Genomic DNA, 144179 nt, shown 5'->3' with positions numbered 1-144179 from the left:
GGGAGCAGAAAAGAACTGTCAATAGATCTGCGTAACAAGATAAGGGAACTTTATACGGATGGAAAAGGATATAAAAAGATACCCAAAGCCTTGAATATATCAGTCAGTACTGTTCAATCACTTATTAAGAAGTGGGAAATTCGGAGCTCTCTGATACCAAGCCACGGTCAGGGAGACCAAGAGAGATTGCAGCCACAACTGCCAGAACAATTGTTCGGGATACAAAGAATAAACCCCACAGGTCACCTCAGGAGGAAGACAGGCTGCTCTGGAAAAAGACGGTGTGGTTGTGTCAAGGATCACACAATACAAGGAACAATGAGCTGCATGGTCAAGTTGCCAGTAAGAAGTCCTTGCTGCACCAATTTCACAAAAAGCCCGGCTACAAAATGCCGGACAGAACCCTGACACACCTCCAGGCTTCTGGCGCTCTGTAATCTGGAGCGACGAGACAGAATTTGGACATTTTTTGTCGCTGCGACTTGAGTCTTATTATTTGGACGCCACCCATTGAAATTAGCGTGTTTTGACTTGTCATGTGACTTTGTGTAGCAAGTCTCATGATAAGTGGAGGCACTGCGAACCCGGGGCTTAACCACTTGCCGACCGGTCTATAACCGAATCATGGCTAGTTCTGGGAGGCCGTCCTATGATGGCCTCCTGTGATCGCGCCTGCTGCTGGGTGCGGGCGGCCGGTGCCCTCCGGACACTGATAAACACAGATTGAGGTAAAGAGCCAATCAGCGGCTCTTTACCACGTGATCAGCTGTGTCCAATGACAGTTGATCCTGGTTGTAAACAGAAGACGGTTATCGGCACTCCTTTGGAGAGGAGAGCCAATAAGTGGCTTCTGTTAAAGGGACATCTACACTGATAATCAAGGCATTGCTTGTCAGTGTCCTGATTATCTGTGCAGTCCCAACAGTGCCCACCAATGCCACCTATCAGTGCCCATCACTGCCTCCTCATCTGTGTCACCTATCAGTGTCGCTTCATGAGTGCCACCTATCAGTGCCTCCTCATCAGTGCCCCCATCAGTGCCCATCACTGCCTCCTCATCAGTATCACCTATTAGTGCCCTTCAGTGCTGCCTATCAGTGCCCACCAGTGCTGCCTCATCAGTGTCACCTATCAGTGCCGCTTCATGAGTGCCCATCAGCGCCGCCTCATCAGTGCCAACCAGCGCTGCCTCATCAGTGCCGCATATCAATGCCCATCAGTGCCCCATATCAGTGCCCACCAGTGTCTCCTCATCTGTGTCACCTATTAGTGCTGCCTATCAGTGCTCTTCAGTGCTGCCTATCAGTGCCGCTTCATGAGTGCCCATCAGTGCGGCCTCATCAGTGCCACCTATGAGTGCAACCTATCAGTGCCTCCTCATCAGTGCCCATCACTGCCTCCTCATCAGTATCACCTATTAGTGACCTTCAGTGCTGCCTATCAGTGCCCACCAGTGCTTCCTCATCAGTGCCACTTGTCAGTGCCGCTTCATGAGTGCCCATCAGCGCCGCCTCATCAGTGCCAACCAGCGCTGCCTCATCAGTGCCGCATATCAATGCCCATCAGTGCCCACCAATGTCTCCTCATCTGTGTCACCTATTAGTGCTGCCTATCAGTGCTCTTTAGTGCCCCCTATCAGTGCCACCTCATCAGTGCCACCTCATCAGTGCCCATCAGTATCACTTATCAGTGCCCACCAGTGCTGCCTCATCCGTGCCCATTAGTGCCGCTTCATGAGTGCCCATCAGTGCCTGCTATTAGTGGTCATCAGTGAAGGGCCAAAACAACCTGTTTGCAAAATTTTATAATAAACTATGGAAAAAATTTTTTTTCAAAATGCTCAATATTTTTTCGTTTGTTTAGCAAAAAAAAAAAAAACCCCAGTGGTGATTAAATACCAATAAAATAAAGCTCTGTTTGTGTAAAGAAAATGATAGAATTATCACATGGGTACAGTGTTACATGACCGCGTGATTGTCATTCAAAGTGTGACAGCGCTGAAAGCTGAACATTGGCCTGGGCAGGGAAGGGGGTAAAAGTGCCCGGTAGGCAAGTGGTTAATGTGTAGGAAGTTCTGAGGAGGTACGAAGGAATAAATCTGATGCTTGATCTAATGAGAAATGACAGTGAGGTGATCTCATTAATATTCAATGTCAATGTGAAGATTTGGTTGTAGTTCCCCCCGGGGGGGGTCGCTGTGCTTCCCGCGAGACACAAGTGCCGGAGCCGGGAAGAGTTTGGACTTGATGGGCATTTGTCTTTCTTATGTAAGTGAGGAGCCCATTAAGAGAGCGGATATGTTCTCTCCTCCATATACTGCAAGGTTACTCCATACCGCAGCCCACGTTTTACGACCCATTCATAAAATGCACGCTGCGGTGAGCAGCCTGCAGTGTCCTTCAAAGTTCTCTCTGCTTAACGCCGGTCACGTGACTTTGACAGGTCACATGACTGGGCTCTCCTGCTGGTTCTTCCTTTTTCTCATTCATTTTAAACACTTAAGGACCCCTTCCCGCCGATATATGTCGGCAGAATGACACGGCTGGGCACATCAACGTACCTGTACGTTGCCCTTTAAGCCCAGCCGTGGGGTCGCACGCACGCGCCGCCCGCGACCCGGTCTGAAGCTCCGTGACCGCGGGACCCGATCGCCGCTGGAATCCCGCGATCGGTCCCTGGAGCTGAAGAACGGGGAGAGCTGTGTGTAAACACGGCTTCCCCGTTCTTCACTGTGGCGCCGTCATTGATCGTGTGTTGCCTGATATAGGGAAACGCAATCAATGACGTCACACCTACAGCCACACCCCCCTACAGTTAGAAACAGACATGAGGTCACACATAACCCCTTCAGCACCCTCTTGTGGTTAACTCCCAAACTGCAATTGTCATTTTCACAGTAAACAATGCATTTTTAACACATTTTTTTCTGTGAAAATGACAATGGTCCCAAAAATGTGTCAAAATTGTCCGATGTGTCCGCCATAATGTCGCAGTCATGAAAAAAAAAAACGCTGATCGCCGCCATTAGTAGTAAAAAAATTTTTTTTTATAAAAATGCAATAAAACTATCCCCTATTTTGTAAATGCTATAAATTTTGCGCAAACCAACCGATGAACACTTATTACGATTTTTTTTACCAAAAATAGGTAGAAGAAGAATACGTATCGGCCTTAACTGAGGGAACATTTTTTTTATATATATATAAATATATATATATATTTGGGGGATATTTATTATAGCAAAAGTAAAAAATATTATTTTTTTTAAAAAATTGTCGCTCTATTTTTGTTTATAGCGCAAAAAATAAAAACCGCAGAGGTGACCAAATACCAGCAAAAGAAAGCTCTATTTGTGGGGAAAAAAACCCGCCAATTTTGTTTGGGAGCCACGTCGCACGACCGCGCAATTGTCAGTTAAAGCGACACAGTGCCGAATCGCAAAAACTGGCCTGGTCCTTTAGCTGCCTAAAGGTCCGGGTCTTAAGTGGTTAAGAGCACATTCACAATAGCAATGCTCTCCGAAAAGAGCGATCCACATTCAGAAAACATTTAAAGTGGTTGTAAACCTCAGACATGAAATATGAACAAAGCGTATCCCTCTATAGTGTGTGCTTGTCCCAATCCAGAGCACTAAGGGCCAGATTCACAAAAGAGATACAACGGCGTTTCTCCTGATACGCCGTCGTATCTCTGTGATCCGCCCGTCCTAACTATGCGGCAGATTCATAGAATCAGTTACGCATAGCTAGCCCTAAGATCCGGCAGGTGTAATTGAATTACACTGTCGGATCTTAAGGATGCAATTCTAGGCCGGCCGCTAGGTGGCGAGGCCATTGCGGTCGGCGTAGAATATGCAAATGAATACTTACGGCGATCCCCGAACGTCCGCGCTGCCCGTCGATCTAACTGTACGCCGTTTCCGTCGACTTACGCCGCGTAAAAATAGGACTACCTCCTAGGTGTCCTAAGCCATGTTAAGTATGGCCGTCGTTCCCGCGTCGAAATTTAAAAACCAACGTCGTTTACGTAAGACGTCCGTGAATGGCGCTGGACGCCATTTACGTTAACGTCTAAGCAAATGACGTCGGTGCGACGTCATTTAGCGCAATGTACGTCGGGTAATTTACCCGACAGAGCATGCGCAGTACGCTCGGCGCCGGAACGCGCCTAATTTAAATGGTGCCCGCCCCATTTGAATTAGGCGGCTTGCGCCGAACGCATTTACGTTACACCGCCGCAAGTTTACAGGTAAGAGTTGTGAGAATCAGGCACTTACGCTGTAAACCTGCGGCGGTGTAATGTAAATCACATACGTTACGCTGCCCAGGAGCAACGTAATTGTATGTGAATCTGGCTCTAAGTGTCATTTCTCTCCACTGCCCTCAGCATGAGTCACTTCTTACAGGGAGCTCCAGCACACAGCCCGTGATTGATAGCCTCAGCTCTGTTCCTGTGTGAAGAAAAGAGGGGCGTGTCCCTTCCCTCTGTCAGGAATGTCACGTCTACCCCAACGCAGGTGGTCAGACACTATAGCTGGCTACTGTGTGCTTCACCCTATAGAAGCCCCCTTTCCCTTAAGACAAGCAGGCCTACCAGTACTTGGTTGCCCCCCCAGGACTTATACACAATCAGGGGCGGACTGACAACTCATGGGGCCCCCGGGCAATAGAAGATTATGGGGCCCCTGGGCTTACAGATGGCCACCACGCCAGGAGGCAGTGCAGAGGCGGGGCAGCTAAAATCTCTGGATTTTCACATTAAAAGCATGTCGGTTTCGGACATATCAGGGACAGATGTAAAAAAAACCATAGATTTCTACATACTGTCCCTGGTTTTACTGAGCCTGGCAACCCTGATGGGGCCCCCTAGTGGCATGGGGCCCTTGGGCAGTGCCCGAGTGACTCAATGGTCAGTCCGCGGCTAGGGTTGCCACCTGTTCGGGATTCACCCGGACAGTTCGGGTTTGGAATCATGTGTCCGGGTTTCACACTGTCTGAGACCCGGACACATTATTTAGAGCAGACTAAGTCTCCCCCCTTCTCTCTCCTGCCTCTGAGTGAGTACGCTAAGGTAAAAAGGGGTTCTCAGAGCACCCCTTACATCAGAGCTCCCCTTTACACCAGAGGCCACAGTGCTCCCCCTTACATCAGAGTCCTCTTTGTACACCAGAGCATCCCTTATTTTAGAGTCCCCAGAGTTCTTTCTTACATCAGAGTCTGCCGAGTCCCCCCTTACAGTGAAAGGGAACCCTGCGAGTTCAGATGTAAAAGGGTAACTCTGCAGATTCAGATGTAAAAGGGAAACCCTGTGGACTATGATGTAAAGGGGGAACTCTGTGGACTATGATGTAAAGGGGGATATCTGTGGACTATGATGTAAAGAGGGAACTCTGTGGACTATGATGTAAAGGGGGATCTCTGTGGACTATGATGTAAAGGGGGATCTCTGTGGACTATGATGTAAAGGGGGAACTCTGTGGACTATGATGTAAAGGGGGAACTCTGTGGACTATGATGTAAAGAGGGAACTCTGTGGACTATGATGTAAAGAGGGAACTCTGTGGACTATGATGTAAAGGGGGAACTCTGTGGACTATGATGTAAAGGGGGATTTCTGTGGACTATGATGTAAAGAGGGAACTCTGTGGACTATGATGTAAAGAGGGAACTCTGTGGACTATGATGTAAAGAGGGAACTCTGTGGACTATGATGTAAAGGGGGATCTCTGTGGACTATGATGTAAAGGGGGAACTCTGTGGACTATGATGTAAAGGGGGATCTCTGTGGACTATGATGTAAAGGGGGATCTCTGTGGACTATGATGTAAAGGGGGATCTCTGTGGACTATGATGTAAAGGGGGAACTCTGTGGACTATGATGTAAAGGGGGATCTCTGTGGACTATGATGTAAAGAGGGAACTCTGTGGACTATGATGTAAAGGGGGAACTCTGTGGACTATGATGTAAAGGGGGATCTCTGTGGACTATGATGTAAAGGGGGATCTCTGTGGACTATGATGTAAAGGGGGATCTCTGTGGACTATGATGTAAAGGGGGATCTCTGTGGACTATGATGTAAAGGGGGATCTCTGTGGACTATGATGTAAAGAGGGAACTCTGTGGACTATGATGTAAAGGGGGAACTCTGTGGAATTTTGATTTAAAGGGGGAACTCTGTGGACTATGATGTAAAGAGGGAACTCTGTGGACTATGATGTAAAGGGGGATCTCTGTGGACTATGATGTAAAGGGGGATCTCTGTGGACTATGATGTAAAGGGGGAACTCTGTGGACTATGATGTAAAGGGGGAACTCTGTGGACTATGATGTAAAGAGGGAACTCTGTGGACTATGATGTAAAGAGGGAACTCTGTGGACTATGATGTAAAGGGGGAACTCTGTGGACTATGATGTAAAGGGGGATTTCTGTGGACTATGATGTAAAGAGGGAACTCTGTGGACTATGATGTAAAGAGGGAACTCTGTGGACTATGATGTAAAGAGGGAACTCTGTGGACTATGATGTAAAGGGGGATCTCTGTGGACTATGATGTAAAGGGGGAACTCTGTGGACTATGATGTAAAGGGGGATCTCTGTGGACTATGATGTAAAGGGGGATCTCTGTGGACTATGATGTAAAGGGGGATCTCTGTGGACTATGATGTAAAGGGGGAACTCTGTGGACTATGATGTAAAGGGGGATCTCTGTGGACTATGATGTAAAGAGGGAACTCTGTGGACTATGATGTAAAGGGGGAACTCTGTGGACTATGATGTAAAGGGGGATCTCTGTGGACTATGATGTAAAGGGGGATCTCTGTGGACTATGATGTAAAGGGGGATCTCTGTGGACTATGATGTAAAGGGGGATCTCTGTGGACTATGATGTAAAGGGGGATCTCTGTGGACTATGATGTAAAGAGGGAACTCTGTGGACTATGATGTAAAGGGGGAACTCTGTGGAATTTTGATTTAAAGGGGGAACTCTGTGGACTATGATGTAAAGAGGGAACTCTGTGGACTATGATGTAAAGGGGGATCGCTGTGGACTATGATGTAAAGAGGGAACTCTGTGGACTATGATGTAAAGAGGGAACTCTGTGGACTATGATGTAAAGGGGGATCGCTGTGGACTATGATGTAAAGAGGGAACTCTGTGGACTATGATGTAAAGAGGGAACTCTGTGGACTATGATGTAAAGGGGGAACTCTGTGGACTATGATGTAAAGGGGGATCTCTGTGGACTCTGATGTAAAGAGGGAACTCTGTGGACTCTGATGTAAAGGGGGAACCCTGGGGACTCTGATGTAAAGGGGGAACTCTGGGGACTCTGATGTAAAGGGGGATTGTAATTAACTTCATATGATTCGAAATGTTATTTAACAGCAACATCTCTGCATAGTTTATCTATGCATACTATGAAAAAAATTTGCTCTGCAACGATGAAGTGTTCGTGTTTGACTTGAAGAAAAGGTGGCAACCCTAAGTCCGCCCCTGTACACAATGCTATCGTGCCTGGCTACCACGCCTGGGCAGATGTCAACTGAGCAAAGCAAACAGGTACATGCAGTATAGCTGAGAGGTAGCGTGGTTCTAAGACGGTTCAGGTAATAAGGCAGGCTGAGTTCAGGGGATCGTCCAGTGTCCAATCCGGGTCATACACAGGAGATCCAACAACAAGCAAGGCAGACTAACGGGAGGCTTGATCTAGAACAGGGGTCTCAAACTCAAATTACCTGAGGGCCACAAGACAAGTTTTCATATGCCATGGGGGGCCGCATGCAAACTTTCAAACTTCAAAAACAACAGTACTGGTGTCAGCGAACACATTATTAACCCCCAGCACTGGTGTCAGCGAGCGCATTATTAACCACCAGCACTGGTGTCAGCGAGCGCATTATTACCCCCAGCACTGGTGTCAGCGAGCGCATTATTACCACCAGCACTGGTGTCAGCGAGCGCATTATTAACCCCCAGCACTGGTGTCAGCGAGCGCATTATTACCCCCAGCACTGGTGTCAGCGAGCGCATTATTACCCCCAGCACTGGTGTCAGCGAGCGCATTATTAACCACCAGCACTGGTGTCAGCGAGCGCATTATTACCACCAGCACTGGTGTCAGCGAGCGCATTATTAACCCCCAGCACTGGTGTCAGCGAGCGCATTATTAACCACCAGCACTGGTGTCAGCGAGCGCATTATTACCCCCAGCACTGGTGTCAGCGAGCGCATTATTAACCACCAGCACTGGTGTCAGCGAGCGCATTATTACCCCCAGCACTGGTGTCAGCGAGCGCATTATTAACCCCCAGCACTGGTGTCAGCGAGCGCATTATTAACCACCAGCACTGGTGTCAGCGAGCGCATTATTACCACCAGCACTGGTGTCAGCGAGCGCATTATTAACCCCCAGCACTGGTGTCAGCGAGCGCATTATTAACCACCAGCACTGGTGTCAGCGAGCGCATTATTACCACCAGCACTGGTGTAAGGCAGGGTTTGACAAATTTGCTTGGAATCTAGGAGCCAGCTAAAAAAGTTAGGAGAAAACGCGCCCCGTCCCGACGAGCTTGCGCGCAGAAGCGAACACATACGCGAGCCGTGCCCGCATATGTAAACGGTGTTCAAACCACACATGTGAGATATCGCCGCGATTGGTAGAGCGAGAGCAATAATTCTAGCCCTAGACCTCCTCTGTAACTTAAAACATGCAACCTGTAGATTTTTTTAAACGTCGCCTATGAAGATTTTAAAGGGTAAAAAAGTTTGTCGGCATTCCACAAGCGGACACAATTTTGAAGCGTGACATGTTGGGTATGAATTTACTCGGCGTAACATTATCTTTCATAATATTAAAAAAAATGGGGATAACTTTACTGTTGTCTTATTTTTTTATTAAAAAAAGTGTAATTTTTTCCCAAAAAAGTGCGCTTGTAAGACCGCTGCGCAAATACGGCGTATTTGCAACGATCGCTATTTTATTCTCTAGGGTGTTAGGATAAAAAATATATATAATGTTTGGGGGTTCTAATTAGAGGGAAGAATATGGCAGTGAAAATAGTGTAAAATGACATTAGAATTGCTGTTTAACTTGTAATGCTTAACTTGTAATACCAACGACCACCAGATGGCGCCAGCTCACATCTGGTGGTAATAACTTGTAATACCAACGGCTCACCACCAGATGGCGCCAGCTAAAAAAAAAAAAAAAAAAAAATTATAACTGGTCCGCGGGCCGCAAATGGCCCGCGGGCCGGTACTTTGAGACCACTGATCTAGAACAATGCAGGTAAGTCTGTCTCTATCACAAGCGAGGGATAGAGTGTTCAGTTTGCTTATATCAGGTGACTGAGCAGATCAATCACCCAACAGGTGAACACAGACAGGAAGGAAAAGCAACAGCCAACACCCGGGTGCTGGAATCTGGCGCAGGAGAACTTAAGTGATCATGACACCCTCCAACCAGCTCTCCGAACCCTGCAGAGTGTTACTTTTAGCTCTCTGTCCCCTTTTTTCTGACAAGCTGCATCAATTCTGTACTTTGAACAGATGTAGATAAGAAAAGAATGTAGATAACTAGGCACAACATACAGTGGCCCGGATTCAGATAGAATTGTCTATCTATCGGCGGGCGTAACGTATCGCAGATACGGTACGCCGCCGTAACTTAGGGCGCAAGTACCGTTTGCAGAAAGAACTTGGGCCCTTAGTTACGGCGCCGTAATGTATGTGTGTCGGCGTATTCTAATTCAAATGGGGATGATGTGGGCGTGTTTTATTTAAATTCACTGTGACCCCACGTATTTGGCGCATGCGCCGTTCGTGGAAAAATACCAGTGCGCATGCTCGAAATTACGCCGCAAGTTGTCATTGCTTTAGACGTGAACGTAACTTACGTACAGCCCTATTCGCGAACCACTTACGCAAACGACGTAAAATTTTCAAAACTCGACGCGGGAACGCCGTCCATACTTAACATTGGCTACGCCTCATATAGCAGGGGTAACTTTATGCCGGAAAAAGCCTAACGTAAACGACGTAAAAAAATGCGCCGGACGTACGTTTCTGAATCGGCATATCTACCTAATTAGCATATTCATTGCGTAACTATACGGAAACGCCACTTAGCGGCCAGCGCAAATATGCAGCCTAAGATACGACGGTGTAAGACACTTACGCCGGTCGGATCTTAGGGAAATCTATGCGTAACTCATTCTATGAATCAGTCGCATAGTTACGACCACGCACACTCAGAGATACAACGGCGTATCTCCTTTCTGAATCTGGCCCAGTGCCTTGAAAAAGTATTCATACCCCTTTGAAATTTTCCAAATTTTGTCACGTTACAGCCAAAAACGTACATGTATTTTATTGGGATTTTATGTGATAGACCAACACAAAGTGGCACATAATTGTGAAGTGGAAGGAAAATGATAAATGGTTTTCACATTTAAAAAAAAAAAAAATATGTGAAAAGTGTGGGGGGTACATTTGTATTCGGCCCCCTTCACTCTGATACCCCTAACTAAAATCTAGTGGAACCAATTGCCTTCAGAAGTCACCTAATTAGTAAATAGAGTCCACCTGTGTGCAATTTAATCTCAGTATAAATACAGCTGTTCTGTGAAGCCCTCAGAGGTTTGTTAGAGAACCTTAGTGAACAAACAGCATCATAAAGGCCAAGGAACACACCAGACAGGTCAGGGATAAAGTTGTGGAGAAGTATAAAGCAGGGTTAGGTTATAAAAAAAAATCTCCCAAGCTTTGAACATCTCACGGAGCTCTGTTCAATCCATCATCGGAAAATGGAAAGAGTATGGCACAACTGCAAACTTACCAAGACATGGCCGTTCACCTAAACTGACCGGGCCGGGCAAGGAGAGCATTCATCAGAGAAGCAGCCAAGAGGCCCATGGTAACTCTGGAAGAACTGCAGAGATCCACAGCTCAGGGGGGAGAATCTGTCCACAGGACAACTATTAGTCGTCTCTCCACAAATCTGCCCTTTATGGAAGAGTGACAAGAAACAAGACATTGGTGAAAGAAAGTCATAAGAAGTCCTGTTTGCAGTTTGTGAGAAGCCATGTGGGGGAGGGGACACAGCAAACATGTGGAAGAAGGGGCTCTGGTCAGATGAGACCAAAATTGAACTTTTTGGCCTAAAAGCAAAACACTGTGGGCCAGATTCAGAGAGATCGGCGCATCTCATATGCGCTACGCCGTCGTAACATTGAGAGGCAAGAACAGTATTCACAAAGCACTTGCTCCCATATGTACGCCGTCGTAATGTAAATGGGCCGGCGTAAGCCCGCCTAATTCAAAGTAGCAAGGTAGTGGGCGTGTTGTATTATAATTAACCGTGACCCCATGTAAATGGATGGCCGATCGAACGGCGCATGCGCACGCATGCTCAGAATCACGTCGCAAATACTCCCTAAGATACGTCGGCTCAATGCTTTCAACGTGACGTAACCTACGCCTAGCCCCATTCACGTACGACTTACGCAAACTACGTAAAATACGACGCTGTTCACACGCCCATACCTTAACATGACTTACCCCTGCTTTATGAGGGGTAAAGTTACGCCGGACGTACGCCTTACGTAAACGGCGTATCTAGCTCATTTACATATTCGACGCGTAAATCTACGGAAGCGCCCCATAGCGGCCAGCGTTAATATGCACCCAAGATACGACGGCGTAAGGAGACTTACGTTGGTCGTATATCGTGTCAAAATTCAGGCGTATCTGATTTCCTGAATAAGCGCATAGATACCACGGCGCACATTTGGACTTACAACGGCGTATCTGGATATACGTTGTCGTAAGTCTTTTCTGAATCTGGGCCTATGTGTGGCGGAGAACTAACACTGTACATCACCCTGAACACACCGTCCCTACCGTGAAACATGGTGGTGGCAGCATCATGTGGTGGGGATGTTTTTCTTCAGCAGGGACAGGGAAGCTGGTCAGAGTTGATGGGAAGATGGATGGAGCCAAATACAGGGCAATCTTAGAAGAAAACCTGTTAGATTCTGCAAAATACTTGAGACTGGGGGGAGGTTCACCTTCCAGCAGGACAACGACCCTAAACATACAGCCAGAGCTACAATGGAATGGTTTAGCTCAAAGCATATTCATGTGTTAGAATGGCCCAGTCACAGTCCAGACCTAAATCCCATTGAGAATCTGTGGCAAGACATGAAAATTGCTGATCACAGACGCTCTCCATCCAATCTGACAGAACTTGAGATATTTTACAAAGAAGAAGAATGGGCAGAAATGTCCCTCTCTAGATGTGCAAAGCTGGTAGAGACATCCCCAAAAAGGCTTGCAGCTGTAATTGCAGAGAAAGGCGGTTCTACAAAGTATTGACTCCGGGGGGCGCCATACAAATGTACACCCCACACTTTTCACATATTTATTTGTAAAAAATATAATTTTCCTTCCACTTCACAATTATGTGCCACTTTGTGTTAGTCTATCACATAAAATCCCAATAAAATACATTTACATTTATGTTTTTGGTTGTAAAGTGAGAAAATGTGAAAAATTTCAAGGGGTATGAATACTTTTTCAAGGCACTGTGCGTAAGAGGATTTGTAAAAGTGTGGCTCAGACTTGGGGTTTTACCGCCCCCCAACCTCATGTGTGAATGAGCTCTAATGGCTTCAGCAGTACAATTTTTATACAGTACCATCGATCTGGAGATTCCCATTTGTTTTTCAGGAGATCACAGAAGATCTGGTGTACGAGAAGCCAGAAGATCCCCTGCAGTTTATGCTGGAAAAGGTGCGTCCTTTATATTGTCTGTATTGTGGAACCGATTGAGCTGCCGAATGATTTCTAATTCTGTTCAGCAAGTCTTGTGATTCACCCGTCCCAGTCACACTGCACAGCCAGGAAGATCGCCCCATTATTCCCTGCTGCATCCACATGATGTCTAAGGCCCCATACACACGAGAGGATTTATCCGCACATACGGTCCAGCGGATCGTTTCCGCGGATAAATCCTCTCGAGGATTTCAGAAGATTTCTATGCGATGGCGTGTACACACCATCGCATTGAAATCCGCGCTGAAATCCTCTGCCGATGACGTGTCGCGCCGTCGCCGCTATTATGACGCGGCGACGGGCGCGACGCTGTCATATAAGGAATTCCACGCATGCGTCAAATCATTACGACGCATGCGGGGGATCCCTTCGGACGGATGGATCCGGTGAGTCTGTACAGACGAGCGGATCCATCCGTTGGGATGGATTCCAGCAGATGGATTTGTTGTGCATGTCAGCAAATATCCATCTGCTGGAAATCCATCCCAGGGGAGATTTATCCGCGGAAACAGATCCGCTGGCGTGTACACACCATAGGATCTATCCGCTGAAACCCATTCGCTGGGATTTATCTGCGGATGGATTCTATCGTGTGTATGGGGCCTAAGATCGTTAGCCTGCTCATAGGACAGAGGTGATCATGGCGATTCCTAGTCCAGGGAACAGACATGTGCAGAAAGAAAACATTTGTTTTCTTTTATTTCTATTCGTTATTTAAAACATCTTGTTTCGTTTAACCACTTCAGCCCCGGAAGGTTTTACCCCACTTCCTGAGAACGCTTTCCCCGCCTTAGTTGGGGTAGGCGGTACACTTTAGTGGGGGTGGGTCAGCCACGCCTTCTGACCTTTGACCTTTAGGGGAGGTCCCTGTTCCAATTCCTGAGACCTAGCCATATTCTTCAATGGGAAACCCTAACCCCTTTTGCGATACAGCACTGCGTCACTTTAACTGTCGGGTGACGATGTACCCAAACAAAATTGGCGTCCTTTTTCTCCCACAAATAGAGCTTTCTTTTGGTGGTATTTGATCACCTCTGCGGTTTTTATTTTTTGCGCTATAAACAAAAATAGAGCGACAATTTAAAAAAATAAATAAAAAAATACTTAACCACTTAAAGCGGGATTCCACCCGCAATTTAATTTTTTTTGTAAAAGTCAGCAGCTGCAAACACTGTAGCTGTTGACTTTTAACCACTTCAGCCCCGGACCATTTTGCTAGTCAATGACCGGGCCACTTTTTTGCAATTCGGCACTGCGTTGCTTTAACTGACAATTGCGCCATGGCTCCCAAACAAAATTGGCGTCCTTTTTTCCCCACAAATAGAGTTTTCTTTTGGTGGTATTTGATCTCCTCCGTTTTTATTTTTTGCGCTATAAACAAAAAAAAGCGTAAAAAATACTTTTTGCTATAATAAATATCCCCCACAAAATGTAAAATATTTCTTCATCAGTTTAGGCCAATACGTATTCTTCTACATATTTTTGGTAAAAAAAAAAAATCACAAAAAGCGTATTTTGACTGGTTTGCGCAAAAGTTATAGCGTCTACAAAACGGGGGATAGATTCAAGGCATTTTTATTATAATTTTTTTTTTTACTAGTTATGGTAGTGATCTGCGATTTTAGCGGGATAGCAGACAGATCGGACACTTTTGGCACTTTTTTGGGACCATTGACATCTATACATCAATCAGAGCTATAAAAATGCACTGATTACTGCATAAATGTGACTGGCAGGGAAGGGATTAACACTAGGGGGCGATCAAGGGGTTAAATGTGTTCCCTGGGAGGTGTTTCTAACTGTGGGGGGAGGGGCCTGACTAGAGGAGGAAAGAGAGAGAGAGATCACTGTTCCTAATCACTAGGAACAGCAGATCTCTTTCTCCTCCCCTGTCAGAACAGGGATCTGTTTAAATTGACAGATCCCCGTTCTGGCTCTTTTTCCCATGATCGCGGGTGGCCGGCGGACATCGTGGCCACGCGTATCGGGGTCGCTTTACAGTGGGCATGCGCGTGCCTGCTTTGGCTCTTAACCACTTAAAAACCGGACCTTTAGGCAGCTAAAAGACCCGGCCAGGTTTTGCGATTCGGCACTGCGTCGCTTTAACAGACAATTGCGCGGTCGTGCGACGTGGCTCCCAAACAAAATTGGCGTCCTTTTTTCCTCACAAATAGAGCTTTCTTTTGGTGGTATTTGATCACCTCTGCGTTTTTTATTTTTTGCGCTATAAACAAAAATAGAGCGACAATTTTGAAAAAAAATCAATATTTTTAACTTTTTGCTATAAGAAATATCCCCCAAAAATATATAAAAAAAATTTCCCCTCAGTTTAGGCCGATACGTATTCTTCTACCTATTTTTGGTAAAAAAAAACCGCAATAAGCGTTTATCGATTGGTTTGCGAAAAATTTATAGAGTTTACAAAATAGGGGATAGTTTTATTGCATTTTTATAAAAAAAAAAAAAAATTTACTACTAATGGCGGCGATCAGCGTTTTTTGTCGTGACTGCGACATTATGGCAGACACTTCGGACAATTTTGACACATTTTTGGGACCATTGTCATTTTCACAGCAAAAAATGCATTCTTTACTGTGAAAATGACAGTTGCAGTTTTGGGAGTTAACCACTAGGGGGCACTGGAGGGGTTATGTATGACCTAATATGTGTTTCTAACTGTAGGGGGGTGTGGCTATAGGTGTGACATCATCGATTGTGTATCCCTCTAACAGGGAACACACGATCGATGACAGAGCCACAGTGAAGAACGGGGAAGCCGTGTTTACACACACCTCTCCCTGTTCTTCAGCTCCGTGAGTCCCGCGGCCGTGGAGCTTCGGACTGGGTCGCGTGCGCGCGACCCACGGCTGGGCTCTTCAAGGCGACATACCTGTTCCCAGCCGTGCCATTCTGCAGACGTATATGTGCAGGAGGCGGTCCTTAAGTGGTTAATGTGCACATGAAACAATGATTGGGATAAGTATGCACTAGGCCAGTGTCCTGTTCCCACGGCTGGGCATTATACAATCACGTACAGGTACGTGATTGTGCCCAGCCGTGCCATTCTGCCGACGTATATCGGCGTTAGGCGGTCCTTAAGTGGTTAAAGGGGTTGTAAAGGTAAAAAATAAATTTCCTGAATATCTTCCTTTACCTTAGTGCAGTCCTCCTTCACTTACCTCATCCTTCCATTTTGCTTTTAAATGTCCTTATTTCTTCTGAGAAATCCTCACTTCCTGTTCTTCTGTCTGTAACTCCACACAGTAATGTGAGGCTTTCTCCCTGGTGTGGAGAAAGCCTCGGGAGGGGGAGGGGGCGAGCAGGAGTGTCAGGACACCTACTAACACACAGCTCCTTTCTCTATCTACAAAGTAGAGAGTGTCCTGACTCTCCTGCTTGCCCCTTCCCCCCTCAAGAGGCTTTCTCCACACCAGGGAGAAAGCCTCACATTACTGTGTGGAGTTACAGACAGAAGAACAGGAAGTGAGGATTTCTCAGAAGAAATAAGGACATTTAAAAGCAACATGCACTAAGGGAAAGGAAGATATTTAGGAAAAACATTTTTTACCTTTACAACCCCTTTAACCACTAGCCGAACAGCTCAGGCAGATATACTGCGGCAGGTCGGCTTCCCTGCACGAAGCGACGTATCTGTACATCAGTCCATGCAAGGGGGATTGCGGGCACGCGCACACCTGCCACGGGAGCGTGCCTGCTGGCGACCTCGATGTCCGCTGGCGACCTGCGATTGCGGTGAGAAGAGGCAGAACAAGACGATTCCCCCGTTTCGCCAGATGACATGACAGAGATCTACTGTTCCCAGTGATCTCTGTCATGTTCCAGTGAGCCCATCTCCCCTACAGTTAGAACACACCCAGGGAACACAGTTAACCCCTTGATCACCCCCTAGTGTTAACCCCCCACTCCTTGCCAGTGTTATTTTTACATTGATCGGTGCATTTTTATAGCACTGATCAATGTAATAACGTCACTCGTCCCCAAAAAGTGTCACTTAGGGTCAGGTTTGTCTGCCGCAATGTCGCAGTCCCGCTAAAATTCGTAGATCGTCGCCATTATCAGTAAAAACAATAAAAATAAATAAAAGTCCCTAAATCTATCCCGCAGTTTGTAGACGCTATAATTTTTGTGCAAACCAATCAATATACACCTATTGCGATTTTTTTTTTTTTACCAAAAATATGTAGAAGAATACATATTGGCCTAAACAGATGAATCTTTTTTTTGGGGGGGGGGGATATTTATTATAGCAAAAACTAAAAAAATATCAAATACCACCAAATGAAAGCTCTATGGGCCAGATTTAGAAAGGACTTACGACGACGTATCTCCTGATACGCCGTTGTAAGTCCAAATGAGCGCCGTCGTATCTATACGCGTATTCTTAAAACTAGATACGCCTGAAATTTGCCAAGATACGACCGACGTAAGTCTCCTACGCCGTCGTATCTTGGGTGCATATTTACGCTGGCCGCTAGGGGCGCTTCCGTCGTTTTACGCGTCGAATCTGTAAATGACCTAGATACGCCGATTCACGAACGTACTTGCGCCCGTCGGATTTAGCTACGCCGTTTACGTAAGGCTTACGTCCGGCGTAAGTTTTCCCCTCATAAAGCAGGGGTAAGTCATGTTAAGGTATGGACGTCGGAAACGTCGGAACAGCAACGTATTTTACGTTGTTTGCGTAAGTCGTACATGAATGGGGCGGGGCGTAAGTTAGGTTCACGTCATACGTATTGAGCCGTCGTATCTTAGGGAGTATTTGCGACGTGATTCTGAGCATGCGCGCCATTGCGCCGTTCGTTCGGCCATGCATTCACATGGGGTCACGCTTCATTAGAATACAACACGCCCACTGCCTTGCTACTTTGAATTACGCGGGCTTACGCCGGCCCATTTACGTTACGCCGGCGTACATATGGGAGCAAGTGCTTTGTGAATATTGGGGTAGATTCAGGTACAGCTGCATGCTCCTTATGGAGGCGCAGTGTACCCTTTTTACCCTGCGCCTACGCAAATTATTTGCGCTACGCTTCATTCATGAAGCAGTAGCCACGTAATTTGCGTGGGCGCTCTTCAAAAATGCCCTGCGTAAGGGCGCCTAATGTAAATGATCCCGTAGGGGGCGGGAATCATTTAAATTAGGCGCGTTCCCGCGCTGAGCGTAGAGCGCATGCTCCGTTGGGAAACTTTCCCGACGTGCATTGCAGTAAATGACGTCGCAAGGACGTCATTTGCTTCAAAGTGAACGTGAATGGCGTCCAGCGCCATTCACGATTCACTTACGCAAACTAAAGTAAATTACTAAAGTAAATTACTAAAGTAAATTTCAAACCTTGCGACGCGTGAACGACGGGTATCCTTAGCATTGGCTGCCCCTGCTTTTAGCATGTGCAGCCTTACGCGAAACCCGACGTACGCAAACGTCGTAAACTGCGTACGCAGGGCTCGCGTAACGTTGTGAATCGGCGTTAGTATGCAATTTGCATACTATACGCTGACCACAACGGGAACGCCACCTAGCGGCCACTGTAAGAATGCAGCCTAAGATATGCGGGCATAAGAGCCTTATGCCACGCATATCTTAGGCTGTAGTCGGCGTAACGAGCTCTCTGAATCAGGAGAACTCGTTACGCCGAGGCAAGTAAGCAATTGCGCTGCGTAACTATGGTTACGCAGACGCAATTGCTACCTGAATCTACCCCACTGTACTTGCCTCTCAATGTTACGACGGCGCTACGCCTATCTAAAGATGCGCCGATCTCTCTGAATCTGGCCCTATTTGTGGGGGAAAAGGACGTCAATTTTTTTGGGGTACAACGTCGCACGACTGCGCAATTGTCAGTTAAAGCAAAGCAGTGCAGAATCGCAAAAAATTTAATGAATTCATGAAACCATTTTTTTTCCAAAAAAAAAAAAAGCGTTTGAAAAATGAATTTGCAAATACCGTGCAAGATAAAAAGTTGCAATGACCGCCATTTTATTCCCTAGGGTGTCTGCTAAAAAAAAACATATATAATGTTTGGGGGTTCTGAGTAATTTTCTAGCAAAAGAATGATGATTTGTACATGTAGGAGAGAAGTGCCAGAATAGGCCCCCTGGCAGGGCTGGACTTACCATTGGGCTTGACTGGGCTCAAGCCCATGGGCCTTGCCCAATAGGGGGCCCCTGTGCCCAATCGCGGTAACCCTCCCGTTCACGGCAATCGCGCATACCCCCTCCCGCAATTTAGCGGCAAATCCCCTCCCGCAATTTTGCGGCCATTGCGGAAATCCCCTCCCGCAATTTCGCGGCAAACCCCTGTTCCCGGCAATCGCGGCAACTCCCTCACATAATTTAGCAGCAATCCCCTCCCGCAATTTCGTGGCAATCGCGGCAACCTCTTTCCGCAATTTCGCGGCAATACCCCGTTCGCTGCAATTTCTGCACCTCCTGCTCAACAACTTCGGCGGATGGATGTAATCCTCGGCACCCCCGCTCAACAACTTCGGAGGATCGATGTAATTCTCGGCATCCCCCAGCCCCTGCTCAACAACTTCGATGCTCCAGGGGGCCCCTTCACTGCAGCTGTGTAAGGGGCCCCAAAATTGAAGACGATCGGTCGGATCCCCATCCCCCCCACTCAACAAGTATGATCGATCAGTGCACTCCCCCCCTGCTCAACAACTTCGATAGGTAAGTCGGCGGATCCAGAACCCCCACCCCCCTCAGCAACTATGATCGGTAGGCGGTAACAACCCCCCCCCCCCCGCTTCTCTGCTCCAGGGGGCCCCTTTGATTATTAAGCCCAGGGGCCCCCACCACCCTAAGTCATGCCCTGCCCCCCAGTATGGAGTTGGGTATAAAAGCCCTGTATTGAAGGGGTTAAGTGGTTAAAAGTAGTTTAGGTTCCATTCCTCTCCACTATAACATTGCCGTTCGCTGATTACTTTCCCGAAGTTGCTGTTCTACCTTCAGAACTTCGCTGATCAATTCTTCCCGCCGTCTTTGCCCGCACAGCCCCTTTAAGAAAGAAAATGAACCGTTCATCGCTAATTACATCTTAGAAACTTGCCATAAGGTTAGCGGCTTTATAATTATCTTGTAAACTCGAATATTTAGCTAAACGTCTGTTTGCCTACCTGATGAAAGGACTTAATTTTCTTTTCCAAACCCCTTTTGTTTGCGCTGTCTGCCTAATTCTCGGCTCGGAGTCATGTATGAGGAATGGACGATGCTGAAATGACTTCCCGACAAGACCTCCGAGCAGCTATTAGCGTTCCGCTAATGTTCGTTGTGTATTACCAACAGTATTTTTTCTTAATCTGGCTGTGTTTTCTGTAAGATTACCGGCTACGTCCTTGTGGCAAAATATTGAGCTTTGCAGTAAAAGCAATAAGGAGCTTATTACGGGCAGCCTTATTCATACTGCCAGGAGCACTATTGATATTTGCATTAAGGGAGCGAGGTAACAATGCCGCTGCGGCACTCGGCTTTTTCTCATTAAGGCTGACAAAAAACAGTCATCTCTTAACACAAGCGGCGTAAAGATTCAAGGGACTTTCTTCAGGACCGTATGCATTTCATGTCTTTGTAGCCACAGTGCACCTGCTCGGATGACTGCAGCTATTTTTTGTTTTCAGTTCCCACCTTGGCTAAAGGGCTAAAGAGAACAATGGAATGTTGGATTGCGAGTAACGTGGTTAACGAGCATTTCACAATACGAGAAATGTATTTTTAAAAAAATGTAACTCGGTTTGCGAGTGTTGCCTTGCAAAATTAGCAGGATTCAGGCCAAAGCGGTGTGCAGTACCCCATTTGGCCTGAGGTTGGGGGGCGCCAGAGTCAAACAGAGCCGAGCCGTTGACCTCGACAAACCTCAAGAACTGAGTCTTTCTGAGGTTTGCCGAGGTCAAGGTGTCCTCAGGCCTTTCCAGCCGTTTCTGAAGCTCTCCGGTGCCCCCCACCTCTGGCCGCATGCGGTACCATTAAAGTCAATGCGGAACAAATGGGGAAACTCACTTTGAAATGTGAGTACTTTGGATTACGAGCATTCTCCTGGAACGGATTATGCTCGTAATCCAAGGTTCCACTGTATCTATCTTTTTGCCTCCTCCCTCCACCCACTTCACTCCTCCGTTGGAGCCATCAGAAGTACCTATGGGGGGAACATGTGAACTTTTTGGCGAACAGCCAATCAATAAGCCTGAACATTATCACATGGGGAAGGGAAGAAGGCCAGTCACCCAGTGTTAGCTCTGATACAAAGCTTGCACAGGGTTTAAAACACAGGTGTCAAACACAAGGCTCACTTTATGGACCTTGCTTTGTGCACTGGTGGGCAGTCATGTTGGAACAGGAAGGGGCCGTCCCCAAACTGTACAAAGTTAGGAGCATGAAATTGTCCAACGTGTCTTGGTATGCTGACGCCTTAAGAGTTCCCTTCACTGGAACTAAGAGGCCAAGCCCAACCCCTGAAAAATACCCCCACACCATAATCCCCCCTCCACCAAATGGTTTGGACCAGTGCACAAAGCAAGGTCCATAAAGACATGGATGAGCGAGTTTGGGGTGGAGGAACTTGACCACAACTCGATAAAACATCATTGGGATGAATAAGAGCGGAGACTGTGAGCCAGTGTCATAAACAGGTGTGACCAGAACCGTGTGGACTGCAACAGAGGGAACCAAACGCATGTAAAATGAAATAATGACGTTTATTAGGATAAGTGAATATAGATATAAAAACACCTCCAATACCAAACAGTGAACAGCAATCCAACAACCAGACAGTGACCCACAAATAACAAACAAGTATGTACAATAGATGGGGAATACCAGAATCGTAAACATATACAGGCCAGGGTCATACACGGGAGATCAGCAGATGGGGGCAAGAAGCAAGACAGGACAGGGAGAAGGTGGACGGGATCAGGCTGCAGGGCAGGGGTACAGGATAACAGGATCACAGGAGGATCACAGGAGGGACAGGATCAGGTTCAGGTTCACATTCACAGGTATAGGTCAGGGTCATACATGGGAAATCAGCGGATAGGGGAGAAAGGAGCGAGACAGGACAGGGAGAAGGTGGATGGGATCAGGCTGCAGGGCAGGGGTACAGGATAACAGGATCACAGGAGGGACAGGATCAGGTTCACGTTCACAGGTATAGGTCAGGGTCATACACGGGAGATCAGCGGATAGGGGGGAAAGGAGCGAGACAGGACAGGGAGAAGGTGGATGGGATCAGGCTGCAGGGCAGGGGTACAGGATAACAGGATCACAGGAGGGACAGGATCAGGTTCACGTTCACAGGTATAGGTCAGGGTCATACACGGGAGATCAGCGGATAGGGGGGAAAGGAGCGAGACAGGACAGGGAGAAGGTGGATGGGATCAGGCTGCAGGGCAGGGGTACAGGATAACAGGATCACAGGAGGGACAGGATCAGGTTCACGTTCACAGGTATAGGTCAGGGTCATACACGGGAGATCAGCGGATAGGGGGGAAAGGAGCGAGACAGGACAGGGAGAAGGTGGACGGGATCAGACTACAGGGCAGGGGTAAAGAATAACAGGATCACAGGAGGGACAGGATCAGGTTCACGTTCACAGATATAGGTCAGGGTCATACACGGAAGATCAGCAGATAGGGGGGAAAGGAGCGAGACAGGACAGGGAGAAGGTGGATGGGATCAGGCTACAGGGCAGGGGTAAAGAATAACAGGATCACAGGAGGACACCCGCTGGTGGACACCGGTACTGCAGTCCAAAGATCTAACCGTGCCACCAGCAGGTGAAACCTTTCTTGACAGCTCCAGACTTCTAGGAGACACCCGCTGGCGGACACCAGTACTGCGATCCACAGAACCAACAGCGCCACCAGCAGGTGAAACCTTTCCTGACAGCCAGCCCTTCTTGTCAATGCGCCAATGCTCAAATGCGCTTCGGGAAGAATGATCAAACATTCCCATAGACACACTCCTAAACCTTGTGGATGGCCTTCCCAGAAGAGTTGAAGCTGTTATAGCTGCAAAGGGTGGGCCAACTCAATATTAAACCCTATGGACTAAGACTGGGATGCCAATAAAGTTCATGTGCGTGTAAAGGCAAGCGTCCCAATACTTTTGGTAATATAGTGTATGTTAGATGGACAATTTTGTACCTCCGGTCTGCGGCAGCTATTTCTATTGGAAGCCATACTAGTCCTGTTCTGTTCTATTCCCATGCGCCTCCCTTGGATCTATAATGTAATATTTATGTGTCGTATAATGAGAAATACCAGCGACTTTTTTTAGCTTGGCTCTATGTTAAGTGCTACAAACAGACACCGGATCTTAAATTACGGCGGGGAAAACTGTCACTTTATCCCGGGGGGAAATATCACATATAAAGAGACTTTCTGCTAATACTCGGCTTTCTAGGGATTAAGGCAACGACTGTCAGGGAACTAATGTGTGCAGCTTATTAACTTTCCCAGAGATATTGTAGAGTATTAGCAGATATGATTTTAATTAACATTGGGAGCGCACAATATGTAAGTACTGTCTCCGGAAATCTCATTAAGCGGCTCGTCCGCTGTGTGATGGCTTATAGTGCGTCATGTTCCCCGAGAAAACCAACGCAGGCGCCTTTTATAGGACATGAAGGTTCTTGTCACATTTTACATCCCTTTAATTATGCATAAGAATGAATACAGCTGAGTACCTGAAATCGATTTCGCACTGAAATAAAGCGTTGGCGTAAATCTGGAAATAAACAGCAAATATTCTGGTTGGCCAGTTCAATCGGCTTCACGGAGAACCTGTTATTTTAGGGCGAACCTACTGGAGCAACTTCACCCAAAACATGCACACTATGGCCCGAATTCACGTAGCACTTACGACGACGTATCTCGAGTAGTGTAAATGTGCGCCGTCGTATCTGTGCGCCGTGCCCACAGAACTAGATACGCCTGAAAATAGGCTTCTTCCGACCGACGTAAGTTTCTACGCCATCGTATCGTGGGCGCATATTTACGCTGGCTGCAAGGGGCGCTCCCATTGATTTACGATTCCAATATGCAAATGAGTGAGATACGCCGATTCACGAACGTACTTGCGCCCGGCGCATTAACCACTTTCGGACCGCCGCATGTACATATACGTCGGCAGAATGGCACAGACAGGCACATTGGCGTACCTGTACGTCCCTGCCTAGACGTGGGTCGGGGGTCCGATCGGGACCCCCCCCCCCCGCTACATGCGGCGGTCTGATTCCCGCGGGGAGCGATCCGGGACGACGGCGCGGCTATTCGTTAATAGCCGCTCCGTCGCGATCGCTCCCCGAGGCTGAAGCACAGGGAGAGCCGTATGTAAACACGGCTTCACTGTGGCGGCTGCATCGATCGAGTCATCCCTTTTATAGGGAACCACAATCGATGACGTCACACCTACAGCCACACCCCCCTACTGTTGTAAACACACACTAGGTGAACCCTAACTCCTACAGCGCCCCCTGTGGTTAACTCCCAAACGGCAACTGTCATTTTCACAATAAACAATGCAATTTAAATGCATTTTTTGCTGTGAAAATGACAATGGTCCCAAAAATGTGTCAAAATTGTCAGAAGTGTCCGCCATAATGTCGCAGTCACGAAAAAAATCACTGATCGCCGCCATTAGTAGTAAAAAAAAATAATAATAATAAAACTATCCCCTATTTTGTAAACGCTATAAATTTTGCGCAAACCAATCGATAAACGCTTATTGCGATTTTTTTACCAAAAATAGGTAGAAGAATACGTATCGGCCTAAACTGAGGGAAAAAAAAATGTTATATATGTTTTTGGGGGATATTTATTATAGCAAAAAGTAAAAAATATTGCATTTTTTTTAAAATTGTCGCTCTATTTTTGTTTTTAGCGCAAAAAATAAAAACCGCAGAGGTGATCAAATACCACCAAAAGAAAGCTCTATTTGTGGGGAAAAAAGGATGCTAATTTTGTTTGGGAGCCACGTCGCACGACCGCGCAATTGTCTGTTAAAGCGACGCAGTGCCGAATTGTAAAAACCCCTTGGGTCATTTAGCAGCATATTGGTCCGGTCCTTAAGTGGTTAATATACGCGGTTTACGTAAGATGTACGTCGGGCGTAAAGTTATTCCCCATCTATGAGGCGCAACTCATGTTAAGGTATGGACCAGGTAGCAGCCGTCGTATTTTACGTTGTTTATGTAGTAGTAGTACGTGAATAGGGATGGGCGTAGGTTACGTTCACGCCGTAGGCAGTGATTCGACGTATCTTATGGAGTATTTTGGACGTGATTCTGAGCATGTGCACTGGGATGCGTCCACGGAACGGCGCATGCGCCGTTCGCTTGGCCCATCATTTGCATGGGGTCTCGCTTCATTTAAATGGATCACGCCCACTTCTACCTACTTTGAATTAGGCTGGCTTAGGCCTACGACTTTACGTTACGCCGGCGCAACGTTGTGAGCATTTGCTTTGTGAATTCCATGCTTGCCTCTCTGCGTTGCGTCGGCGTGGCGTAAAAGAGATACGCTACGGCGGCATATATATGCGCCGATGTATGTGAATCCGGCCCAAAATTACCAAAAGCATTGGGACGCTTGCCTTTACACACACATGAACTTTAATGGCATCCCAGTCTTAGTCCGTAGGGTTCAATATTGAGTTGGCCCGCCCTTTACAGCTATAACACCTTCACTCATCTGGGAAGGTCGTCCACAAGGTTTAGGAGTGTGTCTATGGGAATGTTTGACCATTCTTCCAGAAGTGCTGGGCGCTCGCTGTTCACTCAGCGTTGTGTTAGGAAACCGACTGAATCGCTTTCCTAACACTAAACCGCCTCTCAGCCAATCAGGTCCTCAGGTCTGTTACCTTTCACCTGATTGGCTGAAATGACAGACGCTGTGATTGGACGCTGCCTATCAGGCGACCAATCATAGCAGAGGACAGGAGAAGACCTTGAGGAGCGTGGAGGACCGTGACCCGCTGCCGCACTGAGACAGGTAAGTGCCGGGTGGGCGGGGAGTCACACTGGCAGCATTTGATGGGCACATTTGCGGCAATTTATGGGTACACTGGCAGCATTTCATGGGCACAGTAGCGGCAATTGATGGGCACAGTAGCTGCGTTTGATGGGCACAGTAGCTGTTTTACCCAATTTATGGGTACACTGGCAGCATTTCATGGGCACAGTAGCGTTTGATGGGCACAGTAGCTGCGTTTGATGGCATAGTGGCGGTAATTGATGGGCACAGTGGCGGCAATTGGTGGGCACAGTGGCGGCAATTGATAGGTACAGTAGCTGCATTTTATGGCACAGTGGCGGCAATTTATGGGTACAGTGGCTGCATTTGATGGCACAGTTGCAACAATTGATGGCACAGTGGCAGTGTTTGATGGGCACAGTGGCTGGGTTTGATAGGCAGAGTGGCAGTGTTTGATGGGCACAGTAGCTGCGTTTGACGAGCACAGTGGCTGCAATTGATGTTTTTTTTTTTTTTCAGTTTGTTTGCACCCCGCCAAAAATTTGGAGCACCAGCCGCCACTGCAGCCCATAGATGGGTCTGTACTATAAAGGCGCCTAGCTACTTAACTGACAGTAGAATATCCTGGGGGATAATGGAAGAGGGTGGTATGGAGCAGAGGTGTGGGCTGACAGTTGAAGTCGAGCAGAGAGGACACTGGGGTGACAATGATACAACATTTCTTCAATGGAAGAATGACCAGTGGGACAGAACTGTTTATTCCTAGACAGCGCTTTATATTTCCAGCTTGGATGGTGTTCCCGGGTTTCTGTGCATACATGAGTGGATTCCAGGATGAACCTTGAATGTCTTGGTAGGCATCGCTGTAAGAGTTCCCCATCTAACAAGTTGTCCTTCTTTCTTCCCTTAGGTCCAATCCATGATCGTCAGCAAGAAGGAACAGTGATTACTCCTCATGGTGAAGGCCAAGAAGGGCCTCTGTCCCTCCCCTGAAGAACATGCTATTTTCTGCAATTCACCTCATGATACATGACTGTAAATACAGGACAGTTCAAATAAAACCTTTTACTTTCCAAATGTAATGTCTTGGTAACTATTTTCCGGCAGTGATCTGAAAATTAGCTGCTGTGTGTAAAGCAAACCTGTCCTTTCTCTAAAAAAAAAAAGGTAAGTATACCGCATTATCTACCGTATTTTCCGGCGTATAAGACGACTTTTTAACCCCTTAAAATCTTCTTAAAAGTCGGGGGTCGTCTTATACGCCGGTAACCTAGCATCCCTTACCTTATCCTAAGACATGCAGAATCGCGGCCGTCCATTTTTCAAAGCCGCGCCTCCTACTTCTTCTGTTCTGTGATAGGCGCAACACTCAGCTTCCCAGGAGACACTGGGCCAGATCCAGAGAGAGAGTACGCCGGCGTATCTACTGATACGCCAGCGTACTTTCAAATTTCCCGCGTTGTATCTTTCGTTTGAATCCTCAAACCGAGATACAACGGCATCTGGGTTTGATCCGACAGGCGTACAGCTTCGGATCGTAGATGCAATACTTCGGCGTCCGCTAGGTGAAGTTCGCGTAGTTTTCCGCGTCGGGTATGCAAATTAGCTTTTTCCGACGATCCACAAACGTACGCGCGGCCGTCGCATTCTCTTACGTCGTCTGTAGTCGGCTTTTTCCGGCGTATAGTTAAAGCTGGTATTTTTCGGCGTATAGATAGACTTGCCATGTTAAGTATGGCCGTCGTTCCCACGTCGAAATTTGAAAAAAAAAAATTGCGTAAGTCGTCCGTGAATAGGGATGGACGTAACTCACGTCTAAGTTCAAAAAATGACGTTGTTGCGACGTCATTTCGCGCAAAGCACGGCGGGAAATTTTGAAACGGAGCATGCGCAGTTTAATCGGCACGGGAACGCGCTTCATTTAAATGAATCACGACCCCTAATCGCCGATTTGAATTCCGCCGCCAGAAATACACTACGCCGCCGTAACTTTCGGCACGCAATCTTTCAGGATTCGAACCAAAGCCGGAAAAGTTACGGCGGCGTAGCGTATCTCTGATACGCTGCACCTATCCATTTCTATGTGGATCTGGCCTCTGTGATAGGCGAACACTGAACACAGTGCCTCCTGGGAAGCTGAGTGTTCCACCTATCACGGAACAGAAGAAGTAGGAGGCGCGGCTTTTGAAAAATGGACTGCCGCGATTCTGCATGTCTTAGGATAAGGTAAGGGATCGTCAAGACACAGTCTGGCATGTCATAAGGGAACAGCGAATCTGGCATGTAATGGGGCACAGTGAGTCTGGCATGTAATGGGGCACAGTTAGTCTGGCATGTAGTGGCACAGTGAGGCATGTAATGGGGCACAGTGAGTCTGGCATGTAGTGGCACAGTGAGGCATGTAATGGGGCACAGTGAGTCTGGCATGTAATGGGGCACAGTGAGTCTGGCATGTAATGGGGCACAGTGAGGCATGTAGTGGCACAGTCTGGCATGTAATGGTGGCACCGTGAGGCGAGGCATGACTAGTAGGAAGGGGGTAGTCTTATACGGCGAGTATATCCCAAAACCAACATTTTAGCTGGAAAATTAGGGGGTCGTCTTATACGCCGGCAAATACGGTAAACACTTTATGGAAGCGTAAGAATCTATACAAAGTCCCTGGGAATCATAAACTGAAAGATATTATTAACCAGTTCCCGACCCCCGCATGTACATATACGTCCACAATATGGCACGTACAGGCACATGGGCGTACAGGTACGTCCTCGCCTATTAGCGGGTGGGGGGTCCGATCGGGACCCCCCCCGCTACATGCGGAGGTCGGGTCCGCTCGGGGAGCGATCCGGGACCACGGCGCGGCTATTTGTTTATAGCCGCTCCGTCGCGATCGCTCCCCGGAGCTGAAGAACGGGGAGAGCCGTGTGTAAACACGGCTTCCCCGTGCTTCACTGTGTCGGCGCATCGATCGCGTCATTCCCTTTATAGGGAAGACACGATCGATGACGTCATTCCTACAGCCACACCCCCCAACAGTTGTAAACACATACTAGGTGCACCCTAACTCCTACAGCGCCCCCTGTGGTTAACTCCCAAACTGCAACTGTCATTTTCACAATAAAGAATGCAATTTAAATGCATTTTTTGCTGTGAAAATGACAATGGTCCCAAAAATGTGTCAAAATTGTCCGAAGTGTCCGCCATAATGTCGCAGTCACGAAAAAAATCGCTGATCGCCGCCATTAGTAGTAAAAAAAAAAAAATTAATAAAAATGCAATAAAACTATCCCCTATTTTGTAAACGCTATAAATTTTGCGCAAACCAATCGATAAACGCTTATTGCGATTTTTTTTACTAAAAATAGGTAGAAGAATACGTATCGGCCTAAACTGAGGAAAAAAAATGTTTTTATATATGTTTTTGGGGGATATTTATTACAGCAAAAAGTAAAAAATATTGCATTTTTTTCAAAATTGTCGCTCTATTTTTGTTTATAGCGCAAAAAATAAAAACCGCAGAGGTGATCAAATACCACCAAAAGAAAGCTCTATTTGTGGGGAAAAAAGGACGCCAATTTTGTTTGGGAGCCACGTCGCACGACCGCGCAATTGTCTGTTAAAGCGACACAGTCCCGAACTGTAAAAACCCCTTGGGTCTTTAGGCAGCAATATGGTCCGGGGCTTAAGTGGTTAAAAATCAATTTAAATCCCGGCTTGGTTTCACATCCCTTTCAGATTCTGTTCGGCGAGCCTCGCGATTCCCGACGGGCGGGTGACAGACAACAAATGCTTTTCCATCACCGCAAAATTTGGCAAACCGCCATGACTATCGGCGAAGCGCCGTCTCCACACTCGCACACGCCCCTATGGGACAACCCTCGTTTACCCGAGCTGGCCACAATCCCTGATCACGGCACCTGGATCAAGAGTGGAGTTATATACCTCACACAGGTCGTTGCCCTCGGCTCGGTTAGATCCTTCCAATCCCTTAAGGATACCCACACCCTAGCTAACCACATGCTCTTCCGTTATCTCCAACTTCGCCATGCATTAGTCACTCAGTTCAGTTCCAACATCCCTGCGCTCGAGACCCCGTTACCTGTAGACATCGTAATGGGCTCTGACCCAAAGAAACTCATCTCCCAATTTTACTCCTACCTCCTAGTGCCTTCGGCGACTGCCACTCTCCAGCAGGTGAAGTCTCGTTGGGAGCCTGATCTGGGGGTGGTGTCGGCGGAGGACTGGGATGAGGCCCTTATTAATTGCAGACTGGTGTCTCCCAAGGTCTCAGACCGCCTCACCCAGCTATACATCCTACATCGCTCATACCTGACACCTCACCGACTCGCAAAGTTTAGACCGGGCGGTGACCCCAACTGCCCGAGCTGTGGCTGCTCCAACGCCTCCTTTTACCATCTCCTCTGGGAATGCCCCCGTGTGCGAGGTTTCTGGACGCAAGTGGTCCAGTTCCTTCACGACCGTATGGGGTCACCATTGTCTCTATGCCCCCGCCAATGTATACTTGGAATTTTTTCACTGTCTGAGGCCGAGAAATACCTCAACACCTTTCTACAAGAGACGTTGTTCCTCGCTAGACTTCAGATAGCTAGAACCTGGATGAGAGGACCACCCCCTACCCTGCAACAGTGGCTTAGAGCTGTTAATGCAACCCTACCCTTTAAAAAACTGCTGTATGTCCACAGGGGCTGTCCCAATAAATATTATAAGGTATGGGACAGGTGGTTGGGGGAGGCCTCTGCCTGTGCTACCCCTGATGAGTAGGGCTCCGTGCTTCTGCCCATTGGTCTACAACTGTGCATTTTTCCGCATGTATTACCCTGCATATGTGGCTCATTATTTTTTTTTGTTGTGTCCGTCATGTGTGTATCCCTGACATTGCCTTGTATCCTTGCTTGTGGTGCATGTTGCACCGATTATTAACGTGTCTGTCATCCTTTTTCTTTATGCTCAATAAATGTCGTTTTTGATTTAAAAAAAAAAAATCAATTTAAATTTCGAATCCACCTAATTACCGCCACCAAACGGACCACAGACGAGTCTTGGAAAACCCAAAACAGAAGGGGCAAGCTGCCCTGGGCCCTGTCGTTGTTGTGACAAAAGTCCAAGGTACAAACACACATGCTCGGAAGCAATGCTCACCAAACACAACATTAGCAGAAGGTGCCCAAAGGGTGGCGCTAAAGACCTAAAAAAACATGTAGGGCCAGATTCACAAAAGAGATACGACGGCGTATCTCCTGAGATACGACTGTCGTATCTATGCGTCTGATTCATAGAATCAGGTTACGCATAGATAGCCCTAAGATCCGACAGGTGTAATTGACTTACACCGTCGGATCTTAGGCTGCAATTCTATGCCGGCCGCTAGGTGGCGATTCCATTGCGGTCGGCTTAGAATATGCAAATGACTAGTTACGGCGATTCACGAACGTCCGCTTTGCCCGTCGCTCTAAATTTACGTTGTTTCCGTAGAGATACGCGGCGTAAAACTAAGGGTGCCCTATAGGTGGCCTAGCCAATGTTAAGTATGGCCGTCGAAATTTTAAATTTCACGTCGTTTGCATAAGTCATCCGTGAATGGCGCTGGCGCCATTTACGTTAACGTCGAAACCAATGACGTCCTTGCCACGTCATTTAGCGCAATGCACGTCGGGAAATGTTAGGGACGGAGCATGCGCAGTACGTTCGGCGCGGGAACGCGCCTAATTTAAATGGTGCCCGCCCCATTTGAATTAGGCGGGCTTGCGCCGAGCGGATTTACGATACGCCGACGCAAGTTTACAGGTAAGTGCTTTGTGAATCAGGCACTTACGCTGTAAACCTGCGGCGGTGTAACGTAAATGGGATACGTTACGCCGCCGCAGCGTAACAGATTTCTACTTGAATCTGCCCCCTTGTACGTAACTACGTTCGTGTTTGTTGGCCGACAATTGTGTGATCGGACAAAAGTAAGAGACTTTTGGGGCAGATCCTCAAAGAAATTGCGCGGCGTATCTCTTGATACGCCGCATAATTTCAAATTTTGCGCGTCGTATCTTTGTTTTGGTATCCACAAAACAAGATATGACGGCATCTGTGTTAGATCCGACAGGCGTATGTCTTCGTACGCCGTCGGATCTTGGATGCAATTTTTCTGCGTCCGCTAGGTGGCGTTCCCATAGTAATCCGTGTCGAGTATGCAAATTAGCTATTTCCGACGATCCATGAACGTACGACCGGCCGACGCATTTTTTTATGGCGTTTCCGTTCGGCTTTTTCCGGCGTATAATTAAAGCTGCCATATGGTGGCGTACTCAATGTTAAAGCGGGGGTTCACCCTATCGACAGGAAAAAAAAAAATTTTTTTTCTTTTACCTTTAAATCAGGCACTGTAGCGCGAGCTACAGTATGCCTGTCCCGAATTTTTTCCCCCCATACTCACCTTGTAGTCGTCCATCGAAGATACCGGGGAATGGGCGTGCCTCTGGAGACGGAGGATGATTGACGGCCGGCTCTGGCGCGTCACGCTTCTCCGGAAATAGCCGAAATAGGCTTGGTCTTCACGACGCGTGCGCATAGCCTGTGCGCACGCGCCGTGAAGAGCCGAGACCTACTCCGGCTGTCTTCGGGGAGAGTGACGTGCCAGGGCCGGCCGTCAATCATCCTCCCTCTCCATAGGCACGCCCATTCCCCGCGGGAGCCGGAATCTACGATGGACGACTACGAGGTGAGTACGGGGTTAAAAAAATCGGGACAGGCATACTGTAGCTCGCGCTACAATGCCTGTCTCGATGGTAACATCATGGGATTGTGGGTGAACTACCGCTTTAAGTATGGCCGTCGTTCCAGCGTCTAATTTTGAAAATTTTACGTTGTTTGCGTAAGTCGTCCATGAATGGGGCTGGACGCCATTTACGTTCATGTTGAAAACAATGACGTCCTTGCGACGTCATTTGGAGCAATGCACCCTGGGAGTTTTTACGGACGGCGCATTCGCAGTTCGTTCGGCGCGGGGACGCGCTTCATTTAAATTAAACACGCCCCCTACCCGCCCAATTTGAATTCCGCGCCCTTACGCCGCAAGAGATACACTACGCTGCCGTAACTTACGGCGCAAATTCGTTGAGGATTCAAACCAAAGCCAAGTAAGTTACAGCGGGGTAGCGTATCTTACATCTGCGCCGGGCGCAGTGTATGTATGTGGATCTGCCCCTTTGTCTGCAGAAAATCCGATCGATTGAGGCTTAACTAAGAAAAGGCATTAAACGGAAAAAAAAACACCCCCTTTCCTTTACAGCCAAGGAAGCTGCCATCTTAGCCTCTGTTTGATCGTCAGTTGCCATGTGATCGGTTATTACACCTGCCATTTGATGGCTTGAAAATTCGACTGAGCGCACAAGCAACTGTGACTGTTATCGTTCACAGAATGCCTTAAATGTAACTGTTTTGGGAAGCATTTAAATCGATGGGTTCAGTTCTGCATTATTTGTGAGCATCAGGGCCGTGAGTGGGAGGTCCCTACATATTTAGAACTGGGGGTCTGGGAGGTGCCAACCCATAAAGTGGGCATGGTGGATGGCCCCTGAATATTTAGAGATGGGGGTCCAATCAGGGGCAACCTGTAAAAAGGGTGTGATTTGGGCTCATCATGAAAGTTGGCAATAACATATGAACCTGGTGCAGGGTTAAACCTCTTCAGCACCAGAGGATTTGGCTGCCAAATGACCGGGTCACTTTTTGCGATTCAGCACTGCGTCGCTTTGATTGGCATTTGTGCGGTCGTACGACGTGGCTCCCAAACAAAATTGGCGTCCTTTTTTCCCCACAAATAGAGCTTTCTTTTGGTGGTATTTGATCACCTCTGCGGTTTTTATTTTTTGCGCTATGAACAAAAATTGAGCGACAATTCTGAAAAAAAAAATCAATATTTTTTACTTTTTGCTATAATAAATATCCCCAAAAATATATAAAAAAAAATGTTTCCCCCTCAGTTTAGGCCGATACGTATTCTTCTACATATTTTTGGTAAAAGAAAAAATCGCAATAAGCATTTATCGATTGGTTTGCGCAAAATTTATAGCGTTTACAAAATAGGAGATCATTTTATTGCATTTTTATTAATAATTTTTTTTTACTAATGGCGGCGATCAGCGATTTTTTTCATGACTGCGACATTATGGCGGACACATCGGACACTTTTGACACATTTTTGGGACCATTGTCATTTTCACAGCGAAAAGTGCTATAAAAATGCACTGATTACTGTGAAAATGACAATGGCAGTGAAGGGGTTAACCAATAGGGGGCGCTGTAGGAGTTAAGTGTGACCTAATGTGCGTTTCTTACTGTAGGGGGGCGGGGATGGACGTGTGACGTCAGTGATAATAAATATCCCCAAAAAATATATAAATATATTTTTTCTTCAATAAAACAATATAAAAAGCCGCGCCAAGTATCAACAAAAAATTGAATATAAAAGTTCAACAGTCCACAAATGGTATGAGTAAGTGGAATCGCTGTATTGATCAGAGGCTGATTTGCATGCAGAGATGTTCAGCTTTTCAATGCACCAGGTGACATATATACAATGTGTGAGATCCCACCACCGAAATTGTATATCAGCTTACCAGATAGCAAGCCTTTAGTGCAGTTGGCTATAGCCCAGCCACGGCCTTTGAATCCCCTGGGCTAAGATGTTTCAAGATTCCCAATCAAATGGCAGACTTGGAGTTGAAAGCGATGCTTGTTTGCGATTTAAGACACCCAGCACCTCCTCAATAATCACAGTAACGTGATGAGCGTAACCCAATCCGGTTCACATGCGGGCAGGAAGATAGAAAGGGACGCAATAGCGTGATATCGTAGGTAACAGATTTATTAAAAAAGGTATTGTACTTACACTTAGACAGTATAAACACAGCATATAAACAGGTAAAAAAGCCGGCCGGCTTGCGGAGCCCTCCTCCTCGGCGTGATGACGTCACTGACGCTGCCTCCAGACGCGTTTCGTCCTATTGGACATTCTCAATGGGGGTAGGGCTAGCAACAGTGTGTCATCTTATATAACAGCCACTCAATGCAAAGGGAGGTCCATAGAAACTGACCCCGCCATCTTTGTTGAGGGAAAAAATTTCCCATACAACCGCGCATAATCTCGCGGCCAGGGAAAAGAGTATAAAGCATTCACCAACGTTCTATAACGGAGATGAAAGTGCTCTTACTACGGATTGATATCGTAAATATAAAATTAGATTAAATTTAAAAAGTGTAGTCTTAATACCTACAGCATAGAGAGAGCTGAGGAACCGAGGGAAAGACTAATGTCTGGCACAAGACAAGGATCCCTTGGCTCACTGTAGCCATCTTGTGGACAAAATTAAAAACTCTTTTTGAAAAGGGTAAATTCATTCGTAACAATACGTAGTTTAAGAGGAATCAAGCCTCCAAACTAACATGAGGTTATAATGGGTTTTATTGACCATGTTAATAGGAGATTCTCAAGATCTCATATAACATTTAGTAAAGTCCTCATCCAAAATTCCTTTGATTCATTATGTTAACCCAAATATATAAGGCTTTATAGTGTACTAAAGACAATTAAGGAAAATTAGTGCTATTAGAAATCTATAAATATTATATGAAAAAAAGTAAAAAGAAAAAAGAAAAAAACCAGATCACAGGGCCTGTTGTAATACACACCCTATGGTCAGCGTGATCCGAGGGTCTTTAATGGCCCAAGGATATCAATATTAAATAGTGTATATAAACTATTCTACCTTTGGTGCTAATTACATTAGTTATCTTATATGAAAGTGAATACACACATATATCGTGAAAAATTACATAAATATTAAATCCACCCAGTTTTTTGAAAAACTCAAGGGGGAAAGGCCAAAGAACGGCCAAAACTCGTGCTAAAAATATACAAACAAATCCATCTAATGTAAAAAAATATATTTTTATGTGAAAAAAAAAAAAAAAAATGTTATTTGTTAATTTTTATGTGAAAAAATTTTTTTTTATTATGTGAAAAAATTTTTTATTTGAAAAGATTTTTCTTTATATTTTGAGGCTATAGTACCTCCTTTAAACAGAATATGCGAATCGTATAGGAGCAGACTCTAAATCTAAATATTAAACCCAAAATGTTAACATAATTACAGTCTGGGATTTACTTAAAGATTGACTTAAAATTTTGACTTAAAAAAACGCGTCTGTTTCTATGGGACCCTATGCAAAGGTTCACATCAGGCGTTGTTAATGAAAGCGTTCACGTCAGTTTCAATGTTCAGGCCATGAGGGCTATATGCTTTCAAACGATGGATCCACCCCATTTCCATTCTAGAAATTTCCCTCACAAGATTACTTCCCCTCCAATGTGCCTTATACTTGTCAATCCCAAGGAAAAGGGTATTGGAGGGGTCCTTGTGATGTTTAAGCCTGTAATGGTTGGACACGGAGTGGTTCCTAAAGCCCGCTAGGATTTTTGTGATGTGTTCATTAACCCTTACTTGCATTGATCTCTTGGTCCGGCCTACATATTGAAGCCCGCAAGGGCATTGGACCAAATATACCACCCCTGTGGATGCACAGGTGATGCATGGTGCTATTTTAAATTCTTTTGATGTAACTGTAGAAATAAATGATGTTACACATCTTTGGTGATTGCTACTAAGGGCACATACTCGGCACTTGTTGCATTTGTAGTAGCCTTTAAGCTGATCGAAAAAACCAATACCTCTAAGGGGAGGGTCAATAACATTAATAGAGATCTTATTTCTAAGAGACTGCACCCCTTTGAAGATCACCTTGGGTTTTGATGGTAAAATTTCCCTCAATACTGGATCACTCCTGGCAATATGCCAATGCTTGTGAATTAAATGTGAAATGGAACGGTGTTGGATGGAATATGAGGTAATGAAAGGTACGCCATCCGAAAATTGACTACCCACACTCCGTTCTCTTTCTTGTAGAAGTTCACCTCTATCTAGGGTTGTGATTTGGTCTAGGGTTTCTTTCAAGGATCGCTCATTGTACCCTTTCTCCAAAAACCTCTCAGTTAGGACCCCCGCTTGATTCAAGAACTCCTGGTGGTCCGAACAATTGCGCCTTAGCCTGAGGTATTGGCTCTTAGGGACCCCTTTTAGCCAGGGAGCATGATGACAGCTGTCAGTGGGGATAAAGGCATTGCGGTCAGTATCCTTGAAATAAGTGGAGGTGACAAAGGCACCATTTTTTATACTAATCTTCAGGTCCAAATAATGGACACTAACTCGACTTGCCTCATGTTTTAATTCAATCCCCCTGGTGTTAGAGTTGAGATCAGTAATAAACTGATTGAGATCCTCATACTCACCGGCCCATAGGAGGAGGATGTCATCGATGTACCTTGCCCATAGGGCCACTTGGGGTACATTTCTTAAAAAGATGACATCCTCCTCCCATTTGGCCATAAATAGATTGGCCAGACTAGGGGCATATTTTGCCCCCATAGCCACCCCCGTCTCCTGCTTGTAGAACTCATTGTCAAACCAAAAATAGTTTGATCCGGCGGCATACTTAAGTAGAGCCATAATAAATTCTATCTGTTTGGTATTTAGGCCTGATTCTCTAGACAGAAAATACAGAACTGCCTCCATGCCTAAGGCATGGGGTATGATGGTATATAAAGACTTCACGTCTATAGTTACCATCCACATATTTGGAATCACTGTAAAACTGGACAGGATGTTCATTATATGTCTCGAGTCCTTGACATACGAAGGCATCCTTTTGACTAGAGGCTGTAGATAGAAGTCAATATATCTGCCCACCCGGGACGTGATCGAATCTATCCCACTAACAATGGGACGTCCCGGGGGGCAGATAGGATCCTTGTGCAGTTTTCACATAATAAAAAAAAAAAATTTCACATAAAAATTAACAAATACATTTTTTTTTTTTTTTTTCACATAAAAATATATTTTTTTACATTAGATGGATTTGTTTGTATATTTTTAGCACGAGTTTTGGCCGTTCTTTGGCCTTTCCCCCTTGAGTTTTTCAAAAAACTGGGTGGATTTAATATTTATGTAATTTTTCACGATATATGTGTGTATTCACTTTCATATAAGATAACTAATGTAATTAGCACCAAAGGTAGAATAGTTTATATACACTATTTAATATTGATATCCTTGGGCCATTAAAGACCCTCGGATCACGCTGACCATAGGGTGTGTATTACAACAGGCCCTGTGATCTGGTTTTTTTCTTTTTTCTTTTTACTTTTTTTCATATAATATTTATAGATTTCTAATAGCACTAATTTTCCTTAATTGTCTTTAGTACACTATAAAGCCTTATATATTTGGGTTAACATAATGAATCAAAGGAATTTTGGATGAGGACTTTACTAAATGTTATATGAGATCTTGAGAATCTCCTATTAACATGGTCAATAAAACCCATTATAACCTCATGTTAGTTTGGAGGCTTGATTCCTCTTAAACTACGTATTGTTACGAATGAATTTACCCTTTTCAAAAAGAGTTTTTAATTTTGTCCACAAGATGGCTACAGTGAGCCAAGGGATCCTTGTCTTGTGCCAGACATTAGTCTTTCCCTCGGTTCCTCAGCTCTCTCTATGCTGTAGGTATTAAGACTACACTTTTTAAATTTAATCTAATTTTATATTTACGATATCAATCCGTAGTAAGAGCACTTTCATCTCCGTTATAGAACGTTGGTGAATGCTTTATACTCTTTTCCCTGGCCGCGAGATTATGCGCGGTTGTATGGGAAATTTTTTCCCTCAACAAAGATGGCGGGGTCAGTTTCTATGGACCTCCCTTTGCATTGAGTGGCTGTTATATAAGATGACACACTGTTGCTAGCCCTACCCCCATTGAGAATGTCCAATAGGACGAAACGCGTCTGGAGGCAGCGTCAGTGACGTCATCACGCCGAGGAGGAGGGCTCCGCAAGCCGGCCGGCTTTTTTACCTGTTTATATGCTGTGTTTATACTGTCTAAGTGTAAGTACAATACCTTTTTTAATAAATCTGTTACCTACGATATCACGCTATTGCGTCCCTTTCTATCTTCCTGCCCGCATGTGAACCGGATTGGGTTACGCTCATCACGTTACTGTGATTATTGAGGAGGTGCTGGGTGTCTTAAATCGCAAACAAGCATCGCTTTCAACTCCAAGTCTGCCATTTGATTGGGAATCTTGAAACATCTTAGCCCAGGGGATTCAAAGGCCGTGGCTGGGCTATAGCCAACTGCACTAAAGGCTTGCTATCTGGTAAGCTGATATACAATTTCGGTGGTGGGATCTCACACATTGTATATATGTCACCTGGTGCATTGAAAAGCTGAACATCTCTGCATGCAAATCAGCCTCTGATCAATACAGCGATTCCACTTACTCATACCATTTGTGGACTGTTGAACTTTTATATTCAATTTTTTGTTGATACTTGGCGCGGCTTTTTATATTGTTTTATTTTTTCTTGTCATCACACGCTAGCCGCTGCCTGAAATTACTGGGTTGTGATAGCGCGGTTTTTTGGTGTATATATATTTTTTCTTCAGTTTAGGCCGATACGTATTCTTCTACATATTTTTGGTAAAAAAAAAATCGCAGTAAGCGTTTATTGATTTGTTTGTGCAAAAGTTATAGGGCCAGATTCTGGTAGAATCTGCGGCGGCGTAGCGTAAGCCATTTACACTACGCAAATTACTGGAGCAAGTGCCGTATTCTCCAAGCACTTGCTCCGTAATTTGCGGCGGCGTAGTGTAAATGGCCCGGCGTAAGGCCGCGTAATTCAAAGGGGGCGGCTTGTATTTAAATTAAGCGCGCCCCCGCGACGATCGAACTGCGCATGCGCCAGGCATAAAAATAGCCCATTGCGCATGCTCCAGCTCACGACGGAAAATGTAATTGACGTAAAGTCGTATTCGCGAACGACTTACGAAAACGACGTAAACGACGGAAAAAGACGACGCTGACCCGACGCCATACTTAACATGGCTTACGATGGACCTTCGTAAACTTGCCCCTCATATAGCAGGGGCAAGTTTACGCTTACGGAAACGTCGTAAATTCACTGCGTCGTCCGCGCGCACGTTTGGGAATCGGCGTAAATAGCTAATTTGCATAGACAACGGGGAAAACGACGAGGCGACACCTAGCGGCGGGGAAAAAAATTGCATTTAAGATCTGACAGCGTAAGAGCCTTACTCCTGTCAGATCTAAGGGATATCTATGCGTAACTGATTCTAAGAATCAGTCGCATAGATACGCCGGGTCAGATTAGGACTTACGACGGCGCAAATGGCGTTGCGCCGTCGTAAGCCTTTTAAGAATCTGGCCCATAGCGTCTACAAAATAGGGGATTGTTTTATGGCATTTTTATTAATATTTTTTTTTTACTAGTAATGGTGGCGATCTGGGATTTTTATCGTGACTGCGACATTATGGCGGACACATCGGACACTTTTGACGCTATTTTGGGACCATTCACATTTATACAGCGATCAGTGCTATGAAAATGCACTGATTACTGTATAAATGTGACTGGCAGGGAAGTAGTTAACCACTATGGGGCTACGAAGGGGTTAAAGTGGAGGTTCATCCTCAAAAAAAATTCTGACATCACATGGAGTCGAGCCATCCTACCGACAGAATGCCAGTGTTTTTTTTTTTCTCAGCACATACCTCGTTATCACGATTTTCACCCCCCCGGCAATCCCGCGGGACTGGGCGTTCCCAAAACCCGAAACGTCGGTGCGGCTCTATACGGCGCCTGCATACCGACGTTCGGGTTCTGTCGGCAACCTGTGACACGCAGTATGCACCGTTCGGAAGCCTGTCAATCACAGGCAGTGCTTGGGAACGCCCAGTCCCGCGGGATTGCCGGGGGGGTGAAAATCGTGATAACGAGGTATGTGCTGAGAAAAAAAAAAACACTGGCATTCTGTCGGTAGGATGGCTCGACTCCGTGTGATGTCAGAATTTTTTTTGAGGGTGAACATCCACTTTAAGTGTGTCCTAGGGAGTGATTCTAACTGTTACTGGGCGTGGCTTACTGTGACACAACACTGATGACAGGGAGGAGACCAGGGGTCAAGTCCTGGGGAAAAAACTGTGGGAACTCCCACCCAAGATCCACTCCTCCACCAAAAAAAAAAAAAATGATACGCTCATATGGATAATTACTAAACCGCATGTTTTTTAAAGCAAGTTCTTTCTAAATCCCGTGATAACTCGCGGCAGACCTCCACAATGTCTCCTGAGAACAATGACAAAAGCTCCCAGGAGACATTGCGGCATCGAGGAAGTGACGGAATACCCGCACACTACCCGATGAATCCATATACAGGAAGCGGCCAGTAACAAAGGATTACTAAGGTTCGCCTGCCCCTGACAGTGACTCGAGCTGGGCATCGCCGTTTAGTGAACATAGTTGCCAACATTTGAAAAAAAATTCCAGGGACACTTTGCAGCACAGCTATTAATTAATTACCACACTCAGTTCCCTGAAGCTCCACCCACTCCGCAGTATGTACAGGAGAGGAGGAGTGCAGAGGGTATGATGGGGGCAGTATGTACAGGAGAGGAGGAGGAGTGCAGAGGGTATGATGGGGGCAGTATGTACAGGAGAGGAGGAGTGCAGAGGGTATGATGGGGGCAGTATGTACAGGATAGGAGGAGTGCAGAGAGTATGATGGGGGCAGTATGTACAGGAGAGGAGGAGTGCAGCGGGTATGATGGGGGCAGTGTGTACAGGAGAAGAGAAGTGCAGAGGGTATGATGGGGCAGTATGTACAGGAGAGGAGGAGGAGGAGTGCAGAGGGTATGCTGGGGCAGTATGTACAGGAGAGGAGGAGGAGTGCAGAGGGTATGATGGGGGCAGTATGTACAGGAGAGGAGGAGTGCAGAGGGTATGCTGGGGCAGTATGTACAGGAGAGGAGGAGTGCAGAGGGTATGATGGGGGCAGTATGTACAGGAGAGGAGTGCAGGGTATGCTGGGGCAGTATGTACAGGAGAGGAGGAGGAGTGCAGAGGGTATGATGGGGGCAGTATGTACAGGAGAGGAGGAGTGCAGAGGGTATGATGGGGGCAGTATGTACAGGAGAGGAGGAGTGCAGAGGGTATGCTGGGGCAGTATGTACAGGAGAGGAGGAGGAGTGCAGAGAGTATGATGGGGCAGTATGTACAGGAGAGGAGGAGGAGTGCAGAGAGTATGATGGGGGCAGTATGTACAGGAGAGGAGGAGGAGTGCAGAGGGTATGATGGGGGCAGTATGTACAGGAGAGGAGGAGGAGTGCAGAGGGTATGCTGGGGCAGTATGTACAGGAGAGGAGGAGGAGTGCAGAGGGTATGCTGGGGCAGTATGTACAGGAGAGGAGGAGGAGTGCAGAGGGTATGATGGGGGCAGTATGTACAGGAGAGGAGGAGGAGTGCAGAGGGTATGATGGGGGCAGTATGTACAGGATAGGAGGAGGAGTGCAGAGGGTATGCTGGGGCAGTATGTACAGGAGAGGAGGAGGAGTGCAGAGGGTATGATGGGGGCAGTATGTACAGGAGAGGAGGAGTGCAGAGGGTATGCTGGGGCAGTATGTACAGGAGAGGAGGAGGAGTGCAGAGGGTATGATGGGGGCAGTATGTACAGGAGAGGAGGAGGAGTGCAGAGGGTATGATGGGGGCAGTATGTACAGGAGAGGAGGAGGAGTGCAGAGGGTATGCTGGGGCAGTATGTACAGGAGAGGAGGAGGAGTGCAGAGGGTATGATGGGGGCAGTATGTACAGGAGAGGAGGAGTGCAGAGGGTATGCTGGGGCAGTATGTACAGGAGAGGAGGAGGAGTGCAGAGGGTATGATGGGGGCAGTATGTACAGGAGAGGAGGAGGAGTGCAGAGGGTATGATGGGGGCAGTATGTACAGGAGAGGAGGAGTGCAGAGGGTATGCTGGGGCAGTATGTACAGGAGAGGAGGAGTGCAGAGGGTATGATGGGGGCAGTATGTACAGGAGAGGAGGAGTGCAGAGGGTATGATGGGGCAGTATGTACAGGAGAGGAGGAGGAGGAGTGCAAAGGGTATGCTGGGGCAGTATGTACAGGAGAGGAGGAGGAGTGCAGAGGGTATGCTGGGGCAGTATGTACAGGAGAGGAGGAGGAGTGCAGAGGGTATGCTGGGGCAGTATGTACAGGAGAGGAGGAGGAGTGCAGAGGGTATGATGGGGGCAGTATGTACAGGAGAGGAGGAGGAGTGCAGAGGGTATGATGGGGGCAGTATGTACAGGATAGGAGGAGGAGTGCAGAGGGTATGCTGGGGCAGTATGTACAGGAGAGGAGGAGGAGTGCAGAGGGTATGATGGGGGCAGTATGTACAGGAGAGGAGGAGTGCAGAGGGTATGCTGGGGCAGTATGTACAGGAGAGGAGGAGGAGTGCAGAGGGTATGATGGGGGCAGTATGTACAGGAGAGGAGGAGGAGTGCAGAGGGTATGATGGGGGCAGTATGTACAGGATAGGAGGAGGAGTGCAGAGGGTATGCTGGGGCAGTATGTACAGGAGAGGAGGAGGAGTGCAGAGGGTATGATGGGGGCAGTATGTACAGGAGAGGAGGAGTGCAGAGGGTATGCTGGGGCAGTATGTACAGGAGAGGAGGAGGAGTGCAGAGGGTATGATGGGGGCAGTATGTACAGGAGAGGAGGAGGAGTGCAGAGGGTATGATGGGGGCAGTATGTACAGGAGAGGAGGAGTGCAGAGGGTATGCTGGGGCAGTATGTACAGGAGAGGAGGAGTGCAGAGGGTATGATGGGGGCAGTATGTACAGGAGAGGAGGAGGAGTGCAGAGGGTATGCTGGGGCAGTATGTACAGGAGAGGAGGAGGAGTGCAGAGGGTATGATGGGGGCAGTATGTACAGGAGAGGAGGAGTGCAGAGGGTATGCTGGGGCAGTATGTACAGGAGAGGAGGAGGAGGAGTGCAGAGGGTATGATGGGGGCAGTATGTACAGGAGAGGAGGAGGAGTGCAGAGGGTATGCTGGGGCAGTATGTACAGAGGAGGAGGAGTGCAGAGGGTATGCTGGGGCAGTATGTACAGGAGAGGAGGAGGAGTGCAGAGGGTATGCTGGGGCAGTATGTACAGGAGAGGAGGAGGAGTGCAGAGGGTATGCTGGGGCAGTATGTACAGGAGAGGAGGAGTGCAGAGGGTATGATGGGCACAGTTAGTACGGGAGAGGAGTTTGGAGGGTATGGCGGTGGCAGTATGGAGAGGGATTTCTTGTGGTGTCTATGGGGTAATCAGGAAGTGATGTTGGGAAGATAAGGGAAGGAAAGTGACCATGGAATGATGTCCCTCAGCTGGGGGGGGGGGGGGCTAAGAAGCTCGGAGTGATGTCTGTATGATGTGATCTGGGGGTGATGCAAGCTGGGGGGAGTATGTACAGGAGAGGGGGACTGAGAAGTGGTCAGATAGCGATGTATATATATAAAAAAAAAAAAACTCATCCACTAAAAACAATGAATCATACAACAGTACTAGATGTAAGTACAGATCTATGTAATCCAGTTTATAGCACTCTGTATCCAATCCAATTGCTCAGACTAGATAATGTGGGGTCATTTATAGCCATTCATGTAACCTGTGTGTGTATGTGGTGAGTTCACACTTCTGATTGTACATGTATACAGGTTCTGAGTCTGTACAATCAGAGGTGTGAACTCACCACATACACACACAGGTTACATGCAGGGCCGGACTTACCATTGGGCTTGACTGGGCTCAAGCCCAGGGGCCCCACCCAATAGGGGGCCCCCTAAAAAAAAAAAAAAAAAAAAAATTTTTTTTTTTTTTTTTTTTTTTTTTTTTAGGGGTCCAGAGGTCCCCAGGGGCCCGGAGCCCCCCAGGGCCCTGGACGGCAACCCCCCCTTTTTTATTTTTTTTTTTATTTTTTTTTATTTAATTTATTTATTTTTTGTAAAAAAATGTTTTTTTTATATATTTTTTATTTTTATATATATAATAATATATATATATAAAAATAAAAAATATATATAAAAAAAACATTTTTTTACAAAAAATAAATAAAAAAAAGGGGGGTTGCCGTCCGGGGCCCTGGAGACCCCTGGGCCCTTTAATAATAATAATAATAATAATATATATATATATATATATATTATTATTATTATTATTATTATTAAAGGGCTCAGGGGTCTCCACGGCCCCCGGATGGCAACCCACCTTTTTTATTTTTTTATATACAGTGGGGATCGAAAGTTTGGGCACCCCAGGTAGAAATTTGTATTAATGTGCATAACGAGGCCAAGGAAAGATGGATAAATCTCCAAAAGGCATCAAATTACAGATTAGACATTCTTATAATATGTCAAAAAAAGTTATATTTTATTTCCATCATTTACACTTTCAAAATTACAGAAAACAAAAAAATGGCGTCTGCAAAAGTTTGGGCACCCTGCAGAATTTATAGCATGCACTGCACCCCCTTTGCAAAACTGAGATCTGCCAGTGTCATGGATTGTTCTCAATCATCGTCTGGGAAGACCAGGTGATGTCAATCTCAAATGTTTTAAATGCCCAGACTCATCTGACCTTGCCCCAACAATCAGCACCATGGGTTCTTCTAAGCAGTTGTCTAGAAAATTGAAACTGAAAAAAGTTGACGCTCACAAAGCTGGAGAAGGCTATAAGAAGATAGCAAAGCGTTTTCAGATGTCAATATCCTCTGTTCGGAATGTAGTTAATAAATGGCAGTCATCAGGAACAGTGGAAGTTAAAGCAAGATCTGGAAGACCAAGACAAATAGACAGAACAGCTTGCAGGATTGTGAGAAAAGCAATTCAAAACCCACGTTTGACTGCAGGATCCCTCCAGAAAGATCTGGCAGACACTGGAGTTGTGGTACACTATTCCACTATAAAGAGATACTTGTACAAATATGGTCTTCATGGAAGAGTCATCAGAAGAAAACCTCTCCTACGTCCTCACCACAAAAATCAGCGTTTGAACTTCGCAAATGAACATATAGACAGGCCTGATGCATTTTGGAAACAAGTTCTGTGGACCGATGAGGTTAAAATAGTATTTTTTGTCCGGAATGAGCAAAGGGACGTTTGGAGAAGAAAGAGCACAGAATTTAATGAAAAGAACCTCTGTCCAACTGTGAAGCATGGGGGTGGATCAATCATGCTTTGGGGTTGTATTGCAGCCAGTGGCACAGGGAAAATTTCACGAGTAGAAGGAAAAATGGATTCAATAAAATTTCAGCAAATTTTGGATGGTAACTTGATGCCATCTGTGAAAAAGCTGAAGTTAAAGAGAGGATGGCTTCTACAAATGGATAATGATCCTAAACACACCTGAAAATCCATGGGGGATTACATCAAGAGGCGTAAACTGAAGGTTTTGCCATGGCCTTCACAATCTCCTGACCTCAACATAATTGAAAATCTATGGATAGACCTTAAAAGAGCAATGCGTGACAGACAGCCCAGAAATCTCAAAGAACTGAAAGACTTTTGTAAGGAAGAATGGGCAAAGATCCCTCAAACAAGAATTGAAAGACTCTTGGCTGGCTACAAAAAGCGTTTACGAGCTGTGATACTTGCCAAAGGGGGCAGTGCAAGATATTAACTCTGCAGGGTGCCCAAACTTTTGCAGATGCCATTTTTTTGTTTTCTGTAATTTTGAAAGTGTAAATGATGGAAACAAAATCTAACTTTTTTTGACATATTATAAGAATGTCTAATCTGTAATTTGATGCCTTTTGGAGATTTTTCCATCTTTCCTTGGCTTCGTTATGCACATTAATACAAATTTTTACCTGGGGTGCCCAAACTTTCGATCCCCACTGTATATATATATATATATATATATATTTTTTTTTTTTTTTATTAAAGGGCTCAGAGGTCCCCAGGGCCCCATGTGGCAACCCCCCTTTTTTTATTTTTTTTATAAATGTTTATTTTTTTATTTTTTATTAAAATGCCCAGAGGTTCCCAGGGGCCCAGAGGTCCCCAGGGCCCCGGATGGCAACCTCCCTTTTTTTATGTATTTTTTATAAATGTTTTTTTTTTATTATTAAAGGGCCCAGAGGTTTATTTTTTCTTTTTATTAAAAGGCCCAGAGGTCCCCAGGGCCCCGGATGGCTACCCCCCTTTTTTATATATATATATATATATATATATATATATATATATATATATATATATATATATATATATATATATATATTTGTTTTTTTCTTTATTTCTTCTTTTTTTTGTAAAGGCTTCTCAATTTGCGGCAGCCCCCACCCTTCTCAATTTCAGGCGACAGCACCCCCACCCCCCCTAGGTTCTCTGCTTCAGGGGGCCCATGCCTTAAGCTGTGCAAGGGGCCCCAAAATTCCTGATGGCGGCCCTGCGCATACCTCCCAACACGCACGGATTCTGTGGGACTTTCCCGCACAGACAGCTTCTTCCCGCATTTAATTAATTTTCCCGCACTGCAAGAGGAGGCAGCACGGAAGCAGGAGGAACCGGAGTGGTGTGTGGAGGACTGTGGCTGCTGAAGGGAAGAAAGCCGACAGCCGGGCTAATGACAGTCTGTGGCCCCGGCTGTTGGCACAGGTGAGAGGCACTCCCCCCCTCAACAACTGAAAAATCCCCCCCCCCCGCTCAACAACTTTAATGTGCTCCCCCCCGCTCAACAACTTCAATTCGCCCCCCCCGCTCAACAACTTTGATCCCCCCAATTCTCGGCTCCAGGGGGCCCCTTCAACACTCAAGCCCAGGGGCCCCCACCACCCTAAGTCCTGCCCTGGTTACATGAATGGCTATAAATGACCCCACATTATCTCCTCTGAGCAATTGGATTGGATGATGTTTGCACAGACTGTTCATGCTTAGAAGTGATCTGCCAAAATGTGTTTGGGCTGCAGACCTCAGCCCCCTCCCCCTCACTATCTCCTCCGATTCTTCTCCTAAGAAAAAATCTCCTTGAAAGTGTGAACTACTACTATCCACCCTAGGAAACTTCCCACAGAAAAGTTCAGCTCACTCACCTCCTCCCTTCCTCTGGCCAGCCGACAGGAGCTACAGTGAGCTCCGCCTCCAAGGTCTCACAGCACACCGCGCTGCTGATTGGAGGGGGAGGCTGAGTCAGAGATAACAAGGATCCGCACAGCACGAGACTGGAAGGAGGGGAGGGGACAGAAACACACACCGCAGGCTCAGGTCCCTGCTGAGACCCAGAAGCCGCACCTGCCTTCCCCAATAGCCGGGACAAGTCCCGGCAGGCTAAATTAGCTGGGACTAGGTCCCAAATAACGGGACTGTCCCTTTAAAAACGGGACAGTTGGCAAGTATGAGTGAAGGATCGGCTCGGGCGGCTCGGCTGCTCTAGTCCTGCAAAGGGAACTGCGTTCCTGCTGTGAAAAAAGTGCAGGAACTCCGTTCCCACGCATTCCCGCAGGACTAGAGCCCTGGAGGAGACGATCAGCGTCCTATTCCGAGGCAGAACGGGGAGATGCCTTGTTTACACTTGCCTCTCCCCGTTCTGCAGCTCTGTGACCCGTTCGCGGGACAGTTGCGGACATCGAGTCCGTGGGTCCCGCCGGCACGATCACGGAGCTCGTGTCAAAGTGACGTAAATATACGTCACTTTGCCCAGCCGTGCCATTCTGCCGACGTAGATCGGTGTGAGCCGGTCTTTACGTGCTGAGGGTGCCGGAATTGCTGAAAAAAAAAGCCCCGGTGTTAACAAACCAGTTCTCAGTTCTCTATTTCCTTGTTATATGAGGGATGTACAACTAGAAATCCCAGCATGCCCTACTGAGAACAAGACATATGATGGCGTCTTCAGGTATCAGATCTCAGTGATTCTCAGTCTCCCACCTGCTGTGCCCTCCTTACCCCTGTAATCACATCTGATACATATTAATGAGGCTGATTATCTCCCCGCTCTGTTCCTGTTGCTGATGTCACTCATAGGGGGTGCTTAATCATATAATCATGTGTTTCAGCTCACTATGCAAACGAGATCAGTGATTGTGCCGTGTCAGGACTGTCAGCTTGTTAGCACAGAAATATATAGCGCAGAATATTTCATTACTGAGCGGAGATATTATTGTAATGCACACAATGCGGCATCATCTGCTTCTCTTGGGAAAACATATTTTTGGAAATTAAATTGTGAAAGAAAAATGATCTTTAACCACTTAAGGACCGCCGCACGACGATATACGACGGCAGAATGGCACGGCTGGGCACAAGGGCGTACAGGTATGTCCCCTTTAAGAAACCCAGCTGCGGCGGGGCGCTCGCACCCAGTCCGAAGCTCCGTGACCGCGCCTGCGGGACCCCGCAGACCCGATCGCCCCCTGGAGTCCCGCGATCGGGTCACAGGAGCTCAAGAACGGGGGGAGTTGAGTGTAAACAAACCTTTCCCCGTTCTTCTCTGTGGCTCGTCACTGATCGCGTGTTCCCTGTCATAGGGAATAGACGATCAGTGACGTCACACATCCAGCCACGCCCCCCTACAGTAAGAAACACACATTAGGGCACACTTAACCCCGTTAGCGCCCCCTAGGGTTAACCCCTTCACTGCCATTGCCATTTTCACAGTAACAGTGCATTTTTATAGCACTGATTGCTGTGAAAATGACAATGGTCCCAAAAATGGGTCAAAAGTGTCCGATGTGTCTGCCATAATGTCGCAGTTACAATAAAAAAAATCGCTGATCGCCGCCATCACTATTCAAAAACAAAGTTATTAATAAAAATGCCATAAAACTATCCCCTATTTTGTAGACACATAGGGCCGGATTCAGAAAGGACTTATGACGGCGTATCTATACGCATATTCTGGAAACCAGATACGCCTGAATTTTGCCAAGATACGACCGACGTAAGTCTCCTACGCCGTCGTATCTTGAGTGCATATTTACGCTGGCCGCAAGGGGCGCTTCCGTAAATTTACGCGTCGAATATGCAAATTACCTAGATATGCCGATTCACGAACGTACTTGCGCCCGTCGCATTAAGCTACGCCGTTTAAGTAAGGCGTACGTCCGGTGTAAAGTTACCCCTGCTATATGAGGCGCAAGTAATGCAAAGGTATGGACGTCGGAAAAAGCGTCGGATTTTACGTCGTTTACGTAAGTTGTACGTGAATGGGGCTGGGCGTAGGTTACATTCACGTCGTTGCCATTGAGCCGTCGTATCTTATGACGTGATTCTAAGCATGCGCTCGCATGTGCCGTTCGTTCAGGGCTTCATTTACATGGGGTCACGATCAGGGCAGGACTTAGGGTGGTGGGGGCCCCTGGGCTTGAGTGTTGAAGGGGCCCCCTGGAGCCGAGAATTGGGGGGGATCGAAGTTGTTGAGCGGGGGGGGGGGCGAATTGAAGTTGTTGAGCGGGGGGGAGCGCATTAAAGTTGTTGAGCGGGGGGGGATTTTGCAGTTGTTGAGGGGGGAGTGCCTCTCCAACAGCCGGGGCCACAGACTGTCATTAGCCCGGCTGTCGGCTTTCTTCCCTTCAGCAGCCACAGTCCTCCACACACCACTCCGGTTCCTCCTGCTTCCGTGCTGCCTCCTCTTGCAGTGCGGGAAAATTAACCCTTTCGCGGGACTGCGGGAAGAAGCTGTCTGTGCGGGAAAGTCCCACAGAATCCGTGCGTGTTGGGAGGTATGCGCAGGGCCGCCATCAGGAATTTTGGGGCCCCTTGCACAGCTTAAGGCATAGGCCCCCTGAAGCAGAGAACCTAGGGGGGGGGGTGGGGGTGCTGCCGCCTGAAATTGAGAAGCGTGGGGGCTGCCGCAAATTGAGAAGCGGGGGGGGCCTTTACAAAAAAAAGAAGAAATAAAGAAGAAAACAAATATATATAAATATATGTAGCCATCCGGGGCCCTGGGGACCTCTGGGACTTTTAATAAAAAATAAAAAAATAAACAAAAATAAAAAAATAAACATTTATAAAAAAAATAAAAAAGGGGGGGTTGCCACATGGGGCCCTGGGGACCTCTGAGCCCTTTAATAAAAAAAAAATATATATATATATATATAAAAAAAAAATGTAATTTTTTTTATAAAAAAATAAAAAAGGTGGGTTGCCATCCGGGGGCCCTGGAGACCCCTGGGCCCTTTAATAATAATAATAATAATAAAAAAAATATATATATATATATATAAAAATAAAAAATATATAAAAAAAACATTTTTTTACAAAAAATAAATAAAAAAAAGGGGGGTTGCCGTCCGGGGCCCTGGAGACCCCTGGGCCCTTTAATAATAATAATAATATATATATATATATATATATATATATATATATATATATATATATATATATATATATATATATATATATATATATATATATATATATATAATTATATATATATATATAAAAATAAAAAATATATAAAAAAAAACATTTTTTTACAAAAAATAAATAAAAAAAAAGGGGGTTGCCGTCCAGGGCCCTGGGGGCCCCCGGGCCCCTGGGGACCTCCGGACCCCTAAAAAAAAAAAAAAAAAAAAAAAAAAATTTTTTTTTTTTTTTTTTTTTTAAAGGGGGCCCCCTATTGGGTGGGGCCCCTGGGCTTGAGCCCAGTCAAGGCCAATGGTAAGTCCGGCCCTGGTCACGATTCATTTCAATACAACACGCCCACTACCAGCCTACTTTGAATTAGGCGGGCTTACGCCGGCCCATTTACGCTACGCCGCCGTAACTTAGGGAGCAAGTGCTTTGTGAATACTGCACTTGCCTCTCTATGTTACATTGGCGTAGCGCATATGAGATGCGCTATGCCCGCACAGAGATACGGCGATCTCTATGAATCTGGCCCTATAACTTTTGCGCAAACTGATCAATAAACGCTTATTGCATTTTTATTTTTACCAAAAATATGTAGAAGAATACGTATCGGCCTAAACTGAGGGAAAAAAAAGTTTTTTTATATATTTTTGGGGAATATTTATTATAGCAAAAAGTAAAAAATATATATATTTTGTTTATAGCGCAAAAAATAAAAACCGCAGAGGTGATCAAATACCACCAAAAGAAGGCTCTATTTGTGGGGGGAAAAAAGGACGCCAATTTTGTTTGGGAGCCACGTCGCACGACTGCGCAATTGCCAATCAAAGCGACGCAGTGCCGAATCGCAAAAAGGGGCCTGGCCCTTTACCTGCATAATGGTCCGGGTCTTAAGCGGTTAAAGGGGGTTACAGTGTGACAAATTTACCCCTTTAAAGTCCACCTCTGGGCAAAATCGATCCTTCTCCCCTCATGCTTCCCATTCACCACGCTAACAACGTCATCATGTGACCCTCCACAGCCATAGTGGAGACCGGTGAGCCACTCTTTCAGTCAGGGCCGGGACAAGTGGTGGGGCAGGAGGGGAGCGGCTGCTCTGGGCACACTGGTATCATATGAGGTGGGGGGGGGGGGCACAAGGAGACTGGGGGGATTTGTAATGGGAGGGGGAATTTATGGAGGCATCAAGGGGTAAGAATTGTTCAAAGAGAGGAAATTTTATGGAGGTGGGGATTTTGGGGGATTTGTGTTGGGAGGGGAGATGGGGAAGAGGATTTTTGCTAGGAGGGTGATTTGGGGGGTTTGTGGTAGAAGAGATTTGTGCTAGGAAGGATGAATGCTGGAAGGGGGATTTGGAGTGGGGGGTGTACTCTAAATCTGAGGATCTGTGCTTGGAAAAGTGTTTTTTTTTTCTTTGGGGGGGGGGGGGGGATGTGTTGTGGGGCAAGAGGAGAGAGAGGATTTGAGCTGTGAGGGGGGGGGATGGGGGGCAAAGCCTTGTGCTGGAAGGGGGGCTTTTATGCTTAGAGTGTAAGCATGTAGATTGGTGCTCAATTTTTTTTTTTTGGGGGGGGGGGGGATTTTTTCTGACAGCGCTCGGTGGTGGGTAGGGGGCAGAGACCAGGGGGAACTCAGAAGGGGGAAGTACTTGCACCTATTTTCTGAGAAAAAAATCCCTTGTATATACCATACCTGTGTGATCCCTCTAGAAGCTGGAAATCACTGTAGTAGGTGCAGCTACTTCAGTGATGTCCACTGTCTTCCAGGTCCCGTGCCGAGTGGCTGACCTGACCTGGGGGATTTTTTCTGACAGCGCTCGGTGGTGGGTAGGGGGCAGAGACCAGGGGGGAACTCAGAAGGGGGAAGTACTCGTACCTATTTTCTGAGAAAAAAAGCCCTTGTATCAGGGATAAAGTTGTGGAGAAGTATAAAGCAGGGTTAGGTTATAAAAAAATATCCCAAGCTTTGAACATCTCACAGAGCTCTGTTCAATCCATCATCCAAAAATGGAAAGAGTATGGCACAACTGCAAACCTACCAAGACATGGCCGTCTCCCTAAACTGACCGGGCCGGGCAAGGAGAGCATTCATCAGAGAAGCAGCCAAGAGGTCCATGGGAACTCTGGAGGAGCTGCAGAGATCAACAGCTCAGGGGGGAGAATCTGTCCACAGGACAACTATTAGTCGTCTCTTGTCAGGGCACAGACCTTTTACGGTCTCTTTCCCTAGTGGGTCCTGGGTGGAATCGAACCCAGGATCTCTCCATTGAAGGTCCAGCTCTTTTGTCTCTGAGCCACTGCTCAGTTCTATTCTGTGTGCTGTCCATTGGAGCCTGGTTCTGAAACCTGTACTTCTGTGGACCAATCAGTGGCCAGTGCGGCCTATTTAAGCCAGCCCCTTCCCCTTTGCTAATTGCTGGTTCGTTGTCAGCTTTACCCTGTGAGAGAACCTTGTAACCTGACTACCCTGACCTGTTTGACCCGGATTGGACCTTGACTACTCTCTGCTGTCTCCTACACTTGACCCCTGCCTGCTTATCGGATCTGCTGTTGTCTCCTGCCCCTTGACCTTGGCTTGCTCTCACGGACTTCCTCTGATCTCTCCAACTCCTGACCCACGGCCTGTGACCCGGATTTGCCTTTGTTTCCTGTTGGTCCCTTCTGGACTTACCTGCCTGGTCCTGCCTGATCAACGACTGTCTCCAGTCCTCTGCACCTGCCCTGTTTTCGTCAGCTGCACCAAGTCTGCCTACCAGTTCCCGGCACAGGTGCCTCCTTGTGCCGTCCCTCCTCTGTTCTAACTCCAGGGAGTGGTCTGCACAGGGTCGCAAAGGTGAGCCGCCCTCAGCATCTCGGCCTTGGTAAGTAACGTTCCTGACATTACGAACCAGCCATTATGTCTGAGGCCGACAGGGCATGCTCACCCCTTGAAAACCTGTGTCAACAGGTGTCTGTTTTGACGGTTGCCGTTCAAAAATTGCAAGAATTACATAATGGACTGACGGATAACATGGAGTCCGCAGACTTGTTCAAAATGCTCACTTCCTTGGCTCTGCAAGTCTCCAGCCTGAACCATATTATTCAGGAACTACAACAAGAAGTCCAAAAATTTAAAGAGACAACACGCCCAGCCCCGGAACCTGTATATTATGAGCCATTTGTTCTTATGCCAGAAATATTCGATGGGAACCGTGCATCCTTCTTGTGCTTTAAAACTGACTGTGAGCTATTGTTCACCCTTAAACCTAGGACCTATGCCACGGACTATATTAAGGTTAGAGCCTCCGTCAACTTGCTAACAGGGCAGGTCAAATCGTGGGCTCACCTGCTGCTGCAGGAAAAAAGTCCAGTCTTGGACAGCTGGGAGACGTTTATGTCTGCTCTGGACTCATATATCCCTGCTTCCAAGAGGACCAGCACTCCCAGGTCTGCTCTTAGTTCACGAGGCCTACGGGTACCCAAGGATAGGAAGCCCCAGTACGGTTATGACCTCCAGCCAGCCCAGTGTGTGCCAAATTATGAGACTCCGTATGTGCCCAGCCTGGAAGTTTCCCCATCACAAGGCCTTGACATTTCTGTGGATGCACACACGCCTACCTTGGAGGAGGAAGAACCCATGCAGATCGGGGTCATCCGGTCCAGCCTATCTATGGCAGAAAGAGAGCGGATAAGAGCCCATGGACTTTGCTTTTATTGTGGTGCTAGCGGGCACCTTATATCGCTTTGCCCAACTCGCCCACCTCGGCCAAAGCTTCTTCAAGTGGGTACTATTGGAAGTTTTTTCTATGCCTCAGAATCTGTACCTACCTCCCCAGTTTCAGTGTCTTCGGTTCCTGTGTCCCCAGTTCCAGTGTCTTCAGTTCCAGTGTCCCCAGTTCGTGTCTTCAGTTCCAGTGTCCCCAGTTCCAGTGTCTTCAGTTCCTGTGTCCCCAGTTCCAGTGTCTTCGGTTCCAGTGTCCCCAGTTCCAGTGTCTTCGGTTCCAGTGTCCCCAGTTCCAGTGTCTTCGGTTCCAGTGTCCCCAGTTCCAGTGTCTTCAGTTCCTGTGTCCCCAGTTCCAGTGTCTTCGGTTCCTGCGTCCCCAGTTCCAGTGTCCCCAGTTGAAATTCCAGATCATATCTCCCCAAGTGAAGTTCTCCCTCTAGACTGCACATATGCCTCAAATGGTACTATGGTCCGTAAACAGGATCTGGAGATGTTGGAACGAGCTTTACAAGCAAGGAGGGCGCCCCCTACCAGAACTTCAGGATCAAAAAAGCCAAAAAAGAAAAAGTAACAATCTACATGCTCCCCGTTTTATCCAAGCTTCCCATCAGGAGCTTCCGGAACTAACGGACAGGTTGGGCGTCCGGAGTCCGCCCCTAGGGGGGGGGGCACTGTCAGGGCACAGACCTTTTACGGTCTCTTTCCCTAGTGGGTCCTGGGTGGAATCGAACCCAGGATCTCTCCATTGAAGGTCCAGCTCTTTTGTCTCTGAGCCACTGCTCAGTTCTATTCTGTGTGCTGTCCATTGGAGCCTGGTTCTGAAACCTGTACTTCTGTGGACCAATCAGTGGCCAGTGCGGCCTATTTAAGCCAGCCCCTTCCCCTTTGCTAATTGCTGGTTCGTTGTCAGCTTTACCCTGTGAGAGAACCTTGTAACCTGACTACCCTGACCTGTTTGACCCGGATTGGACCTTGACTACTCTCTGCTGTCTCCTACACTTGACCCCTGCCTGCTTATCGGATCTGCTGTTGTCTCCTGCCCCTTGACCTTGGCTTGCTCTCACGGACTTCCTCTGATCTCTCCAACTCCTGACCACGGCCTGTGACCCGGATTTGCCTTTGTTTCCTGTTGGTCCCTTCTGGACTTACCTGCCTGGTCCTGCCTGATCAACGACTGTCTCCAGTCCTCTGCACCTGCCCTGTTTTCGTCAGCTGCACCAAGTCTGCCTACCAGTTCCCGGCACAGGTGCCTCCTTGTGCCGTCCCTCCTCTGTTCTAACTCCAGGGAGTGGTCTGCACAGGGTCGCAAAGGTGAGCCGCCCTCAGCATCTCGGCCTCGGTAAGTAACGTTCCTGACATCTCTCCACAAATCTGCCCTTCGTGGAAGAGTGACATAAAGATATCCACTGTTTAAGGAAAGCCATAAGAAGTAGCATTTGCAGTTTGTGAGAAGCCATGTGGGGGAGGGGACACAGCGAACGTGGAAGAAGGTGCTCTGGTCAGATGAGACAAAAATTTAACTTTTTGGCCTAAAAGCAAAACGCCATTAGCCAGATTCACGTAGGAGGGCGCATCTTTAGTTCGGCGTAGCGCATCCTATTTGCACTACGCCGACGTAACATAGTGAGGCAAGGCCAGTATTCACAAAGCACTTGCTCCCTAAGTTACGTCGGCGTAGCTCAAATGGCCCAGCGTAACCCCGCCTAATTCAAAGTAGGCATGTAGTGGGCGGGCTACATTTAAATTAACCATGACCCCATGTAAATGAGGGCCGTTGGTACGGCGCGCATGCTCAGAATCACGTCGCAAATACTCAATGCTTTCGGCGCGACGTGAACGTAACCTACGCCCAGCCCCATTCACGTATGCTTACGCAAACGGCTGTTCTGTCGTCCATACCTTGCATGGGCTGCGCCATCTCTTTGGTGGTTTATCTTTACGCCTGAAAAACGTAAACGGCGTATCTTACTGCGACGGGCATACGTACGTTCGTGAATCGGCGTATCTTGCTCATTTAGATATTCGACGCGTAAATCCACATACACGCCCCTAGCGGCCAGCGTAAATATGCACATAAGATACGACGGTGTAGGAGACTTACGTCGGTCATATCTTAGCAACAGTGAGGCGTATCTCATTTTAAGAATGCGCGCAAAGTTACGACGTCATAAGTCTCTCTGAATCTAGGTATATGTGTGGGGGAAAACTAACACTGCACATAATACTGAACACACCATCCCCACTGTGAAACATGGTGGTGGCAGATTCATGTTGTGGGGATGCTTTTCTTCCGTAGGGACAGGGAAGCTGGTCAGAGTTGATGGGAAGATGGATGGAGCCAAATACAGGACAATCTTAGAAGAAAACCTGTTAGGCTCTATGCACACTGGGCTTAAAAAAAACGTCTGTTCTCTTTGGATGTCCATATACTGTAGAGCATTTTTTGTACACAGTTTAGGAGAGTTTTACGTTTTTTCTGCCATTGAGCTCCAATCGGAAACACGAATGAGAAGGTTTTTTTTTTCCTGCCTTTAAACGTTGTTCTCAAAATATACCTGTAAGGCCTCGTACACACGAGGGGACAGTCCGATGAAAACGGTCCGCCGGACCGTTTTCATCGGACATGTCCGCTGGGAGATTTCGGTATGATGGCTGTACACACCATCAAACCGAAATCCGCGCGGACAGAGAACGCGGTGACGTAGACGACACCGACATTCTCTATCACGCAAGTTCAATGCTTCCACGCATGCGTCGAATCAATTCGACGTATGCACGGGATTTCGGTCCGCTGGTTAGACGTACTAACCAGCGGACATATCCGCCGGACAGCTTTCCAGCGGACATGTTTCTTAGCATGCTAAGAAACATTTGTCCGCTGGAAATCTGTCCGCTAGCCTGTACACACGATCGGATCTGTCCGCTGACACTGGCCCGCAGACCAGTTTCAGCGGACATGTCCGGTCGTGTGTACGAGGCCTGAACGTCCTAATGTGCATGGACACATAGGATAACATTGAGTTGCTTCTACAGGCAGAACACAAAACTCTTGTAGAAGCAACGTTTTTTATGCCGGTGTGCACAGAGCCATAGAATCTACAAAAGACTTGAGACTGGGGGAGGTTCACCTTCCAGCAGGACAACGACCTGAAACATACAGCCAGAGCTACAATGGAATGGTTTAGATCAAAGCATATTCATGTGTTAGAATGGTCCAGTCACAGTCCAGACCTAAATCCCATTGAGAATCTGTGGCAAGACCTGAAAATTGCTGATCACAGACGCTCTCCATCCAATCTGACAGAGCTTGAGATATTTTACAAAGAAGAAGAATGGGAAACAATGTCCCTCTCTAGTAGCCAGATTCAGAGAGAGTTACGTCGGCGTATCAGTAGATACGCCGACGTAACTCTGAATCTGCGCTGTCGTAAATTTAAGCATATTCTGGAAACCAGATACGCTTAAATTAGGCTAAGATACGAGCGCCGTCGTATCTTAGGGTGCAATATTTAGGCTGGTCGCTAGGTGGCGCTTCCGTAAATGCCTATATACGCCGATTCACGAACGTACGTGCGCCCGTCGCAGTAAAGATACGCCGTTTACGTAAGGCATTTTCCGGCGTAAAGTTATTCCAACAAATAGCTGGCCTAGTCAATGTTAAGTATGGCCGTCGTTCCCGCATCGAAATTTGAACGTCGTTTGCGTAAGTCGTCCGTGAATGGGGCTGGACGTAATTTACGTTCACGTCGAAACCAATACGTCCTTGCGGCATACTTTGGAGCAATGCACACTGGGATATGTACACGGACGGCGCATGCGCCGTTCATAAAAAACGTCAATCACGTCGGGTCACCAATCATTAACATAAAACACGCCCCCCCATCCTCATTTAAATTAGGCGCGCTTACGCCGGCCCCATTTACGCTACGTAAGTTAGGAGGCAAGTGCTTTGTGAATACAGTACTTGCCTCTCTGACTTAAGGCAGTGTAGCGTAAATACGATACGCTACGACGCCTTAAAGATGCGGCGCCGTACCTGAATCCAGCTATCGATATGCAAAGCTGGTAGAGACATCCCCAAAAAACTTGCAGCTGTAATTGCAGAGAAAGGAGGTTCTACAAAGTATTGACTCCGGGGGGCGCCATACAAATGTACCCCCCACACTTTTCATATATTTATTTGTAAAACAAATTGAAAACCATTTATCATTTTCCTTCCACTTCACAATTATGTGCCACTTTGTGTTGGTCCATCACATAAAATCCCAATAAAATACATTTACGTTTTTGGTTGTCACATGACATAATGTGGAAAATTTCAAGGGGTATGAATACTTTTTCAAGGCACTGTAACTAGCTTTTAACCAGCTGTTTGCAACTTCGTATTTTTCAGTCTTTTTTTAACACTCTTCTGCTTCTTGTGAGCATTCCTATTTCACAACCTCCAACTATGTCTACAGACTTCTACCTTCTTTTGTTTTTTGCAACTTTTTTGCAACATACTTTCAGAATATCCTTCCCTTTTTCAAACAATCTTCCCACCATCTTTACAGTGAAACCTCGGATTGCGAGTAACGTGGTTAACAAGCGTTTTTTTTTTTTTTTAAACCTGACTCGGTTTGCGAGTGTTGTCTCACAAAACAAGCAGGATTCAAGCCAAAGCGGTGTGCAATACCGCATTTGGCCAGAGGTGCGGGGGGCGCCCAAGCAGAGACCAGCGGAGCTGATTGTAAAAACTCGTAAATATTCTGTCCCTGAGCCTTTCTGAGTTCAACCGAGGTGTCCACGAGCCTTTCCGAATATTTCAGAGGCTCTCCGGCACCCCCCACCTCTGGCCACATGCGGTATTGCAGGCCATTGAAGTCAACAAATTGAACAAATTATTTTTGTTTCCATTGACTTCTATGGGGAAACCCTCCATGATATGCAAGTGCTTTGGATTGCGAGCATTCTCCTGGAACGGAGATGCTCGTAATCTGAGGTTCCACTGTACTTGGAAAAAACACACAAAGGCAAGCTTTCCAAAAATAGCTGAAAATACGAGGAAGCCCACAATTGTGGTTATTCCATCTACTTTGGGTTCCACAGACCTTCCTGTAGCAGCTCAGTACACCTTTTATGGTCCTCCTTTTTACCTTTACACAATTCTGGGAAAATACTCTTAATGAGGACAGTATTGGGCCATACTGGGCTCCACAGACCTCCCTCTAGTAGCTCAGTGCCTATTTCTGATCCTCATGCTCTACCTCTGATTCCAGGAAAACACCCTTTCTGAGGGTACATTGGCCTCCCTACTGAGTCATACTGGAGTCCATAGACTTCCTCCTAGCAGCTGAGTGCCCACTCCTGGTCCTCATACTCTACCTCTACCTGATTCCAGGAAAAATACTGTTACTGAGGATACTTCTGGTTTCCCTCATATCGCCATACTGGTCTCCACAGATGTCACTATTGCAGATCAGTGCCCACTCCTGGTCCTCATACTTTACCGCTACCCGATTCCAGGAAAAAAACTCTTACTGAGGGTACTTTGTCTTCCCCATTGGGCCCGTCTTACAACTCTTTGCCCATTTCTGGTCCTCATTCTCTACCTCTCCACTGGGCATGAGCTTCGAGTCGAACTCATGTTCGACTCCAACATTGCCTGTTCGCCGAACAGCAAAAAATTTGGGGTGTTCGCGGCAAGTTCGTGTGAACTTTAGAACCCAGTTAAAGTCTATGGGGTAGATCCACAAAGAAAGTACGCCGGCGTATCTATTGATACGCCGGCGTAACTTCAAAATTCCTGCGTCGTATCTTTGTTTTGAATCCTCAAAACAGGATACAACGGCATCTGGGTTAGATCCGACAGGCGTACGCAATTAGGTGCAATTTTTCGACGTCCGCTAGGTGGAGTTCCCGTCGTAATCCTCGTCGAGTATGCAAATTAGCTATTTCCGACGATCCACGAACGTACGAGTGGCCGTCGCATTCTTTTACGTCGTTTCCGTTCGGCTTTTTCCGGCGTATAGTTAAAGCTGCTATCTGGTGGCGTACTCAATGTTAAGTATGGCCGTCGTTCCCGCGTATAATTTGGAAAATTTTACGTCGTTTGCGTAAGTCGTCCGTGAATGGGGCTGGACGCCATTTACGTTTACGTCGAAAACAATGACGTCCTTGCGACGTCATTTGGAGCAATGCACCCTGGGAGTTTTGACGGACGGGGCATGCGCAGTTCGTTCGGCGCGGGGACGCGCTTCATTTAAATGAAACACGCCCCCTACTCGCCGCATTTGAATTCCGTGCCCTTACGCCGCGAGAGATACCCTACGCCGCCGTAACTTACGGCGCAAATTCTTTCAGGATTCAAAGAATAGCAAAGTAAGTTACAGCGGCGTAGCGTATCTCACATACGCTGCGCCCACGCAGATGTATGTGGATCTTCCCCTATGGGACTCGAACGTTTGAAATCTAAAGTTATAATTTTAAAAAGCTTATATGCAAGTTATTGTCCTAAAAAGTGTTTGGGGACCCGGGTCCTGCCCCAGGGGACATGTATCAATGCAAAACGTTTTTAAAAACTGCAGTTTTTTCGGGAGCAGTGATTTTAATAATGCTTAAAGTGAAACAATAAAAGTGAAATATTCCTTTAAATTTCGTACCTAGTGGGGGGGGGGGGGGTTGTATAGTATGCCTGTAAAGTAGCGCTTGTTTCCCGTGCTTAGAACTGTCCCTGCACAAAGTGTCATTTATGAAGGAAAAAAGTAATTTAAAAGTACTCGCGGCTATAATAAATTGTCGGCTCTCGGCAATACAGAGAAAAGTTATTCATAAAAATAAAAAAATGCGTGGGGGTCAAATTCAATTACCAAGCTCTTCAGGTCTGGAATGGATATTAAGGGGAACCCCGCGTCAAATGAAAAAAAAATGACGTGGGGTTCCCCCCAAATATCCATTCCAGACCCTTCAGGCATTATTAAAATCACTGCTCCCGAAAAAACTGCAGTTTTTAAAACTTTTTTTTGCATTGATACATGTTTCATGGGACAGGACCCGGGTCCCCAAACACTTTTTAGGACAATAAATTGCATATTAGCCTTTAAAATTAGCACTTTAGATTTCAAACATTCGAGTCCCATAGACTTTAATGGGGTTCTAAAGTTCACACAAACGTTTGGTCTGTTCGCCGGTTCTGGTGCGAACCGAACGGGGGGGGGGGGGGATGCGGGGTCGGTGTTCGGCTCATCCCTACGCTCCATCATTCTGTAAAAAAAACTGTTACTGAGGATACTTCTGGTTTCCCCTCACATGGCCATACTCAGTCTTTACGGCTTAGGGCTGGATTCAGGTAGGAGATACAACGTCGTATCTCTGAGTTGCGGCGTCGTATCTATGCGCCTGATTCATAGAATCAGTTACGCATAGATATCCCTAAGATCCGACTGGCGTAAGTGTCTTACACCGTCATATCTTAGGCTGCATATTTACGCTGGCCGCTAGGTGGAATTTTGAATTTTTTACGTTGTTTGCGTAAGTCGTTCGCGAATAGGGCTGGACGTAATTTACGTTCACGTTGAAAGCAATGACGATTTGCGGCGGAATTTCGAGCATGCGCACTGGGATTCTTTCACGAACGGCGCATGCGCCGTTCGTAAAAAACGTAAAATACGCGGGGTCACCATTAATTTAAATAAAACACTCCCACATCATCCGCATTTGAATTAGGTGGGCTTACGCCGGACCTCATACGTTACGCCGCAACTTAGGGCGCAAGTTCTTTATGAATACGGAACTTGCGCCCTAATTTACGGCGACGTAACGTATCGCACTAAATTATGCAGGGCTATCGGAATCTAGCCCTTAGTATGTGCATTGCACTGTTGGTGTTAACATCACATTTTGTGTGAAAATTGGCAAAAGTTGGAGTGAAATATTGTCTTTGTTAACCACTTCAACCCCGGACCATTTGACTGGCCAAAGACCGGGCCACTTTTTGCGATTCGGCACTGCGTCGCTTGACAATTGACAATTGCGTGGCCCCCAAACAAAATTGGCATCCTTTTTTTCCCACAAATAGAGCTTTATTTTGGTGGTATTTGATCACCTCTGCGGTTTTTATTTTTTGCGCTATAAACAAAAATAGAGCGACAATTTTGAAAAAAAAAAAGCAATATTTTTTTACTTTTTGCTATAACAAATATCCCCAATTTTTTTTTTTAAAGCAAATTTTTTCTCAGTTTAGGCCGATACGTATTCTTCTACATATTTTTGGTAAAAAAAAATCGCAATAAGCGTATATTGATTGGCTTGCGCAAAAGTTATAGCGTCTACAAAACAGGGGATAGACTTATGGTATTTTTGTTCTAAATTTATTTTTTACAAGTAATGGCAGTGAGATTTTTATCAGCCCAGCCCAGTACCCCTGTCTCATCAGTGCAGCCTCATCAGCGTACATCAATGAAGGAGAAAAATGACCTGTTTGCAAAATGTTATAACAAACTATGATAAGTTTTTTTTTGGTCTTTTTTTGTATGTTTAGCAAAAAAATAAAAAATAAAACAGCGGTGATTAAATACCCCCAAAAGAAAGCTCTTTTTCTGTAAAGAAATAAATATATAAAAATTACATATGGGTACAGCGCTGCATGACTGCGCAATTATCATTCAAAGTGCGACAGCGCTGAAAGCTGAAAATCGGTCTGGGCAGGAAGGGGGTGTATATGCCCAGTAAGCAAGTAGTTAATTTTTAAAATTTTCACCCAGCATATGGAGCTCTAAACTCCTTTAATGTGTTTAAAAGGCTCCTCTTAGTCCTGTTACAAAACATCAAACACAGCTGAATGTCCCAGAGGAGAGACGCACACTCCCGCCTGCGGCTCCATATGGAGTTTCAATAAGAGAGAGGCAGTCAGAAAGGAAACAGCTAGTGCCGTGCCCTCTGTAGATAACTCATAAAGCTCTGCAGTGTCATGACACAAACTCATTATAAATTAAAAATAAAGAATTTATATAAATAACAAATAATCACATATAACAATCATTTTAAAAGTCTTCAAATTGTTTTTTTTATAAATAGCCAAAACCATTATAGGTCTTCTTTAAATGAGATGATCGCTTAAAATGTATCTCTTGGCAAAATCGTTTTTTAAGTTTTAAATAGAGGGCCAGATTCTCAAAAGAGTTGCGCCGTCGTATCTATGCGCCTGATTCTTAGAAACAGTTACGCATAGATTTCCCTTAGATCCGACAGGCGTAAGTCTCTTACGCCGTCGGATCGTAACTGCATATTTACGCTGGCCGCTAGGGGCGTGTACGCTGATTTACGCGGCAAAATATGTAAATCAGCTAGATACGCGAATTCACGAACGTACGCCCGGCCGACGCAGTACAGTTACGCCGTTTACGTTAGGCTTTTCCCTGCGTAAAGTTACCCCTGCTATATGGTGGCGTCAGTGCGGCGTACCAATGTTAAGTATGGCCATCGTTCCCGTGACGAAATTTGAAAATTTTACGTTGTTTGCGTAACTCGTCCGTGAATGGGGCTGGACGTAATTTACGTTCACGTCAAAACCAATACGTCCTTGCGCCGTATTAGGAGCAATGCACACTGGGAGATTTCCACGGACGGCACATGCGGCATGCGTGAAAAACGTCAATCACGTCGGGTCACATAACATTAACATGAAACACGCCCCCCTGTCCCACATTTGAATTAGGCGGGCTTACGCCGGCCGATTTACGCTACGCCGCCGCAACTTACGGAGCAAGTGCTTTGAGAATACAGCAGTTGCGGAGGCGTAACGTAAATCGGATACGTTACGCCCGCGCAAAGATACGTGGATGTACAAGAATCTGTCCCAGAGTGGGCAAGGGTTAGACATTCTGTCAAGTTTTTATTGTCATCTGTGTCCCCATTGGGGAGATTCACCCCTCTATTTGTACTGGTAACCAGGGTCATCGAGGTAAATAAAGTAAATGGGAAATACCATTATTTCATTTAAAATTGTCCCAAGAACAAAAGGTGAGGAGGAATCTTACAATGGAGACAAATATCTACCGTGATTCCCCGAAAACAAGCCCCGGTCTTATATTAATTTTGGCAACAAAAGACACAGTAGGGCTTATTTTCGGGGTAGGTCTTACCATGTAATGTGCTGTCTTCTCTCCCCCTCTCACTCCCTGCCTGTCAGGAATCCCCAGTGTGAGTTAAAATGAGCTGATAGAAGATGCTGATGTCATCAACTCCAGCCACCTGTCTGTCTGTTGACTGCTATAATCTGCTATAAGGCTAGTATGGGCTCTACGAGTATTTCACCCATTGTTGTTTGTGTTAATTAACTTTGCTATTGTGAGAAGGTTTTCTGTGTTTCTGTTTATGATCGTGTTGATTATGTCTTCTGAGCTAAAAGACGGCAAGTCTGTCCTAAAGGTCATGCCTCTGAGTCACCTAGGCTGTCTGAAGGATTGGTAATTAGCTCATGTTAATTAGGTTTCTGGTTACAGTTTGTATTGTCATCCTTGTGTATATATTTGTGTGACATCTCAAATAAAGAGGCTATTCCTGATGTACTCCAAGACTGGTGTGGTTTGGTGACTGGATGGGCTAAAGAGTCTTGGATGGTGCTGGTTCTGGACAGAGGAGGCATTGAGGGCGGACAGTCCTGGGTTCGTCACAGGACTGTAAAACTTGCTTGAAACGGCTCAAATGCAGTTCACAGACGGGTCAAACAAGGGTTGAAGGCACCTGTCAATGAATTCTAAATGATCTTAAAAGGCGTCCCAAACTGATGCCATCAACACAAGCCCAAAGTCCATGGACAAAGTTATACATATCACAACCAGCCCAGGACCTCAGAGTTCAATACTAGCCCAGGATTCCGGCGTTCAATATCAGCCCGGGACCTCTGAGTTCAATACCAGCCCAGGATCTCCGAGTTCAATACCAGCCCGGGATCTCCGAGTTCAATTCCAGCCCGGGACCTCCGAGTTCAATTCCAGCCCAGGATCTCCGAGTTCAATTCCAGCCCGGGACCTCCGAGTTCAATACCAGCCCAGGATCTCCGAGTTCAATTCCAGCCCGGGACCTCCGAGTTCAATTCCAGCCCAGGACCTCCGAGTTCAATTCCAGCCCAGGACCTCCGAGTTCAATTCCAGCCCGGGACCTCCGAGTTCAATTCCAGCCCGGGACCTCCGAGTTCAATTCCAGCCCGGGACCTCCGAGTTCAATTCCAGCCCGGGACCTCCGAGTTCAATACCAGCCCGGGATCTCCGAGTTCAATTCCAGCCCGGGACCTCCGAGTTCAATTCCAGCCCGGGACCTCCGAGTTCAATTCCAGCCCGGGACCTCCGAGTTCAATTCCAGCCCGGGACCTCCGAGTTCCAATCCAGCCCGGGACCTCCGAGTTCAATTCCAGCCCGGGACCTCCGAGTTCAATTCCAGCCCGGGACCTCCGAGTTCAATTCCAGCCCGGGACCTCCGAGTTCAATTCCAGCCCGGGACCTCCGAGTTCAATTCCAGCCCGGGACCTCCGAGTTCAATTCCAGCCCGGGACCTCCGAGTTCAATTCCAGCCCAGGACTCCCACGTTCTATACCAGCCCAGGACTCCCACGTTCTATACCAGCCCAGGACTCCCACGTTCTATACCAGCCCAGGACCCCCGAGTTCAATACCAGCCCAGGACCCCCGAGTTCAATACCAGCCCAGCACCCCCGAGTTTAAAACCAGCCCAGGACCCCCGAGTTCAATACCAGCCCAGGAGCCCCGAGTTCAATACCAGCCCAGGAGCCCCGAGTTCAATACCAGCCCAGGACCCCCGAGTTCAATACCAGCCCAGGACCCCCGTGTTCAATACCAGCCAAGGACCCCCGAGATCAAATTATAATTTCAAGTTGATCTTTTTTAGATATTTCTGTTATAGCGGAGCAGATGCATTCTTCATCATCGCTTATTTTTGGCGGACTTTCCATCGATATGTTCTGATCCTGAAAACAAACAGTAGAATTAAATATAACTAAAAAACTGACATAATTTACACCTTCTCTAACTTATTAAAAAAACACAAATTTAGCTCTAGTTAGGCTTTAAATTTAAAACTTAATTTGTTCTTATCTTTTATTAACCACTTCATCCCTGGAAGAATTTACCCCCTTCCTGACCAGAGCATTTTTTTGCGATTTGGCACTGCGTTGCTTTAACTGACAATTGCGACGTTACACCCAAACAAAATTGACATCCTTTTTTTTCTTACAAATAGAGCTTTCTTTTGGTGGTATTTGATCACCTCTGCGGTTTTTATTTTTTTGCGCTAAAAAAAAGAAGCGTCAATTTTGAAAAAAAAAAAACACAATATTTTTTACTATAATAAATATCCCCCAAAAATATATAAAACCATTTTTTTTCCTCAGTTTAGGCCTATACGTATTCTTCTACATATTTTTAGTAAAAAAAAAAAATCAAAAAAAAAATTGCGATAAGCGTATATTGATTGGTTTGCGCAAAAGTTATAGGCCCGGATTCAGATACATCGGCGCATCTTTCTGCCGGCGTAGCGCATCTCATATGCGCTACGCTGACGTATCCCAGAGAGGCAAGCAGAGTATTCACAAAGCACTCGCTCCCTACGTTGCGCCAGCGTAACGTAAATTATTCGGCGTAAATCAATGGGAGCGCCCCTTGTGGCCAGCGTAAATATGCACCCAAGATACGACGGCGTAGGAAACTTACGTCGGTCGGAGGAAGCCTATTTTCAGGCGTATCTAGTTCTATGGGTTGATTGATACGACGGCGCACATTTACACTTATGCAGCGTATCTGTAGATACGTCGCCGTAAGTGTTACCTGAATCCGGGCCATAGCGTCTACAAAATAGGGGATAGTTTTATGGCATTTTTATTACTAGTAATGGCGGCTATCTGCGATTTTTATCATGACTGTGACATTATGGCGGACAAATCGGACACTTTTGACGCTATTTTGGGACCATTTTCAGTTATACAATGATCAGTGCTCTAAAAATGCACTGATTACTGTGTAAATGACACTGGCAGGGAAGGGGTTAAACACTAGGGGGCAAGGGAAGGAATTAAGTGTGTCCTAGGGAGTGATTCTAACTGTGGGGGGGTTGGGCTACCACTGACATGACAGTGATCGCTGCTCCCGATGACAGGGAGCAGTAGATCAGTGTCCTGTCACTAGGCAGAACAGGGAAATGCCTTGTATACAAAGGCATCCCCCCATTCTGCAGCTCCGTGACATGATCGCGGGACACCGGCGGACATAGAGTCCGCGCGTCCCACAGGTACGGTCACGGAGCTCGCGGAGGGAAATTCAAAGCGACATACGGGTACATTGCTTTGCCCAGCCAAGCCATTCTGCCGACGTATAAGTGCGTGAAGCGGTCGGCAAGTGGTTAAAACTAAACTCCGGACAGATATAAAAGACACAAATAAGTGCAAGCAGTATAAGTACCTGAATCTGACTTTCTTTTAGCGTTTTGCAGGCCCTGTACAGCAGAGCTTAGACTGGTGGGATGGAGAAACAGCACAAGTAGCAGTCTTTGCTGCAGCACTCATGTGCTTACAAGGAACATGCTGATTGAAAGCGGAGCAGTGTTGCCAACCTACCAGATTGAAATTTACTGTCACGACACCAAAAATGTACTGGCGCAGCCACGTTTTTACTGGAATTTCACAAAAGTTACTAAATTACATTTTAGGTGCAAATTTCAGTATTTAGGCTACAAACAAGTACGCTAGGCAAATAGCAATGTGATTTAAGGTGGATATTGAGGTAAAAAACATATTTTTGTTATTTTCGATATAATAAGGGCAAATTATTTAGTCCCATCACCCCCTGCCTCCATCCCCCTCTGCCACCAACACCCCCTGCCTCCATCCCCCCTCTGCGATGCCACAATCACCCTCTGCCTCCAATCTCCCTCTGCCTTCAATCACCCCCAGGCCCCCTGCCTTCACCCCCCTCTGCAGTGCCTCCAATCTCCCCCTGCCTCTATCGTCCCCTGCCTCCATCCCCCTCTGCAGTGCCACCAACACCCCCTGCCACTAACACCCCCTGCTTCCAATCTCCCCCTGCCTCCAATCTCCCCCAGGCCCCTGCTTCCAATCACCCCCTGCCTCTACCGTCCCCTGCCTCCATCCCCCCCCTCTGCAGTGCCACCAACAACCCCTGTCTCCATCCCCCACCCTCTGCGATGCCACCATCCCCCTCTGCAGTGCCACCAACACCCCCTGCCACTAACACCCCCTGCTTCCAATCTCCCCCAGGCCCCTGCCCCCAATCACCCCCTGCCTCTATCGTCCCCTGCCTCCATCCCCCCCTCTGCGGTGCCACCAACAACCCCTATCTCCATCCCCCACCCTCTGCGGTGCCACCAACACCCCCTGCCTCCAATCACCCCCTGCCTCCAATCACCCCCTGCCTCCATCGCCCTCTGCGGTGCCACCATCACCCCCTGCCTCCAATCACCCCCTGCCTCCATTGCCCTCTGCGGTGCCACCATCACCCCCTGCCTCCAATCACCATGCGCAATTCCAAGCCGAACCGATTTTGGCTATTTTTACTGGCACATTTTCGCAAACACAGACATTTGCGAATGGGGAAAAACGTGCCCGTTTTTACGAACTGTCGGCAAAAATACGGACGGTTGGCAACACCGGAGTGGAGAGACAGAACGCTGAGCCCATCTTCTGCTTCTTCTCTTCTCTATTATCTCTCACTACAGGGAGTGCAGAATTATTAGGCAAATGAGTATTTTGACCACATCATCCTCTTTATGCATGTTGTCTTACTCCAAGCTGTATAGGCTTGAAAGCCTACTACCAATTAAGCATATTAGGTGATGTACATCTCTGTAATGAGAAGGTGTGTGGTCTAATGACATCAACACCCTATATCAGGTGTGCATAATTATTAGTCAACTTCCTTTCCTTTGGAAAAATGGGTCAAAAGAAGGACTTGACAGGCTCAGAAAAGTCAAAAATAGTGAGATATCTTGCAGAGGGATGCAGCACTCTTAAAATTGCAAAGCTTCTGAAGCGTGATCATCGAACAATCAAGCGTTTCATTCAAAATAGTCAACAGGGTCGCAAGAAGCGTGTGGAAAAACCAAGGCGCAAAATAACTGCCCATGAACTGAGAAAAGTCAAGCGTGCAGCTGCCAAGATGCCACTTGCCACCAGTTTGGCCATATTTCAGAGCTGCAACATCACTGGAGTGCCCAAAAGCACAAGGTGTGCAATACTCAGAGACATGGCCAAGGTAAGAAAGGCTGAAAGACGACGACCACTGAACAAGACACACAAGCTGAAACGTCAAGACTGGGCCAAGAAATATCGCAAGACTGATTTTTCTAAGGTTTTATGGACTGATGAAATGAGAGTGAGTCTTGATGGGCCAGATGGATGGGCCCGTGGCTGGATTGGTAAAGGGCAGAGAGCTCCAGTCTGATTCAGACGCCAGCAAGGTGGAGGTGGAGTACTGGTTTGGGCTGGTATCATCAAAGATGAGCTTGTGGGGCCTTTTCGGGTTGAGGATGGAGTCAAGCTCAACTCCCAGTCCTACTGCCAGTTTCTGGAAGACACCTTCTTCAAGCAGTGGTACAGGAAGAAGTCTGCATCCTTCAAGAAAAACATGATTTTCATGCAGGACAATGCTCCATCACACGCGTCCAAGTACTCCACAGCGTGGCTGGCAAGAAAGGGTATAAAAGAAGAAAAACTAATGACATGGCCTCCTTGTTCACCTGATCTGAACCCCATTGAGAACCTGTGGTCCATCATCAAATGTGAGATTTACAAGGAGGGAAAACAGTACACCTCTCTGAACAGTGTCTGGGAGGCTGCGGTTGCTTCTGCACGCAATGTTGATGGTGAACAGATCAAAACACTGACAGAATCCATGGATGTCAGGCTTTTGAGTGTCCTTGCAAAGAAAGGTGGCTATATTGGTCACTGATTTGTTTTTGTTTTGTTTTTGAATGTCAGAAATGTATATTTGTGAATGTTGAGATGTTATATTGGTTTCACTGGTAAAAATAAATAATTGAAATGGGTATATATTTTTTTTTTTGTTAAGTTGCCTAATAATTATGCACAGTAATAGTCACCTGCACACACAAATATCCCCCTAAAATAGCTAAAACTAAAAACAAACTAAAAACTACTTCCAAAAATATTCAGTTTTGATATTAATGAGTTTTTTGGGTTCATTGAGAACATGGTTGTTGTTCAAAAATAAAATGAATCCTCAAAAATACAACTTGCCTAATAATTCTGCACTCCCTGTATATAGATACAGGCTTAGGGGGGAGGCAGCCAGGACCTGTAAGTGTCACTAAAAGTTGAGATGGGAATGAGGGACACCTATCAGTAAAAGTATGTAGGTATAGGACACACCCCTTGCCACGCCCCCTTAAAGGAGAATTGTGCAAAAAAACAAGCTTGGTTAAAGTGGATGTAAACTCACTCTCATCCTTTCTAAACTACTGCCATAGTGCTGATCTATAAGGATATAGATGCCTCCTGCATGTCTCCTTACCTGTCAAATGTTTCCCCTCTGCTCAGAGCTGGATTAACTATTTGTGGCAAGACTGGGCACAGATGATAGGAAATCGTATACTCTACATTGTGACATCAAATAAATGAAACAAATCGGGTTTACATCCACTTTAAACCCACAAGGGCTTTTTTTTTTACCACTACTTTTCCTTTATGCAGACAGAATTCTCACCGCTCCAGGTGAGCCTCGTGATGATCAGGGGTTGTTGAACCACCAGGGTGCTGGCGATGCGGTAATAGCAAAAAACAAAAGAACAAAAGCTGGACAGCCGCACTCCAAAATTTTCTTTAAAAGAGATGTCTTTTATTTTCAACTGTGCATACAGTCACTGCAAGCCCACAAAAATCAGTATGGCCAACGTTTCGCACTGGCGTCAGTGCTTAGTCAGTGCTGAGCCATGACTAAGCACTGACGCCAGTGCGAAACGTTGGCCATACTGATTTTTGTGGGCTTGCAGTGACTGTATGCACAGTTGAAAATAAAAGACATCTCTTTTAAAGAAAATTTTGGAGTGCGGCTGTCCAGCTTTTGTTCTTTTGTTTTTTGCTACTTTTCCTTTATATTGGCTTTTGGAATTTACAAATGCAGCCATTTAGAAATCGGATGAAATGTTTAGCACTAGGAGACACTTTTTGATAGATAAAAAGTGCATTTTATATACAACTATATAGATCAGACCAAAATGAGGGACAGAGGGACATTGCTCCAAATCAGGGACAGTTGGGAGCTATGGGTATAGCTATGTAAAACATTAAAACAAGTGCCTATACTGTTTAACCACTTAACCCCCGAACCATGTTGCTGGTCAATGACCTGGCCACTTTTTGCGATTCGGCACTGCGTCGCTTTAACTGACAATTGCGCGGTCGTGCGACGTGGCTCCCAAACAAAATTGGCGTCCTTTTTTCCCCACAAACAGAGCTTTCTTTTGGTGGTATTTGATCACCTCTGCGGTTTTTCGTTTTTGCGCTATAAACAAAAATAGAGCGACAATTTTGAAAAAAAAATGAATATTTTTTACTTTTTGCTATTATAAATATCCCCAAAAATATATAAAAAAAATATTTATTTCCTCAGTTTAGGCCGATACGTATTCTTCTACCTATTTTTCGTATAAAAAAAAATCGCAATAAGCGTATATTGATTGGTTTGCGCAAAAGTTATAGCGTTTACAAAATAGGGGATAGTTTTATGGCATTTTTCTTAATATTTTTTTTTACTAGTAATGGCGGCGATCAGTGATTTTTATCAGTACTGCGACATTATGGCGGACACTTGGGACACTTTTGACACATTTTTGGGACCATTGGCATTTTTATAGCGATCAGTGCTATAAAAATGCATTGATTACTATAAAAATGCCACTGGCAGGGAAGGGGTTAACACTAGGGGGCGGGGAAGGGGTTAAGTATGTCCCTGGGTGTGTTCTAACTGTAGGGGGGGGTGGGACTAACTAGGGGAAATGACAGATCGCTGTTCATACATTGTATGAACAGACGGTCAGGTATTTCTCCCCCTGACAGGACCGGGAGCTGTGTTTACATCCACAGCTCCCGGGTTCTCGCTCTGTAACGAGCGATCGCGGGTGCCCGGCGGTGATCGCGACCGCCGGGCACACGCGTCGGCATCAGGGGAGAGCGGGGGGCGCACGCCCCTATTGGCTGCTCGGCGAGATGACGTATAGCTACATGATCTCGCCCAGCAGAGCCGACCTGCCTCCGTCGGCAAGCAGTTAAAATCCAGTAATACACCGGCTCACCCTGCTCTGCACATGCTCAGTTGCTCTCTATTTTTTGGCACTGTGCCGAAAATGTAGAAGCAGATCTGCTGACAGCCTAAAGATTTACTGCTGTTCAGGGGCCTTGGGCTTCGGGAAAAAGGCAGCTTCCAGCAAGAAGAAACAAAAACAACGCTGGAGGCAATTTCCAGCACACACTGATTTTGGTAGAACAATTATTAATATTTAATGTATGTTCCTTGCTAAAGAACGTTATTTTTATCAAATGGTTATGGGTACAGTTCCGCTTTAAAGTGATTTTAAAGTTTTTTTTTTTTTAACCACTTAAGGACCGAGACTCTTTTTCTGAGATTTGGTGTTTACAAGTTAAAAAACTGTTTTTTTTTTTTTTGCTAGAAAATGACTTAGAACCCCCAAACATTAACTGCGCAATTTTCAGTTAAAGTAACGCAGTGCCGAATCGCAAAAAAAAAGGCCCGGTCATGAAGGGGGCAAATTCTTCCGGGCTGAAGTGGTTAAGCTACACTCAGGTTTAACCACTACACCCCCGGAAGGTTTTTCCCACCCCCCCTTCATGACCGTGCCATTTTTTGGAATTCGGCACTGCATTACTTTAACTGACAATTGCGCGGTCGTGCGACGAATAGAGCTTTCTTTTGGTGGTATTTGATCACCTCTGTGGTTTTCATTTTTTGCGCTATAAACAAAAAACGAGCGACAATTTTGAAAAAATAAAAAAACGATGGCCTGGGTTCAGATAGGAGCTACGACGGCGTATCTCCGGATACGCCGTCGTAACTCTGAGTTGCGGGGTAGTATCTATGCGCCTGATTCGTAGAATCAGTTACGCATAGATTTCCCTAAAATCCGACCAGCGTAAGTCTCCTACGCCGTCGTATCTTAGTTGCATATTTACGCTGGCCGCTAGGTGGCGCTTCCGTAGATTTACGCGAGGAATATGCAAATTAGGTAGATACGCCGATTCAGAAACGTACGTCCGCCCGGCGCATTTTTTTACATCGTTTACGTTAGGTTTTTTTTTTCAGCGTAAAGTTACCCCTGCTATATGAGGCGTATCCTATGTTAAGTATGGACATCGTTCCCGCGTCAAATTTTCCGTCAATTACGTCGTTTGCGTAAGTCGTTCGCGAATAGGGCTGGGCGTAATTTAAGTTCACGTCAAAAGTATTGGCTTTTTGCGGGTTATTTTGGAGCATGCGCACTGGGATACGTTCACGGACGGCGCATGCGCCGTTAGCCAAAAACGTCATTTACATGGGGTCAGCCATCATTGCCATACAACACGCCCACTGCATGGAGAATTTGAATTCCGCGGGCTTACGCCGGACCACATACGTTACGCCGCCTTAACTTAGGGCGCAAGTTCTTTCTGAATACGGAACTTGCGCCCTAAGTTAAAGCGATAGATACGCAATTGTATCTGAATCCGGGCCAATGTTTTTTACTTTCTGCTATAAAACATATATATAAAAAAAAAAAAAAAATTAAGAAATCTACTTTCGTCGTCAATTTAGGCCAATATGTATTCTGCTACATATTTTTGGCAAAGAATCTCAATAAGCGTATATTGATTGGTTTGCGCAAAAGTTATACCGTCTATAAAATAAGGGAAATAATTGGGGATTTTTTTTTTTTTAACCAGTAATGGCGGCGATCAGCGACTTCTATTGGTACTACAATATTGCGGCAGAAAAATCGGTCACTAGGTTAACATCAGGGGGCGGTCACAGGGTTGAATGTGTTCCTAAACAGTGCTTGCTAACTGTATGGGGGGGGGGGGTGCTTTAGCTGTGGGAAGGCAGAGATCCGTGTTCTTGCTTGGGCACAGTGATGTTTGTAATGGGCACAGTGAGGCTTGCAATGGGCACAGTGAGGCTTGCAATGGGCACAGTGAGGCTTGCAATGGGCACAGTGAGGCTTGCAATGGGCCCAGTGATGTTTGCAATGGGCACAGTGATGTTTGCAATGGGCACAGTGATGTTTGCAATGGGCACAGTGATGTTTGCAATGGGCACAGTGATGCTTGCAAAGGGCACAGTGAGGATTGCAATGGGCACAGTGATGCTTGCAATGGGCACAGTGATGTTTGCAATGGGCACAGTGAGGCATGCAATGGGCACAGTGATGTTTGCAATGGGCACAGTGAGGCATGCAATGGGCACAGTGATGTTTGCAATGGGCACAGTGAGGCTGCAAATGGGAATTGTTGACCCTCTTATCCACTTACAGTAGCTGCTGCATTTCCTACCCTAGGCTTATACTTTAGCTGTGGGAAGGCAGAGATCCGTGTTCCTGCTCAGCAGAAACACTGGATCACAGTCTTCCCTCGTCACAGATCGCCGCTCTGCCTGTGCCTCGAACAATCGGCGGGTCCTGGCGGACATCGTGTCCAATCACAGTGGTAGCGGGTCAGCGCCCCAGACCCGGAAATGCAGAAACACGTACCTGTGCGCAATTCTGCGCAGAGGAGCCGCGGCTCCGCAGTAAATGTACATGGAGCAGTCGGCAACAGGTTGAATTTTTTTTCCCAGTATGTATTCTCACTCAGAAAAGTACCTTTCATTTCTCTCAGCCACCATCTCTCGCTCGCTCTTGAGGTGGACTATGGGATTTGTACTGAAAAATATTAGACATGAGCACTGCCAAAAAATGTGCGCGTTTTCGTTTCATTTGTTTGTTTTTTGGGGTGTTCGTTAAGATCGAACTTCCATATTTTTCAAATAAATTAGCAAATTCGAAAATCCTGAAAACCGAAAATTTGAAAATCCGAAAATTCCGGAAAACCAAAAAGTTGAAAATCTGGAAAACCAAAATGAAAAAAATCCAGAAAACCGAAAATGCGAAAATCCTGAAAAAAAATCCTCATTGTGTTCATTCGGAAGAGGAAGGGGGCTAATAAATATGACATATTTACTGAACTCTTCCCCCACTCTCCATCTTGAAAGATCCTGTGGTCTGCTTGTAGCTCATGGCGGTAAGGAGAGGAGGAAATCCGGCAGCACTCCAGGGGTAAGGGGGGCACACAGGGGCCTAGGCAGCAGGGGGAAATGTATGGTGCACAGGGAGGGAGATTGGTGTGGTGGGGGGGAGGGAGCCAATTACTGGCTCCCTCTGCAGCATATGAAAGCCAATCGGGAAGGAGAAGAGAAGCCAGCTTTCAGCTGCTGCAGAGAGAGCCATACATGGTATTGGTTTCAGTAATTGCCCCCCGCTGCACCAATCACCCTCTTTGCCCATATCCAATTCACTCTGCTGCCCGGGCCCTCTACAGGAGGACTGGTGGTACCCCCTTTTCAACGGCCCTGAGTCCCACATGGTCACCCTCCAACAGGAAGTCAGATCACAGCAGCAAAAAGGGAATTTGGAGATTTGGAGGAGGCTGAGAAGAAAAGAATACCTAATGGAATAACATTTTCTTTTTTAATACTGGAGTTTAGTGTGAGTTTAAGGCCCCTTTCACACCGGGAGGTGCGGTGGCGGTATAGCGGGAGTTTTTCAGGCGGTATTTAGGCGCTATTTTTTAGCGCTAAACTGCCTGAAAAACTCCTCATTGTGAAAGGGGTCTAAGTTGATTGATTCTGAGTTCTCATACATTATAGTAGTTGTGGTTATCAATAGACATGCGCACAGCAAAAATTTTCGTTTATTTCTGTTTCGTTTCTGTTCGTTTATCGTGATTCGTAACGAGTCGTAATTTCGTAAGACGTTAGTTATCGTATTCGTACTTTTTAGTATTTTCGTAACACTCTTTTTTCCGTTTCCGTTTTTTTCTGTTAGTTCATTTTTCGTTGAATCGAGATTCGTATTTTCGTTATATTTTGTATTCCGCCGCGTTCGTATTTTTAAAATGATTTTATTCGTTCCTTCGTTTTTACGTTGGTTTAATTTTCGTTGTTTTGCTATTCGTATTTACATTATATTTTCCATCATGCCGCGTTCGTATTTTCATAAGAAATATATCTTTGTTGCTTTATGATCATTCGTATTTTCGTGTCTAATTTCCTTTGATTGTAAAAACGTACTTTTGTAGATTTTATTGCATTCGTAATTCTGTTAGAATACATTTTACGTTTATTCGACACACTACTCGTCGTCATTTTGTAATTCGTACTTTACTGCGATTGACTTGAATGTATTAGTTAGCACACACACCCTGTCTAGAATGACGTCTGACGTAGAAGAAAACTAAAATCTGTCAGATATTACAAATACAAATCTAGAAATTAGATGCACTGCAGTCTAACACAGAAAAAGACACAAGGAGCCAGGAGGTAATGAGAAAGAAGCTCATTGGGGGAAGGAACAAACCTCTTCAGAGGAAAGGGACAGCGCTCAGTGGCTATTGGTCAATGTCCAGAAATATTTCAGTACTAACGGAAGCTAATTTACATTATTTCGTATTTTCCTTGTTTTCATTTCCGTTTTCCGAAGATTCGTAATTTATTTTTCGTTTGTTTTGATTTTCGTTTTTTATTCTTTGTTCGGCATTTCAGTTGTTTTCTTTTTCGGTCTTCGAATATTAGTAAGTTTGCATTTTCGTTCATTTCGTTTTTCGTTTTTTTTTTGGGTTCGGTATTTTCGTTGTTTCTAAGTTTTCGTTTCTTTCATCCTTCGTATCTTCGTTGTTTTTCATATTCGTTATTTTGAAAATATCGTTATTAATTGCGCTAAACCGTTCGTTCATTCGTATGTTAACGAATCAACTAAAATAACGAAAATTGACGGAAAACGTATTCGTAACTTAAAAAATTGCACATGCCTAGTTATCATTTCACCTCTGAAAATGATTCCGGAGGTCGTCCTTCTAGTTCTTCTCATACAACTTTTGTTACATAAAAAGGAAAAGCGACTTCCTATTTCTCCACTCGCTGAGTTGTGAAATTGTTTCCTGCTTTTGTCTCTCTCTGGAAGCGAACTTTGAAATATTTTAGTTATAAAACGTCAGCGTGTTCTTAGAATCGAGTAAATAGAGAATTGCAGCAAGAAGTAAAAAAAAATGTTGTGTTTTTTTCAAAATTGTCGCTCTTTTTTGTGTATAGCGCAAAAAATAAAAACCGCAGAAGTGATCAAATACCACCAAAAGAAAGCTCTATTTGTGGGAAAAAAATTACGCCAATTTTGTTTGGGAGCCACGTCGCACGACCGCGCAATTGTCAGTTAACCACTTAAGACTCGGACCATTATGCAGGTTAAGGACCAGGCCGCTTTTTGCGATTCGGCACTGCGTCGCTTTAACTGACAATTGCGCGGTCGTGCGACGTGGCTCCCAAACAAAGTTGGCTTCCTTTTTTTCCCACAAATAGAGCTTTCTTTTGGTGGTATTTGATCACCTCTGCGGTTTTTATTTTTTTGCGCTATCAACAAAAATAGAGCGACAATTTCGAAAAAAAAAACAATGGGGCAGATCCACAAAGAAATTACGGCGGCTTATCTATTGATACGCCGCGTAATTTCAAATTTTGCGCGTCGTATCTTTGTTTTGTATCCTCAAAACAAGATCCGACGGCATCTCGGCTAGATCCGACAGGCGTACGTCTTAGTACGCCGTCGGATCTAAGCTGCAATTTTTTGGCGGCCGCTAGGTGGCGTTTCCGTCGAATTCTGCGTCGAGTATGCAAATTTGCTATTTACGGCGATCCACAAACGTACGACCGGCCGGCGCATTTTGTTTACGTCGTTTGCGTTCGGCTTTTTCCGGCGTATAGTTAAAGCTACTGTTATGAGGCATACTCAATGTTAAGTATGGCCGTCGTTCCCGCGTACAATTTTTCATTTTTTACGTTGTTTGCGTAAGTCGTTCGCGAATAGGAATTTGCGTAGAATGACGTCACCGACGTGAGCATTGGCTTGTTCCGGGTTAATTTCGAGCATGCACACTGGGATACCCCCACGGACGGCGCCTGCGCAGTTAAAAAAAAACGTTGTTTACGTTGGGTCACGACGTATTAACATAAAACACGCCCCCATCACAGATATTTGAATGGCGCTCCATTACGCCACCAAAGATACACTACGCCACCGTAACTTACGGCACAAATTCTTTCAGGATTCGGAAAAAAAGCACAAAGTTACGGCGGCGTAGTGTATCTTAGATACGCTGCGCCCGTCGCAAAGGTACATGGATCTGCCCCAATATTTTTTACTTTTTGCTATAATAAATATCCCCAAAAAAGATATAAAAGAAAACGTTTTTCCCCTCAGTTTCGGCCGATACGTATTCGTCTACCTATTTCGATTTATCGATTGGTTTGCGCGAAAATTTATAGCGTTTACAATATAGGGGATAGTTTTATGGCATTTTTATTAATAATTTTTTTTTCTAGTAATGGCGGCGATCAGCGATTTGTTTTTGTGACTGTGACATTATGGCGGACACTTCGGACACTTTTGACACATTTTTGGGACCATTGTCATTTTCACAGCAAAAAGTGCTATAAAAATGCACTGATTACTGTGAAAACGGTAGTGAAAGGGGTTAACCACTAGGGGGCGCTAAAGGGGTTAAGTGTGCCCTAAGGGAGTGATTCTTACTTAAGGGGGGGCTTGGCTGTAGGTGTGACATCACTGATCGTCTGTTCCCTATATCAGGGAACAGACGATCAGTGTCACTGCAACCAGGGCTGTCTTAATAGCATCATGGGCCCCTGGGCAAAGAAATGCTCTGGGGCCCCTACAATGATAACATTGTAGGTAAACAGACATCAAGTAGGTAGGAGGTAGACTGCCTCCCCTGTGTATATATTACTCTCAGTGCCATCATGGGGCCCCCAATTTTGGGGCAGCGTGGGCTTAAAGACCAGCTGCTTTGGGGAAAGTGCAGGACCCCCCCCCCCATGCATCTGGGGCCCCTGGACAGTGCCCAGGTGTGCCCTCTCATTAAGACAGCCCTGACTGAAACACAGAAGAACAGGGAAGGTGTGTTTACACACACCTCTCCCCGTTCTTCAGCTCCTGTGACCGATCGCGGGACACTGGCGGCGATCGAGTCCACGGGCGCGGTAAAGGAGCTTCGGACCAGGGCGCGAGCCCGCCGCCGGTGGCACGCTCGCGACCCCATGGCTGGGCTCCTAAAGGCAACGTACAGGTATGTGATTGTGCCCAGCCGTGCCATTCTGCCGACGTATATTGGCGTGAAGGGGTCCTTGAGTGGTTAAGCACTTGCACTTTAAATCACTCTTGTATTGTTGACCTTCTAGGTAACATATTGTTTCACGCTAGAATTTGGAATATATTTAGAATCGGCTCCTACTTCTCTTTTACTGTTCATATGAAAGGTTATGTCACCAAGATAAGAGAAAGAGGCGCCAATGACAACTTGTGCTCTTCCTCTTTCTGCGAATGTTGCCTCGGTATGAATCTGATTGCAAGGAGCGTCCTCTTTATAGTGTAACTATTGCTCACATAGTACAATCTAAAAAATTCCGAAAACAAAAAACAAAAAAAAAAAAACATTTACAATATTAAAGGCCCATACACACAATCAAACTTTCTGACAACCACGGTCCGACGGACGTGTTTTATCGGACAATCCGACCGTCTGTACGCTCCATTGGACAATTGTTGTCGGAATTGCCGCGGACAAATGTTTTTTTAAATTTATGTCACAATGTAGAGTATGAGGGGTATATTCACGTAGAATGGCATATGTTTGTGCGGGCGTAACGTATCCTATTTATGTTACGCCTCCGCAACTTTTACAGGCAAGTGCCGTATTCTCAAAAGAAAGTTGCGGCGGCGTAGCGTAAATAGGCCATCGTAAGTCCGCCTAATTCAAATTGTGAAGAGGTGGGCGTGTGTTATGTAAATTAACCCTGACCTGACGTTATTGACGTTTTTCACAGACGGCGCATGCGCCGTCCGTGGAATTTCCCAGTGTGCATGCTCCAAAGTACGCCGCAAGGACGTATTGGTTTCGACGTGAACGTAAATGACGTCCAGCCCCATTCACGGACGACTTACGGACGACTTACAGGAACGACGTCCATACTTAACATTGGTACGCCGCATATAAGCCTCATATAGCAGGGGTAACTTTACGCCGGGAAAAGCCTAATGTAAACGGCGTAACTGTACTGCGTCGGCCGGGCGTACGTTCGTGAATTTGCGTATCTAGCTGATTTACATATTCTAGGCGTAAATCAGTGTACACGCCCCTAGCGGCCAGCATAAATATGCAGTTAAGATACGACGGAGTAAGAGACTTACGTCTGTCGGATCTAATAGAAATCTATGCGTAACTGATTCTAAGAATCAGGTGCATAGATACGACCGGCCAGACTCAGAGATACGCCGTCGTATCTCCTTTGTGAATCTACCCCTAAGATTTCCTATTTCCTATCCTATTTCCTATTCCTATTCCTATTATGATAAACATAACATAACATATGATAAACATGTCCAAGCTAGATATGTAAATAGACAAATATGTAAATTAGGTTTTTATTTGGAAGTCTGTTAATTTTCACTGAACAATTAAAGAGGATTGCTCAGAGCTGGATTAACTCTGTGTGGCAAGACTGGGCACAGATGATAGGAAATCTTATACTCTACATTGTGACATCAAAAAAAAAAACTATTTTTGGTAAAAAAATCGCAATAAGCGTTTATTAATTGGTTTGCGCAAAATGTATAGTGTTTACAAAATAGGGGATAGTTTTATTGCATTTTTATTAATAATTTTTTTTTACTACTAACTGCGGCGATCAGAGATTTTTTTCGTGACTGCGACATTATGGCGGACACATTGGACAGTTTTGACACATTTTTGGGACAATTGTCATTTTCACAGCAAAAAATGCATTGTTTACTGTGAAAATTACAATTGCAGTTTGGAAGTTAACCACTAGGGGGCGCTGAATGGGTTAAGTGTGACCTCATCTGTGTTTCTAACTGTAGGGGGGCGGGGCTGGACGTGTGATGTCATTGATCGTGCTTCCCTATATCAGGGAACACACGATCAATGACGGCGTCACAGTGAAGAACAGGGAAGCTGTGTTTACACACTCACCTCTCCCCGTTCTTCAGATCCGGGGACCGACCGCGGGACTCCAGCGGTGATCGGGTCCGCGGGTCCTGCGGTCATGGAGCTTCGGACCCACGGCTGGGCACTTAAAGCGGAGGTTCACCCAAAAAATTTACTTTTAACATTACATTCAGCCGAGTTGTCCTAATGACAATCGGCTGTTTTTTTTTTTTTTTTTTTTTCCCGTACATACCGTATTTTCACCGCCGCTTCCAGGTATGTCTTCTGCGGGACTGGGCGTTCCTAATTGATTGACAGGCTTCCGACTGCTGCATACTGCGCGTCACGAGTTGCCAAAAGAAGCCGAACGTCGGTGCGCAGGCGTCGTATAGAGCCGCACCAACGTTTGGCTTCTTTCGGCAACTCGTGACGCGTAGTATGCGACGGTCGGAAGCCTGTCAATCAATTAGGAACGCCCAGTCCCGCAGAAGACATACCCGGAAGCGGCGGTGAAAATACGGTATGTACGGAAAAAAAAAAAAAAAAAAACAGCGATTGTCATTAGGACAACTCGGCTGAATGTAATGTTAAAAATTTATTTTTGGGTGAACCCCCGCTTTAAAGAGGACGTACAGGTACATGCTTGTGCCCAGCCGTGCCATTCTGCCGACGTATATGTGCAGGAGGCGGTCCTTAAGTGGTTAAGCTGCAAATGCAGTGAACTGGAGAGCTCAAAAGTCGTGGTTGTCATGTTCGGTGGTCAGTGCCGCCACTCAGTGCAACCCAATGAATCTTAGCCCGACGCATTTCGTCCTCAGGGACATCTACAGGGGCATCTCGATGTTGGTTTTAATAAACCCACTAATTTTTTTGTGCTACACCATTGGAGCCCCCCTCTCCTTTTTTTCATCCACATATCACATATGCTGGGGTCATAGCCAGCGTGTCAACTCCATCCAGTTTTTCACCCTTCCAGTCCGGTTGGGTTACCACAAGGTCTATCTGGAGGCTTCCATTGGAGATCCTAGGTCCCTCTCACTGTTGTGGCTACAGTGTGGTCCGAGTACTACGAGGGCCGATTGGAAGTTTCCATTGGAGAGTTCAGGTCCTGGTTGTCATCTGGGTTTATAGCGATTCGGATATCTATGCTCATACAATCCGTTGTCGCTGGCATACGGGTCCACCAGTTGCAGTAGGGTACCCATTTTATGTGTTTAGAGAAGATTTACTTCTGGATATCCTTACACCAGTTTTTCTACTTGAGGAACATTACTTCCATGCTGTGGACCCACCGTCCATATTGTCTTTTAAGACTTGGTTATTGGATTAGATTCCTTTTTTATTTCACGGCAGGCTGTCTCTACATCTTTTTTTTTTCACTGAAGGATAATTGACACATCGGACCTTATTGAGACTGTTCATCTTTACTGGTTACTTCAATTTGTGTTGTATAATGTGTACCCCTATTTCCACATTCCTTCCATCAAATCTATGGTTGTATTAATCCTGTATAAAGGCAAAACATTTTTCTTTTGGTTTTGGAAAGAGGGATTAGAGTCCCTACCAGGTTTTTATTGGTTTATGTCTCCCTGTTAGGGAGATCCCCCCCCCTCTATTTGTCATATTTACTCTTATCACCAAGAGTAAAAGCGAAAATCCCAAATTTTGGGTTATCACCGGAACAGGAATAGAGAAGAAAATCTTTCAATGTTGCCATATTAGGTCAATGATGTCACCGGCATCCCCACCATACAGCCACATGTAACAAAGACGCAAGGACACTGGTGATGTCATTGGCCTAATATGGCCACACTAGCTCAATGACATTGTCCATAAATGTCCATATTTGGTAAATGGCATTGCCCAAATATGACCATGTGACCATATTGGGCAGGACAATGCCGTCACCAGCATCCCTCCCTGCAGCCACACATAATGGAATGCTGGTGACCTCATTGACCTAATATGACCACATCACCATTTATGAACAATGCCATTCAGCAAGTATGGCCATGTTGACATATTAGGTGAATGATGTCACCAACATTACATCATGTAGCTGCGGGGTGTGGATGCTTGTGACATCATTGGCCTAATATGATCACCTGGCCATTTATGGACAATATAATTGAACTAAAATGTCCATATTTGGTCAATGATGTCACCAGCACCCCTGCCCATTTGTTATGGGTGGCTGCAGGGTGGGGATGCTGGTGACTTCATTAGCCTAATATGACCACATGGCCATTTATGGACAATGTCATTGAACTATTATGGCCATGTTGCCATATTGGGTCAATGATCTCAACCAGCATTACATCATGTGGGGCGGAGATGTTGGTGACATCATTGGCCTAATACAGTGTTTCTCAATTCCAGTCCTCAGGCCCCCCCAACATATCAGGTTTTCAGCATTTCCCTCAGATGAAAAGGCTGTGGTGATTACTAAGGCAGTGAAACTGATCAAATCACCTGTGCAAAATAATGGAAATCCTGAAAACCTGACCTGTTGGGGGGGCCTGAGGACTGGAATTGAGAAACACTGGCCTAATATGACCACATTGCCATTTATGGATAATGTCATTGAATTAGTACGGCCATATTAGGTCAATGATGTCACCAGCACCCCTCCCTCGGTGATCTGCATTTCACAGAATTGTCCCCTAAATTCCCCCTTCAGTTTGGCCAGAACCTCAGCTCATCCCTATATGGAGCCGCACATGGGGCCAACATCATTAGTGGGGCTTAGGCTCAGAGGCATTTGACAGGCAGTGCAGAGGTGATATTATACCTCCTCACCACCTGCTGTGCCAATGTTCAATTACATCGCTATTCGCTTCAATGGGTCGCACTGAGCGGCGGCACTGACCACGAACATGACAACAACGACTTTTGAGTGCTCCAGTTCACTGCCAGATGTGAATTAGCTGTAGGTATAAAGCCCCCTTACAATATATTGATGCTTTGTTTCTACACTGATCATATAAAAGTCATATAAAAGTCAAAGTATGGCCATTACCTGAAACTCCTTCTGTACAGATTGATCAAAATACTTCATTGCTGGCTGTGGAACTTTTGGAAATAGCTTTTTCCATATCCGGAACCTGAACAGTAAAAAAATAAATAAAAATTAATTTGATATAAAATCTAAAATAAAAAGATAATATTAAGCTGATTCAGGTGAACAATATTCATGGATAACAACCACCAGCATCCTGAGCTCTGCCAAAATACTTAACATGCTGGATGATACTATAGGGACAAATGCTCAGGAACACCTAACCACCCCTCCCTTTCCGGCTATAACATCCTTCACTTTTCTGGGAAGGCTTGCCAAAAAATTCTGGAGTGTGTCTGTAGGAATTTATTCCCAATCAACCAAAAAGAACATTGGTGAGGTTAGGTATTGAAGATAAGAAGACCTGGCTTCCTCCGGGCCTCACGTTGGGAGACCAAAAAAAAAAAAGAAAGAAGACCTGTCTTTCACCGGGCCTCACATTGGGCGCCCTTCTTTACCGAAAAAAGAACTGGTTTCCACTGGGCCTCACGTTGGATGTCCTAAAAAAACTAAAAAGACCTACCTTCCACCGGGCCTCACATTGGGAAACCCCAAAAAAAAAAAAGACCTGGCTTCCACCGGGCCTCACATTGGGCAACCCCAAAAAAAAAAGACCTGGCTTTCACCGGGCCTCACATTGGGCGACCAAAATAAAAGTAAAAATAAAGACCTGTCTTTCAACAGGCCTCATGTTGGACGCCCCCCTCCCGAAAAAAATAACTGGCTTCCACTGGGCCTCACGTTGGATGTCCTAAAAAAAATGAAAAAGACCTACCTTCCACCAGGCCTCACGTTGGGCGACCAAAAAAAAAAAAAAAGACCTGGCTTCCCCCGGGGCTCACGTTGGCCATCCCAAGATAAACCAAAAAAATTACCTGACTTTCACTGGGCCTAATGTTGGGTGCCCAAAAAGAAAAAAAAGAAAGGTCCTGGCTTCCACCAGGCCTCACATTGGGCGACCAAAAAAAAAGACCTGTCTTTCACCAGGCCTCGCGTTGGGCGCCCCACTGGTCCTCACATTGGGCACCCCCCAAAAAAAAGACCTGGTTTCTGGAGTGTGTCTATAGTAATTTATTCCCTATCAACCAAAAAGACCTGTTTCCACCGGGCCTCACGTTGGGCGACCAAAAAAAAAAAGAAAAGAAGACCTGTCTTCCACCAGGCCTCACATTGGGCGACCAAAAAAAAAAGACATGTCTTTCACCAGGCCTTGCGTTGGGCACCCCCCCCCCCCCCCCCCCGAAAAAAAGAACTGGCTTCCACTGGTCCTCACATCGGGCACCCCCCAAAAAAAAGACCTGGTTTCTGGAGTGTGTCTATAGCAATTTATTCCCTATCAACCAAAAAGACCTGTTTCCACCGGGCCTCACGTTGGGCGACCAAAAAAAAAAAAAGAAGACCTGTCTTTCACCGGGCCTCACGTTGGGCACCCCCTCCCAAAAAAAAAGAACTGGCTTCCACCGGGCCTCATGTTTGACGCCCTAAAAAATAAATAAAAAGACCTGACTTCCACTGGGCCTCACGTTGGGTGCCCCAAAATAAACCAAAAAAATTACCTGGCTTTCCCTAATGGAGCTGCCGCCACTGCCTAAAACTTCCCTATGAATTGCATAGGCAGCGATTGGCTGTATGCAGGTATACACAGGTGGTTGCCTAAAGCATTTGCATGGATGCATGGCCCAAACGCAGGTAGGGCATATGGCCGTGCACGTGCTAAAGACGACTGCCCGCATACAGCCGCATCTTTTATTTGCTGTCTACTGTATAGGCGGCTGTATACAGGAGCTGCGGGTCCCAGGGAAGATTTCTGCAGTCATTCTAGATGCTGTACGGTTGCCCTAAAGTGGAACTCCGGGTGTTAGCAGTGATCAGGGGATTACCTGTGACACAGGAACACGATGGCGATCAGGACAGTCGCTGTCACTATTCCCAGGAGAAGTAGGATGTGGTGAGGTGCAAGAGGTGTAGAACCAGGTCTGGAGTCTGAGGAAAAAAGAATCACAAATGAGAATTTTAAATATATATTTTTTTAAGGGCCAGTTCACACCACATGCAGTCCGGTGCGTTTTTTTATGCACCAAAAACGCATGGAAAGTAGGTTTTATGGTTTTCAATGGCATAGTTCACACCAGTGGGTTCCAGCTCCAGAAAAAAAAGTAGAACATGCTGCATTTTCCTGCACTGGAACGCGGTAAAACGCATAAAAAACCCCGCACTGGTATGTCCTTATAAAGGCCTGGTTCAAATTGATGCATTTTTTAGTGCGTTTTCCGTTGTCCAGAAACACACGACAGTCCATATAACATGGATTCCCATGGATGTAGTCAGAGGCGGCTCTTTAATTAAGCAAATTAGGCAGTCGCTTAAGGCCTCGCACTCACATGGGGCCTCGTGGCCACCTATTTTGCCTCGGCTCAATCACTGGGGTAGATTCAGGTACCTTTTGCGCCCTCTTTTAACGCTGCGCCTCCGGAAGCTACGTAATTTGCGCGGGCGCTCCTTGAAAATGCCCGGCGTAAGGGCGCGTAATTTAAATGATCCCGTAGGGGGCGTGGATCATTTACGTTCGGCGCTTTCACGCGCCGAACGTAGTGCTCATGCTCCGTCGGGAAACTTTCCCGATGTGCATTGCGGCAAATGACGTCACAAGGATGTCATTTGCTTCAACGTGAACGTAAATGGCGTCCAGCGCCATTCACGATTCACTTACGCAAACGACGTCATTTTCAAACATCGCGACGCGGGAACGACGGGTATACTTACCATTGGCTGCCCCTGCTAATAGCAGGAGCAGCCTTACGCGGAACCCGACGAACGTAAACTGCGTACGTAGGGCGCGCATACGGTTGTGAATCGGCGTTAGTATGCAATTCGCATACTCTACGCTGACCACTACGGGAACGCCACCTAGCGGCCAGCGTAAGAATGCAGCCTATGATACGACGGCATAAGAGCCTTATGCCAGTCATATCTTAGGCTGCAGTCGGCGTATCGAGCTCTCTGAATCAGGAGCAGTCGATACGCCGGCGCAACTAAGCAATTGCGCTGCATAACTATGGTTACGCAGACGCAATTGCTTTCTGAATCTACCCCACTGTGTGCTAGATCCGTGCATCTTCCTGCAGCCATTTTTATCTGCTTATGGGGTCTAAATTTTGCTTAAGGCCTCACAAAGCCTAGCGCCACCTCTGGATGTAGTTCACATCTGTGCATTTTATGGAAAGGGCCTCGAATATGCAAACTGCAACCTGCATCAGGCTCCATTCCCACCTTGGCGTTCCATTTTGTGGGGGAGGAATCGACAGCGATTCTGCCCCCCCGCGATTTGGAAATGGCGCAAATGGCGGGGCGCCTCTTGCGATTCCCGCTATTTTGAATGGCGCCAAATCGCGGTGCGATTTTGCTCGACGAATCGCGGCAGGAATCATGCAAGCAGAATCGCGGAACGCCCAAAAGAAGAACTTCTTTTGGGCGTTTACGCGATTCTGCTTCCGCGTTTTGAACCTCGATTTTACCGCGATTCGTCGGGCTCAATTGCGGCATGATTTGGTGGCCGCGATTTAGTGGCGTTTTCGAATCCTGGGCAGAATTGCGGCGATTCTGACCGCAAAACGGAACGCCAAGGTGTGAATGGAGCCTAAGTGTGAACCAGGCCCTAAGGGTAAGAAAAAAGGGGGGGGGGGGAATGCACTGAGCTGCATCAAAAACGCACTGGAACACATCAAAAACATATCAAAAACGCAAATGCTGAAAAGCATCTGGAATGCATCTGGACTGCGTTTCTACGGTGTGAACCGGCCCCTAATACAAGCAGTGTAAGTACCTGAATGTGGCTTGATATCTGCCTATGGCTCTCCCTGTACAGCAGGACTGGAGAGTGGGAGAATGAAGCAGCACAAGGAGCCAATCAGTATTGCTGCAGTGCCTGTGTGCTAGCAATGGGGGCTAGCTGATTGGAGGAGAGAGAGTAGAGTGACATCAGCATCAGTCTACTGCTTCTCCTTTCACTGCCCGGGGCAGGGACAAGAAGACCTGTAAGTGTTACAGAACTGAAGCAGAAAAAAATCATCTAACCCTTTCCTCCCCAGCGGGACTGTCCCTGCCCTTTGACCTCTTTCATTCATTGGATTTCAGTTCTTTCAATCACAGAGGCTCAGCATCAGCATGTGGGTGTTACCTATGAACATGCAGCCTACAGCCTGCCTAGGGATATCAGCGGCTGGTGTTTTTTTTGGGGGGGGGGGCATAGAACCACCCCTGTGGCGGTGGTGGCACCTCAACTTACTCCTCCGCTAGCTCGCTGTCTGCCAGTCTGGCACATCCCCCATCTAGGTGGCAGGCACCTGTGAAACGTGCAACGGGCATTCGGGCAGCAGGAATCCGGTGCAACGGGTTTTTTGCAGCAGGCATTCGGGCAGCGGGCATCCAGGAAGCTTGCAACCGGCATTCGGGCAGCGGGAATCTGGGCAGTGTGCATCTGGGCAGCGGGGCATCTGGGAAGCATGCAACGGGCATTTGGGCAGCGGGAATCTGGAAAGGGTGCAACAAGCATTCGAGCAGCAGGCATTCGGGCAGCGGGCATTCAGGAAGCGTGCAACCGGCATCTGGGCAGCGGAAATCCGGGCAGTGTGCATCTGGGCAGCGGGCATTTGGGCATCCGTGAAGCGTGCAACGGGCATCCGGAATATGTGCAACGGGCATCCGGAATATGTGCAACGGGCATCGGGCATCAGGGCAGTATGTATCCGGGTAGCAGCCATTCGGGCAGCGGGCATCCAGGAAGCATTCAACCGGCATCTGGGCAGTGGGCATTCGGGCAGCGGGAATCTGGGAAGCGTTCAACCGGCATCTGGTGCAGCGGGAATCCGGGAAGCGTGCAATGGGCATTCAGGCAGCGGGCATCCGGACAGTATGTATCCAGGCAGTGGGAATCCGGGCAGCGGCTCCTGTGTCTTCTCTTCCTCGCTTCTGTCGTGCGTCTCCTCCCCTCCTCCTAGGCGTCCAATAGGATCACCTTTCCTCTCAGCCAGTCGGCTGATGAGATCTCAGACCTGCTTCCTGATTGGCTAGGAGGAGGAGCAGTGTTACAATAGTGAATATTCATTCGCTGTGTCCCCCGAGCCCAACCCTATAAGGCCTCGTACACAAGACCGAACATGTCCGCTGAAACTGGTCCAGCGGACCAGTTTCCGCGGACATGTTCGGTCGTCTGTACGGCCGACCGGACAAATTTCCGGCGGATCGGACAGGTTTCCAGCGGACAAATGTTTCTTAGCATGCTAAGAAACATGTCCGCTGGAAGCCTGTCCGTCGGACATGTTCGGTCGTCTGTACGACTCACCGGACATGTCCGCTCGGCCGAAAGCCCTCGCATGCGTCAAAGTGATTTGACACATGCGTGGAAGCATTGACCTTCCAGGGCCGCGCACGTCGCCACGTCATTGTCGCGGCCACGTTACCGCGTTCGCTGTCCGCGGGAAATTTGGTCTGATGGTGTGTACAGCCATCAGACCAAAATCCGCCAGCGGACATGTCCGCGGACCGTTTTCATCGGACATGTCCCGTCGTGTGTACGAGGCCTTAGAGCCTCTTGCTCCAATCAGTGCTTCAAAAAACATGTCCTTAATGCAGATTAAACTTCAATGTTCTGATTAATACTTTGATTACTTGCCGTATATGATTGGCTCACTCCATCGACTCCACGTCGTGTTTTTCGAATATTGCTGCTTGCACTTCGCTCTCATGGATACGGCGAGGATTTCATTCCCGAGCAGTTTATTTACTTTGTATGAATTCCGCCCTCTCCGAGCTTGTACAATCTTATCTGATGGCACTATAGTCTGAAATGAAATGATTGCAGTGAGTGTGAGCGCATTGTATGGATCCGGACAGATTTATATCAACCAATGATTAACCACTTCAGTACCGGCCCATAGTCATATGACGTCCACAGAGGGGATCTCCCATCCTGGGTGGACGTCATATGACGTCCTGGGATTTGTGGGGGGATATCTGAATGATGGGTGCAGCTAGAGGCATCATTCGGATATCTTTCTTTCGTGACAGTGATTCTGCGCATGATAAGAACGATCATAACGGCAGTTCCGCCGCTTGATCGTTCTTATAGGCGGCGGGAGGGGACATCCTCCCCCTCCCGCCACCATCCGGTGCTTCTCCGGGCTCTCCCGTGCCATCGGGGGCCCGGAGAAAGAATCGTCTGGCGCCAGATGACGAGCATAGAGATTTCCGGTGATCAGATGGTCACTAGTCATCTCTATGACCGTCGGAGGCCCGCGTACAATGTTTTGACGCCACGCCCAGGTACCCGGAAGTAAAAAAAAGCCGCAATTGCGGCTAGTAAGCATGAGATCGGCGATTTATTTTTCCCGATCTCATGCTTTCCAGCCTGGTCTTATTGACCCCCCCATCTCTCCATAAAGAGGACCTGTCACAGTGATTCCTATTACAAGGGACGTTTACTTTCCTTGTAATAGGAATAAAAGTGATAAAAAAATTTTTTTTTTTAAAAAGTGTAAAAAATAAAAATAAAAAATGAAGTAAAAAATAAAAAATTATAATAAAAAAAATGTAAACGCCCCTGTCCCCGGTAGCTTGCACTTAGAAGCGAACGCACACGTAAGTCCTGCCCACATATGTAAACGGCGTTCAAACCACATATATGAGGTATCGCCGCATGCGTTATGCCGCGCCAGGAGGCGATTCAGTTCGCATGTGTTGCGCTATATAAATTTATCACTCACTCAAACACGATAATTTTTCGGCATGAAAAAAACTTTGTTTTTCAAAAATGTCATTTAAAATGATGGTGTGTGGGCTGCACATCATTTTTCAGGTTCTGAAAAACGATAAAAAAAAATTTGAACATGCTGCATTTTTTAACGTAGTTTTAAACTATGTCGTTTTTAAAAAACGCACGCATGCTCAGAAGCGAGTTATGAGACGGGAGCGCTCGTTCTGGTAAAACTACCGTTCATAATGGAGTAAGCACATTCATCACGCTGTAACAGACAAAAAAGCGCAAATCGTCTTTTGCCAACACGGAATCAGCTAAAGGCGAATGGAACTTCCCCTTTATAGTGCCGTCGTACGTGTTGTACGTCACCGCGCTTTGCTAGATAATTTTTTAAAAACGATGGTGTGTAGGCAACGTCGTTTTAATGATGAAGTTGGGAAAAACTTTGTTTTTTCAACATGCTGAAAAATTATCGTGTGTACGTGGCATGAGAGCGAGAGCAACAATTCTAGCACTAGACCTCCTCTGTAACGCTAAACTGGTAACCTGTAAAAAAATTCGAAGCGTCTCCTATGGAGATTTTTAAGTACCGAAGTTTGGCGCCATTCCATGAGTGTGCCCAATTTTAAAACGTGACATGTTAGGTATCTATTTACTCGGCGCAACATCGTCTTTCATATTTTACAAAAAAAAAATTGGGCTTACTTTACTGTTTTTTAATTCATGAAACCTTTTTTTTTCCAAAAAAAGGCGTTTGAAAAATTATTGCGCAAATACCGTGCAAGATAAAAAGTTATAATGACCGTAATTTTATTCCCTAGGGTGTCTTCTAAAAAAACATATATAATGTTTGGGGTTTCTGAGTAATTTTCTAGCAAAAGAATGATGATTTGTACATGTAGGAGAGAAGTGCCAGAATAGGCCTGGTATGGAGGTGGGTATAAAAGCCCGGTATTGAAGGGGTTAAAGAGCCGGTCATGTATGGATCAAAATTCGTCTGGTTCTACAGGGCCGAATATTGATGCATGTGTGGGCTAGTTGGCTGTACTAAAGTCGATCTATCAATTGGCTTGTGCACAAAAAGCCTGCCTGGTTTTTCCTGAATGATCGGTGCCACCAGCTACACCCGGCAATGCTGATCATTGTATTCTACCCATAGGGAAGGCTTCCGACCGGCACACGACAATAGACATGTGCACTGCCGAAAAATTCATTTATTTTTGTTATTTTTTTTCGCAAATTAGAAAATTTGTAAATTCGGGAATTCTTAAATTCGTAAATTTGTAAATTGGGAATTAGAAAATTCGGAAAATCGTAAATTCGTAAATTCAGAATTCGTAAATTAGAAAATTCAGAATTCGTAAATTTGTAAATACGGAATTTGTAAATTCGTAATATTTATAATTCGTAAATTTGAAAATTCGTAATATTTATAATTCGTAAATTTGAAAATTCGTAAATTCGAAAGGAAAAGTTAAAAACGAAAGTCCGAAAGTCTAAAAATTCTAAATAATAACTAACTAACTAACTAATAATAATAACTAACTATTAAATTATAGGTATTGGAATTTCCTTTCAAAATTGGCTGTTAGTGAATGTAATGAATACGAATTTTTCCGAAGTTACGAATTATCCAAAATAAAGAATGTCGCATTTAAACGAATGGAACAGAACGAATGAATGAATAATTATTGTTTATTATGATTGTTATTAATTATTATAAATTTGTTACGTTCCATCCGTTTAGATATGGCATTCGGTATTTCGGATCATTCGTAACTTCGGATAAATTCGTTTTTATTACTTTCACTAACAGCCAAATTTGAAAGGTAATTCCAATACCTATAATTTAATAGTTACTTATTATTTAGTTATTTCAGGTTTTCAAATTTTCTGGTTTATGAATTTTCGTTCTTATTTTCAGATTTCATGAATTTTAGAATTTCCAAATCTCCTTTCAAATTTGGCTGTTAGTGAACTTAATAAATACGAATTTATCCGAAGTTGCGTATTACCTGAAATAACGAATGTTGCACCTAAACATATGGAACGAAACAAATTAATAATTAATAAAAATAATAATAAAAAGTTGTTATTATTATTGTTATTTATTATTATTAATTTGTTACGTTCCATTCGTTTAGATACGGCATTCGTTATTTCAGATAATCCGCAACTTCGGATAAATTTGTTTTCGTTACATTCATAAAACAGCCAAATTTTAAAGGAGATTCCAATACCTATGATTTAATAGTTAGTTATTATTTCTGAATTTCGGATTTTCAAATGTACGAAATTACATTTTTTAAATTTACGAACTTCGATCTTAACGAATAACCAAAAAAAATAAAAAATAAAAAAACACAAAACGGATGAAACAAAATAGAACTTACAGCCAAATTTGAAAGGAAATTCCAATACCTATCATTTAATAGTTAGTAATAGTTAAGTTATTATTAGTTAGTATTATTTCAGATTTTAACATTTTGGGATATTCATTCTTCTCTTGAATTTTCAGATTTTAAAATTTTGAATTTTGAATTCTGAAAATTCGAAAATGTGAAAATTCTAAAGTCAGAAAATGTAGAAATTCTGAATTTTCGAATTTTTACGTTTTTGAATATTCAAATTTACAAATATTCGGAAAAATTTGTTAAACGGTATTTTGTTAATTCGGATATTTCCAAATTTACGAATTTGTCAAAAAAGAATTGCACACGTCTAGCTGTGGTATCGGCACCAAGCCATCAGTAGCAGCTCCTTTCAGTCCTATAAGTTGCAAGGTCAGGTGGGGCCTCCAAGGATCCAACTTGTTTTTCCAGCACATTCCACTGATGCTCAATGGATTGAGATCTGGAGACTTTGGAGGACAAGTCAACACCTCAAACTCTTTGTTGTGTTCCTCAAACCATTCTTAAATTCATCAGACCAGCCCACCTTCTTCTATTGCTCTGTGGTCCAGTTCTGAAGTTTACGGGCCCATTGTAGGCGCTTTTGGCTGTGGAAATGGATCAGCATGGGCAGGGGCGACGGAGGCCCCCGGGCTTGGGTGGCTAGAGCCCCGAATGGGTCCCTGAAAAGCCCCATATCTCAGGCATGCAGGCTCTCCAATGTTAGCTCTCCGAGCGCCGCCAAGCCAAGTCCTGCCGAGTGCCATAGCAGCAGGTCCCGCCTTCTGGAGCCTGTGATGGACGTCCCACTGGTCCAATACCGCTGGACGTGTGACATCAATCATAGACGCTGCAGGCTTCAGAAGGTGGGAATAACAATGCGGCCGCCGCAACACATCACTCGGCGCTCGGCTCTCCTCTCCTTAGGCTCCTCGGCTCTCCTACCCTCTAGGCTCCAGACTCCAGTCCTTGGCTCTACTACCCTCCTCGGCTCCTCCTATGACTGACTGCAGTGCTTGCTGTGACACCACTGAGGTAGGTCAGAGACAGTGTAATGTGTATGTATATAGGTCAGTGTAGGTAGGTCAGTGTATATAGGTCAGGTCACTACCATCAGTGTAGGTAGGTCAGTGTATGTCAGGTAAGTCAGTGTAGGTAGGTCAGTGTATATAGGTCAGGTCACTACCGTCAGTGTAGGTAGGTCAGTGTATGTCAGGTCAGGTAGGTCAGTGTATGTAGGTCAGGCCACTATCATCAGTGTAGGTAGGTCAGTGTATGTCAGGTAAGTCAGTGTAGGTAGGTGAGTGTATATAGGTCAGGTCAATACCGTCAGTGTAGGTAGGTCAGGTAGGTCGGTGTATGTAGGTCAGGTCAATACCGTCAGTGTAGGTAGGTCAGTGTATCAAATGTATTCAGTGTCCAAGGTCATAATGTTATGGCTGATCAATGTAGGCACCAATGACCTCTGTTTCCAAAAAAGCATTAACCGCTTGCCGACCGCCTCACATAGATTTACGTCGGCAGAATGGCACGGGCAGGCAAAGCAAAGTATATATACGTTGCTTTGAACCTGCCCCCTAGCGGGTGCGTGCCCGTCCCGGTCTCCGTGACCATTCCCGTGGGACCCGCGGACTCGATGCCCGCCGGTGTCCCACAATCGGGTCACGGAGCGGCAGAACGGGGGGATGTATTTGTAAACAAGGCATTTGCCTATTCTGCCTAGTGACAGGACACTGATCTACTGCTCCCTCTCATCGGGAGCAGCGATCAGTGTCGTGTCACAGTAAGCCACGCCCCCCACAGTTAGAATCACTCCCTAGGACACACTTAATCCTTTCAGTGCCCCCTACTGGTTAACCCCTTTATTGCCAGTCACATTTACACAGTAATCAGTGCATTTTTATAGCACTGATCTCTGTAATCAGAGATCAAATTCGTAAATTTGTAAATTCGTAATTAGAAAATTCTAAAATCATAAATCGTAAATTCGGAATACATAAATTCGGAATTCGGAAATTTGTAAATTCGGAATTCAAAAATTTGTAAATTCGTAATTTGAAAATTCTACAATTCTAAAAGGAAAATACGAAAATTCGAAAGAATGAAAGTCCGAAGGTCAAAACATTCTAAATAATAACTAACTAACTAACTAATAATAATAACTATTAAATTATAGGTATTGGAATTTCCTTTCAAAGTTGGCTGTTAGTGAATGTAGCAAATACAAATTTATCCGAAGTTACAAATTATCCGAAATAAAGAATGCCGTATCTAAACAAATGTCACTGAACAAAATAATAAGAAATAATAATATGTTTATTATTATTATTATTATTGTTGTTGTTATTTATTATTATTATTAATTTGTTACGTTCCATCCCTTTAGATACGGCATTCGGTATTTCGGATCATTCGTAACTTTGGATAAATTTGTAAATTCGTAAATTTGTAAATTCGTAATTAGAAAATTCGTAATTCGTAAATTCAAAATTAGAAAATTTGTAAATTCAAAAATCGTAAATTCGGAATTTGGAAAATTCGTAAATTCTTAAATTCGAAAGGAAAATCCAAAAATTCGAAAGAACGAAAGTTCTCTGTAAAAATGACAATGGTCCCAATAAAAAAGTGTCCGATGTGTTCGCCATAATGTCGCAGTCATGATAAAAATCGCAGATCGCCGCCATTACTAGTAAAAAAATAAATAATAAAAATGTTATAAAACTATTTTGTAGACGCCATAACTTTTGCGCAAACCAATCAATAAACGCTTACAAAATATGTAGAAGAATACGTATCGGCCGAAACTGAGGAATTTTTTTTTATATATATATATATTTTGGGGATATTTATTATAGCAAAAAGTAAAAAATATTGCATTTTTTTTCACAATTGTCGCTCTATTTTTGTTGATAGCACAAAAAATAAAAACCGCAGAGGTGATCAAATACCACCAGAAGAAAGCTCTATTTGTGGGGGAAAAGGACGTCAATTTTGTTTGGGAGCAGCGTCGCACGACCGCGCAATTGTCAGTTAAAGCGACGCAGTGCCGAATCGCAAAAAGTGGCCCGGTCTTTTGGCAACCAAATCCTTTGGGGCTGAAGTGGTTAAAAGTATATATATAAAAAAAAAAAAGTATAAAGTGATGACGTTACCCCAGTTATATTAATGTTGTATTCAAAATTTTTGTCGCCCATATTGCTGTATGTCTCCGGCTTCTCCCAGGTAATTTCAAGGATATTCCCGCTATAATTCAGACGTATGTTTCTCGGAGGATCTAAAATAACTGGAGATAAAAAAAAAGGGTTTTTACTGATCTATGCAAACCAATGTACAGTATGTACAGAAGTTCATCTGTAATACTTATCTATAGTATCAGGGCGAGGACAAGGGGTGGGCAGGTCACCAATGTAAGGATCATTCTTCCCACTGACCACCAATGTAAGGAACATTCTTCCCACTGACCACCAATGTAAGGAACATTCTTCCCACTGATCACCAATGTAAGGAACATTCTTCTCACTGATCACCAATGTAAGGAACATTCTTCTCACTGATCACCAATGTAAGGGACATTCTTCCCACTGATCACCAATGTAAGGAACATTCTTCTCACTGATCACCAATGTAAGGGACATTCTTCCCACTGATCACCAATGTAAGGAGCATTCTTCTCACTGATCACCAATGTAAGGAACATTCTTCTCACTGATCACCAATGTAAGGAACATTCTTCCCACTGATCACCAATGTAAGGGACATTCTTCCCACTGATCACCAATGTAAGGAACATTCTTCCCACTGATCACCAATGTAAGGAACATTCTTCTCACTGATCACCAATGTAAGGGACATTCTTCTCACTGATCACCAATGTAAGGAACATTCTTCTCACTGATCACCAATGTAAGGAACATTCTTCTCACTGATCACCAATGTAAGGGACATTCTTCTCACTGATCACCAATGTAAGGGACATTCTTCTCACTGATCACCAATGTAAGGAACATTCTTCCCATTAGCCACCAATATAGGGGACATTCTTCTCACTGATCACCAATGTAAGGAACATTCTTCTCACTGATCACCAATGTAAGGAACATTCTTCTCACTGATCACCAATGTAAGGAACATTCTTCTCACTGATCACCAATGTAAGGAACATTCTTCTCACTGATCACCAATGTAAGGGACATTCTTCCCACTGATCACCAATGTAAGGGACATTCTTCCCACTGATCACCAATGTAAGGAGCATTCTTCTCACTGATCACCAATGTAAGGGACATTCTTCCCACTGATCACCAATTTAAGGAACATTCTTCTCACTGATCACCAATGTAAGGAACATTCTTCCCAATTTTGTTTATTAAAAGTCTTGCAAACAAAAAGCATAAAATCACTATAAGATATACATAAATATACACATATTTACATAAATGAAAATAAATATAGCAAATCTGCTCTCAAACAAAAGACTTTACAGCAAAGCAAAAATCATGTAATCATTGGGAAAATAAATCTTAATACAAACTCACACCACTACACCAGACAAACCTGCAAGGTCAAGAAACAAACCCGCACCCATTATGCATGCAGCCCTTCTAAGAAACGTCCAACACCATGCATCTACCTATTTCTACCTCAATTACCCGCCGGCACGTTACCATATCGGTTTCAAAAAGTACCGCAACTCCGCTGCAGGGCTCAGCCGCAAGAGACCAAAAGGAGGGACCGCATCTCCACTCCCTTTTTGCCAGATGGACATCGGCCAAAGTATGGAGCCAGGTCTCTTGCAAAAATAAAATCTCGGCATCAAACTCGCTGAGCAAAAATAAGGCCATATCACGAGCTCTTGCAGATTTAATGCTGGCGACATTAATGGTCGCCACCTTTATCGGAGGGGGAACTGCCATCAGGATGATTGGGGTAGTCGCTTCTTGACCTTCACCACACTCTCATCACCAGAAACCGCTCTCTTCAAACTACGTGACTCCCCCTCATCCATAGATGAAAAGGAGGAAGACAAAGACATCTTGTCACCCGACAACACATTAAAGGTGTTACCAAGGGGAACCCCTCCTGGATCCGACTCTGAGGAAGAGACGACCGGTTTTCTTGTCTTTCTCTTCATTTTTTTCCTCCTCCTAATCTTCTCCCACCCCTCCTCATCCGAATCCTCATCAATGGAATGTGAAACATGGGGTACGGACACCCTTCCATCAGCCCCACCCCCATCCAGCACCCCCACATTCCCCTGACCACGCTTGCGCTGCCGAGGGGCAGGGACTGGAGGCTGAGTGGGAAGATCCGCTAAACCTGCCCCCCCAGCAGCCTCCGCCAGTCTGGAGGATCTACGAATAGATGGATTAGGGACAGGAGGGACAGATTTAGGGACCACATCTCTAGGGGGAACAGAAACAGATGTCACAGACACAGAAGGGACAGACTCAGGAACCACATCACTAAGGGGAACAGAAACAGATGTCACAGACACAGGAGGGACAGACTCAGGGACCACATCACTAGGGGGAACAGAAACAGATGTCACAGACACAGGAGGGACAACAAGAGTTTCAGTGGCCTCATCCTCCTTATCCAGCCTCTGCAGCTCAGCCTCCAACCCTGGCAGGTTATGTAATGCCTCCGGGCATTGACTGTACGGGTGACCAAGTTTTTGGCACAAATTGCACCGAATGTCAGTACAGTCTTTAGCCAAATGGCCAAGCTCCTGGCACAAAAAACATTTCTTGCGGGTGCAGGTGGAGGCAAAATGGCCCTTGTCACCACATTTATTGCACACCTTAGGCTGACCCTGGTAAAAAATGGTCAACCTGTCCCTCCCCAGAAAGGCTGAACAGGGCAGATGTTGAACAACATTTCCCTGCACCCCCAATTTTAGTGACACTGTCCAGGCCCCTGTCCATATCCCATGCTGATCAAGGACCTTCCGCAGTGGAGCGAGGACTTCACCATAGCGGCGTAACCATACTACCAAATCAGCCTCTGGGATGGATTCGTTACGCACAAGGATCGTCACTGATTTTATTAGAGGCTGCCTGGAAACCACCTTTGGCATCCAACCATTCCACTGCGGAAGGTCCCTGCGCCCCCTAAAACGTTCCCAAAATAAATCCAGACCCTCAGGTTTTACAAAGGATAAATCAAATTCCCAACTCCCAACGGGACAAATCAAAGCAAAAATGTCTGCGACTTTGAACCCCATTTCCAGGATCAACTCGGCCACCCTCCCCCTTACTGGTGGGGTCCCCTCCCCCTCCCACTTCAACTGGACCACGTTTCTCCGCTTATACCCACCAACCATCCCCCCACTAAAACCCCCCAAATTGTGACCACCAACATTTGCACCATTCCCCCCACCCTCCTTGGTGCGATTCCCCAAAACCGACGCGTAACTCCCAGCAGATAAAACATTTGTTTGTTTTGAACCATCTGACACATTTGCAGCAGATATCGATTGCACAGATTTGGTCTGAACAATCGGTGAGTCTTTCCTCTGTTGAGCAGGGGGAGGAATGTCATTTTTATTTTTCCCAGCAGTATTAACCCCTTCACCACCCACCACATCCATTGTTTTATCATTACTGTCATTCTTAGTACTTGCTGGAATATTCACAGTTCCTGCAGTCTTCCCAGCAGTGTCAGTTCCCACTGCTGTGCTTGTAGAAGCTTCAGCTGGTCGGTTCTCTTCTGTCAGGACAGGGTTGTCATCAGGGGATAGTGCAGGCTGGTCTGATACTGCAGCAGGTGAAACCTCCATTGCTTCTTCCACTGCACATGGTGCAATATGCTGATCCCCTCCCCCACCACAGGGAGGCTCAGGTGAGGCAATCTCATTGCTGGTAACAGGCATACCTTGTACAGAGGAACTACAGGTCCCAGCAGAAACTCCAGGCAGCGCTTTGCACAAGGCCTTCCCTTTCTGCTCCTCAGTCAGGACACCGTCCACCACAGCAGGTTGGGCAGACATGTTGGAAGGCAGTGAGGTGTGCTGACATTTCTCCACCTGTACTGGCTTGGCTTCAGGGACTTCTGTAAAAGCAGGCTTGTTTGCTCTCAGGGGTGACTCCATCTCCTGGATACATTTCAGGGTGCCATGCTCACTCTCAAAACCCTGGCTGGTTGCCGTTGGCGATTCCAAGCCCTGACATGGAGGGAGAGGTGCAGAGGCAGATGGACCCGGGTCATCCATTATCTGAGGCTGGTCCCTGGAACTTGCTGTCTGGCTGGCAAATCTCCTCTCATTATCAAACTTTTCTCCACTTTTATCTTTCAGCTTTTCCAATAATAAAGATTGTTCCTTTACCTTTTCCTCCAATTCCTGCAACTCAGGCTTCATGGCCAAACGATTTTTACTCCAGGCCTGGAAATACTTGATTTTGAAGGATTTGTGTTCAGCCTTCAAAATTTTAAGTTTTTCTTCAGCTCTTCCAATCGCCCTAAAACGATCAATGCTCTTCTGACTGAAGACATTCGCATCCACAGCAGGGCCTGGACCTACAGACAGATCCTCCACCTCCTCCTCACTAGGCCCTGTATCATCAGGGGGATCCGTCCCGGGGCCTCCCCCAGGATCAGGCATTATTCCTGGGCCAAGCTAGCAGGCAAGGCCCAGGCTTGAAAAGGGTTGGTTCTCTCAGAGAGCTCCTAGGGTGTGTCCTCCTCCTTCTTCCCACTGATCACCAATGTAAGGGACATTCTTCCCACTGATCACCAATGTAAGGGACATTCTTCCCACTGATCACCAATGTAAGGAACATTCTTCTCACTGATCACCAATGTAAGGGACATTCTTCTCACTGATCACCAATGTAAGGGGCATTCTTCTCACTGATCACCAATGTAAGGAACATTCTTCCCACTGATCATCAATGTAAGGGACATTCTTCCCACTGATCACCAATGTAAGGGACATTCTTCTCACTGATCACCAATGTAAGGGACATTCTTCTCACTGATCACCAATGTAAGGAACATTCTTCCCACTGATCACCAATGTAAGGAACATTCTTCCCATTAGCCACCAATATAGGGGACATTCTTCTCACTGATCACCAATGTAAGGAACATTCTTCCCACTGATCACCAATGTAAGGAACATTCTTCTCACTGATCACCAATGTAAGGAACATTCTTCTCACTGATCACCAATGTAAGGAGCATTCTTCTCACTGATCACCAATGTAAGGAGCATTCTTCCCACTGATCACCAATGTAAGGGACATTCTTCCCACTGATCACCAATGTAAGGAACATTCTTCCCACTGATCACCAATGTAAGGAACATTCTTCTCACTGATCCCCAATGTAAGGACCATTCTTCCCACTGATCACCAATGTAAGGAACATTCTGTAAGGACCATTCTTCCCACTGATCACCAATGTAAGAGACATTTTGTGTTATTGGCCCAATGGCACCTTGACACCTGGAAAGTATTTAACCACTTCAATACCGGCCTATCGTCAAATGACGTCCACAGATGGGATCTCCCATCCTGGGTGGACGTCATATGACGTCTTGGGCTTTGCCGGGGGATATCTGAATGATGCCTGCAGCTAGAGGCATCACATTCAGATATCCATGTCTTCAGCCGGCGATCCTGCGCACCATAAGAACGATTATAGCGGCGGTTCTGGGCAGGTGGGCCCCCCAGTCAAGTGGGGCCCCCCTAGGGTGACCACATTTCCAAACTACAGTTGAGGGACACCCCCCTTCCCAAAATCAGCTTGTGCTGTAACGAATCACAGCACAGTGATTGGAAACAAGAGGCGGGATTTATGATTTCTTCAATCACAAGCAGGGGGCGGGGATTGTGCTCCTCCAGGCATTCCCAGCCAGGACAAGTACTGTCAGCGAGTAAAGCAGTGATGTGGCGGCCTTTTTTGGGGGCATCAGATTGGCCCGGGAGAGTGACTGTGTCAGTTTCATTCCGGGACACTGTATTGTCCTGGAATGAAGGTGCCCGGGACAGACCTGCAAAATCCGGGACACGTGGTCACCCTAGGCCCCCCAGGCAAGTGGGGCCCCCGGGGGAACTGCCCAGCGCGCCCATGCGAAAAGACAGCCCTGGCCCAACACAAGTCTTGTTACAGTAGAGAAAGGCCAATATCATGTAAGGTGACCATCTTCCATCATCTGATGCCCCGTACACACGATCGGAATTTCTGACAAGAAAAGTCCGATGTGAGCTTTTCGTTCGGAAATTCTGACCGTGTGTATGCTCCATCGGACTTTTGCTGTCGGAATTTCCGCCAACAAAAGACTGAGAGCTGGTTCTCAATTTTTTCCGATCGGAACTTCTGATCGTCTGTATGCAATTCCGAGGCGCAAAATTTCCAATGCATGCTCGGAAACAATTTAACGCATGCTCGGAAGCATTAAACGTTGTTTTCTCGGCTCGTCGTAGTGTTGTACGTCATCGCGCTCTTGACGGTCGAAAGTTCAGAGAACTTTTGTGTGAACGTGTGTATAAAAGCCAAGCTTGAGCAGAATTCCGTCGGAAAAACGATCCAGGGTTTTTCCGACGCAAAATCCGATCGTGTGTACGGGGCGTCACTCTTTTCATATTCATATTAATTCATAGAAAGAAAAAAACTCAATTTACCGTAATCGTTCAGCTTAAGCAGTCTATCATAAAATCGGATGGAAGTTTCTTCACTTGACGGGCTTGATCCCACCAATTGTATGTAATTAGTCACATCAAAACGAATGTTTGGAGATTTTAAGACACACCCGACTTGTCTGCCGAAAGAATCATTTCTGTAGTCTTCACATGGTATGAAAACGTTTTTATTCCTAATAGTAAAAGAAATGCATACAGTAAATGCATTCACAATATTTAAAGAGACCCTGTCACCAAACCATTCATTTCAACAAAAATCTTCCCATGATTTTTGGTGCATTTTACATACAGTACTTTATGTATGTTATTTACCTGTAAAAGCCTCCCTTTGTGTAGACATCCATCCCTGGGACTGTTTCTGGTTGCTGACATCTTGAATGTAATGTCAGCAGTCCCAGGAGACTCAAGTGACACTCCATACAGGGCCGTCTTTAAGGCAGAGCCCTGGGCCCTGACATTCTTGTAGGCAGCTGCCTCATACTTGCCAACTATCCCAGTTTAAATTCCCTTGTCCCTTGAAGTTGTAGTTCTGTGCTGTGTCCTGATATCTCAGTGTGAAGTGCTGCTACTAATGCTGCCCAGCACTGCCCTATTGCTGTGTACAGATGACTCACCTGCAGACCCTGGCCCAGATTCAAGAAGCAATTGCGCCCGTGTAACCATAAGTTACACGGCGCAATTGCTTACTTGCTCCGGTGTAACGAGTGCTCCTGATTCAGGAACCTCGTTACACCGACTGCAGCCTAAAATCTGCGCGGCATAAGGCTCTTATGCCTCGCAGATTTTAGGCTGCATTCTTGCGTGTGCCGCTAGGGGGCGCTCCCATTGTGATCAGCGTGTAGTATGCAAATTGCATACTACCAACTGATTCACAAACTTGCGCGGGCCCCGCGCAAGCCAGGTACGGAGTTTCCGTACGGCAACTTTAGCGCAAGGCTGCCCTTTCTAATAGCAGGGGCACCCAATGCTAAAGTATAGCCGCCGCTCCCGTGCCGTGAAATTTGAATTTCACGGCATTTGCGTAAGTGATTCGTGAATGGCGCTGGACGCCATTCACGTTCACTTTGAAGCAAATGACGTCCTTGCGACGTCATTTGCCGCAATGCACGTCGGGAAAGTTTCCCGACGGAGCATGCGCTGTACGCTCGGCGCGGGAGCGCCCCTAATTTAACTGATTCCCGCCCCCGGCGGGATCATTTACATTGCGCGCGCTTACGCCGGGCAATTTTGCCGGCGCGCCCTCGCAATTCACGGAGCTACTGCTCCGTGAATCGAGGGCAGCGCAAAATATTTGCGTGGGCGCAGGGCAAAATCGTTGCCCTGTGCCCGCGCAAATATAGCGCAATTCTACCTGAATCTGGGCCCCTGTGTTTACATGTAAATAACCGTCATTCATATGTAAATAACTGGAGCATTTATATGTATGTAGCGGGGTCATCCTGTCAGAGCCTTATGACAGGTCGTCTCCGATGGACTTACATTCACATTTGTAAATATGTTAGACATTGTTGTGAAAGTTATGCATTGTGGGACTACAAGTAGCAGGAGATATGGGTCCGGATTCAGAAACGAGATACGACGGCGTATCTTCGGATACGCCGTCGTATCTCTGAGTGCGGGCCGTCGTATCTATGCGACTGATTCAGAGAATCAGTTACGCATAGATTTCCCTAAGATCCGACTGGCGTAAGTGTCTTACACCGTCGTATCTTAGGCTGCATATTTACGCTGGCCGCTAGGTGGCGCTTCCGTATAGTTACGCAAAGAATATGCTAATTAAGTATTTTCGCCGATTCAGAAACGTACGTCCGGCCGGCGCATTTTTTTACGTCGTTTACGTTAGGCGTTTTCCGGCGTAAAGTTACCCCTGCTATATGAGGCGTAGCTAATGTTAAGTATGGACGTCGTTCCCGCGCCGAGTTTTGAACATTTTACGTCGTTTGCGTAAGTCGTTCGCGAATAGGGCTGTACGTAAGTTACGTTCACGTCTAAAGCAATGATGACTTGCGGCGTAATTTCGAGCATGCGCACTGGGATTTTTTCACGAACGGCGCACGCGCCGTTCAGAAAATACATCAAATACGTGGGGTCACAGGGAATTTACATAAAACACCCCCACATCATCCCCATTTGAATTAGGCGGGCTTACGCCGCCACACATACGTTACGCCGCCGTAACTAAGGGCGCAAGTTCTTTCTGCATACGGAACTTGCGCCCTAAGTTACGGCGGCGTACCGTATCTGACATACGTTACGCTGCGCCGGCATATACTGCAATGTATCTGAATCCGGCCCTCGGACTCCATTGACTCTTAGGAGAAACAGACTATACTTCTCACAATGCCCTGTGTTATTGGAACATGTGACAACTCTGCTCAGCCACTCAGAAGGATATGAGAGGCTATTTAAGGAAAGGGGGGGCTGCTCTCACTCTCTTGGCATGTGTATCTTCTCCTGGGCAGAGCTGCTAGGGCAGAAGCCTAGGCCTAAATTCACTGAGAGGCCAGCCATCCGGAAGGAAGCAAGACTCCAGCATCCAGCCCGTGTTCCCGGAGATCGGAGCGGCAATCTAGCTGACCACTGAAACAGTGGAAAACCCTCATCCAGGATCTTTGTGCTGTTGAGCAGTGATTTATCAACACACTTTCTGAAGAGAACTCAGGCGGATCGGCCTTTTGGGTGAGAGAGCACATGCTCAACTTCAGACTCTCTGTTTAGTACAGACACCTAGTGCCATCTCACATGCCACAGACACGTGTTGGGCCCTTAGGCGAAACTTAGAGGCCCAGTTAATTGTTTCAGTGTTTCATAGAAGTGATTGACGCTGACGAGCGATCAATTCACCAACGTTCTGCTGTCCTAGACATTTTGCTACGTGGTTTCTTTCATTAATTGTCACCCGTGGATTACAATTTTAATGTGCACCAACCGGCCACAACGCGGATATTGACTGCTCTGTAGAACTGCCCGCTAGGGGGCGCTCGTGAGCATAGACTGCCTGTTTAGTTTAGATGAATGGTACCATTCCTAGGTTTAAATATCGTTTATTTACATTAATTGCTGATTCTTGCAAGAGCCCTTGCGAATCAGACTGAGTCATTACTTGCCAGTTGTGTTTATGTCTAAAACCTATGCTTGTCTTCCTTAAAGGGGTGGTTCCCCCTTAAAAACAACTTTTTTTTATTCCACTGGCCCCCCACATTACAATCGAATTAAGGCTATTATTTTTTTTTGGCTGCTGTACATACCTTGATACAGCATCTTCACCCGTGCATCCGGGTTGCGAGTCCCGCGGGAGTGGGCGTTCCTCACATGTGTTTGATTGACATTTTTCACAAAAACGAGCTCCCCCTTGTCGCGTAAGCCGCGTCACGGTTGGCGAAAGGAGCCGAACGGCGAGTCGGCGCTATACTGCGCATGCGCATCGCCGTTCGGCTCCTTTCGCCAATCGTGACGCGGCTTACGCGACGGGGGGAGAGCTCGTTTTTGTGAAAAATGTCAATCAAACACATGTGAGGAACGCCCACTCCCGCGGGACTCGCAACCCGGATGCACGGGTGAAGATGCTGTATCAAGGTATGTACAGCAGCCAAAAAAAAATAATAGCCTTAATTCGATTGTAATGTGGGGGGCCAGTGGAATAAAAAAAAGTTGTTTTTAAGGGGGAACCACCGCTTTAAGTTTCTATACAGTAAACTTACTCCCCTATATTTAAATATATTCACTGTGTGGAGTGTATTTTCTTGTCTGGAGGGACTGTCCATAACAGCAGGTAATTCATTGTTATATTGTCACTGCATATTGTATGCCTGCTATTGTGACCCCAGCCCAGCAGAGGTCACAATATCCCACTTACCAGACTTCTGATGTGTCAAGGGAGGGTTCGAGCTAGTTAAACAGGGGTGAGCTGAGCCAAAAGAGAGTAGATCCCAAATCAACCAGCGGCTCCTTTGGGGGTAGCGCTACATGTAAATAGACATCGTATGTTCTACAGTTCGTCGAATTACGAACGTTACGGGCCGTTCGCGCCAAATTCGAGTGCCGCGTCACGGCCCATAATTCACTGCAGCATCGCAGTGCATTGCTGGCTGATGATTGGCCAAGCATGCACTATGACCCGCATGCTTGGCCAATCACAGCACGCAAAAAATGGAGAGCCATAATTGGCCAAAGCCAGGGTGGCTTTGGCCAATTATGGCTCAGGGGGTTTAGTACACGCCCCACACTATAAAAGGCCACCTGCAGGTCGGCCTCGTGTAGTGTGTTGCGGCGGTGGTTAGAGACAGAGAGTGTCATTTTTTGCAGGTAGATAGAGCAGGCAGGCTAGTCAGATAAAGTTACAGTGCGTAGAGGATATATATGCATCCCAGGTGTTGTACATATATTTATACACAGATCAGATACACAGATAGCTAGATCAGCTATTCCTAATTTACTGGCAGGCAGATGATTGTGCTAGCTGCAGTATTCTCACATGGTGTATTGCCTGTGTCCTCTGCAGTGTGCACCATAAAGCTAAGTGGTGTGTGTACTGCCTTTGTCCTCTGCAGTGTGCACCTAAAGCTACTTGGTGTGTACTTCCTGTGTCCTCTGCAGATTGCACCTAAAGCTACATAGTGTGTACTGCCTGTGTCCTCTGCAGTTTGCACCTAAAGCTACTTGGTGTGTACTGCCCGTGTCCTCTGCAGTTTGCACCTAAAGCTATGTAGTGTGTACTGCCTGTGTCCTCTGCAGTGTGCACCACAAAGCTACGTGGTGTGTGTACTGCCTTTGTCCTCTGTAGTTTGCACCTAAAGCTACGTGGTGTGTACTGCCTGTGTCCTCTGCAGTTTGCACCTAAATCTACGTAGTGTGTGTACTGCCTTTGTCCTCTTCAGTTTGCACCTAAAGCTACTTGGTGTGTACTGCCCGTGTTCTCTGCAGTTTGCACCTAAAGCTATGTAGTGTGTACTGCCCGTGTCCTCTGCAGTGTGCACCATAAAGCTACTTGGTGTGTACTGCCTTTGTTCTCTGTAGTTTGCACCTAAAGCTACTTGGTGTGTACTGCACGTGTCCTCTGCAGTTTGCACCTAAAGCTACGTAGTGTGTGTACTGCCTTTGTCCTCTGCAGTTTGCACCTAAAGCTACGTAGTGTGTGTACTGCCCGTGTCCTCTGCAGTTTGCACCTAAAGCTACGTGGTGTGTACTGCCCGTGTCCTCTACAGTTTGCACCTAAAGCTACGTAGTGTGTGTACTGCCTTTGTCCTCTGCAGTTTGCACCTAAAGCTACTTGGTGTGTACTGCCCATGTCCTCTGCAGTTTTCACCTAAAGCTACGTAGTATGTACTGCCTGTGTCCTCTGCAGTGTGCACCATAACGCTATGTAGTGTGTACTGCCTGTGTCCTCTGCAGTGGGCACCATAAAGCTATGTGGTGTGTGTACTGCCTCTGTCCTCTGTAGTTTGCACCTAAAGCTACTTGGTGTGTACTGCCTTTGTCCTTTGCAGTTTGCACCTAAAGCTACTTGGTGTGTACTGCACGTGTCCTCTGCAGTTTGCACCTAAAGCTACGTAGTGTGTACTGCCTATGTCCTCTGCAGTGTGCACCTAAAGCTACTTGGTGTGTACTGCCTTTGTCCTCTGCAGTTTGCACTTAAAGCTACTTGGTGTGTACTGCCTGTGTCCTCTGCAGTGTTCACCATAAAGCTACGTGGTGTGTACTGTCTTTGTCCTCTGTAGTTTGCACCTAAAGCTACTTGGTGTGTACTGCCTGTGTCCTCTGCAGTGTGCACCTAAAGCTACGTAGTGTGTGTACTGCACGTGTCCTCTGCAGTTTGCACTTAAAGCTACGTAGTGTGTACTGCTCGTGTCCTCTGCAGTTTGCACCTAAAGCTACGTGGTGTGTACTACACGTGTCCTCTGCAGTTTGCACCTAAAGCTACGTAGTGTGTGTACTGCACGTGTCCTCTGCAGTTTGCACTTAAAGCTACGTAGTGTGTACTGCTCGTGTCCTCTGCAGTTTGCACCTAAAGCTACGTGGTGTGTACTACACGTGTCCTCTGCAGTTTGCACCTAAAGCTACGTAGTGTGTGTACTGCACGTGTCCTCTGCAGTTTGCACTTAAAGCTACGTAGTGTGTACTGCTCGTGTCCTCTGCAGTTTGCACCTAAGGCTACGTGGTGTGTACTACACTTGTCCTCTGCAGTTTGCACCTAAAGCTAGATAGATAGAGCAGGCAGGCTAGTCAGATAAAGTTACAGTGTGTAGAGGATATATATGCATCCCAGGTGTTGTACATATATTTATACACTGTATAGTTTAGCTAGATCAGCTATTCCTAATTTACTGGCAGGCAGATGATTTTGCTAGCTGCAGTATTCTCACATGGTGTATTGCCTGTGTCCTCTGCAGTGTGCACCATAAAGCTAAGTGGTGTGTGTACTGCCTTTGTCCTCTGCAGTTTGCACCTAAAGCTACTTGGTGTGTACTTCCCGTGTCCTCTGCAGATTGCACCTAAAGCTACATAGTGTGTACTGCCTGTGTCCTCTGCAGTTTGCACCTAAAGCTACTTGGTATGTACTGCCTGTGTCCTCTGCAGTTTGCACCTAAAGCTATGTAGTGTGTACTGCCTGTGTCCTCTGCAGTGTGCACCATAAAGCTACGTGGTGTGTGTACTGCCTTTGTCCTCTGTAGTTTTCACCTAAAGCTACGTGGTGTGTACTGCCTGTTTCCTCTGCAGTTTGCACCTAAAGCTACGTAGTGTGTGTACTGCCTTTGTCCTCTGCAGTTTGCACCTAAAGCTACTTGGTGTGTACTGCCCGTGTTCTCTGCAGTTTGCACCTAAAGCTATGTAGTGTGTACTGCCCATGTCCTCTGCAGTGTGCACCATAAAGCTACTTGGTGTGTACTGCCTTTGTTCTCTGTAGTTTGCACCTAAAGCTACTTGGTGTGTACTGCCCGTGTCCTCTGCAGTTTGCACCTAAAGCTACGTGGTGTGTGTACTGCCTTTGTCCTCTGCAGTTTGCACCTAAAGCTACTTGGTGTGTACTGCCCATGTCCTCTGCAGTTTTCACCTAAAGCTACGTAGTGTGTACTGCCTGTGTCCTCTGCAGTGTGCACCATAAAGCTATGTGGTGTGTACTGCCTGTGTCCTCTGCAGTGGGCACCATGAAGCTATGTGGTGTGTGTACTGCCTCTGTCCTCTGTAGTTTGCACCTAAAGCTACTTGGTGTGTACTGTCTTTGTCCTTTGCAGTTTGCACCTAAAGCTACTTGGTGTGTACTGCACGTGTCCTCTGCAGTGTGCACCTAAAGCTACTTGGTGTGTACTGCCCTTTGTCCTCTGCAGTTTGCACCTAAAGCTACGTAGTGTGTGTACTGCCTTTGTCCTCTGCAGTTTGCACTTAAAGCTACTTGGTGTGTACTGCCTGTGTTCTCTGCAGTGTTCACCATAAAGCTACGTGGTGTGTACTGCCTTTGTCCTCTGTAGTTTGCACCTAAAGCTACTTGGTGTGTACTGCCTGTGTCCTCTGCAGTTTGCACCTAAAGCTACGTGGTGTGTACTACACGTGTCCTCTGCAGTTTGCACCTAAAGCTACGTAGTGTGTGTACTGCACGTGTCCTCTGCAGTTTGCACTTAAAGCTACGTAGTGTGTACTGCTCGTGTCCTCTGCAGTTTGCACCTAAAGCTACGTGGTGTGTACTACACGTGTCCTCTGCAGTTTGCACCTAAAGCTAGATAGATAGAGCAGGCAGGCTAGTCAGATAATGTTACAGTGTGTAGAGGATATATATGCATCCCAGGTGTTGTACATATATTTATACACTGTATAGTTTAGCTAGATCAGTTCTTCCTAATTTACTGGCAGGCAGATGATTTTGCTAGCTGCAGTATTCTCACATGGTGTATTGCCTGTGTCCTCTGCAGTTTGCACCTAAAGCTACTTGGTGTGTACTGCCTGTGTCCTCTGCAGTTTGCACCTAAAGCTACGTAGTGTGTACTGCTCGTGTCCTCTGCAGTTTGCACCTAAAGCTACTGTACGTAGTGTGTGTACTGTCTTTGTCCTCTGCAGTTTGCACCTAAAGCTACGTAGTGTGTACTGCCTGTGTCCTCTGCAGTTTGCACCTAAAGCTACTTAGTGTGTACTAACAGTGTAGTGCTGGAAATTGAATCAAAGTGAATAAATCAATAATCATGCATTATGAAAAATAAGTGACAATCAAAACAATAAAGTGAGGATCATAAGGTATATGCTGATGACATATATTGAATATAATATGGTGAATATTCAGTGAAAACAATAAGTCCAATGGATCAGCGGATGAAAGTCCAAAAGAAAGATTCAAAGGGAGGCTATGAGCATCCAGTGTAAGTTGAGTGGTTCCAGAAAAACGTGAAGTCAGCCCATCACCTGATAGTAAAATAAAAGGCTTACCAGAAAGCCTGTGACCGCCCTTCTCAGGGGGGTCAGTGTGACGAAACGATCGTCGGGCGACACGCACACGCATAGCACATGCACGGTTTTTCTTCCCCATAGGCGGCCTGACGCCAAACGGAGCTACTTGTTGCTTTTATTTCCTTGCAAGGATATTCATTAGATCTTGCTGATTAGGAGAGTCTGTATTTTATTGCCACTAATAAATCCTTTTAACTTTTAAAACGCCTGCACTATAGAACTCTTTTGTTGTTTCCTTTCCATTGCGGCATACTCACCCCACTTTGAGTGTGTATCCTATTGCTACACACGTACACCTGTGGCACTCCTGGAAGGACCTGTGAGCTGTGGTTTGGAGCTATTGAAGGCGTGGGAGACGGATGATCTTCTCTGCTGCTCTGCAGGATAACCTCATCTTATAAGCTTGTTTGACCCCCCTGAGAAGGGCGGTCACAGGCTTTCTGGTAAGCCTTTTATTTTAGGTGATGGGCTGACTTCTAGCCGGATTCAGGTAGAGCGGCGCTTCTTTGTTCCGGCGTAGCGTATCTCATATACGCTACGCTGCCGTAAGTTAGAGAGGCAAGTGCTGTATTCACAAAGCACTTGCGTCCTAAGTTACGGCGGCGTAACGTAAATGTGCTGCCGTAAGCGCGCCTAATTCAAATTGTTAAGAGGTGGGCATGTTTTATGTAAATAAAGCATGACCCCACGTAAATTACGTTTTTATCCAACGGCGCATGCGCCGTCCGTGGACGTATCCCAGTGCGCATGCTCCAAATTACGCCGCAAAGACTCATTGGTTTCGACATGAACGTAAATTACGCCCAGCCCCATTCACTGACGACTTACGCAAACAACGTAAAAATGTCAAAATTCGACGCGGGACCGACGTCCATACTTAACATTGGCTGGGCCAGCTTTTTGGTGGACTAACTTTACGCCTGAAAACGCCTTACGTAAACGGCGTATCTTTACTGCGACGGGCAAGCGTACGTTTGTGAATAGGCGTATCTTGCTGATTTACCCATTCTAGGCGTAAATCAGCGTACACGCCCCTAGCGGCCGGCCTAAATAGACAGCTAAGATACGACGGCGCCCGCAGTCGTATCTTAGCTAGATTTAAGTGTATCTCAATTTGAGAATATACTTAAATTTACGACGGCGCAGATTCAGAGTTACGACGGCGTATCTACTGATACGCCGGCGTAAACCTCTCTGAATCTGGCTATTCATGTTTTTCTGGAACCACTCAACTTACACTGGATGCTCATAGCCTCCCTTTGAATCTTTCTTTTGGACTTTCAGTGTTATATAAGGTACTGATTTTACCTGATGACCAAGGAGTATTGGGTGTCGTTTGGGGCTTCTCTACCCGCAGTCCATGAAAAGTTGACAATAGAGACATTATAGACCTCACAGGAAAGGTTTTCTGCACCGGTGTTCTCTTTGCCTAAAAAAAACAAAAAACAAATATATTGAACTCTAGAAACCTCAAGACAAGACGTGCCAATACAATCAGGAAGAGGAGTTTGCATAGTCAGGTTTCATCAAAATGAAAAACATTCCTAGTTTTAAAGAAAACCTTCAATCCCCAGGACCTCTGGAAGCACATTGATGTAGTCCTAGGACCTCTGGAAGCACATTGGTGTAGTCCTAGGACCTTTGGAAGCACATTGGTGTAGTCCTAGGACCTCTGGAAGCACATTGATGTAGTCCTAGGACCGCTACAAAATTGGGAATAATGAACCAACAAAAGTCAATGCATGTTTTTCTAAAACTCTGTACAATATTGCAGACTAGACTAGGGATAAGGTTTGGGTTCGTAGATGCTATGGGTTCAAGCCGAGGTCTCTGCAAATTTTTGCTTTTTTTACCACTACTATTTCTTTATATTGGCTTTTGGAATTTACAAATGGGGCAATTTAGAAATCAGATAAAAAATTTAGCGCTGGGAAACACTTTTTGATAGATAAAAAGTGCATTTTATATACATCTATATAGATCAGACCAAAATGAGGGACAAATGAGGAGAATGAGGGACAGAGGGACATGGCTCCAAATCAGGGACAGTCCCTCCAAATCAGGGAGGTATGCTTTAAGGTACTGGGTCCTGTAGGGACCGCCAGCTGGATACCTGATCATCATCACATGCCTGACCAGTGGCGGCCCGTCCATATGGGGCGCCCGGGCGCCGCCCCCCCTCCCCCAGTCAGTAAAAAAAAAAAAAAAAAAATAAAATATTTTTTTTTAAAACTGTCCCTTTAAGAAAAAAAAAAAATCCAAAAAAACGTCCTTATGTGCACTGTGTCCCCGCGCCGGACGCCGGGAACAGTGCAGTTGGAGTAGCGCCACGTCTGTGCAATCACGGGATTGCAGACGTGGCGCTACATTGGCAGGGAAAATATGCTATTGTGGCGCTTCCCAGCGCGCCACTGTTTCAGGCGCGCTGGACATTGGTGTTATCGCCGAGCGGGTGCATACACTTTCTGTGCGCACCCGCACGTCTTTGTGCTAGTTCCGACGTCACTCGAAAAACAGGAAGTGACGTCGGCACTCTGGAGCTCAGTGCGTCCCGCTGGAAGGGGTAAGCTGAGCTATGTCTTCCTCTTCCACTCACCCTAACTGCTAACTGTATTACAACACTGCAGCAGCAACAGCATCGGCGGCCAGAACACCACCCCACCTGCTTATACATGGATGTTATTTTTTTATGTAATGAGCAGCAACAACAAACAGCAACACCAAACCCCCCCCCCCCCCGCTTATTACAAGTTTTCTTTTTTTTTTATATCTAATAATCGGTGGCCAGCAAAGCCAATACAAACCCGGCTTATTGATTTTTTTTATATATGTACTATTGCTTATTACCCTGCTTATTAAAAAAAAATATGTTTTTGTATGCAATATTTGTCGACTGGCATCCACCCTCCCCCCCCACCCCCGCTTAATCCAATTTTGTTTTAATATTTAATATTTAATATTTAATATTAAGCGAAAATAACGCCAGGCACCACCACTTTAATCAATGTTTTTGTTTTATATTTAATATTATTAACAGTTTATTTTTTATATTTAATTTAATTTAGCACTCCACCCCCCCCCCCCCCCCACCCCGCTTATTAACAAAATCTCTTTAATACATAAGAATAACTGCAGAAATAGCGGGCGTCAAGCACCCCCCCCCCCCCCAGCTATTATAAAAAACTTTTTTTATACTTCATTTACCCACTTATTACCAACATTTCTTTTCTATGTAAAAATTGATTACAGCACAAATAGCGGCCGTCAACACCACCCCCACAGTTATTAAAAAAAAACTTTTTTTATACTTAATGTGCAGGGAAAATATCGGCCGTCAACACCAAACCACCCCCCGCTTGCAAATTGTCCTGCGACTTGGGACTGGAAAGTTGCAGGATAAGTCGGACCCAATGATTTCCAATGAGAACTGTCCCTGCATTACTTTTGTCCCACTTTGATGTGACTTGAGGTCCATAGACCTCCAGAATACATAGGCATTGTCGCTGCAAAATCGCAGCAAAAAATTGTGGCAGAATCTTGCGACTTTCAGGCTAACGCAGTCTGAAAGTTGCACAATTCTACCGTAATTTTGATGTGACTTAAAGCAATGCCTGTGTATTCTGGAGGTCTATGGACCTCAAGTTGCATCAAAGTGGGACCAAAGGAATGCAGGCACTACTTTGAAGTTGCTGTGACTTGAAGTCGCACAGATATGAACAGTGCTCATTGGAAATCATGGGGTACGACTTGTCATGCAACTTTGAAGTCCCAAGTCGCAGGACAAGTAATGCAGTATGTCCGCAGTCTCTGGTAATCTTGTGCAGTATGTCTGCAGTCTCTGGTCATTTCGTGCAGTATGGTAATCTCTGATAATCTTGTGCAGTCTCTGGTAATCTCGTGCAGTATGTCCGCAGTATCTGGCATTCTTGTGCAGTATGTCGACAGTCTCTGGTAATCTTGTGCAGTATGTCCGCAGTCTCTGGTAATCTTGTGCAGTATGTCCACAGTCTCTGGTAATCTTGTGCAGTATGTCCACAGTCTCTGGTAATCTTGTGCAGTATGTCTGCAGTCTCTGGTAATCTTGTGCAGTATGTCCGCAGTCTCTGGTAATCTTGTGCAGTATGTCCGCAGTCTCTGGTAATCTCGTGCAGTATGGTAATCTCTGATAATCTTGTGCAGTCTCTGGTAATCTCGTGCAGTATGTCCGCAGTCTCTGGTAATCTTGTGCAGTATGTCCACAGTCTCTGGTAATCTTGTGCAGTATGTCCGCAGTCTCTGGTAATCTTGTGCAGTATGTCCGCAGTCTCTGGTAATCTTGTGCAGTATGTCCGCAGTCTCTGGTAATCTCCTGCCCATTTCGAGTCCTTCATTACTAACAGTGTAATTTTTTACTTTGTTTGCACCGATCTGTAAGGCTGCGCTATATACCATGATTTGTGATGTTGGGGCTGTATACTCTGTGCTGTGATGCTGAGCTGTATACTCCTGACACTATGAGTGGAAGCAAGTGGAATACAGGGGACGGAGTGGGTGGATTATATAAGGGGTGTGGCTTATGTGAAGTGGGAGGGGCCAAATGTGGAAGGGCGGGGTCTTGCGCCCCCCCATCCTAAAACTTCACCAGCCGCCACTGTGCCTGACGAAGGGGTCCTGCGTAGCTTCTAAAAGTTGCACCATTCTATCTTCTGAAGTGATCTTTCTTGAATAAAAAAACATTTGGACGAAATTGATGAATTCGGTGTGCTGGAGATTGTCCACTTATCTCAATGTAAAGCTGACACATGCATGTCACTTTCGCATTCTGAGCGCTTAGCTGTAGCCTTGCAGTCTCTGGTTAAGAGCTCCGTGAATGCACAACATCTAAAACAAATAGTATGGTTCCTTAGAAACGTGAAGAAATGCCCTTCAAAGGGCCTTCCCTTGAATGCAGGATATTTCCTGAGAGGATGTGGTTTGTTGTGAAAGTAGAAGTAGAAGTTTGGGTACTTCCAATGGATTTAACTCTCTGTCCCTGATTTGGAGCAATGTCCCTCTGTCCCTCACTCCTCATTTGTCCCTCATTTTGGTCTGATCTATACAGATGTATATAAAATGCACTTTCAAAAAGTGTTTCCCAGCGCTAAACCTTTCATTCGATTTCTAAATTGCTGCATTTGTAAATTCCAAAAGCCAATATAAAGGAATAGTAGTGGTAAAAAAAGCACTTGTGGGTTTTTGTACAATTCCCCTTTAAGGGGGCGTGACAAGGGGTGTGTCCTATGCCTGTTTAGCGCCTGGTCACTTTCTAGTACCGGTGCTATGTTAAATTTAGAGGGGGTCGGAGAGATTTGTTTAAATTTGGGTCTCTGTCTCAGCTTTGGCTGTGCTGCAGTCCATTCTGTTGTTTCTGGGGTGCTGATCCCACCCCAGGTCAGCAGGTGGCAGCAGTGGAGTCAAGGATTGGGTACTCTTGCCCAGCAGCCTATCAGGAGGGTTTGGCCATGCTGTGCATGCTGGGAGAGGGTATTTATGAGGCAGACGCCATTTTCCTGGGTCTCTCTTTGTGTGGCGCCCACCTTTAGGGTAGCAACTTTACGCCACCCCGGCGAATAGCCTTCCGGGCCGGGTTGCGCGTGCAACGCAAGGATCCTGGCTTCGGGACCACGTTGGCCTGGAGCAATTGATCTGCCGCTTGGGGACTCAGTAATCGACTGGGTCCCACTTAAGAAGGTCCTGGGTCGTCCGTCCAGTTGGAGGAGGCCTTACGGTGGGAAAGTCTGCCTGAGGAGTACCAAGAGAGGCTGGTGTTCCGATAGGGGCCTGACTATCCATTGGGGACCAGGGGAACCGGACGCTGAAAGGCTGGATGTTGGCCGCCCGTCAGTCGGTACCCTAATTTAAAACTACCTGAAGGAGATCCAGGTGGCAAGTCTGTTAAGGAGGATTATCTCCGCTGTTCATTTACCAAGAGGGTCTGTGGCAGAGACTTTTCTTCCTAAGGTTCGAGTGACATCTGGCTGCCAGGCCGGTGAGAGAGGCCAGTCCAGGTGCGCTAATCCCACTCCGGCTGAAGAGGTGAAATAGACGTTACATGTGGGAGCAGGACTGTTTTCCCTAATTCTGACATCTGGATCTGCTGTCTTCATTTCTTCTTCTTCTACCTCTACTCTTCACCAAGTTTTATTGTTTTTACCCAGCTGGGTAATAAAGAGCACAGAAAAAGACACCTGTCGTGGACATTCCGTACTACAACTTTCACCAATCACCCCTAGACATTAGAGAAACACGAGGTAACATGCCGCCCAAAACAAACCAGCAGCGTCTTCGGGGGTAGTGCTACACTACTCTCGGCTACCCACACTAGACCACAGGGAAGCCACCAGGACCACTAGGGAAGGGGGAAACATGTGGATGGCCAGGTACATACCCCATGGCCATCCACATGTAAAAAAATAGGCACAATAGATGGTAAACAGTGCCCACAAATGGGCACTGACTGGCAACATGGGCACCGATTGGCAAAATAGTAAATAAACAAGTGCCACCCCTCGGTGTCCATCAGTGCCACCCCTCAGTGTCCATCAGTGCCACCCCTCAGTGCCCATCCATGCCCAGTGCCCACCTATCAGTGCCCATCTGTGCCACCCATATGTACCCATCAGTGCCACCCATAAGTACCCATCAGTGCCACCCATAAGAACCCATCAGTGCCACCCAAAAGTGCCCATCAGTGCCGCCTATGAGTGCCCATCAGTGCCGCCTATGAGTGCCCATCAGTGCTGCATACCAGCGCCGCTTATCAGTGTCCATCAGTGCCACCTATCAGTGCCACCTCATCGGTGCCCGTAATTGAAAAAGAAAACGTACTTATTTACAAAAAAAAATACAGAAAAAAATAAAAAACGTAATTTTTTAAAATGTCGGTCTTTTTTTAGTTGCACAAAAAAATAAAATCGCAGAGGTGATCAAATACCACCAAAAGAAAGCTCTATTTGTGGGTCCAAAATGATAAAAAAAATGTTTGGGTACAGTGTAGCACGACCGCGCAATTGTCTTTCAAAGTGCGACAGCGCAGAAAGCTGAAAATTGGCCAGGGCAGGAAGGTGCGTAAGTGCCCGGTATGGAAGTGGTTATAGTTTGCTACAGAACATTTATACAAGCCTGTGAAATACGGGGAGAATATAGCCTGGTCAGATGAGACCGAAATGTAACTCTTCGGATGCCATAATACACACCATGTTTGGAGGTCACATGGCACATCACCCCAAAAACACCCCCCCATACCAACAGTGAGGATTGGAGGTGGGAACATCACGGTGTGGGCGGGGCTGATTTTCAGCATAAGATTCTGCCAAACTTCATATCATTGAAGGAAGGATGAATGGGAAAATGGACCAAGACGTTCTTGATAAAAATCTGCCGCCATCTACCAGGATGATGAAGATGAAACGAGAGAGGACATCTCAGCAAGACAGTGGCCCGGATTCAGATACATTTTAGTATCTATCGGCGGGCGTAACGTATCTCAGATACGTTATGCCGCCGTAACTTAGGGCGCACGTTCCGTATTCAGAAAGAACTTGCGCCCTAAGTTAAGGCGGCGTAACGTATGTTGGCCGGCGTAAGCCCGCCTAATTCAAATGGGGATGTTGTGGGCGTGTTTTATTTAAATTACAGGTGACCCCGCGTATTTTATGTTTTTTGTGAACGGCGCATGCGCCGTTCGTGAAAGAATCCCAGTGCGCATGCTCGAAACGACACCGCAAATCGTCATTGTTTTAGACGTGAACGTAACTTACATACAGCCCTATTCGCGAACGACTTACGCAAACTACGTAAAATTTTCAAAACTCCACGCGGGAACGTATCCCAGTGTGCATGCTCCAAATTAACCCGCAAAAAGCCAATGCTTTCGATGTGAACGTAAATTACACCCAGCCCTATTCGCGAACGACTTACGCAAACGACATAATCGATGGAAAATTTGACGCTGGCCCGACGTCTATACTTAACATAGGATACCCCTCATATAGCAGGGGTAACTTTACGCCGGAAAAAGCCTTACATAAACAACGTAAAAAAATGCGCCGGGCAGACGTACGTTTCTGAATCGGCGTATCTACCTAATTTGCATATTCCTCGCGTAAATCTACGGAAGCGCCACCTAGCGGCCAGCGTAAATATGCAACTAAGATACAACGGCGTAAGACACTTACGCCGCTCGGATCTTAGGGAAATCTATGCGTAACTGATTCTAAGAATCAGGCGCATAGATACGACCCCGCACACTCAGAGTTACGACGACGTATCCGGAGATACGCTGTCGTAACTCGTATCTGAATCCTGGCCAATGATCCCAAACACAAAGTTAAGGAAAATCTCCATTAGTTTCAAATAAAGAAAATAAAGCTGCCAGAATGGCCCAGCCAATCACCTGACTTGAATCCAATAGAAAAAATATGGAAATAACTAAAGATCGGAGTTCATAGAAGAGGCCAATGGAACCTTCAAGATTTGAAGACTGTTTGTGTGGCAGAAATGGGCCAAAATCACAGCTGAGCAACGCATGCGATTCGCTTCTCCATACAGGAGGCGTCTTGAAGCCGTCATTACCGACAAAGGATTTTGTGCCAAGTATTAAATACATTTCAGTTGGCGGGTTCAATACTTTTTCCCTGTGTCATTCCATTTTATTACACAGAACTTCATTTCTGAACTTATTCGTTTTGGTGTCTTTGTATGTAAGGATTGCAAGGGTTGTTACCAACATGTGGGGGAAATTTCATATCAATAGCAGTGGTAGCTGGTGCTCAAATATTTTTTGGGGGGGCGCAAACAAACGGGAAAAAAAACCCATTAAGGCCCCTTTCACACTGGGGCGTTATTCAAGCGTTATTGGAGCGAAGCCTCATCTGCAATCCCAATGTGCTGGTAAAGCACCGCTAAGACCTTAACTTTTTAGGGCGTTTTTGCAGTGCCTCAGTGTGAAAGGGTAAGGCGTTTTTACAGCGCTTTCAATTCATTTCAATGGAGAGGGGCGTTTTTGGAGCGTTTTTTTTCAGCGCCCAAAAACTGCTCCAAAGATGCTGCTTGCAGAACTCAGTGTGAAAGGGTCCATTGAGATGCATGGAGAGTGTTTTATGAGCATTTTAATAGCGCTATTTTTAACGCTAAAATGCTGTAAAAACGCTTCAGTGTGAAAGGGGTCTAAACGCAGCCACTGTGCCCATCAAATGCAGCCACTGTATCCATAAATTGCCGCCACTGTGCCATCAAACACAGCTACTGTACCCCCATCAATTGCTGCCACTGTGCCATCAAATGTAGCCACTGTGCCCATCAAACACAGCTACTGTATCCATCAATTGCTGACACTGTGCCCCATCAATTGCTGCTACTGTGCCATCAAATGCAGCCACTGTGCCCATCAAATGCAGCCACTGTATCCATAAATTGCCACCACTGTACCATCAAACACAGCTACTGTACCCATCAATTGCCGCCACTGTGCCATCAAACGCAGCTACTGTACCCCTCAATTGCTGCCACTGTGCCCTCAAACGCAGCTACTGTACCCATCAAACACAGCCACTGTATCCATAAATTGCCGCCACTGTGCCATCAAACACACTACTGTATCCATAAATTTCTGACACTGTGCCCCATCAATTGCCACTACTGTGCCATTTAAATGCAGCCACTGTGCCCATCAAATGCAGCCACTGTATCCATAAATTGCCGCCACTGTACCATCAAACACAGCTACTTTACCCATCAATTGCCGCCACTGTGCCATCAAACGCAGCTACTGTACCCCTCAATTACTGCCACTGTGCCATCAAACGCAGCTACTGTACCCTTCAATTGCTGCCACTGTGCCATCAAACGCAGCCACTGTATCCATAAATTGCCGCCACTGTGCCATCAAACACACTACTGTATCCATAAATTTCTAACACTGTGCCCATCAATTGCTGACATTGTGCCCAATCAATTGCCGCTACTGTGCCCATCAATTGCTGCCAGTGTGCCCATCAATTGCCGACACTGTGCCCATCAACTGCCGACACCGTGCTCATCAACTGCTATCAGTGTGCATCCTTCCTGTCCTTTACTATGATTGGACACCTGATAGGCTGCGTCCAATCACAGCGCCTGTCATTTCAGGCAATCAGGTGACAGGTAACAGACTCGAGCACCTGATTGGCTGAGAGGCAGTTCAGTGTTAGGAAAGCGATTCTTTCTCTTTCCTAACACAACGCTGAGTGAACAGCGAATGCCCAGCATGGTGTCCGCTGTACACCTTTTTGGATGCCTATTGGAGCCTACGGCTCTAATTAGGTGCTTCCAAAAAATTCCCGTCGTTGTAATTCAGGCTCCCGACAAGGGGCCGGGCACCTGAATAGGGGGTAGCAGCGGCAACCATAGATGCAATGCATGAATCTATCTATGGTGATAGAGCGGTGGCAGGAGAGAGGGGGGGCGGCGCCCATGTGCCCGCTGTATATCCATCATACAGATAAATCACTGATCACTTCAAATAAAAATTACCTTCAGGCATTGCTGTTAGCTCTTTAATTTTAATGTAATCAGATCCATTATGAATTTGTATCTCTACATGCAATCCGCGGTGAATTTCAAATTCCATGTGTTTTGGAATAATATTCTCAAAGATGCAAGCAGAAACCTGGAAAAGGTGCAAAACGCATTACTCACAATATAGATTCAATTCAATAAAAAATAAATAAAATTACAGTGTATCAGGAAAAAAAAGGTAAAAAAGTGAAGCCTCCCAGTCCTTAGATGTGGTCTCTGCATTGCTTTTTTTTTTTTCAGGCTTTTTTTTAACCACTTAAGACCCGGACCAAAATGCAGGTAAAGGACCTGGCCAGTGTTTGCGATTCGGCACTGCGTCACTTTAACTGACAATTGCGCGGTCGTACGACGTGGCTCCCAAACAATATTGGCGTCCTTTTTTCCCCACAAATAGAGCTTTATTTTGGTGGTATTTGATCAGCTCTGCGTTTTTTATTTTTTGCGCTATAAACAAAAATAGAGCGACAATTTTGAAAAAAATTCAATATTTTTTACTTTTTCCTATAATAAATATCCCCCAAAAATATATAAAAAAAATTTTTTTTCATCAGTTTAGGCCGATACGTATTCTTCTACCTATTTTTGGTTTAAAAAAAAAAATCGCAATAAGCGTTTATCGATTGGTTTGCGCAAAAGTTATAGCATCTACAAAATAGGGGATAGTTTTATGGCATTTTTATATATTTTTTTTTACTAGTAATGGCGGCGATCAGCGTTTTTTTTTTTTATCGTGACTGCGACATTATGGCGGACACATCGGACACTTTGGACACATTTTTGGGACCATTGTCATTTTCACAGCGATCAGTGCTATAAAAATGCACTGGTTACTGTGAAAATGACACTGGCAGTGAAGGGGTTAACCACTAGGTGACGCTGTAGGAGTTAAGTGTTCCCTGCATAGTGTTTCTTACTGTAGGGGATGGGCTCTGTGTCACATGACACTGATCTCCGCTCCGAGGACACAGAGCCGAGATCAGTGTCATTGTCACTAGTCAGAGCGGGGAGATGCTTGTATACGTGAGACGATCGTGGGGATCCCCGCCGCGATCGAGATCCGCGGGACCCACGGTCCGACTAGGGTGACCACGTGTCCCGGATTGCCCGGGACAGTCCCGCATTTTGCAGTTCTGTCCCGGGCACATTCATTCCAGGACGATACAGTGTCCCGGAATTAAACTGACACAGCCACCCCCCCCCCCCCCGGGCCAATCTGATGCCCCCAAAAAAGGCCGCCACATCACCGCTTTACTCACTGACAGTACTTGTCCTGGCCAGGAATGCCTGGAGGAGCACAGTCCCCGCCCCCGGCTTGTGGTTGGAGAAATCATAAATCCCACCTCTTGTGTCCAATCACTGTGCTGTGATTCGTTACACCACAAGCTGATTTTTGGGAAGGGGGGGTGTCCCTAAACGGTAGTTTGGAAATGTGGTCACCCTACTCTACGCTTTATACCTCCGTGAGACGATTGCGGGGATCCCCGCGGCGATCGAGTCCGCAGGACCCACGGTCCGACTCCACGGGGAAGGCTGTAGGGAGTCGCGAGCGCGCCACGCACCACGCGGCAGGCATTTAAAGGGCCACGTACAGGTACGTGATTATGCCTGTCCGTGCCATTCTGACGACGTATATATACAGTGGGCGGTCCTTAAGCGGTTAAGCATATTAAATTCACTGCTCCCGAAAAAACGGGCGTTTTCAAAACTTTTTTTTGCATTGATACATGTCCCCCGGGGCAGGACCCGGGTCCCCAAACACTTTTTAGGACAACAACTGGCAAAGTAGCCTTTAAAATGATCATTTTTGATTTTTCACGTTCGTGTCCCATAGACTTTAACGGATGTTTGAACACATTTTTTGCCTGTTCGCAAGTTCTGGTGCGCACCGAACGGGGGCGCGGGGGGGGGCGGGGTGTTCGGCTCCTCCCTATCCATGAGTAAAACAAATAAACTTGAATATTCCTGTTGTCATGCTTACATTGAACACGTCACCAGATTTATGCTGCAACGTAATATGGTATTCATAGTTCTTCATAGATTGGGTTATGTTGCAGTCCCATGTGATCTGGATGAGTCCCGGGTATAAATGGATCTTCATATTTGTAGGCAGAAAGGAAATCTCTTTCTCTAAAAGAAAATAAAAAAAATATTTTTTTAACCACTTCCATACCAAGTCTTGTCTGGCATTCCTCTCCTATAAGTAAAAATCTGTATCAGAACCCCCAAACATTATATATATATATATACATATGTGTTTTTAGCAGAGACCCTAGCAAATAAAATAGCGATTGTTGCCATTTGTTATGCCACGCGGTATTTGCGCAGCAATATTTTAAAAAAAAAATTGTTTTTGGAGAAACACTTTAATTTAAAGAAAATAAACAGACAAAATTTGCCCCAATTGTTTTGTATAATGTGAAAGATGATGTCAAGTAAATAGATACCCAACATGTCACATTTTAACCACTTTTGACACATTTTTGGGACCATTCACATTTATACAGCGATCAGTGCTATACAAATGCACTGATACTGTATAAATGAGACTGGCAGGGAAGGGGTTAACACTGGGGGAGCGATCAAGGGGTTAAATGTGTTCTCTAGGGAGTGATTCTAACTGTAGGGGGGGGGACTGACTGGGGGAGGATGACCGATCTGTGTCCCTCTGTACAAGGGACACACCATCGGTCTCCTCTCCCTCAGGCCCTGTACACACGATCAGTCCGAACTGATGAAAACGTACTGAGGTTCAGTTTCATCGGTTCACCGATGAAGCAAACTGATGGTCTGATGTGCGTACACACCATCAGTTCAAAAACCGATCGTGTCAGAACGCGGTGACGTAAAACACACGACGTGCTGAAAAAAATGAAGTTCAATGCTTCCAAGCATGCGTCGACTTGATTCTTCTGAGCATGCGTGGATTTTGAACCGATGCTTTTGTGTTCTAACCATCGGTTTTGACCGATGGTCAGGCGCCCATCAGTCCGATTTTAAAGCAAGTTTTAAAACTTTGGTCTGAAGTTCCGATGGGGCATACACACGGTAGGTTTGGACTGATGAAACTGAACTTAAGTCCGTTTTCATCAGTTTGGACTGATCGTGTGTACAAGGCCTGACAGGATGTGGATCCACGGTCCCGCTCAGTTACTGGGTAATCGCGGGTGCCCGGCGGACATCGTGGCCACCGGGCACATGCATCGGGTCCCCAGTGATGCAGTGGGCGCGTCCGCGCCCCCTAGTGGCTCGGGAAGGCGAAGACATCCTATGACGTCTGCCAAAAACGAGAGCATCATCGGCGGTAGGCTAGTGGTTAAAGGTGCCCCATGATTGGTGTCAATGGGAGGAATAGTGCCCTATCATTGGTGTCAGTGGGAGAAATGGTGGTCCATCATTGGTATCGGTGGTAGGAATGGTGGCCCATCATTGGTGTCAGTGGGAGGAATGGTGGCCCATCATTGGTGTCTGTGGGAGGAATGGTGGCCCATCATTGGTGTCAGTAGGAGAAACGGTGGCCCATCATTGGCGTCAGTGGGAGGAATGGTGGCCCATCATTGGTGTCTGTGGGAGGAATGGTGGCCCATCATTGGTGTCAGTGGGAGGAATGGTGGCCCATCATTGGTGTCAGTGGGAGAAATTGTGGCCCATCATTGGCGTCAGTGGGAGGAATGGTGACCAATCATTGGTGTCAGTGGGAGGAATGGTGGCCCATCATTGGTGTCAGCGGGAGGAATCGTGGCCCATCATTGGTGTCAGTGGGAGGAATGGTGGCCCATCTTTGGTGTCAGTGGGAGGAATGGTGGCCCATCATTGGTGTCAGTGGGAGGAATGGTGGCCCATCTTTGGTGTCTGTGGGAGGAATAGTACCCCAAGGGCAGCATAGAGGTAAGAAAAGGGCCACATTCGGCCCACAGACCACTGAGTTAAAGCAACAGTTTCGTTGCCATTTATTTTGGGCTCCAGGCACCCGCACTGTTTATTGTGAAGGCCTCAAGGCAAATATCTTTGACCCTGGCAACACATGATGGCTGACATATGATTGGTTTAAAGCTCTAAGTCAAACATACACTACTGGAAACAGTGCAACCATTCATTTCCGATCATTTCCGTGGCTCTCTGGCGCCCCCCACCTCTGGCCACATGCGGTATTGCAGGCCATTGAAGTCAATGTGGAACGAATTGTTTTCGTTTTCCATTGACTTCTATGGGGAAACTCGCTTTGATATGCGAGTGCTTTGGATTACGAGCATTCTCCTGGAACGGATTATACTCGCAATCCGAGGTTCCACTGTATTGGAAATAATTAAATACACATTCATTAAAAAAAAATGTAAACGTAAGTCAGCGATTCTGATAGTGTTCAGGGCCAGCAGAGAAGGCCTTGCTGGCCCTGAGGTCCCACCCCTGAGGGCCTACCCCTGAGGTCCCACCCCTGAGGGCCTACCCCTGATATTCTGTATAGAATTATATATCATCAGTTTAAAAACGTAGAAAGTTAAGATCATTCATTTAGTGAAAACTTACCAGAGAGAGTCAGTTCGAGTAAAAACCACGAAGAGATGAGAATGAGCAGATAGGTTGGTTGTTCCATTTTCATGCGATTCGGGTCTTTTATCTGTTTTGTGATAGAAAGATAATGCATGTAAAAATTATATATAAAACTTTGCACACAGTGCCTTGAAAAAGTATTCATACCCCTTGCATTTTTTTCCCCACATTTTCTCATGTTACAACCAAAAACGTAAATGTATTTTATTGGGATTTTATGTGATGGACCAACACAAAGTGTCACATAATTGTGAAGTGGAAGGAAAATGATAAATGGGTTTCATTTTTTTTTTTTACAAATAAATCTGTGAAAAGTGTGGGGGGGGCATTTGTATGGCGCCCCCCGGAGTCAATACTTTGTAGAACCTCCTTTCTCTGTAATTACAGCTGCAAGTCTTTTTGGGGATGTCTCTACCAGCTTTGCACATCTAGAGAGGGACATTTCTCCCCATTCTTCTTCTTTGTAAAATATCTCAAGTTCTGTCAGATTGGATGGAGAGCGTCTGTGATCAGCAATTTTCAAGTCTTGCCACAGATTCTCAATGTGATTTAGGTCTGGACTGTGACTGGGCCATTCTAACACATGGATATGCTTTGATCTAAACCATTCCATTGTAGCTCTGGCTGTATGTTTCGGGTCGTTGTCCTGCTGGAAGGTGAACCTCCCCCCAGTCTCAAGTCTTTTGCAGACTCTAACAGGTTTTCTTCTAAGATTGTCCTGTATCTTTCCATCAACTCTGACCAGCTTCCCTGTCCCTGCTAAAGAAAAGCATCCCCACAACATGATGCTGCCACCACCATGTTTCACAGTGGGGATGGTGTGTTCAGGGTGATAGTGTTAGTGTTAGTTTTCCGCCACACATAGGCTCGGATTAACAAAGCACTTACGCCGACGTATCTCGAGATACGCCGCGTAAGTCTATCTATGCGCCGTCGTATCTGTGCGCCGTGCCCAAAATCTGAGATACACCTAAAAATAGGCTTCCTACGACCGACGTAACTTGCCTACGCCGTCATATCTTGGGCGCATATTTACGCTGGGCGCATTTGCCGCTCCCATTGATTTTCTATGCACATATGCACATATGCAAATGAGGGAGATACGCAGATTCACTAACGTACTTGCGCCCGGCGCATAATATACGCGGTTTGCGTAGGTCGTATGTCCGGCGTAAAGTTATTCCACATATAGGAGGCGCAACTCATGCAAAGGTATGGACCAGGGAACACAGCCGTCGTATTTTACCTTGTTTACGTAGTACGTGAATAGGGCTGGGCGTAGGTTACGTTCACGTCGTAGGCAGTGATCCGTCGTATCTTAGGGAGTATTTCCGACGTGATTCTGAGCATGCGCACTGGGATGCATCCACGCCGTACGTTATTCGTATCTTTATGACGCTCAGTCCATCATTTACATGGCGTCACGCCTCATTAGCATGGCTCACGCCCACTTCCACCTACGCTGGCTTACGCCGAGGAAACCCAGCATATCTTTAACAGCGAGTGGGAGCGAGTGCTTTGTGAATCCAGTGCTTGCCTCTGTGCGCAGCGCCGGCGTAGTGTAAAAGAGATACGCTACGCCGGCATAAATATGCGCCGATGTATGTGAATCCGGGCCCTAGTATTTTGCTTTTAGGCCAAAAAAGTAAAATTTTGGTCTCATCTGACCAGAGCCCCTTCTTCCACATGATTGCTGTGTCCCCTCCCCCACATGGCTTCTCACAAACTGCAAACAGGACTTCTTATGTCTTTCTTTCTCCAATGTCTTTCTTCTTGTCACTCTTCCATTAAGGGCAGATTTGTGGAGAGACCACTAATAGTTGTCCTGTGGATAGATTCTCCCACCTGACCTGTGGATCTCTGCAGATCCTTCAGAGTTACCATGGACCTCTTGCCTGCTTCTCTGATAAATGCTCTCCTTGCCCGGCCCGGTCAGTTTAGATGGACGGCCATGTCTTGGTAGGTTTGCAGTTGTGCCATACTCTTTCCATTTTCGGATGATGGATTGAACAGAGCTCCGTGAGATGTTCAAAGCTTGGGAGATTTTTTTATAACCTAACCCTGCTTTATACTTCTCCGCAACTTTATCCCTCACCTGTCTGGTGTGTTTCTTGGCCTTCCTGATGCTGTTTGTTCACTAAGGTTCTCTAACAAACCTCTGAGGGCTTCATAGAACAGCTGTATTTATACTGAGATTAAATTAAAAACAGGTGGACTCAAATTTACTAATTAGGTGACTTCTGAAGGCAATTTGTTCCACTAGATTTAAGTTTGGGGTATCAGAGTAAAGGGGGCTGAATACAAATGTACCCCCCACACTTTTCACATATTTGTAAAAAAAACGTTGAAAACTATTTATCATTTTCCTTCAACTTCACAATTATGTGCCACTTTGTGTTGGTCTATCTGAAGTGGTTCATATAGAGAGGGGCCCACATCATTTTGGCCACATAGGTAGGTGAGATTGTCAGGTGTCCACTTTTGGCCATATACTGTATTTATGCACCTTAAAGCGGAGTTTCACCCAAAACTTTGGCTTTTTTGCCCATCCCCCTCCCCCCCCCCCCCCCCCCCCACTCTTGGGCCTTGTACACACGGTCGTTCCAAACCGATGATAATGGTCCGACGGACCGTTTTCATTGGTTCACGCTGAAGTGGCCTGATGGTCTGATGTGCGTACACACCATCGTTCCAAAAACCGATCGAGTCAGAACGCGGTGACGTCAAACACACGACATGCTGAATAAAACGAAGTTCAATGCTTCCAAGCATGCGTCGACTTGATTCTGAGCATGCGCGGGTTTTGAACCGATGCTTTTCTGTACTAACCATCGGTTTGGACCGATCGGGCAGCGGGCCATCGGTTCGGTTTTGAAGCATGTTTCAAAATTTTGGAGCGAAGGACAACGGACCGATGGGCTATACACACCGTCGGTTTGGACCGATGAAACTGAACCTCGGTCCATTCTCATCGGTTTTGTCCGACCGTGTGTACAGGGCCTTGGGCTACAATTGGCAACTTTCGGGGGGGAAGGGGAGCGAATACCTGTCTTTAACAGGTACCTTGACCCCACTTCCGGGAGACCGGGTTGTGGCGAATTACGCCGCCGGGCCAGTAGGAGAGCGCAGCGGTGCCCTCGCGCATGTGCAGTAGGGTTCCTGGCATGAAGCCGTAATGCTTCACTACAGGGTTTCCTTACCGGCAATGGCGACGGCAGCACCTGACAGCTGGAAGCACCAGATGCGTTTCCGACATCGCTGGATCCCAGGACAGGTAAGTATCCTAATGTTAAAAGTCAACAGCTGCAGTATGTGTAGCTGCTGGATTAAAATTTTTGCAAGGGTGGGCGGACCTCCGCTTTAATAATTTTAATTTATCATCTATAATGTAATAATAATAATAATAATAAAAATAATAATAATTTTGCACCTTAAAAATTATAAACCATAATAAAGCAATCACATGTAGTTGGGTGGACCCACAGAGGATGAATGTTTTGGCATCCCACGCATTGTGGAATCTTTAATTGGCATCTAAATGCAGGAAGTAATTTCGTTTGCATTTCTGGGGAACCTCGGGCTGGGCTGGTTTCAGCTTGCAGCTCCATTCAAATAAAAAAATAAAAAAAAATGATTTATATATTTATTTTACATATTATTTTATTTAAATATATATGAGAGAGAGAGAGAGAGAGAGAGAGAGAGAGAGAGAGAGAGAGAGAGAGATATCTCTATATAGATATATATATGTATATATATATATATATATACTGTATCTATCTATCTATCTATCTATCTATCTATCTATCTATCTATCTATATATAAAAATAATATACTTTATTTTATTTGGGTATTTGGGAGTGCAAAAAAAATGGTCCTGTATTAACCACTTAAAGACCGAGCCTCTTTTTGACACTTAAAATATATATAAATATTTATTTTTTTTGCTAGAAAATTACCCCCAAAAATGATATCTTTTTTTTCTAACACCCTAGAGAATAAAATGGCGGTCGTTGAAATACTTTCTGTCACGTTGTATTTGCGCAGCGGTCTTACAAGTGCACTTTGGAAAAAGATACACTTTTTTTAAATAAAAAAATAAGACAACAGTAAAGTTAGCCCTTTTTTTTTTTTTATATTGTGAAAGATAATGTTACGCCGAGTAAATTGATACCCAACATGTCACGCTTCAATGTTGCGCCCGCTTGTGGAATGGCAACAAACTTTTACCCTTAAAAATCTCCACAGGCGACGTTTAAAAAAATTCTACAGGTTGCATGTTTTGAGTTACAGAGGAGGTCTAGTGCTAGAATTATTGCTCTCGCTCTAACGATCGTGGCGATACCTCACATGTGTGGTTTGAACACCATTTTCATATGCGGGCGCGTCTTACGTATGTGTTCGCTTCTGCACGCGACCTCGTCGGGAAGGGGCGCTTTCATTTTTTTAAAAGGGAGTAGGAAAAATGCACTGGACCGCATCAAAAATGCACATGCAGAAAAGCAACGTATCTGGACCGCGTTTCTATGGTGTAAACCGATCCTCAAAGTAGGTTATATGGTTTTCAATGTAATGGTTCACACCAGTGCGTTCCAGTTCCAGAAAAAAATATAACATGCTGCATCTTTTTCTGCACTGTACTGGGAAACTGTACATACTCTTCATACTGTAAAATGCATCAAAAACGCACCAAAAATGCATTAGAACACACATGTCCTTATTTAGGGCTAGTTCACACTAGGGATGAGCTTCGAGTTCGAGTCGACTTGAACATTGCCTGTTCAGCGAACAACGAACAATTTAAAGGGGAGTTCCAGCCATTTGTATGTTTATTAAAAGTCAGCAGCAACAAAAAAGTGTAGCTGCTGGCTTTTAATAAACAGGCACTTACCTGCTCCAGCGCTCCAGCGACGCGCCGGCCGGGGCTCCGCTCCTCCCCCCCCCTCCCCGGCCGGCGTCTTCATCTTCAGTGTGGGCACCCGGCCGTGACAGCTTTCGGCTTCACGGCCGGGCACCCACTGCGCATGCGCGAGCGCGAGCGGCGCGGCACTGCGCATGCGCGAGCGGCGCGGCCCGGCGCCGCGCCGTGTAATTGGCCAGGAGATCGCCTAGGACCTGTGACGTGTCCTAGGCGATCGCCTACAGCAGCCACTTCCTGAAGGCGATTAAGCTTAGTCGCCTACAGGAAGGAGGAAGTGGGACAGGAAGTCCCACTCGTGCTGAAGCCCCCACTCCCCCCCCAAAAAAATTACATGCCAAATGTGGCATGTAAGGGGGAGAGGAGTGGGTTAAGAGGAAGTTCCAAATTTGGGTGGAACTCCTCTTTAAGGGTGTTAGCAGTAAAATTCGAAAAGCCGCGGAACACCCTGTTAAAGTCTATGGGAGAAATCTAAAGTGCAAATTTTAAAGGCTAATATGCAAGTTATTGTCCTAAAAAGTGTTTGGGGACCCGGGTCCTGTCCCAGGAAACATGTATCAATGCAAAAAAAAGTTTTAAAAACTGAAGTTTTTTCGGGAGCAATGAATTTAATAATGCTAAAAGTGAAACAATAAAAGGCCCTTCAGGTCTGGTATGGATATTAAGGGGAACCCCGCCATCAATTTAAAAAAAAAATTACGTGGGGTTCCCCCCAAATATCCATTCCAGACCCCTCAGGTCTGGTGTGGATTTTAAGGGGAACTCCACCCCAAATAAAAAAAAAAAATGGCGTGGAGTTGCCCCAAAAATCCACACCAGACCCCTTATCCGAGCACATTAACCCTGCCGGCCGCAGAAAAGAGTGGGGGACAGAGTGTGACCCCCCCTCTCCTGAACCGTACCAAGTCACATGCCCTCAACATGGGGAGGATGTCCCCATGTTGATGGAAACAAGGGCCTCATCCCCACAACCCTTGCCCGGTGGTTGTGGGGTCTGCTGGCGGGGGGCTTATCAGAATCTGGAAAAGAACCCCTTTAACAAAGGGGACCCCCAGATCCTGCCCCCCCCTATGTGAATTGGTATGGGGGTACATTGTACCCCTACCATTTCACGAAGGAAGTGTAAATAGTTGTAAAAAACACACACATACACCGTAGAAAAAAGTCCTTTATTAATAAAAAAAATGTAAAAAAATCCAGCGTTTGTAATCCACTAGGTCCAGGCTCCCTGCTCCAACGTTGTCTGTATCCAGCGACTGGTGATCTCTCCGGTCCAGCGATGAGAAGATCATCCGGGAACCAGAGCGCAGCATCGCCCGCCTCCTCTCTCCGCCAGACACAGCCCGGCGAATGACGCTGCTGAAGCTGTGACATTTCTTATATTGGTGAGGCGGGGCCACCTGTCACGTGACCCCGTCCCCCTCTGACGCACCCTCTGCTACGTCACTGGGGAAGCCTGGCTTCCCCCTTGCGTCAGAGGGGGCGGGGTCACATGATGGGTGGCCCCGCCTCACCTATAAAAGAAATGTCACAGCTTCTCCAGCGTCATTCGCCGGGCTGTGTCCGGCGGAGAGAGGAGGCGGGCGATGCTGCGCTCTGGATCCCGGATAATCTTCTCATCGCTGGACCGGAGAGGAGATCACCCATCGCTGGATACAGACAACGTTGGAGAAGGGAGCCGGGACAGAGTGGATTACCACCGCTGGATTTATATTTTATTTTTTTATCAATAAAGGACTTTTTTCTATGGTGTGTGTGTTTTTTACAACTATTTACACTTCCTTTGTGAAATGGTAGGGGTACAATGAACCCCATTACCAATTCACATAGGGGGGGGGGCAGGATCTGGGGGTCCCCTTTGTTAAAGGGGTCTTCAAGATTCTTATAAGCTCCCGCCAGCAGACCCCCACAACCACCGGCCAGGGTTGCGGGGATGAGGCCCTTGTCCCCATCAACATGGGGACATCCTCCTCATGTTGAGGGCATGTGGCCTGGTACGGTTCAAGAGTGGGGGGAGCGCACTCTGTCTCCCCCTCTTTTCTGCGGCCGGCCAGGTTAACGTGCTCGGATAAGGGGTCTGGTGTGGATTTTTGGGGGAACTCCACGCCATTTTTAAAAAAAAAATTTGGGGTGGGGTTCCCCTTAAAATCCACACCAGACCTGAAGGGCCTGGTAATTGAATTTGGGGGGACTCCCACGCTTTTTTTTATTTTTTTTTTATGAATGAATTCTCTCTGAATTGCCGGGAGCCGACAATTCATTAGAGCCGCAAGTCCGGTTTTAAATCACTTTTTTTCTTTCAGAAATGACACTTTGTGCAGGGACAGTTCTATGTACGGGAAACATGCGCTATTTCACAGGCATACTTTACACCCCCCCTAGGTACGAAATTTAAAGGAATATTTCACTTTTATTGTTTCACTTTTAGCATTATTAAAATCACTGCTCCCGAAAAAAACTGACGTTTTTAAAACTTTTTTTTGCATTGATACATGTCCCCTGGGACAGGACCCAGGTCCCCAAACACTTTTTAGGACAATAACATGCACATTAGCCTTTAAAAATAGCACTTTAGATTTCAAATGTTCGAGTCCCATAGACTTTAACGGGGTTCTAAAGTTCACACGAAAGTTTGGTGTGTTCGCAAGTTCTGATGCGAACCGAACAGGGGGGTGTTCGGCTCATCCCTAGTTCACACCACAAGCATTCCCGTCAACAACGCATGGAAAGTAGGTTATATGGTTTCCAGTGGCATAGTTCACACCAGTGCGTTCCAGTTCCAGAAAAAAGTAGAACGTGCTGCATTTTTCCTGCACTGGACTGTACTGGAACGCTGTAAAACGCATCAAAAACGCACTGAAACACACATGACCTTATTTAAGGCTAACCACTTAAGGACCGGACCAATATGCTGCTAAATGACCCAAGGGATTTTTACAATTCGGCACTGCGTCGCTTTAACAGACAATTGTGTGGTCGTGCGACGTGGCTCCCAAACAAAATTGACGTCCTTTTTTCCCCACAAATAGAGCTTTCTTTTTTTGGTATTTGATCACCTCTGCGGTTTTTATTTTTTGCGCTATAAACAAAAATAGAGCGACAATTTTGAAAAAAAATGCAATATTTTTTACTTTTTGCTGTAATAAATATCCCCCAAAAACATATATAAAAAAAAATGTTTTCCCCTCAGTTTAGGCCGATACGTATTCTTCTACCTATTTTTGGTAAAAAAAATCGCAATTAGCGTTTATCAATTGGTTTGTGCAAAATTTATAGCGTTTACAAAATAGGGGATAGTTTTATTATTTTATTTTTTTTACTACTAATGGCGGCGATCAGTGATTTTTTTCGTGACTGCGACATTATGGCGGACACTTCCGACAATTTTGACACATTTTTGGGACCATTGTCATTTTCACAGCAAAAAATGCATTTAAATTGCATTGTTTATTGTGAAAATCACAGTTGCAGTTTGGGAGTTAACCACTAGGGGGCGCTGTAGGAGTTAGGGTTCACCTAGTGTGTGTTTACAACTGTAGGGGGGTGTGGCTGTAGGACTGACGTCATCGATCGAGTCTCCCTATAAAAGGGATGACACGATTGATACGCCGCCACAGTGAAGCACGGGGAAGTCGTGTTTACTTACGGCTCTCCCCGTCCTTCAGCTCCGGGGAGCGATTGCGACGGAGCGGCTATAAACGTATAGCCGCGCCGTCGTCCCGGATCGCTCCCCACGGGAATCCGACCGCCGCATTTAGCGGGGGGGGGGGTCCCGATCGGACCCCCGACCCACGTCTAGGCAGGGACGTACAGGTACGCCAATGTGCCTGTACATGCCATTCTGCCGACGTACATATACATGCGGCGGTCTGGAAGTGGTTAAGAAGAAAGAGTGGGGAAAAAAAGCACTGGACTGTATTAAAAAAAAAAAACACCAAAAACGCACTGGAACACATCAAAAACATGCATGCAGAAAAAGCATCTGGAACGAATCCGGACTGCGTTTCTATGGTGTGAACTGGCCCTTACTGCGACTTCAAAGCCGCGTAATTTTGCCGCGATTTCAGGGAATGCCTGTGTAACTCTCAAGTTGGGCCAAAGTAGTGCAGGGACTACTTTGAAGTCGGAGCGACTTGAAGTCGCACAGATATGAATGGTACTCATTTGAAATCATGGGGTACGACTTGACATGTGACTTTTCAGTTCCAAGTCGCAGCACAGGTTGCACAAGTGTGAAAGGGGCCTAAAGGTTAAAAAATAAAAGAGGGGGGCATAAAAAAACGCGCATGCAGAAAAGCACTCAGAACAAGCGTTTTTATGGTGTGAACTGGCCCAAAAGGTGAGAAAAAAAGTGTAAAGAAAAATGAACTTGGACTACATCAAATAAACACTAAAAACGCACGAAAAACACACCAAAAATATGTCAAAAACGTGCATGCAGAAAAACACTCTGAACGCATCTGGACTGCGTTTCTATGATGTGAACTGGCCATAAAGTTGAAGAAAAGAAGAGGAAGGAAAGATGCACTTGGACTACATCAAATACACACCAAAAACGCATGAAAAACGCACAGAAACAAACCAAAAACACGTCAAAAACGCGCATGCAGAAAAGAATCTGGACCGCGTTTCTATGGTGGGAACCGGCCCTCAAGGAAGACCAAAAATTAAAATGGATACAAATTCCTCATTCTGCGAAAGAACTTGTTCTAAAGACGGACAGGAAATGTTGGCGCTATTTTTGGCTCGCTATCGATCGTAGGAAGCGGACGCCGAAACATGAACGCAATCAGATCAAAGGAGAATATTTTTCAAGCTTCCAAAATGTGTCAAAGTTTTTTTTTTCTGCCAGTTAGAAAGTCTTTGGGGAGGTCGGTCTGTCCTCACCTGAGCTGTGCAGACGATCGGTCCCCGGAGATCGGTGTTCAGTCCAGGAAGATTCAGAGCAACTCCAGTGTGACTCCGGTCCGGGGATCAGGCTGGAGATCACTCATGTTATTATTATATTGATTATTATCTCAGAGAAGGGAGGAGACCAGAAAGAACAATCCCTATTGTAGGGAGTATTTCTGTGACAGTGTGTCTCAGAGAGGAGAGAAGAGGATTTCCTAGTGTAGAGAGAGGAGTATCTGTACAGCGAGAGGGAGGAGACTAATCTTTTCCTACTTCAGGAAGGATTTACACCACAAAAACACCAACCTCCGAGAAGAGTTGGCGCGGTGCCTGTGTCATGTCTGTGAACGTAACGCTACATACTGTGCATACTTCTTCATACTGTGTATACCTCTTCATACTGTGCATACTCCTTCATACTTTGCATACCTCTTCATACTGTGCATACCTCTTCATACTGTGCATACCTCACCATACTGTGCATACCTCTCCATACTGTGCATACCTCTTCATACTGTGCATACCTCTTCATACTGTGCATACTCCTTTATACTGTGTATACCTCTTCATACTGTGCATACTCCTTCATACTGTGCATACCTCTTCATACTGTGCATACCTCTTCATACTGTGCATACCTCTCCATACTGTGCATACCTCTTCATACTGTGCATACCTCTTCATACTGTGCATACTCCTTTATACTGTGTATACCTCTTCATACTGTGCATACTCCTTCATACTGTGCATACCTCTTCATACTGTGCATACCTCTTCATACTGTGCATACTCCTTTATACTGTGCATACCTCTTTATACTGTACATACCTCTTCATACTGTGCATACTCCTTTATACTGTGCATACTCCTTCATACTGTGCATACCTCTTCATACTGTGCATACCTCTTCATACTGTGCATACTCCTTTATACTGTGCATACCTCTTTATACTGTACATACTTCTTCATACTGTGCATACCTCTTCATACTGTACATACTCCTTTATACTGTGCATACCTCTTTATACTGTACATACTTCTTCATACTGTGCATACCTCTTTATACTGTGCATACTCCTTCATACTGTGCATACCTCTTCATACTGTGCATACCCCTTCATACTGTGCATACCTCTTCATACTGTGCATACTCCTTTATACTGTGCATACCTCTTCATACTGTGCATACCTCTTCATACTGTGCATACCTCTTCATACTGTGCATACCTCTTCATACTGTGCATACTCCTTTATACTGTGCATACCTCTTCATACTGTGCATACTCCTTTATACTGTGCATACCTCCCAACTTTCTAAGATGGGAATGAGGGACACCTTTTAGCAAAATTATGTTGGCATAGGACACACCCCCGCCACGCCCCCCTTAAAGGGAAATTGTACAAAAAAAATGATTGCTTAAACCCACAAGTATTTTTTGTACCATCACTATTCCTTCATATTGTCTTTTGGGATTTTAGAAATTGGGTGAAAGGTTTAGCACTGTAAAGAAAATGTTTTATGATAGATAAATAGTGCATTGTATATACAACTCTATAGATCTGACCAAAATGAGGGACAAATGAGGAGGAAAGAGGGACAGAGGTACTTTGCTCCGAATGAGGGACAGTCCTTCACAATCCGGGACAGTTGGGAGCTATGACTGTGCATGACTAGGGCAGCCGGATAACTTACCGCACCAACCAATACAAGCATATACCTCTTAACATTATACCTTTCCCAATAACCACGCTGACACCTGCTGGATTAAAATGGCCTGTTAGGCCTTTATTAACAAATACAAAATAACTGTATATATATATATATATATATATACACAATTATATATATATATATCACCCAACTTTAAATATTTAACATATTCCTATATTATTAAACCTTTTAACCATACCTTGGTTGTCAGTCCCCCTGACAACCCCTGATCACTCTTTTGGGCCTGTGGTACCCTCTTAGCTAACAACATGTCCCCAGTCGCAACTACCAACTCGAAGACCCTAGCTGACCACAGACCCACCCACTTCTCCCCTGGTGGTCCAGACTGACACCAGACCACCAAGGCAGACACCATCCCTGTAACTATGCCCCCCCACCGTTTTTACCTAACCACCGTCTATTTCTACCAAACGGCAGGGGAACCCACCGCCACCGCGGCACAAGTGGGACCACCTCACACTTGGGCCCGCCGCCACACCAGGAAAGCCCTCCTAACGCCCTCCTCCAATCCCAGAGCCCAAAGATCGATCGCGATCGGGTTGAGATGAACCCCGTCCCCCCTCAGGTACCTCCAGGTCTCAACCTCCAACTCTGAATGACGAACCGCTATCCCACCTTGCTGAACCACAAACCTGCCCACCTCTCTATTCACCTTTATCCGGGCCTTATCCAACCGCTCTAGTGACCTAGCCTCCCTCCAGGCCATGCGAGCCACAATATCTGACCAAACAATGATCAGGTCAGGGAAAGAGGCCCGCAGTCGGCGTATGTCCCATTGGATGTCTTTGACCACCTGGCGCATCGGCCGGACGCTCAAATCATTCCCGCCTGCATGGATCACCAAAATGTCCGGGGCCCTGTCTAAGCTAGCCCCCCTATGAACTTCCGGCAACACCTTCTGCCACATGAGCCCCCTAATCCCGATCCACCGTACCCTTCCTTCCTCCCTGGGTACCCCCAGCTGTCTCCCCCCAGGCTTGACATCCGCCCTTCTCGCCCCCCAAAACACAAATGAATGTCCTAGGATCCAAATCAGACAACCTTGGGGATCTGTAATGACATAAAAAGAGAAAAAACAATACCCCGCAGGACAAAAAAACCCCCGCAAATATCAACATCAGCATTGTCAACCACAGATACATCACTTTACAACAAATGAGGACGCACATACAGTTTATATCTATTAGACTCCCATCTGCCAATCCGCTTTACAGAATCTGCAGGCAGGCCTCCCCTTGCTGCTTCAGTCGCTGCCCCTATTCGAAACGAATGAGCCGAATATTCCCCCGGGACTAAACCCCCCTCCTTCAGACATTTACGGAATACCGCCGTAAACTGGAACCTAGACAAACACTCCCCTTTTTGATGGACGAACAGGGCCTCCCCCCCTTTTGGGCGAACGCCCAAAAACCGTCTTACCACCGCCACCGGGCATGTCAACGGACAATTCCCCTGGAACAACTCTATTTTCACGCCCCTTCCTAGTTGATCCGTCTTTGAACGCCTAAGCCAAATCACCACTGATTCCTCCAGGCACCTAACGTCCCGCAATTGCAGCCCACCCCCCACCAACTTGGAGGGGGAAACTAATTCTCCCACCCTGAACGCCCCAAAAAAGGCCAGAACAAAAACAGCCCGAAAAAGTATCTGTTCATGAAGCGATGCGCAAACCTTTTCCAAATTCCCCAATATCGTACCCAGGACTGCGAACAACACCGGACGTCTGGAATCCTGTGTAGCACTGCCCTTCCTGTACCCCTTTAGCACCCTGCGTACCACGAAGGATTTCGTAAAATCCCTGAGGCCTGCCATCTGAAATAAAAAGGCCAACGCTGCCATCTTTTTGCTAATGGCGCCACCCGAGGTTCCCCTCTCGTAATTGCTGCACACAAAATATAAGACCAACGCCTGCACGTCTTCCGGATCTTCCGACCCTCCTACCTCCTCCCTCAGTGCGGACCATTCCTGCCACACCTTAGAGTAAGCTCGCCACGTTCCCTCGCTGATCGACTGCCGAATCAATCCTGCGGCGACTCCAGTGCAATGTCCCACAACTTCTGTGGGCAGGGTTCCCCCTGCCCCTCTGCCCCTGGCGCCAGGATCCGGAATTCCTCCCACTGGAAACGAGATAAAGCATCCGCCAATCTGTTATCCACCCCAGGAATATGCACCGCATAGATCAAGGCATTCACTCTGAGACACTTAAGTACCAAGTAACGCAGTAACCTAATCACCGGGGGAGAGGATGCCGATATGCTGTTGATCGCCCATACCACCCCCATGTTGTCGCAATTGAAGCGCACCTTTTTATTCCTGAAGGACTCCCCCCACAATTCCACCGCCACCACAATGGGAAACAACTCCAGCAGCACCAAGTTCCGGAGGAACCCGGCTGCCCTCCAAGACTCCGGCCAGGGCTCCGCGCTCCACCGCCCGTGGCAATAGGCCCCATAGCCCATTGACCCTGCTGCATCAGTAAATAGAGCCAGGTCAGCGTTGCTGACCGGCCCCGTCTGCCACATCGAGCGACCATTGAAAGAGTCCAGGAACGTTCCCCAGACCCTCAAATCGTCTCTCAATTCATTGGTCAGGCGCACAAAATGGTTCGGCACCCGAACCCCAGCCGTGGCACCTGAAAGCCTTCGGCTGAAAATGCGCCCCATAGGAATAATCCGACACGCGAAATTTAACTTTCCCAACAAAGATTGGAGTTCCTTTAATCGAATCTTCCGCTTCACTCGGGCCTCACTGACCTCCCTCCTCAATGCCACCACTTTATCCTCCGGCAACCTACATTCCATCGCTACAGAGTCAATGGTGATCCCCAAGAACACCAGCTCAGACGCAGGGCCCTCCGTCTTGTCGGGCGCCAAGGGGATCCCAAAACGCTCCGCCAAATACTGCACTGTACCTAACAACAGCGGGAGTCCGGGGGGCCTATGCACAGGAAGTCGTCCAAATAGTGGATGACGGAATTCACCCCCGCCACCTCCCTGACCGCCCATTCAAAGAACGAGCTAAAAGTCTCAAACAAAGCGCACGATATGGAACAACCCATTGGCAGGCAACGATCAACAAAATACTCCCCTTGCCAGTGGCACCCCAGCAAACGCAAACTAGTAGGGTGTACCGGTAACAGCCTGAAGGCGGATTCCACATCCGTCTTTGCCATCAAGGCCCCCTTCCCGTATTTTCTAACCCAAGACACCGCCGCATCAAACGATGTATAGGTAACCGCGCAACTCTGCGGATCAATACCATCGTTGACCGAACCCCCTTTCGGGTGCGACAGATGATGTATCATCCGAAATTGACCCACTTCCTTCTTCGGAACTACGCCCAACGGGGACACCACCAAACCCCCCACCGGTGGTTCCTGAAACGGGCCGGCCATCCGGCCGAGCGCCACCTCCTTGGCCAGCTTAGCCGACACCACCCCCGGATGTCGCAGAGCTGACCGCAAGTTGTCCGCCACTGGAGGAACCTCCGCCAACGAACTCGGAATCACGAAACCCTCCCCGAACCCCTTTTCTAGCAAACACGCCGCCGCCCGATCCGGATACTTACTTAGAAAAGGCAGCATCCTTTCCAGTCTCACCGGCGTCATTCCCTTTTCCAGCGCCCTCTCCGGCCCGCTTCCCCTGTTTGAAACACCTATTGAACGCGTGCGACCCACCACACCCTGAGCACTCGTGCTTGAAGCGGCACGATCCTCCAAACCGACAGGTTCCATCATTGAACTGCCAGCACACCCCTTTCTTTTTGAGGGCCGGCGATCCCGAGGAGGAAGCGCCGCCGGCCCCCCCAGGAAAGGACTGGCCCGCAGCCCTGGTCGAGGTCATCAACCTCATCCACAGGCTAATGTCCTTATGGTCCCAGCGAATGGAGGGACGAACTTCCTTGCGCTGGCGAAACTGCTCGTCATACCTCAACCACGCCAAACCCCCATATACCCTATGCGCTTCGTGAATGGCATCAAGGTAACAAAATAGGGCCGAGCAGTTCTCGGGGGCCTTTTCCCCGATGACGCTAGCCAGAATCGCAAACGCCTGTAGCCAATTCGTAAATGTCCGCGGAATGAGCCTATACTGACGTTTTTCCTCCTCATCTTTTTTGCTCTCGTCCGGCTTCACCCGGTCGAGGTGAAATTTTTCCAACGGGAGCAGGGAAAAAATTTCCACAAACTCGTCCTTCTGAATTTTTTCCCTCACCTCCGGCTTCAGATGGGCACCCAACGGCCCTTCAAAGCAAATGTAAACCTCCCCCCTAGCCGCGTCATCTAGCCGCACCTTCTCCACGTCCTTGTCCTTGTCCTTGCGTTCCGCCGCCGTTCCCACGCCGTCCTTGTCCGTCTGTGTCCCTGCCACGCCCGTCGCTGGAGTCGCCGGCACAGGGGGGGGACAACTGCCGCCTGAACAGCGGGGGCAGGCACCAAGGGGGGGGGGGACCGGCACCGGGGGGACCCATGGCCCCAGCGGGCTCGCAACCTGGGGAGCACTCCCATCCAGCCTACGCAACAATTCCCTTAAAGCATCCCACACTCCCCCCTCCCCCGAGGGACTAAGGACCGCCACCCCCCCACTAATGTCCTGCGCACTAACCCCACCCCTCCCCCCCGCAATCAAGTTAGATGTAGTCTTACCGGTTCGGCGCGGCCGTGAAGGTCCTCCAGCCGATGCGTTCGCATAACGTCCATCCTCCGCGGGGTCCTCCGGCAGCTCCCCCTCTTCACTGCTGCTGGATCTGGTCGCCGCCTGCCCGTGTGGTCGATGACGCACCTCCTCTCTCCTTCCCCGACCGCTGGACACAGCTGGCGTTGTGACAGGTATGGGAGCCACCACCCCCCGAGGGCTCTCGTCTCCCTCGCTGCTGAACTCCTCGATCAGATCATCCCTCAGCACTGCGACTGCAGCCTGAGCACCACTGCCCCTCCGGTCAACCCTCCCAGACTCCGATCGGGGCCTGGAGGCGGGACCTCCCGACTGACGTGAATGGCCTGGTGTCGATCCATCCGCTTCACTGACCGCGTCCCCACCGCGTGCGAGGCCACCGCCTGCGCCCCAAACTAGGCCGGCGCCTGTTAGAGGATCCTTCCCACGCCGGGCCGCCCCCCCGACCGGAAC

The 144179-nt window shown here is 46.4% G+C and overlaps 2 protein-coding genes across 3 annotated transcripts in view; one reads left to right on the top strand and one right to left on the bottom strand.

Moving 5' to 3' along the window:
* TEX55 (testis expressed 55) overlaps positions 1-26902 on the top strand; it is an 86866-nt gene extending 59964 nt beyond the window's left edge. For both annotated transcript variants that reach the window (XM_040339109.1, XM_040339110.1), the window contains exons 6-7: positions 12732-12794; positions 26736-26902. In XM_040339109.1, the coding sequence (XP_040195043.1) occupies positions 12732-12794; positions 26736-26771 (99 nt within the window). In that variant the 3' untranslated portion in view covers positions 26772-26902. The remainder of the gene's footprint in view (positions 1-12731; positions 12795-26735) is intronic.
* A 37681-nt stretch (positions 26903-64583) lies between these two features.
* Positions 64584-137544, bottom strand: LOC120928037 (granulocyte-macrophage colony-stimulating factor receptor subunit alpha-like). Its single transcript, XM_040339108.1, has 11 exons — positions 137319-137544; positions 127489-127579; positions 124943-125091; positions 122920-123055; positions 113698-113818; positions 103939-104129; positions 97468-97598; positions 90843-91011; positions 87052-87154; positions 85133-85217; positions 64584-66798 (listed from the first exon to the last, which is right to left on the bottom strand). The coding sequence occupies exons 2-11, from the start codon at positions 127559-127561 to the stop codon at positions 66688-66690; spliced, it is 1269 nt and encodes a 422-aa protein (XP_040195042.1). The 5' UTR covers positions 127562-127579; positions 137319-137544; the 3' UTR covers positions 64584-66687.
* Positions 137545-144179: the final 6635 nt, after the last annotated feature.

This window comes from Rana temporaria, chromosome 2 (genome assembly GCF_905171775.1).
Source record: "Rana temporaria chromosome 2, aRanTem1.1, whole genome shotgun sequence".
Lineage (NCBI taxonomy): Eukaryota > Metazoa > Chordata > Amphibia > Anura > Ranidae > Rana > Rana temporaria.
Note: the sequence above shows the minus strand (reverse complement) of the source record. Positions and strands in the feature narration are given on the sequence as shown.

Excerpts from the sequence above, each read along its gene's own strand:
- LOC120928037 (XM_040339108.1), bottom strand. The coding sequence starts at position 127,561 with ATGAAAATGGAACAACCAACCTATCTGCTCATTCTCATCTCTTCGTGG. Across the intron at positions 125,092-127,488 it reads ACTCGAACTGACTCTCTCTG|AGAAAGAGATTTCCTTTCTG; the intron begins GTAAGTTTTCAC and ends ATTTTCTTTTAG. Across the intron at positions 104,130-113,697 it reads CAATACTCCTTGGTCATCAG|GAATAAAAACGTTTTCATAC; the intron begins GTAAAATCAGTA and ends TTTTACTATTAG.